This window comes from Oreochromis niloticus, linkage group LG22 (genome assembly GCF_001858045.2).
Source record: "Oreochromis niloticus isolate F11D_XX linkage group LG22, O_niloticus_UMD_NMBU, whole genome shotgun sequence".
Classification (NCBI taxonomy): Eukaryota; Metazoa; Chordata; class Actinopteri; order Cichliformes; family Cichlidae; genus Oreochromis; species Oreochromis niloticus.
The window spans coordinates 14,041,406-14,185,584 of record NC_031985.2 but is presented as its reverse complement, the minus strand read 5'-3'; the positions used below and the strand labels follow the sequence as shown (position 1 = coordinate 14,185,584).

The following is a 144,179-nucleotide window of genomic DNA, read 5'->3' as shown; positions in this document are numbered from 1 at the left end:
TGGCTCACACGCAGGTATCAAGCCAATCAGATAACATTCACACCACAGAAAGTCATCATAAATGCAGCCAATCATATCTATCAGAGACATAAAATGGGTGACAGATTATCTCACCCTTTCAATTCAATTATAGTTGTTTTCTTTTCCCTTTTGTGGTTTTTGTTGTAAAAACGATGAAGTCTATGGAGGAAGAAAACTCAATAAAAGAGAAGAAAGTTGATTAAAGGAAACTGGCTTTATAAAAAGGAATAGGAAACATTATTTCGTCTACATTAAAGTGTTAGAGTCACAAGATGTACATAATCCATACTTTATGTCCAAAATGAACACACGCGTACAAATAATAGTATAATAGTAATAATAGTACACAGAGACATCTAAAACACACTAACACAAGGCCAATTAGGTGAGTCAAGCATAAAACATATTCAGACTTCACAACACAAAAAGGTCGGTCACACATACACACACACACACACACACACACACACACACAAAACCAGACACAGGCTTCCCAACAGGAACAGGAGCCCCCCCATAATGTGATTCTGTCTCGATTAAAATGGTGGGAATTGGATCTGAGGTAAAAGGCCATGTCAAGAGAGAACAAATGGGAACGGCGGCACACGGAGGAAGATGAACGACTGTCTGGGAGATAGAGAGATGAGATGGAGGGAGAGAGAAATGATAGGATGGGAGAGAAAAGCCAGAACGAGTGGGGTGCTACGGTTTCTATATTAATCCATTACAAAAGGGCTCCTTCCTCATTTCTGTAACCCCCCTCTCCCTCACATAGGTTGATAGCACTGACCTCCATGTTGAAAGGGGGAGTCAGGAGCTGACAGTGTAGCTGGACATCCACCTTCCTCATTATCATCTGCAACTTTTTGCATTTGTCTTCTTTTCTTATATGTGCTTTTATTTGGCTTAACGTTCGCTGCTTTGCATATACACAACTTCGCCTGCATTTTCTCAGATTCCTCCTTCTTATGCTTCAGATATTCTACAATATTTTTTACCTATTTCAAAGTATTCCTCCATCTTCCTCTCCCTCATGCCCCCATGCATGAAATGTAAGCAGTTTTCATGCATGAAACCTGGAAAATGTAGTGAGGAATATTCCAGGTGAACATTAAATGAACAAATGATGAAAAAATGTGTTACCATATTTCATTTTTTTTTTCATAAAAATGTGGAGTAGAAGCTTGTACACATATCGGTAGAAGACGACCCAGGGCCTCATTTATACAAATATCCTGTTTCACATAACTGAACTTTAAATCCTTCCCAAATATGTGTTTATACTTACACAAAAAGTAAAGAAATCAGTGTTTAGTCGATTATTTCTTTGTTGTAACGATGCTTCTTGGTAATAAATCTTACAGTTGGAAAGTTTTGGCAGGGCTTACCAGAGGCTTGGATGCTTATACATTGCAATGATCTTATCATCTTAGATACAACTTGGTTTACACATCAAATAAACTATAAATAATGACTCCCAACTCTCCTGAAAGTTAGCCCAATGCTTTCCATGGCCGCTCTGCTGCATTTGGCGCACATGGCTGAATGAGAAATGTCCTTAAATTGCACTTTGGGTAAAATTCCTTAGAGTAAGTTAATGAGTTTTAATTCGTTAAACTTGTTAATGAATTTGGCAACTCCACCCTGCCTAATGCAACTACAGAGCATTTTACATTTGCTAGAGCATTGATTGATACACCCATGAGTGCATGACAAAGAAGGCCACAAACATCATTGTGAAGTTTGCAGATGACACAGCATTTGTGAAATTGATTTCACGAGGTGATGAGACAGCTACAGGGAGGAGGCAACTGCCCTGGAAATGTGGTGCAAAAACAACCATCTATACCTGAATGTTTCCAGGACAAAGGAGGTTGAGGCCAGCCTTAGGGACACCATAGAGAGCCTTCTGATAGGTGGTTTAACCACTTAGTATGATAACTGCACCAGTGAAGATCTTAAGGACCTTGAGAGAGTGGTGCAAACTGCTCAGCACACAGCGATGAGGAAGGCCATGAGAATTTTAAAGGACCCATCCAATCTACACAACAGCCTGCTCTCCCTGATGCCGTCTGCTAGTTGATATAGAATTAAAACACCGCAAACCAGCAGACTAAGGAATGTTATTTTTTTCCCCTTACGGGCTAAAACTATTGAATAAATAACAAGTGCACATAACACATGAACAATACATACTGCACACGTGCACGTCATCTCTGTGTATTGCCTTCTTTATGTATGCAGCATTACCTTTTGTAATATTTTTATACCATTTGTTTCCTGCATTAACAGCATTTTTAGCTGCTGTTTTTAATTTCTGTTTTTTTATATTGTTGCACATCATGTTGGAGCCTTTCAGTTTAAGTATTTCAGTTATATTTTTAGAACCAGACTGACTTTTAACATCTTGAATCTTAAATCCACTTAATAGCTTATTCTCCATACTGCAGCTCACCGCTATTATATTTAGAGCCATTAATCATACCAAAGATCAATAGAAAAATCTGTTGTTTTTTTTCAATAACAAACTTGAAATAACCATTAAAAGCAAAGCACCAAGTAACACTGGGTCTTTTTTTAATGTTGATAATTCTCATGAAATGGACATTGATTTTCACTTTCCTGGCTTCTCCTGGTCACTGATTTTCTCCTGCATTTACCTAAATTGTCCCTCTTCTTCTTCCTTTGGGTCCTTCGTGTTTGAATGTCCTTGTTGGTGACAACTGTGAGCTCCTTGATTTCATCCTGAATGTTATTATTCTCTTCGTTCTACAATTTCAATGCAAGTTTTCCTACACACACCAACATCTATTGGACGAAGGATTGCTCCCCAGGTGCACTTCATAAGCAACTGTCACCCTGTGAGGTCCTTCTCCAAATTGTCCACAACAAGGACGACAGGTGCCGTACAGACAATGCTTTTATGATATTATAAATAAAAAAGATTTGACACTCTCGGTCCTTCAGCCCTCTTATTTCTATTTACACTTTTTCCCCTCCCTTTGTTATCCTTTTTTATAAAACAAGCAGGTTTTCATCTCAAATTTGTTTTCTACACTCAGTTATACAATATTTCTACACACATGGAGTATATCTTAATGCTCAGGCTGAATGCAGATACAGCGATAGCAACAAACAGTACATCTCCATGTTGTGTGCTAATCTAGGCACTATATGACAATATGCACTGTCTCTCCTCTGTAGATATAATATGTAATCTGTGTGGAGCATGACACAGCCTGCAGCTTTCATGTCTCTGTGTTGTTTAGCCATTTCCAATTTGTATAAAAGTCATGAAAAGAAGATGTGCAGAGAAGATCTCATCATCTCCAAAGTGAAATGAGGGAATAGGCTCAGTTTGAAATGTCTGACTACATTTAATACCACATACTGCTGGTGAAATTTAGCAACTTGTCTGTTTACTTACCATCATTTTACCAGACTTGAAAAAGTATCTAAAATAACTGTCAGTCTCAGTGTGAGAGTTTAAAGCCCACGTATCGGTTTGTATAATGGTGCAACGTGAAAGTAAATGATCGCAGTACTACGATCATCGTATTAGGAAAAGTTTTTGTTTGTTTGTTTTCTGGTGCATATTAGCCTTGCTTCACTCTGTTTTCAGAAGAACACTGATCTGAACACTGATCTTTTTCAATATATTCATCAAAACACTGCATGTTTTACTACTGCTGACATGACGCCACCAAGCTGTGATCTGTACCCTGATACCTTATCAGGCTAAAATGCATTGTAATATGAGGTGTACTGTGATAAGAATACAATCTGATCTAGTTGCTGACATTGAAATGGGATCTCAGCCAGTGAGCTGCACGCAAATGCAATTTACTGCAGTGTACTGTGTTCATATTTGTGAGGAATTGCTGAACATCCTGTATAAGTTGCTCTAAAATGAAGTTTGTAAACCAAATCATCTGCTACGCTTTATTTTATGCAACAAAAGTGATGATGTGATATAGTTTGTTATGCATGTATGCACATTTTGATGCCATTATGTCACACTGAAAGAAAAATCTATCATATTTATTTGCATTACTAATGTCACACTCATTCCCTAATTTCCCACGTTTTTCAAATTACACCACAAAGTTCAGTGTTTTCCCACGTTTTCCGGCACGCCACATAAAAGCCTCTTCTGCTCTGATGTCGCTATCAGCGGGATTTGTTTCAGTTTTAATACAATTACACTGTTGAAAGATGAAAAGGGTTTCTGAAGTGATAGTATTAAAAGCTATGGTTGAGTTTCCATAGGACTGAAGCACAAAGGTTAGGTTTAAGAAAACATTTTACTCTTATTATTGTCAGCTTTAAACCAGCATGTGAATTTCTTTTGAAGACTCAATCTGGTCAAGTTTGTGCAACATGTGCAGCATATCATGTAATAATGTGAGAATGATTGAAATAAAGTGTCACTGTTGTTTTCATTCGGCTCTATCGGTTATTTTTCCTTTGTAGTTCTTCAAGTGCATGTTACTTGTCTTTAAATAACATTGAGTTGAGAGTTGATTTGAATATGATTCGGTCTTGAATTGCTAGTTGTTGTTTTTTTAATGATGAACAAGTCCTATAGGGAGAAAATTGACTAGTGTTTTGTTGACCTCTCTACTGACCCCAACCACCTCCTTATGCAGACATTGCCACTCTAAAACAAGCCCATCTGATTTCTTCCTGTCAGCATTTGTATAGGAAAGGTCTCATTTTTTAGCCATCCTGACCAGTAGATCTCCAGACTTTCTGAATGTCTTACATCACTGAAATATATAAGCTCTTTAGCACATTTTCTGTCCAGTTCTTGTACTGGCCTTTTTCAGAAGAATGCTTTGTTGTTTGTTAAGTCACTTAATTTTGACCTGTTTATCATTCAAGCAATAAAAAAAAGAGCCCAACTCAACAGATATACATAAAATGTGTTTACACATAACTGACAACTTAGCAAAGAACTAATTGTATCTTTGTATAAATTGTATCTTTGGGCACTTAAAATAACAGAGGAAACTGGACAACGCCCATTTCGAATTTTCCTAGAAAAGCATAAAGAAAGAAAGGATGGCTCAAGAGTTTTGCACAGTACTTTACTAAACAATAGTTTGCTACTACTTAACTGGCATGATCATTTCCACCTAGTAAACAGCTTAAACACCTTAATGTTTAGACAACATATCTGAAATTAAATGTGCAGTGATTATTAATGGCACAACATCATTTACAATGACAAAGTCATACTTAACTTGATAAATGCTAGGCAGGCAGTAATCATGGTATGAAGTATGACAGGCTGTTTGGACAGACCTAGCCTGCATTGCAGAGGGGTCCCTGGGGTGATACTGGGCAGAGAAAAGTGATATGTGATGAATCCGTTGTTAAAAGGTCAATACAAAATATCAGCTGGCCAGATTGCTTGCATTGATTTGAAGGGGAATGTTTTGCAGAGAGGCATTTGGCAGCGGCCAGAGAAAGGCACTAGTGATGAAATACTTTGCTGAAAGGCCACACTGACAATGATATAGATTTCCAAGAATAAAACAGCCATAAATGAAACTTTCCGGGGAAAGAAGACTGTCACATTACATGACCATTATGTCCGTGGTATGTAATGTGACCAGCAAGGACCCCATGTACTTTAGATCAGTGGTTTATAACCTTTTTGGCTTATAAAACAAGAGCTGTCTACTTCTGAGCTTTCATTATGGGTTTCATAACACTTGACAATTCGACTCTAACTTTTAACTTGATCTTCGTGACTTTAAAGTCTCAGCTAAAGAGAGACATTTAAGTCACAAAGTATTTAAGCAGGTCTAAATTTTTTGTTTTTGTCATTTTTGTCATGTAGCTTGACCTAATACCTTTTGATTTGCTGCTTGCTGCTTGTTTTATTTCATCCTCATCATTGTGTAAGAGTAGTTTTGTTTTCAAAGCTATATTTTAACTATCACCCCCTAATGGGCTTACCACCTGCAAGATGCACCGTAGGCGTCGGGGGCAATCTATGCCAGGCAGTAGTCAGCAGAACCTGAAACTAACTTGTGCAACATGGGACGGCACCTCACCTCTCCCCCCCTTGAAATTTTGAGATTTGTTTGTTTTCTACAGAGGATAACGGCTCGTCCTAACATCCTAACACTGCTAGTCCAGGTTAAATAAATGCCAACATAACCCCTTCCCTAATAAACCATTATTAAATGTAGTATGTAGTGCCAGATGATAACTATAATCCATGCAGCACATACAGCATACTGCAGAAATTTATTCTATGCTGGGTATCCCATGGGGAAAAAAAAAACCTACCCTGCTCTTAATTTTGATTTCGGGGTTTGAGCATGTCTCAGCCGGTAGTGTTGGGAATTTTAAATGGAAATTTTACTCTTGCACTGCTTTTACATGCATATAGGTTTTGATATTGGTGTATGTATGTGTCTTGGCATGCACTGAGGCATGTGTGAAAATGTGCAGGAGCATATGAGAAAGGAGAGTAAGAGAGAGAATGAATAAGAATGAATCAGTGTTGACCCCTGGACCACCAGAGCGGCTGATGAAATTTCTCTAGAGATGAATATTGTTTTGAATATAGCCAACTGTGAGATGGCTTATAGACACACATGGCTGGGCTACTTCTCTCTCACACACACCTTCAGTGCACTTACAGGGCATACCTGTGAAAGAAACGGTCCAATCTCACATGAGAAAAATCATGAAAGCTGAATTCATAGACTAGAAAGAGAAATTCAAAGAGGAAAATTGAGAAGCTAAGAAGGGGGTAAAAGAGAGAAGCAAGTAATGTATATAGAGAGAAAAGAGATATGTATATGAGGAGGGAAAAAATGAAACAGTCATCCAAAATGAAAAGAGAGGCAAGGACATGCACTGAAGAGGGTGAAATAGAGTGCAGCTTATTTGAATGGCTCTCAGTTTCAAGTCTTTGACTCTCTTTCCCCTGGTTCTGCTTTGACTGTGCCTGAGCCTACTAATGTATCGATCTGGGACAGGAGCTGACTGAGAAGAGTATGGAGTCATTTAAAGTTTATTCTGACTCGCTCCCACGAAGCAAGCGTTAGACACGACAGCTTTAACTTAGTAGTTCTTTCCCACTCGCAGTCTGATTTTTCACAATTTTCCTTTCATTTTCTTCCCATCTCTTTTCTCTTTGTTTGTTTTAGATGCACTTGTCACTTCATCTTCAGTGATCTGACATTATGAGACCACAGTGGGCGTCCTGCTTTGGCCTGAAAATGTCCTTACAAGTCTCCTGCGGCTCTGTTTATTTTCAAACTGCAGGCTCTTTGCATTTTCTTCCTTTGTCTTTCCACAGCTCGTGTCTTCATATGCATTCCCACTTTGTCCACAAAAAAGATAAAGCTCTCAAATCAGGTCATGGAGCTCAAAAATTAGTAATTTATGTCAGTGTCGTCATGATATCACGCTTTTATCATGGAAGCTAACTTAATTAGTCAATTAGTAGACTAATGAAATTTTTAAAGCCAAGTAATATGTGATATTTCTTAATGTTAGATTTGCTGATTTCGTCATACATTAAATTAAATTGGATATCTTTTGGTTGCTGTTTCTTACTTTGGCAGCATAAGGACTGCTACAACCACCACCTTAGGCTTTGGAAAATTAGAATAGATCGTGTTTCACCCTTTTTTCTATTATTCAAGATTATAATCAGCACAGTTTGGCCCTTAGCGGCAAAAATCTCCACTTGAATAGTAAACATAACCCCTTACAAAACACTGTTACAACCCAGTGTTCCTTAAGTATTAATATCAACTTAGTGTAATCCTATTAAATGCAGCCTATTACAGCTCATGCAGTTAAGCTTAAAGCTTCAGTGGGCAAGATTTTCACCCTGCATGGAAAAAAAAAAAAACATCAATCAACAGGAACTAAAGCTCAATTTTTTTTAAAATAAGATTTTCATTTCTGAAGCCTTTTGCTCATCCGTGACAATGTAGACAGTGCGGCAAACAACACCTGTTTTGTTGTGTATTTGAAGCAGATTTTAGTGACTGTTTCAGGTTATAGAAATTGTATTACATGTAACTGCTAACATGTCATCCATCCAATCCATACTCTGCAGTCCATCTTGGGGACAGAAACACTCTCAGGATTGCAGAGGCATAAAGAGAACATCACAGAGACAATAGGAACCATGGCAGGGAATCATCGTTCTGTGTTTTGATGCTATCTTGGTGAACAATGAAGCATTTCCTCCCCTGAGGCTCGGTGGTGAGATACTATGAGAAACGACAGGACTAATGCCGAGAACATCCCCAAAGGATGGCGAAGAAGACAAACGTGTTGGTCTGCTAATGGAAGCGTTTTATACGACAGCACAATAACACATACACCTAATAGACTTGGCTGATAAGTGGAACAATAAATGAAATAATTTCTTTCCTGCCAAATCCTAAAATAAACACGTGGAAAAACCCATCCAGCAAACTCCTGTGTATCTAGAACAATACTAAATGGACTGCATTTAAATAGCCCTGATTAGACAAATTGCTTTACAGATGGGTTTTAATTCACACTGAGAAACTCGTACGCTGAGGGTGTTGGTGCTGTCATGCCAGGTAAACAAACATATGGACAAAGAGGAACTGGGGATTGACCAGCAATCCTGCGAGAACTGGAAAATATGCTTTACTTTCAGAACCTTAGCCAGATACTCTTATATTACTGATACTTACAACGTAACCTTATTGAAGTAAAATGCATAATTAGTTTATTAATGTATCCGTAATTTTCTTAAAACAAGGGTGAAATCAGCTCTGTATTGATCAGCTGGTTCCTCTCCAGGATTATATGAATCTTGAAATATATTTATAGACTTTCTCTCTGTTTGAATCACAAAAAAAAGGTTAATTTTTTTCCAGAAATTAAGATCTGCTACCTTGCCAAAGTAGTCAGCAGAATTTAATACACCAGCACATTAACTATTTCAATAAAACTTGGTAAAGCTGGACGATTATCGTAATCATGCTCTGAGATTCATTGATTTTAGCGACAAAAATGTTTTTATTGCAATGTGATACAAAAAAATCTCAACACTACTTTCATATCTCATACACATCTGTACAAATCTCTGCATCAAAATAAAATTAGTCTGCATTATTCATCTGATTTCAGTGGAGCTCTTTGTCATAGACACTGGATTTTTGCCTGAGTTTTGAGTTTTTGTATTAATGTTTGCTTTCATGTTTTATGGTGTTTAAACAACTCAAAAGGACTTACTTTTCTTTGTTACAGATATTTCCTGGTTGGTTTCTTTACAATTACTCTCTCAGTTTAGCTGTTAGGATTAATTTTAGCCATTCCACCTTTTGCAACCTAGTTTCTGTTTGTGGTTAGAGTTTATCTTTAACTCCTAGAGTTTCACTTGATCCTGCCTCCCGTGTGTCCCTTTGTATCTTGTTGTTAAATCTGTGTTTATTTTATGTGTTCCTTGCTGTGTCTTATTTTGAAAGCTGTTGTCTTCTGTGTCTTGTTCCTGCTTTTACTTCTTCTGTGATTAATTTCAGCTGTCTTTAGTTCCCCATCTGTTTCCTCTTCCCTCGTTAGCACTTTTTTATTTAAACCTTCAGTTTGCTTCTGTTCTTTGTTGCGTTGTACCACTTATTTGTTTCCTGTTCCTTCCCATTATGCATTCCTTGTGCCTCGTTTAGTTTTTGCTTCACTACATTTGGGTTCACAGACTTTCACTCTCCAAAAGATGACACTATTAGAAGAAATATGTTTTTACATTTACATTGTGCTACATCCTGTTAATTAAGCTTTAGAAATGAATCTTTGCAAACTAAATGTATCTCTCAGAAGCAATATAACATATTTTGCTCTATTCATTCTACCTGCATGATGGATATGAATAAAATTTGCGAAAGCAGTCTCAGCTGTGCGATCCCTTTCTTTTTTCCCTATGATCTTTGCATACAGTGTAGGTATTTCCACTTTGGAAAAATAAATGTGTGAGGGAATCACACATCTTTTCTCCATTAAGCTGACCATTTCCCTGAAGCCTTCATTACTTAGCATCTTTATCGGACACGCGTTTGGCCAAATGGATTGCATCTGCGTTGGTGATTTCAGTGCATATTTGTGAGCTGGATGGATTCACTGATGCGCTGTACAAGCTCACTTTTATGGATGTCCTATTTCAGGTGTCTAAATAAGTCAGTTATGTTGCTTTGCAGTGAATGTCACAGCACTACATGCGATTCCGTCTTAGTTAACATGTGCCCTAAATCCAAAGTATTCCCAAACAACGGATGATGATCCGCTTCGAGGGACAAGCTCCTTCTGGGTATCTATCTTGGATATCTTTTAAGGTACTGTTATTTGTCCAGAGTAATCAATGAAACTTTTACAATTTATTCCCGTATGTTGAACTGGACAGCTATCACTGGGACATGACATGCAGGCGTGACACCAGGCAGCAACTTTGGGAGCGCTTGATTTGCTTGTGCTTTGGGTTTTACTGGCAGAGTATGCACTTAATAATCACAACCATAACCTGCACAATATATAATGTTCAAGATTATTTTGGTCAATGTTTGCTACTATGAATACACACTGACTTTGAAACATGGTGCACTTGCTGAAAATCTTTTCTTTTATTATTATTTTAACACTGTTTTGTGTTGTTACTCCTCGCACCCTTTGAAGCATGTGTGTTTCAATACAGCTGAATTGCTTTTACCTTTCTTGTTGCCTTTCTTTCATCTCAGTTTTGAGTTGAATCTGCATGCCACGTGGTTTACGCGGGTGAAGGCCCACACACTTGTAAAACTAAGGGATGTCCTGGATTCATATCACAAGAGAAAATAAGATCATCAATGCAAAACAGAATGCAGCACAATAATCTTCTGTCACAATTATTCTGCTGTTAGTGAGAATAAACAAAACCAAAATAAGAAGCTGAACACGCCAGCGGTGTGCAAAATGCAGAATCAGTTCTTTTTGTCCCCTTGATGAATATGTAGTACCACTAAAAAATGACACTCCTGACACATGTTTCATTCATCCCACATCTATGGCACTGATACAATACATCAAGCCAAGTCTTATCTCAGCTTTATATTACCTGCATGCCGCTACATGCATCCTGTACTTCACTGTTTAACTGCTAAAGCTGTGAACACTACCACTTTTGTCCTGTTAGTCTTCCTCCTTGTGTGTCACTGCTGGCAGGAGATAAAGTGGAAGTGACACTTGTGTGGGTAAGATGATATTTATGTAGTATGTGGGGGTCATTTATTAAAAGAAAAATGGCTTATTACTGGCCCTGTATGATGACTTGATTTATCCTCTCCTCAGCTTTTTACCTGTAAAAATCCTCTCCCTGTAAAACAACTGGGATTCACGCTTGTTTCTCTTCCCCACGTAATAAATCTACACATTTTTTCAGACTTTCACCTCCCTCAGACACGCCGCTGATTAACTCAGAGGACAAATTACAGCCTTGTATCTATTAGTGCCGTCCAGGTGCTCTGCCCTATTGAACGATCAGAACTAAAAAGGTCTGCAAAATACACCACACCGCCAAGCCCCTTAGATTTAGATGGAGTTTCTTTATGCACCAGAGGACAAAGGAGCATGACTGACTGGAGATTACATCATTTTGGTTTCGCACCAGCTATCTGCCCTGCACTCAGGTTCGACGGCAGATTTACGATCTATTCATATTATTCTGACTGGTCGCTCTCTCTGTCCTTCTAAAATAAATTATTGTACACAGGGAGTTCATTTAATTTGTGCCATGCTGAGTCCCCAGTCAAATTAAACGGAGTGTTTACTAAGGATAAATGCAAAATGGCCCCTACACAAAAGACCTACAAACTGTAGGAGCTTTGGCAGCAAATTAATCTAAAAGGAAACAGTGTGAACTCCACTTCCTCTCAGTTGGGGATTTGTTAGGACAAAACAGTTACTTTCTCTTTCTCTGATGAAAGAAATAGAAAGACTGCTATCCAATATGAAGCCACAAACAGTACACATAATAGCTGAAACATTTAACAACTTTGTCCTACTGATCTCTTAAGCAAAATCCTCCCACTTAAACAATAAATTGCATCACTTGTAGCTGCCCTTGAAAGACGCACATCAGTACGTTCTGGTCTTCTATCAGCAGCACATCATTTGGCACTGCTGAGAAAAACTATAAAACATTACACTCTCTGAAGAGCACACATTGTGACCGAGGTCATCATCACAGTAAAAAGAAAGCAAAAGTTCAAAGACAAAACAGCCAACTCATTGTCAAAGTCCAGCCTTTTTATGTTGTATAGCAATCTCATCCCTTTTACTCTCTTATTCCCTACAGACAAAAATTAGGATTCTTCCGGCTGCTGGAGAGCTTTGTCTCTTGAACTTCAACAAAAGTCATGTCATTGGTCATTTGCTGAAATGAATAATGTCATTTTTCCTGGAAGAACAATTTCCCCCCGGGAGAGAGTGATCTATGTAGCATCTCCTATTAAAGCATACATTTTAAACTATGAATGAAAAAAAAAGTCAAGGTGGTTGCCTTGACTTACAAAACTACTTTTGTAAAAACACATTAAAGCACAGGATGCTCCAAACCATTCTAACAATATGTGGGCTAAAAAAGATGATGGCTAGAAATCCATTCACCATCTGTTCGTTTTCATTGTCCTCCATCTCTTTGGTCTGAGCTGGAAAGGGGCTTTTCAAGATGGAGTTATATAACTTTAGGAGTATGTCTAGCAGACTGTCAGGCTGTGCAGTGAAGGGAGACGGAGCTGCTGATTCCAGGTGAGGTATTTGAACTTGTGATTTAACAGAGTTATCATTTTACACTGAATTGTTTGCAGTAAGCCAGTGACTACAATGCTTGAAAATTAGGCATTTTATTACACAGTTATGCTTACATGTAATATTTATATTACACTGTACAACCCCAGATAGTGTACAGTCCTGTGAAAACTCTCTTTTAAGGTACATTCTTACTACTTCCACAGGAATTAAGAGGGTAAGTTCATTAAATGATCATCAGCAAGTATGTTAAATTGTTATGACGGCACAATTAGAAAAAAACTGAGTGTGGCAAGGTTGACAGGGAAAAGCATATTCTCTTTAAAATAAACAAATCACAAAACTTCTGGTTCTTCCCCAGTGACAGATGAGAGCACCACGGAGATGTTTGGCCATAATGCACAGTGTCAAACCAAACACAGCATATCAGTACAAAAACCTCATACCAACTGTGGGGGTGATGGTTCCAGCTTGTTTTGCAGCCACAGGACCTGGGCACATTGGAGTCAGTGAGTCGACCACAAACCCCTCTGTTTACCAAAGTAAACTAGAGTCAAATGTGAGGCCATCTGTCCAAAAGCTAATGCTTGGCCAAAACTGGCTCATGCAACAGGACAACCGAACCAGAATCAGAATACTCGATCAGTCCCAGGGGGGAATTGTTTTCCTACAGATGTTCAATTAAAATACAAATATAAAAGATAGAAATTTTAGCCTCTCTATTTCAAAATAAATGAAATTAAGGCACTCAGAGTGCAATGTTATATTAAATATTCCAGTTTTAAACAATACTGTGTATAATGTGGACAAAATATTGCAAGTAAAAATGTATCACTGGGAGGAGTTTTAAAGTTCGACTTCCACAGGTAGGAATGATTTCCTGTGGTGTGGGGTATCGTGGTGGAATGAATCTTTGGTTGAACGTGCTCCTGTGGCTGTCCAGCATGAGATGAAAAGGGTGTGAAGGATTGTCCAATATTGTCTGTAACTTGGACAGAATCCTTCTTTCCGAAACCTCTCTTAGAGAGTCAAGCTGTGCTACCACTACATTACTACCCTTGCAGATCAGTTTATTACGTTTTTTGGTATCTGCTACCCTTAGTTTGCTGCCCGATCACACCACAGTGATGATGACCATCACCTTCCAGGTATTAAAGGACAATGCAAATCTACCAGGCTGGAACAGAAAAGATTCAAGTTGTTGCAAAGGCCCAGTTAAAGTCCAGAAGTCAACAAAATTAAAATGCTGTGGTGGTACCTTAAGAGATCTTTGGATAAATGAATCCCCGCAAACCCTCAATGAACTGAAGCGGGGATTTAAAAAGAGCAAGGCACAATTCCTCCACAGTGATGGGAGAGACTGATAAAGTTCTCAAAGTTCTCTCACATGTGCAGCTCAAAGTTTGCTGTTGTGACAGTCTTGTTTCGAAAGATAGCTTAACATTAGATTCTGTGTTTAGGATTTAAGATAACCATTTCACAAATTCTGTCATCTCAATAACTAATACTAACGCAGTATGAAATTATGTCATAATAAATTCTTGCTAGCGTTACTTTATATCAAAAACACACGCACACATATAGAATTGATGGAGGTGAACTTGCAAAACAGATCTTTTGGCATTTAAAAAAATCTAGTTGATGTTCAGCAGAAGAAAGCTTGTTATCATGGCAAGATATTGAAACAGCAGAATTGCAGCCAACAATTCTGTAGGCATCATCATTGTCATAGATCCATCCTACACAGTCTGCCTTGGATAAACTTAAAAGACTGGTGAACTTTTATAGCACATCCTTATAACCTTGTACAATAACTTTACGTAAATTTGAATACTTAATAAGATGGTGAATGGACTCGACTTCCATAGAACTTTTTAAATCTTAGTTTTCAAAGTACTTTACATACAGTTTTCCTCTCTTGTTCACATGCACACATACCACTGGTGACAAAGCTTCCACGCAGAGTGCTCGAGTACCCGCAGGATAAAAGTGCTTCTGTTCAGATATTAAATGGAAAATCATATTTATTAAGTGTAACTATTTTGGGTGGCATCTGCTAATTAAATTGGTCACAAGGAGACACGGATCAAGATGTGTTTACCATCTCGACACAGTAGTTTCTGGAAAAAGCTAAAAGTACCTGACAATCATATTAAGAGTAATAGAAGTTACTGACCTCACAGTTTGAGTTTTCTTGGTGCAAGCAACGCTACTTACAATTGGCTTACATTTTTAATTACATAAACCTGCTAATTAAATAAACCTACTAACTCCTTTCTGAGAAAAAGTTTTTGAAGCTGGCAGTGAAGGACAAATCATAAAAATATTCACATTAAGAACATGACATTTACACAGGCATCACACACACACACACACACACACACACCATATAAAACATAATTAAATATTTGGGTTCATTCACCTGAATGTCACATGAGCTAATGAACACATCACAAAAAGTATAAAATCCAATTAGATGGAAGATATCTTCATGAGTACTATCAAACTAATTCACAGACCTCAAGCAACACACCTATTACACATGAAATCACTATTATTTAAATCACACACAGACACAGACAAGGTTGTTAAAACCCCAATAAATATGACATGAAACATCTAATACTAGTCAGTAATTGGTGACTTTGGGGGGCTTTACGGCATCTGAATTACACTGTTGCCTACTTTTGGTTTAAATAATCAGTTAATATCCACCGTCTATGCTGTTCCAGATCCGAAACAATTTCCTTCCCTCCACTGAGTCCCAAATTAAATAAAATTTTCAAGTCTGGTCTCCTGATCTAACCTCTACAGACCTCTCCTTGCTTCTTTGTACTTCCTGCATGATGCAGCCTTCCCTGCCATCTGCTCCAACTCACTACTAGATGGTAATCAGCTGACAGCTCCTCTCGCTACCTGAATTTCCAAGACATACGGTCACAGGTCAGATAATAAGACAACAAAAGGTTGATCATTTGACTTTGTTCTAAGATTATCTGGTACCTTGCAGATTTATGACCCACCTAATGCTTAAACGTGATATTTGTTATATACAAGCCATGTCTGCCACAGAAGTCCGATAAGAAAAGACTGCTCTGGTTTAGCTCAGTGCAGTAAGCTATTCCTCCCATCCAACCCTCCCCACATTTCTCCATAGTATCCCATGTGAGCACTGATGTTTTACAGGAGAACTATAGAGTCCCCTTCCAGGATCCTACCCAGAGGTCCCAAGAAGGGCAAGTATTCTGATAACAGTCAGAGATTTATCTTCTGTGACTCAGTCATAGGTGGCTATCTGGCTCTCAGAGTAAAGATCAAATCACAAGGGCACACAAATTCATAAAGGTGGAGGATGGCAGCCATTAAATTTTAAAAATTCTGATGGTTCTCACATTGCTGAAAATAAGGACCTGGCAACAAGTAGATGTCAAAACAGACAAAAACACACTGTAAATTATATTTAGTACTAAATGTTTATAATCATCAGTATTAGATGCCTAGGCATTTATCAATTTAAAAAAATACTCTGAAACCCCTGTGGCTGGATGTTGCCATTGAAAGGAGGCCACGCACAGAGAGCAAGAAGGCCACCAGCTCCTCAAGGATCTGCAGGCAAAAAGGTCAATAATGTACCTCAACTTCCATTAATATAAAGTGAAAGTTGACAAACTCAGTGAGGTTGCAGCATCTTAGAAAGATAACCATGACAAGGTGACTGTACTGCTCAAGACAGAAAAGGAAAAAAAATGAACTAGCGGGTGGATCAGGTCTATTTAGATGCTTTGAAAAAGTCCAGCGACTTCTAGCAGGAGGTGAACAACCCGAGTTGCTGAAGGATCAGGCAGAGAAACAACAAAATCCTGAGCCTGAAGCAAGAGAAGAGGAGTCTCTATGCCAATCTCAATGAAAAGCTTCAAACTGACAAGGTCTCGATGAACAAATACAGCAAAACAGCACTGAAGGGGATTCTGAAAGTGGTGGCCCAGAAAGAGAAACTTGAGCAACAAAAGAAAGCTCTGAAGGAAGAAAATTAAAAACTGACGAGACAAAAAAAGAGAGACCATGAATAAACTGCCGGAAGAAAACAAAGACCTAAAAAAGGAAAATAAAGAACTGAAGGAGGGAAAGAAAGACCTATACACAGATGTATCTGATAAGGATAAAGAAAGTCCGGAAAAGCAAGAAACTGAACAGTCAAATAAAGAATCTAAGGAAGTGCGAAAAGAACTGGAAGAAAAGAAGAAACAAATGGAAGACGCAAACACGAAACTCTTGAAGAAAGAGTTTTTGAAGGCTGAACAATCGGAGGAAACCGTACAAAAAAGTACAGAAAGAGCTGAAAAGCAAAAAAAGGAGGAAAGAAGGTGAAAGAGAAAGTGAAAAAGAAGAGGTGCCTCTTGAGTTGGCTACAAAAGAAAAAAAATGTCCCCATAAGAGAAAGCTGGAGTTCATCACTTGTCTCACACCTTTACCTCCTTTTTCTTTTCTTTCTTTCCTCTTTTTCTTCCTCTCTTTCATCGACATTCCTTTAACCTCCCACCAACCCTCCTGCTCCCTGACCCAGCTGTTACCCTTCTTCCTCCTCAATCCTCCCTTACCCCCTACCCTCCCTCTCACCCCCCTCTCCCCTTTCTGTTACCCCATCAAGTCAAACAAAATCATAATAATAATCCTTAACCTAAAACAAAAATAAAAACAAATCACTCAAAATCATTTGAAATTATTACATATTTAATAAACAGACAATTAATATCTGCATGTGTTTGCCTCCCTGATTAAACAGAATTAACACTGTGGCCGTTGGTGGTTGTGGAAAATACTGGTGGTTATGATTTCAGAAGGAGTAAAGGTCTGAAAGTCATTACTGTACAAAATAAATATATAAATTGTGGCAATCAAACAATTAATTAATTGCTTATTTCACTGTATGAATTTTTTTTGAGTGGATAGATTATTTTTTTACCTTGCTGACGTGAGTTCATGTGGTGGAAAAAGAAAAACAGAGCAGTCATCCATATTTGAGGAGCGGAGATACAACGATGATTTTCACTGTTAAAGGTTTATTAAAGGCCAGAGGAAGCAGTACCCTCTCCCAAATCCAAAACACATCTACAGAATCAGATTAAACTACTGCATCTACAGTTCAAATGATGATAGCGCACGTGCAGGTGCTATTTCATTGGTGGCAAAACAGTAGGGAGCTAACATTTGTTAAGCTAGCAATTGGAGATTAAGAAAGTGATGAAGAGTTAATCAATGTGAAAAAGTGAATGAATATTTGGACCTGCATTAGGTAAGACCAATTTTTCAGGTTCTGCCACCAAACAGTCAGCATAAATGACCATTAGCCTGTTTTTACTGGTAAGTTGATGATATGACGCCCTCACTCTTTCCGTGAATATAGCAGCGGTTATGCTCTTGAGATATTTTATAATCAGCATAGCTGCGTTTGTAGTGTTTGTGTACTTTGTGCTATCAGATCGCTGTTGACTTTATCCAGAAAAAAACCTGTTTGACAGACGTTTGCTAACGACTAAGGTGAAGGTGTGTTGTCATTGCTGTCTGCTTTGATAGTAAATTTCTACACTTGTCGATTTATTGTTAACATTTATTGCGTGGCTTTGCGAGCTCAGTCACTGGATATGTGTGTAACCTCTATTTTTCTGTATATTTTCTTTGAAGATTGCTCTTTCCGAGACCAATATTATTCTTAATGTATTTTACTCATCTTTAAGACCACAATTTTTAAATGATGCACTGGCAATGAACATTTTAGAGCAGATACAATTTATACAGTTCTTACTTATATGGTTACTGAGGATGCTATCCAGCTTATAGTGCCTTTTTCACAGCACCCTGTGTGTAAAACAAATTCTCACAGCTATGTTGTTATTATATGAAAGAACAAAGAACGTGGTGGTGAAGTGTAAACTGCACCAAAGCCAAAAGCATCTATAAGGTGTTACTAACGCCACCTCAACTTATGGCAACAGAAAGCTAGTATCAAAAACCCAATTATGGTAAAGCTCAGTGTATGTTGTCCCCAGTCTGAGCCTGACTTTCAACAAGTTGAAAACACATTAAATCAAATTACATTTTAATTTAAAAACAGCAGACATTAGACGTCAGGCTTGTAGCATTGAAGCCTGTATTTCTAACTCTACCTACTTCTACAGTAAAACTGCTATGGCATTAACATTTTTCTGTAAAGTTCTATCTAAGCTGGATTTTAACTTTGTTATTGACTATGTGTTCATACTTAAAAACGGTCTGCCTCATCCTTCTGGGCTACATAAACAGAAGCCACAAGCCGAAACACCTTGATCAGTTAATAAGGTTGGTTCTGTTTACCTTTAAGTGAGTTCCTGCGTTCCTACTGGACAGAAGACCACTTCCGCTTCAAGGTTTGACCTCTTGTGCATTCTGTGAAAGATGCTGCATGACCTCACTGACATAAAACTATAGCTGTGTCCCAAAACATCGGCTGCATCCTTCGGAGGACCCGGCCTTCGCGGTCTACGTTGGCCGGGCCCTTCGAAGGCCGGAAGTGCGAAGCTGTGAAATGGGATGGTCTAGCCTTCAGATTTGCGTCACCGCTGTGTCAGTGGAGTTTAATAAACTCAGCCGTCTGCTCCTTGCTATCTCAAATATAACAGGACACTGGCGTAAATTCTCGACCGTCTCACACTTCTGTTTAATCAGTTTTGTGTTTGACGTTTATTCAGCTGTGTGAAAATCCCGGAGGAACCCACCCGATGGATTAATAAAGTTTTATTTAATCTAATAATCTAATAACTTTGATCTCAGCCAACCCGATTTAGTCCGGAACAAATAAAACACCGAAAAAAGGCAAACAATTACATTTTTAAGTTATCCGAGTGACTTATATATCATGTTTAACCTGAGTAGCGAAAGAGCGGGGGTCTGAAAACGATGAAGCCGGGAGTCCGCTGCTCTCGCCGGCTCAAGCGACCAATTGAACCCCTCGGCTTGCTATCGAGCGGGTGGGTAACAGACATCTCCGAAAACGGCGGCGCACTTTTGCAAATATGCGATGTTTTGATAAACCAAGCAGATATTTGTAACTTACACAGCTACTTTCTCGCCTGAAAATATGTTAAAAGTTTATTTTGTGACCCATCCTTCAAATTCGGGGAAATGAAGGACGCATTTGTCGGCCGCATTTGAAGGAGTCGATGAATTGGGACAGCCTTCGTCGCCTGGCTGTGACATATTCGGCCTTCAAATGCAGCCTCCGGAGGATGCAGCCGACGTTTTGGGACACAGCTAATATGTTGGTGTCACGGTTGGGATGGCCGGTGTGTTTGAGAAGCAGACCCAAAAGCACGAGGGACAGAATTGAAGTTAAACAAAAAGCAAGCCTTTTATTCTGGCTGTTAGAAAACGTAGGTACAAAATGGCAATAGTAAAAACTAAATTATAACCTAAACTGGGAAAGCTAAAGCTAGACATGGAAAACATACAAACATAAACCTCAGGAAACCAAGACTTGAGATGACATGAATTTCAGGAACATGAGCTGCACTAAACAGACAACCTGACAATGAACAGAGGAAGACAGAGGACTTAAATACAAAGAAAGTTAATGAGGGGAGTAGAAACACCTGGGGAAACACAGCTGACACAAATGAACCTAATGCCACAGGGGAAGCAAAACTAAACACACTGAACATGGAAACACAAGACTTTCAAAATAAAACAGGAAACATGAAGAAACGTAGACATGATAACACAAGCTTGACAACATGAAACATGCAGACACGAAACACATGACAGACTGGAGAGACACGGAACACAGGGAGAGACACATGAGAACAGGGAGACGCAAGCATGGGCATAATTAAACATTAAACAAAGAGGACAAGACAGACTAACACAGAAGACAGGAAAAGACTCACAAACACGGAGACATAGGTGAACCATAAACTAGAGTAAAACTCAGCTAAACTCTAACTAAATAATAGCACAAGAACTTAACATTATTGCAATGCCACCTGGTATGGACTTCTGCTACGATAGCCCATTTGCTTCAGAATTTGCCATGCTGTTCATTAAGAGATGCTCTTCTGCATACCAAGGCTGTAACAAGTGTTTATTAAAATTACTATTTCCTTTCCGTTTGCTCAAGCCTGCCTGGCTGTTCTCCTCTGCCCTCTGGCATCAACAAGGCGTTTTTACCCACCAGTCTGGCTGATTAGATATTTTGGTTAAAAAAAGGAAAAAGGAAACAAACATGCTATCTGCCTCGAAAACCACTGTGCTCTACATGTTTTGCATAAATGGTAGAAAAATACAGGCCAGCTGGCCAAATCAGATCTTTCATCAAGTGAAATAGTTTGTGCCAAAATATTTAAATAATGTCTCATAAATATACTTCAGGTAACACAATACTGCATACACACACACACTGACATCCCTCCATGCATTCACAAAGTTCTACTGCTTCATTGCTTATTAATGCTTTCAGACAACCTTAGTAACTGGAGAGCTATTTTGGGGGCAGAATGATCTTCAAATCATCTGCCAGCGAGCCAATCTCTCCCTGTGCTCATCACTCTCCTACCCGATTCTCATCACTTTTTCTCCCCCTGCTCATCACTTCTTTCCTGAGAGCAGGAGGCGGGCTACAGCCAGGGCACGACAGGTTGGAGGCCTTGTGTGTGTGTAAGAGAGAGATAGAGACACAGAAAGAGTGCACTGTGTGGTTAGATAATGCCAGGTCATGCTTTTCTGACACTGTGCAGTCAAAGGGCGTCCTCTATAGGTCACTCGACTAACTACATCCTGCTAAGGGTCAAAAAGGTCAAAGAAAATCATACAGATTTAAAAAAAATCTGCAAATTGTCCAGTCTGACTCCTGCATTTCTGCCTATATATATCTTCCAGTTAGAGATTTATTTTGGGAGCTAGATCCTCTGTGGAACAATATAACTGTCCAATGCCCATTTTCCCTCTTTTACCTTGTACTTGGTTATTATTCACAAAAACCTTTTTCGTTTTAGACAGCTCCTCAAAGGAAAGATTTAACGTTTCCTTCCTGCATCTACTGATCATCTTTGAGACACTGATCCTGACACTAATCCTTATGACTGACAGTGAAAATGAGGCAAAAAAGGGAACATAAACAGATGGATATGTAAAAATTGCATTCACAAGGCATAGAAACAGGAGGATGGGGTGCAGCAGTGATAGAGAAATGAAATGAGCTGGATGAAAAGAGAGGAATTAGACGTTTGTTTTTCAGGACACTTCTGCTGTTGCATAAGCTATTCTGTCAAATCACATAAACAAGCTAAAATGAGGAAAGACGTAAAGGACAAAAGAAGGTATATAAAGCTGGACTAGAAAGAAATGGAAGAAATAAAGTAGCTTAAAGGGGGGAAGGCGAAGAGCAAACCAAAGAGTGTTTAATGAAAGTCAAATTCTGTCCGTTTCAAAGAACACCGTTCTCTTAAGTTTCGTTTACACCTCCCTGCAGCTACTGTACCACTGCACCACTGCACCATCACCACTGCATCATCATCGCACACTCCCTATCTTTCAGTCATACACACACATACATACACACAAACTCATAACTGTCAAGCTGCTTACCTGCTGAGCCTTTCACAATGAGAAACTATAGCGCTGCAACAAAAACAAAAATACCGACGAGCATATGATCCCATCTCATCCTGCTCGAGTTCGTTTTTACCCTCCCTTGATTTGTGAAATAGAGTTTACCCAACTTTGAAGTGACAGTAAAAAAACTTTTCACAGTATCTTGCAAACTACTGAAAGTTCATAAAGATGTAATGTAATTTCAGTAACATCATGTTTGTATTTGTTATGCATCGTTATTTTAAATTAATGACATCACACTACAAAAGTTCACAGTGCTTTCATACAATGTAATAGAGACTGAGCTCATACAATACTGTGGAGAATTCTTTAGCCACCCCTCATTTCTTTATATTTTGCTTCCAAGGAACAAGATGTAATGTGTAATTTCTTTAAATAGTTCTTAAGTGTTTCTGAAGGTTTTTGTTTTTTAACCCATTTAACTCTGATCTATAAATCACTCAAATATATAAAGCCACCTTATAACCCAAAGAACCCATTTTAAATTGTGTCTATGGGCACTTTTTACTAGCAGCCTGATGCAAAAACAATCTTTTGCTCCCATTTCTTTGGGAAAAAATGAATCTATAAAAAAGAGATGGCACAGATTCACAGGCATTGAAATAGTATTTATGCACCAACAAAGTGATTCCCAAAGAGTTTGCATATCTCAACATGGTGTGCACCACATCCTTAAAAAAATCAGAGTAAACCATATAAGTGGAAGAAAAAATAAGAGGTGGTAGGCCTAAAAAACTATCTGTAGTATCTGAAAGTCATGTACTTAAGCAAAAAACTGAAACAAGGCCTAAGGGATACATCTGGTCCTTCAGTTGATCCATCTACTGTTCACTGAAGACTCATCAGAAAGGAGCTCAGTGGCTGTCAAGAAGCTGTTCTTATTGAACGGAAACAGGGAGAAAAGGCTGAGGTATGACAAAATACACAAGAAAAGAAAAGAAAATGTAGAAGGAACATCTGTTGGAGATGTTGGGGACACTTGCAGTCATGGATTGACCTCTCCAGAGACTTCAAAACTGTATGAGATCATCTTGACACAAAAAAGCAACCAACATCCAATGAACAGCTTTGGATGTCCTTCAAGTAGCCTGGAGAACTACTCTAACTTAAAGAAATTACAAGGCAGCCATGTTAAGTGTGACTTTCAAGCCATTACAATTGGACAATCCCTGTTTTTCTAGCAAAAAAAGAAAAGTAATGAAAACTCATATGATAGTACTATTCATACTTCTTAAATAATCTTACTTCTAAATAAGATGAAAAATAGCAGATTTTGTTGGAAGAAGTGAGTATTCATTTGAATGAAGTGAATAACATTTTTTATAGTTTACGGAAGAAATATGCTGCTGGTAAAAGCTGAAACGGCAAGAAACTCTAATGTGAATTTTGCCTCTCAGAAAATGCAAGTGCAACAGAATAGCTTAAAAATGAAGACAGCAGAATCCTACAGAAGCCAAAAGGTGACTGATATCCCATAGGATAAGCAGCAACACTTATTCTTTGCCCACCTGTAGCCTAGGTTGCACTGGCCTGTCATGTTTGATGCAATGCAGAAAAATTGGGGAAGCTGAAGTACCGATCGCTGTGTCAGAATCAGCTACAATGCTCATCAAATGAAGTGGCAATCATAATCTTTTGTGGGAAAGAAAGCCTCACCATCTTCATGATTAGCCCCAATCATCCAGGCCAAAGTACAGGAGCACTCATAGCCATTTGACAATGACCTCCAGTGATTACTGAGATAAAAGTTGACTTTGGTGGCCATGAGACAGATCTTTGGTCCATCACTGCAAGTTTTTTTTTTGTCACGCAAGTCAGAGAAAAACTTTTCTGTGGGTATGTGGCGAGGGTCACACTGATTTAAAATAAAAGAACATAAGAATTCATCATACTATTTTATATATTTAGTCTGCAGCAAAGAACAGCTTCAGCAGATTCAGCTCAACTGGAAGGCAAAGTTACTGAGATGCATTTTAGCCCCCACCTATGTTGACGAGCTCAGGACAGCAGAACTCATGAAAAAAGCATGTAGTGTGATTGCAGTGCCTGAGTCCAGCTGAACTGCACATCTCTCCACCTTTTCAAGCAGGCATGGACACAGTTTATTAAACAGCACCCAGGCACAGCACACAGCAATCAAACTAATCACAGAAACTGGACTTTGCAGGTCAATTACACTGAGTAAGAGTACAGTGATAGTGTACTGTTAGTAGGGCCTCAGAGAGAGGGTGAAGAGTTCATACACCCATTGGGAGCTTAGAGTACAACATCTCTTCCTTGTGGTGAAAAGGAGCCAGCTGAGGTGGTTCGGGCATCCAGATGCCTTCTGGGTGCCTCATCTTGGAAATATTCTGCCAAGCTGGGAAAAGAGCCCGAGGCAGAGCCAGAACTCAGTGGAGAGATTATACAGTATGTCTCATATGTCCTGGGAGATGCCTAGGATATCCCAGGATGAACTGCAAAATGTTGCTTGGAAAAAGAACAACTGGAATACCCTGTTTAGCCTGCTGCCATCACAACCACCATGACCTCAGATAAGTGGAAGAAAAGAAAGGATGGATATGCATCATATGATGCACACTGAAAGTATTAGGAAGAATGATTCTCTTCTGTCTGCTGGGAAACTGCTATATATTATAGTAAATTGTGTTGGCGATGTATAAGACTGGGCCCATTTGAATTTTTCTGTGGCTTAACTGCATTGTCTTGATTTATGTTTACAGTTTTTTTGCTTTTCTTTTGTAAATCATTGCGAGAACACTGCAGACATAAAACGAAACTGTTTATGCTCTATTGAATCACATCATTCCACATTATGTCACATAACGTACAGAAACTGAGTGGTGTCACATCGCTTCAGCTTAAAATGTCATTTTTCTGTGTATCATGTGTATCATGACATCCTCACAAGGAAAGGCACTCGAATGCATTCTGTAATAGGAAAAAAACAGAAGCTAGTTTTAACTAGTACCATTGCTTTACAAAGCCTGCAGCTCAAACACACACGTACACAAACTTACTTCGCTCTGACCATAAAATTCTTAAATGCGCAACAAGTACAAGCATGTAAAGCCCAATTAGCTTTCTACATGAAGTAGAAAAAAGATCTCACTAACGACCTAATTAGACCATGGGGTTGTGGGTCACGTTAAAAAAGAAAAATCCTAGTTAATTACAAGCACATCTTCTGTGTAGCATGATCTGAGTGGAGTCCTGGATGCACTTCTAATGCTATCAGTGCTGACCCGCTAACCTGCTATTCTTTAGAGGACTACATTACAGCACATCCAGTAAAGAGGGTGTTAATTTGCCGAGCACGACTGTTTTCCCTCACCCTATGCCCTTTTGTTTTGTAGCATTAAAAGTGGAAACCAAAATCTGAACAAGTCAAGCAGCAAAACATGGTTATTTTAGAAACATAGCCATAATTTCGTTATGTACTGTATTTTTTTTATTTCACTATAGCTCTTAATTCAATATTGAAGATCCCTTTAGTCTTATTATTTCATCTGAATGACTGAAATGCCAACTGAAAGCAGCTTTTTCAGTTTTAACAATGAGTTTGCTTAGCGAAAATATTTGAGCTGATAAATTCTGTCAGAAGAATTAAAAATCAATTGCTATTCATCTGGAAAGAAATTTGAATCATTGCAAACTTCATACTTGTCACGAGGGAACAATGAAGTGAGGTTTAACAAGAGTTGCTATGGTATCTAAAGTTGCAGCGCATAAAGTCAGGTCAAATATAGTAAAACAGAAGTGAGGCCTCACTACAGGTTTGAACAACAAGAGACTTCTAACTGACATCACAGAGACCTCTGAATTTAGCAGTACCATCCACAAAAAGTGTTTAGAGCAATCTGAAGGGTTCATTTGTACATACACCAGATTTATTTTAGCCTTGTTTATTTAAAAATCATTGCTGTAACTGTTTATGACAGAAATTAAAATTGAAAGTATAACAAATACTATGTTAAAATAGTTTTAGTATTGAAGTTTGAGCTTGAGTAAACCAGGTGGAAACTATCACATGCCTCAGTCTCACAGTGACACTCATGAGCAGTCACAATCAATTTACAAACAGGCCTTCAGCCCTTCGCTCACTGTCAGCGCGACACAAGTAGGGATGGGTACCGGTATGCACCGGTTCTGACATAAACGGTAGTAACCAGACCGAAAAGCAGCGCACATTTCGGTGCTTTATTTCGGCGCTTTTTTTTTACTGAGATGTCATACACTTTGGATTCTAGCCAATCATTTTACCTTTGCAAGCGTAGTAGGCAGGCCCAGGTACATACGTTCTTTTAGAGCAGAGCTACAGATTAAAAATGCCCAAGGCGAAGCGGTCAAAAGTCTGGCTGTACTTCACAGCAAAAGATGCAAACTCAGCAGCCTGCAACAAGTGCTTTAAGCTGATACTGTGATACTGTCAAAGGAGGTAACTCCTCGAATCTGATGAAACACCTGGCGACGCATAGCGTTTTTTTAAAAGCCGAGAAATGCGCCGTGTTTGATAGCTTGCTGCGAGACCTCACACCGTGCACATCTACTGCGGGTGTGGTGCCTGTTATCGGACCCGGAGTTAGCAACATCCCCCAAGAACCCGAAGAGGAGAGTCCTGGCCCCTAGCCCTGCCAGTGTAGCAGAAATGATGACGGATGATGATGGCAGCAGCAGCCGTTCTCCTCTGCGTGAGTAGCTTCATGTTGTTCGTGTGTAATTTACGTTGAGTACGCTAACCACATTATTACATTAATGCATGTAAGGTGAACTAGCAAACACCGTCGTAGTTACATGCGGCTGTCTTCTTGTTTGATGGCAGATACTCCCTTCACCCTGGCCAAAAAGGCTAAAATGACCAAAGAAAAAGTGGGAAACTGCTAAACATGAGAGGTTTTTGGACAAAGTTGGTGTGTTTTTTCCATTGTTTAAGCACTGCTTCCAGCCAAGAGTGATACCATATATGCCCTATAGCTGCAGAAAAGGCTAACATTGTTATCTTTTTACAAAATAACAGCTGAACATAAGAGGTTTTTGGACAAAGTGTGTGTTCTCCATTCTTTAAGCACCGGTTCGAGCACCGTTTAACCACCGGCACCGTTTCAAAAGCACCGGTTTGGTACTGGTATCGGATAAAACCTAAACGATACCCATCCCTAGACACAAGAGGTATGAAAGCACTGCTGACTACCTGTTGCTTTTCTCTTTCTTCATCCCGCTCTTCCTCCTGACTTCCTCCTCATCAAACCCAGTTCACAGGAAATTGTTCATTCCAGTGCTACCTTTTGAAGCCTGTGATTAACAAGCTATTTGGCCTCCAGTCAGAGAGAAAGAATGGGACAAGGGGAAGAATCAGAGAGGCAAAAGCACATCAGAGATTTCTGATATATGTCTGCCTATGGCTCACTTCAGTCACATTTCTACAGATTTACAATGTCTTAGCTGTATGAGGGCAAGACCTCTGGTATTTAGTTTTGTTCGCTAGAAGGCAGCTTCACTGCCAGATCTAAAAGGGCACTGCAGGGCAACAATAATCCAGAGCAAGAGAGCGAGCTGTGCTGTGAAAGAGTGGACAAAATGAAAAACAAGAGCAAGGCTCTCAAAAGACAGGGACAAAAGAGCTTTCCCCCTGCTGCCTGTTCCTCTGACACGACTAATAAATCACCTTTACACCATCCATCAAGTGCGAGACTCACATGATCGATCAGGATGCCTTCAAACTGAGGTAAAACATGGACTAGATACAGAGGTCAGGCTCTGTCATGTATGCAGCAGAGCACATAAGCAGAACGTATAGGTATAGACAACAGTTAAAAAGCACATGACAGCTACCACTCTGGATACTACATCTGAGTGTAAATGCGCATTTTTCAAATGATTATGTAATTCATTAAAGGAAAAAGATATCTAAACGTACTTGGCCCTATGTGAAAAAGAAATTGCCCCCTAAACTTAACAACTGGTTGTGAAACTGAGCTGAGTTCAATGTCAACATCCACACCCACGCCTGATTACTGCCAGACCTGTAGAATCAAGAAGTCACTTAAATAGAACCTCACCACCAAAGTGAAGCAGGTTAAGAAATCTAAAAAAGCAACACATTATGTTACAATTTCCAGAAAGTCAAGAACTTCTGAGAAACGAAGTCATCTGTCAGCCTGGAAAGGGTTACAAAGTCATTTCTAAGGTTATGGGATGTCAGCAAGGCAGAGTGAGAGCCATTATCCTCAAGAAGGGAAAACTTGTAACAGGGGTCAACCTCCCAAGAGTGCCCAGCTGTCCAAAATTACTCCAAGAGTGCATCAGCGACTCATCCAAGAGGTCACAAAAGAACCAAGAATAACACCAAAGAACTGCAGGCCTCACTTGCCTCAGTTAAGGTCAGAGTTCATGATTCAGCAAAAAGAAAGAGACTGGGCAAAAATGGCATCCATGGGAGAGTTCAAGAAGAAAACCACTGATGACCAAAAAGGACAGAAAGGCTCGTCTCACATTTGCAAAAACATCTTGATGATTCTGAAGACTTTTGGGAAAATTTTCTGCTGACTGAGGAGACAAAATTCAAAAATTTTATAAGGTTTGAGTATCATTACAGCTAATATAAAACTAGCAGAGGATTTCTTAAAAGGAAAATATAAAAAGTAGTAGTGGTAGTGTGATGGTGTGGGGCAGCTTTGTTGCTTCATGATCTGAATAACTTGCTGTAATTGATGGAAACATGAATTCTGATGTCTAAAGAAGAATGTCCATCAGTTCATGCTCTGAAGCTCAAGAGCACTTGAGCACACTTGAAAATGATCTGATTTGGAGTGGCCTAGTCAAAGTCTGGACTTAAATCAAGTTGAGATGCTTTGGCATGACCTTAAACAGGCCAATAATCCTCAAAAACCCTCAATGTGGCTAAAACTATTCTCCAAAGAGTGAGCCGAAATTCCTCCACAGCGATATGAAAGACTCATTCCCAGTCATTGTGAACACTTGACTGCAGTGTTGCTGCCAAGAGCAACACAACCAGTTACCGGGTTCAGAATCCAATTATTTCTCACATAGGGCCAGGTAGGTTTGGATAGATTTTTTTCCCCTTAATGACTTAAATCATTATTTAAAAACTGCACTTCATATTTACTCGGGGTTATCTTTGTTTGATGATGTGAAAGATTAAGTGTGGCAAATATTTACCCACAAAAAAGAAAGAAATACAGATGAAACGCAGTATCGCAAGTCTTTTTCATGAGATTTTTAGCATAAGAAAAGTTCTGCTCTTTGTCATTCTGGGTCCCACTGCATCTTTTTTTAATATTGTGCTGGAGAAGACAATACTCACCACCTCCGCTGCAACAGTTTGGGGAACACACACTTGGGAAGCAAACATCAATCAAAGGGAAAAAAAAAATCTTTGATTCAAAACCAAAATACTCAAACAAATTACTCTCCTTGTAACAACATCTCTGGTGTCTCTTTACCACAAAGCACAAGACACAAGCAGCAGTCTTTTCCTGTTTTCTGACATTTACTATTCTTATGCTGTCCTGGTGGCCAAGCGGTTCTAACACAGAGATAACAGTCAATCTAGATTTACTCTTGTTGATATGTTAATATAAACTCTCAGTGCCCCCGAGTTCCCTTATATTGGTTATACATTCAAATGAAACCAATCCTTATGTTATCAAAAAACAGTCAGTTGCAGTCTATAAACACATGCAGTCTATATCTACGAACACATGTGACTAGAAAACTGGCAAGCAACTGTGATGCACGTGTGTTATAGCTTTTTGAATATGTAACATATCAGCAAAGTCCAAACAAAAAAAAAGCAGCTTTGGCCCCATTATTTATGATATATTTAGTATAATATAAAATGTTAACCCTAACAACCCTAATCCTATCATAGCAGCTAGGCTAGTGACAGTCTAAACTAAAACTAAACCTTAACTAAAGTTAGTTAAAGCAGAGGTTGGTAAGCAGTATTTCAGTGATGCAAGGTGATGTGTTCTTCAGTGCATATGTAAATTAGCTTAACATAAAAAAAAAAAAAACAGTGGTTAAAATTAATAGTTATCATTATTCCAGCTCCAGCTTTTCACCTTTATTGCCTTTCCTTCTTTTTCAAAGAAATGCTTCCTGAACCAAAAACTGTGAAATGCTTGATTTGTGCAAAGCTGCGCCCGAAGCTCAGCTAACTGGATAATGACATCATTGTTTTTAAATGGTTTGGGAAATCGACTGTAAGCCTACATCTTAAACAGCATATTTTTCCGCTAATAACTTGACATTTTTAACACTCGGGTTGACTTCAGTTCTTTGTATGGTAGAACTTTGAGCTTCTCCCCAGATGGCTGATGGACCAACAACAGCATGAGCAAGAGCAGCGCGCAGACAGGTTGTACCACATATTTTGTACATTGTCTCCATCAACAACCAGCCTCTCGGCAGGTAGATGGGTAGTCTGTGACTGCCCTCAGAGTGCCTTTGCACTGCCCCCACCCAAGCATAAAACAAACATAAGCTGTGACACTGAAGGGCAAATGCAACCAACTTCTGTAAATACTTAAATATTTATTAACTACACAATATTTACCTAACCTGGCCTGAAGTGAAAAGAGACAGAAACTGTTTGTTTTATTTATTTTATTTTTTACAAAAAGCTTTAGAGGGGTCTGAATCACTGTGACTATTATTTTAAATTACTCCAATACTTTTAAGGCAGTAAAAAACTGTGGGTTCAATGAATCTGTTGTTACAAGCGGTGCTGGCTGTAGTAACTTGTACAAAGTAATTCATGCAAAAACATCAGATTACATTTTTCTGTAACACAGTATTGTAATGTAACTACATTCATAAAGTTTAGAAGTTAATCATGTCTGAAAGGAGACAAATGTAACACTAAAGTGCCTGAAACAAACCCTGTAGCTAGCAAAACATGAACTCTTTGCAAGCATCTGCAAACCCATGCATGCTAATGCAAAGCTAGTAGCGAAGAACCCCAGACCCAGAGAGATGTCAAGTAGCCATATCTTGATTTTTGGCACGTAATAAAAGCAGAGAAAAACAGTCAAGCTTGTAGCATTGAGGCCTCCACTTCACCTGTTTCTACAGGAGAATCTCACTCGCCACAACATTTATCTGTGCGCTCTTTAGATTGTTAATACAGATGTACTATAAAACAACAGACGTCTCACGCGCTGTCAGATATGATCGAAATCCCTTTCCTCGTGGCGATACGTAGTCACTTCGAGACTACCCCTTTTAAAAAAAGTGTGGACTTTTTTTTCCAATTCTGACCTTTTTGATTTTCTAATGAAAACCACCAGAAGATTCTCTGTGAAATGAAGCTCCTCTCGAGCATCATTCTCCCTGCAGCAAAAGGATAAGAGAAGGTTGAGCAGAAGGAGAAGACGGAGCGACACTTTGGTGGCCTCGACGGATGTGGCCTTCAAACGCCACATATACCCATCGAGGCAAAAGTGCTGAGAAACATGAGAGACTTTTATTTTTAACGCAGCCTTCCCTAATCTAATTACCTCAGCAATTAGACTGCAGTGACATGAAAATGAACTCGCAGAAGGCAATGCGGGAGTTGTGACATGCTCTGTTTGCCTTGGCCAGCCCAAAGACGGGGAAAAAAAGCTTCTGAGAGTTGGCATAAAATTTCATCAGTTTTTCCGCCTGTGGCAAGTGTGTGGCCAGTGCCTGTGTCCGTGCCAGTAAGTGTCTGCTAAAAAAAGGACATATCGGGGTGTCTTTATGTTCATGTCTCCTCTCTGGTATTTGAGATGAGTGATCTGCTATGAGCTAAAAAGAGTAATGTTCTTCCAGCGCAAGTGACAGTTTTTGGCTCGGTTTCACAGCTAGTCACAGTCTCCATCAGGAGACATCGAGTCACATTGTGCCGTCATAAACAAGGCTTTTAGGAACAGATCCATACCTCCTCAGTGTTGTGAGTCACATGGTTGGACACTAGCCTGTGCTTGTTGGCAAAAGAAAGAGTCACACACAGATGGAGAGATGAGAGGCAGCACACGGATCGGTTTAAGTACAGGCGTGGACAAACAAGGTAGAGCAATGAGCAGCAAAGATTGGAGAGAAAATAAGAAAGAACTAGAAAAAATAGATATCGACTTCAAACCCAAACAAAATATAGAAATACTGTATGCCTTTTATCTTCTGCCGCATGTATATGTATGCGTTTGCATGTGCGTAAGTGTGCATCGGCCCATCTCTTCACCACCCAGTCTCCCAGAGTCTGTCTCACTTCAAAGTCAAACCAAAACTGATTTATTAGGTACTTCAGCTGACAGGATATTATAGCTGCTCGTTAGCATAATGGTAAAGATCCAGATCACACACACACACATATATATGTATATATACACATACACAAAGAGTTGCATATAAAAAACAACAACTGATTTGTTGTTCAGTTGACAACATTGGCTGTCAAGCAACTTAAAAGACATTCTCCCTGATGGATGTTCCGTGTTGAGGCAAAAATGAAGTTATTTTCAGATACAGTGGGCTGTTCACCAATTAGAAGGTAGGTGGTTTAATCCCCAGTTCCTCCAGTCCTTATGTCCATCCACATGTCCCGATTCATCATCATCTCATTGGCATGAGATGGTAGTAGACACGAGCGCTGCATGCATAGAATAATGTATGAGTGAATGTGTGTGTTAGGCTAATTGAAGATCCTATTTGACCATAGGTGTGATTGTGAGCGTAAATTGTTGGCTGTCTCTCTGTGTTGGCCTGAAGAACTACCCAGGGTGTATCCTGGCAGCTGGGATAGTTTCCAGCCCCCCGTCGACAATGAATTGGATAAGCAGTTAAGAAAATAGATGAATGTGTGTGTGATTGGGTGAATGTGGTGTACAGTGTAAAAAGCAGTTTAAGTTGCCAAGAAAGTAAAATACTTTAGTGTTCGTGTCAATTTCCCATTTACACAGTAATCACCAAACATATAATACACACAATGCACATACAGGTTACAGTATGTATGCACTGTGTTAGATCACAATTACTGACAAGACGTGAAAAATACTAAAAGCTGCAAAACTCTCTGTACAGCACATAGCTTTCATGCTGTGCTATCACGCTGTGTTACACTGAATCTTCTTCTCTATGAACTAAATGTAAATTCAAATACACAAAACAGGAAATTGCTTACAAAAGGCATAATTTGCAGTTTCACCTGCCCATTTGTTGTTCTTAGGAAATTTGGTGGCTATCATGACACTCAGTGCTCAGTATATGTCTGCATAAAACACACACACACGTTTTGGTCTACAGTAGTATTTTTTTAGACTGCAGAAACCTTAATAACAGAAACTGTCGGCATTTGAACATGGACTGTGTGCATATCACAAAAGGGTTACTGCTGACTTTAAGCAAGGAAGACATATCTCGGGAATATCAAGGAAGATCTTAATATAAGGAGCTCATTGTACTTGCAAAACCGAGGTATGGAGAACACAAAAACTCTTTGTTGTCAGTCAGTAAATAACATATTCACGCGGAAAGAAAATGCTTAAAACATGCACACACTCACCCTTTTTCTTTAGATTTTCCTTTTTTTTAAGAAGTTCATATATCTTATCAGTATTGTTCCTCCTTTGGCACACTATAGGTAAACAGGTGGTTAAGTAGACATTTTCTGTAATGTCTTTTTAAAATGATATACAGCATGTAATCTTTCATCTTTTTATTCCATCTTATCTCATCTGCAACCGTTGACAGTGGGCTATATATCAAAGATTTGACGCCACGCTAAAATATGCAAACTACACCATTATTTCAAACTGCATGTAGAGACATAAAAACTCATCTGAGGATAAAATCTAAAAAAAACCAACCTAAACTCTGTGTTTCATGCTGGCAGATGCCCAGGTTCTCACTGAACAGTGGCTTCTAGGTATTGTAAATGCTGGGGCAATTTTTCATCAGCCCGAAATGAATTCCACTGGCCTGACTACAGAGCAATAAAAGGATGTTAAACTTAGATTCTCTGTCGGTCTGCACCATCAAACATGAGCAGACACAGCAACAACAAAAGATTAGAGATCAAAACTGGTACCAGAGCAATAAATCAGCTAGAAAACTCCTTTACCTGGCATACCGGAGGAACAAATGTCCCCTGAAAACAGTACTCTTGGCCTTGATAGGTTACTGTGCTTTCCCACAACATGTTGCTGCGCCACAGCCCCGCGTGCTGCGTACTGTTTCATATTCAATGAGTCTGTGGTGAGTTTTCTCAAATGCATTCCATCACCTCAATCACTGCTTCCTCCATCTTTTAATTAAATCAATGTCACCCTCCTTCTCTCTACCTCTGTCTGTCTGTCTCCTCTTCTTTCGTTCTCATTCTTTTCCATCTCTCTCGCTCTCTCTCTCCTGCTCTCAATCTCTCTCGCCCGCTCTCTGGCCCGTGTTGCTCCCCTGCCGCAGTTGATTGATGATGAGAAAAATCTCCCAAGGACAGGCGCCTTGTTAAAGACAGGCCAGTGTGTTCTGTCTGTGGGCGCAAACAGAGATGGGTGAGGGGAGAGAGAGTTGAGGGGATTACTAAGACAGGATCGCCCTGATATCCAGCTGCTCCACTTCTGCTTTTCCTTTCATTTCCCGATTTTATCTTTCGCCATAAATTCTCGCTTCCTGCTCTTCCTTGTATTTTCTTTTATGGTCTCATCTTGATTTTATACCCTACAACTCTGCAGCTTCACTGCAAGGTCCTTTTTTTTTGGAACTCCACTGAGAAGAGCATGGTCACCAGAGGGGCTGCTGGATGGGGGTGATAGCCATCAGGTGGAGGAGGACGGAAATGGAGTAAAACAGGAAGATGGTGGTGAGGGGTGGGGAGTCTGAGCCCCCTTTGAGGTCCCCAAGGGGGTTGGGGGGTGGGGGCATTCCAGAGAGAGACAAGCCGCGGTCTGATTAATGACAGGGAAGTCGTCGAATTCATCACTGCCCTACATCAGCCCAGAGAGAATAGCTGTTTGTTGCCAAGACTGGTGGTTTTTCTGCCTCTAGATGTTTTTTTTCCTCTCGCTAGTTTTTCTGAAATTAATGTACAATGAGACAAACAGAACCAGAAGACATTGAGGAAAATAGCAAATGAATGAAAAAGAGAAGAAAAAGAATAAATCAAATTCCTGAAAGTTTTTTTTTATTGGCTCCGTATAAAACAAAAGGACAGATAACAGCAGAGGGAGATGGAGGAGGAAAGATAAAGGCACAAAAGGCACAGGGAAGGAAAAATGAAATCAGGGCCCAAACGCTTAGCTGACTGATTGGCTTGTATCTGAAAATAATCTGCATCTATTGTGAAAAATTATTTACTTAACTGTGTTTCTTTTCTAAGCTTCTAAATTTGCTGTTTTTGCTGCTTCCGTGCCTGCCTAGGGAAAGAATGAATATGTTTAATCGACAATGAAAATCAGCTGATTACTGCCTCGGACCAAAGCAAGAAAGCATCAAAAGCATCAACTGCATTGGAAACAAGAGCACGCAGAGAGCGTGACTCCTCCTGAAGGACAAGGACTAAACTAAACATTTTATTACAACATGCTGATGTCAGCCTGTTTTTATTTTCTAATTCATGTGACCCTGACCTTTGACCTATGACCTTGATGTATTACATACTAAAATCTTTTGTTTTATTATCTTTAACTATATGATTGGAGATGAATTGAGTGAAACCTTTAGCTTCTATAAGCTGTAAATACTTAAGGTCTTAAGATATATTTGTGTAGTGTGTGATTTTGCAAAACTTTATGGCTTCATTGTGATGTGATAGTGGTAAATAAGATGTGTTGTACAGCTCGCTCCATGTCCTTTCATATGATATATTTCATGATATGGTTTACTGAATTTTTATTCAAGCTCACCTTTGAACTTGCTAAAAATGAAGGTCAAAGTCAAATGCCTAGCTAACCTAAATACTCATGGTCCCTGAAACCTAATAATGTTTTGAAGTTTGAAGATGATCCATAAATAAATGTGTGTAATATCAAGTTTTTATTGATTTTCACACTTGCTGTGACCTTGACCTTGCCCCTATTTTCACAAAAACTAAATCAACTGTCACACAAAATTTGAAAATGATATCCTGAAAACTGTAGATGCTAGATTGCTAACAACCAGACGGACAAACAAACAAACAGAACTGATTATATACGCGCTCCTTCCAGGGCTTGAACATGAAATACGGGAATATCATAGAGCCAATGAGATCTTTCTGTCAACAAATTGTTGGGTCCCCAAAACACACATTACCAGATTTGCAAGCAGGTGTTTATCCAGACAGATTTCAGGGATTCTCCAAATATATTACACTTCCAGGAAGAAAAGCAGTGACCGCTCGGTGCCAGGTTTCCAGCACTTGAGCAAATTATGATAAAGTGGTGGCTTCCGTGGAAAACCACAGGGATTGTTGTGAAATCCATGAGCTGAGAGTAAAAAGCTTTGTTTTCATTTACAGGCAGAATTCATTGACTCTCTGAATAAACCTGCAGCAGTCAGTTTACATGGTCAAGCAAGGCAGATCATTATCTTACCTTATGCATGTAAAGGCAAGGTTTCTCAAGTACAAGCAATCATTACAGTAGTCTACAGCTGAAAGACACTGTGACTGTTATTGTTTGGATCCTTCTACACATTTCCATAATGAGTGTGAAAAAAAGGTAATTATGAACTGAGATTAAGATCAGTCAGAAGTCCTTTAATCGCACAGAACTGTTGTTACAGCATATGCTCCCTAGACTTGCTGAAGACATTAAAATTACTGTGAATTCAGTCAAAAAAGAAAAACTTCCTGGCCTTGAATTTGTTCAGCCATGTGTATTCCCCTCTACTGCAACCACTGCCATCTAGTTTACAGTTGTTCCCTATCCTCCTACTCTTTTCCTCCCGCTTCCTCTGCATTTTCAGTCCTCTTTTTCTCTACTTCCTCTCCTCTTCCTCCCTCCCCAAGCCCTCCACAGACTCATACAACATTTATGACTGTCTGGAACATACGCTTGCAGCAGAAAACTGAAGGGCATATATCGCTATCTTCATACCAATACTAACAGCCTTTTTGTTGTCTGATTTCCTTTTTCACCGGACAGAATTACACCAACTCTCTGGAGGCAGTGACCTGCTTCAAACTCGTTCTGGAGAAAATGTAGTTTGGAGTCAGAGACAAATTTTCCTGCTTCCCATGTAAATGTAAGCCCGAATACTTTTTATTTGCCGTGAATAACAGATAGAAGAAAAAACATGATGGGCAGCAGCGCGGCACATCAGTGCAATCTGTAGCCATACTTTTTATTAGTTTGCTCTTATTTTTTGCATCCCCAGTAACGTTTGAATTCGCAGATACTCGTTAAAGAAGGGATGGACATTTCAAGCAAACACAGTTCAATTTTACTCTGAACTATTCAACTATAAAACTGACCTCAAATAACCGTACACAGTAGTAGACCTTTGACGTACTGGCTTTACCTAAAGCAGGTTTAACACACACAGGATATCTCCCTGTTACCTGTTTTTTTGGTTTTTTTTAGCCTTACATCAGCAAACGGGGGTCACAAGAAGGTGGTTATCAACTCGATATGTTAAAACAAGGTTCATCAAACTAGGTGCCAATCACAAACATATACTGCAGACTGAAAACAACACAGTGGCTGCGCACAGAGTGTGACTGTGTGTGAGAGGAAAAGTGTAAAGTTAAACATGCTCTACAAATGTATGTGTGCTCTACATGCTTTGGCACCACTGATTAAACCATTAAAAGTGAGAAAAAAAACGGCATTTAGTGATTTATGGCATTACATAAGATACACACGCTTTACATAATTATTGCTGTGGTTTTTTGTTTTGTTTTTTTCACACTGGTAAACACCAGTTTCCACCATAGAAAAAGAAAAAAAACTGAGTATTACAGAATGTGTGGCCCTGTCAAAATCTTTAAAGAGCCGTCTTAATTACCCAACAGACAAACTGCCCAAAGGATTTAAAAAAAAAGGTTAAAAAAAAACAATTTCAGAATTTCATTCAGAATAATACACACGGTCAGTGGACAGCAGACATGCCTTGAGCAGCTATTTATGCAAGAAAATAAGAGTTGTTTTAGTTATACATTTATTTGTTTGCACAGCAATCAAAAGAGCCATAGGCTGTGAAGATGTGCACTGAATCATTTTAATAAAAGAAGACTGAGACTAAAGCCGTGCTCTTTTTTTCCTAGCAGAAAAGGCTTTTGTCACTCGCATCACATCCCTGCACTGTTTCCTGGAAATTCCTGCGCATACTTGGAAAAGTCAAACTCTGAAAACTACAAGCAGCCCGAGAAGCAGTTACAGAATGCAAATGTATTGAATCAGTCAGATCAAAACTGAAGTCTGGTAGATTTCTTCAACTTTAAACACTATGAAGATATTGAAGGCCTGCGGTACCACGGGGCGCCAGGTTGTGCGAGAGAACGGCTGAGCAGCTTTAGCTCCTTGCAGGAGTGTGGAAAGACTGAAGTAACTAACCTCAGTGGGCAATTTTTACAACGACCATTTTATTGGACCTCACACTCTTTTTATGTGGTGCAGAGCCATAATAGACCACTACTGAAGTCCTAAGTGAGCGCACTGGTGGTGCCGAAATGGAGTTTAAGGAGATTCCACCAGTTCATATTTCAGAGCTTCTTTTGATTTCACGCCTTTGCTCTGCCCATTACCTTCAATCATCTGCGTTAATAATGAAATAGGTGGTTTTCTTTTGTTGCTAATCTATCTTATTTGCTATTCAGCCACTTAAGGCCATTTCACTAGAACTCATATTAGAATACTGGGCCCAGTGGGCATTAATATTGGATGAAGTGGGAATATAATAATGTGAGCTCCCCTCACTGGAGGCAAATCATTCTCAGTGCCTTTCTCTCCTTCTCTGCGGCAATATATATGGAGGAATATTAATTACTGTCGAAGCATTATGGTTATTATTATGATTTCACATTATGCAGCTTCTAGGGGCAATCTGTGGTGCGATGCTAAACAGGTACAAGCTACTTAAGATGATGAGAGGAAATGAAAGAGGGTTAAAAAAAAAGAAAAAGCTCTTTCTAAGACCTGCTACTTTTCTTTCTCACACTTTCTCTGGTTGTTTTACTTGCATCCATGTTCACCGCTTCCTGTCCTCCTTCTCTGCAGCTTGCTTCTTGGACCTATTGGCAACATTGTTTTTTTCCTGATCGACCTCTTCCCGCCTCTCACTCTTTGACCATCCCTCTCTCACTCCCTCTTTCCCAAAGGCACAGTGGATCAGAGGGTTTTAGGTGATAAATACCCTGGACCAAGGGCTCACCAGCCACTGATTCCTGCCACTTTACTGTGTCACATTGTGGCCGAGGCCTCATTAAAAAGGCATTAGCCTCCTCTTGGTCCCATGATGGAGGCTGGCTCTGCCACTGCCGCAGGGATCTATTTAAAAGTGGCAGCAGGAACGGATAAGGACGAGAGCGATAGGGAAACCGGGAGCTAGACACAGAGAAAGAGAGATGGCAATGTAATGAAGGGAGGATTTGCCTATAGAGAGGGAGCAAGAGGCATCAATCCCGTGTCTTAGGATGAGCTGAGGTCCAGGAGTCCGAGTAGGCGAAAGAGGAGGAAGCAGAGATAACTAGCTGGAACAAGTCCACTTACTTGTCCCCTGTGACTTCGTGTGCTTTCAGAATTTAATTGATACTGGCCAATTAAAGCTGCTCAGTTTTCACCTTGAGGAGGTCAAGAGAGGTGAAGTCAGGGGTTGAGAACAGGATGAAGGGGGTGTCGGGGGATGATGACAATGAGAGGAGTGAGGTGAAGAGTGCAGAGCGAAAACACAGGAGTAAGCGTTTGCTGAACATCATTAGTAAATAAGTAGTCTAGAGGTGAAGATGGAGAGGGAGGGAAAGTGGGAAAAGAGGGCAGGAAAGGAAGACGAATAAGGAAAACTGTGTCGGTGGATATAAAAAGAATGTTAAGGAATTAGGATAAATCGAGGGCGCTAGGGAAAACCATCAGACATTACATCATCTACATATATCAAATATTGCAAAACAGATTTAGTGTGAGGTGTGCAAATATTCCTGAATTCCCTCATTCGGATAAGGTACTCTCTAATCTCTAGCCTACAGCTCAGCTTTCTGACCTTCAGACTGTGCAGATACAAGTCGACATAATATAGACGGATGTCAAAGAAAGACTTCAAGGCCACCCATTATGTTACAGAGCAATGCTCCTCTTCTCTTCTAATCCTTTCTCTAAAGTTCAATAAACCATAAATGACACCATGACCACATGAGTGATGCTATGAGAGACGTTTTAACAGCCCCAGCTGTAGCCTTTACAATCAGTAACCTAAACACAGCAATTTGTTTGATTGTACCCCATTAGAGGTGGAGAGAGCTACCCGGCGGATTAAATACAAGGCAAGAAAGTCAAATAGAAGACTTTTGGGCTTAGAAGTACATTTCTGGGGGGTTTTTCTTTCCTTTTATCATTTGGCACATCATAAAACTACTAGACTTGTGCTTGACAATGCTAACCGCAGCACTGCACAACCACTGTGCCTGTTTTTACAACGACTCCTACTCGAGGAGGTGCTCAGAACGATGAACCCAGAGAGAATCAGTGTCTGAGGCTGAAGTTCCTCTTGGCAATACTAAGCCTTGCACTGTAGGCTTTTCTTATTTCTCTGTTTTTTGCCTCTTCATCCCATCTCCTCCCCATTCCCCTGTATCTGAACTTGAAATGTATCTCAGTGAAGCATCTTGAAGGATGTCTCAATCCCTAAAATGCTCTCTCGGAAGGAGAGCGAAGCCTCGCCTGTTAAAACACACTTCTGCAATACAGAAACCTTTGACAGGAGAACGACTCTACAAATAAGAGTTTCTTTTTATCGTTTTATTAGTTATTTTAAAGTTGTATTAAGCCTATATTAAATATGATCAAATGCATGAACGAAATCTTCTATATACCATTTGTGAGTGTATGTATACATGACTTCCTTTGGGTTATTAATGTTGTGCTCTGCTTTGTGTCGGTAGTACTAATAGTAGTGATACTATTATGTGATTTGTGTAGTAACGTCACGTGTGATCCTCATGTAGGGGCATTCGTGTGCATTTAGGGAAGTCCACTTAAACTACTTAGTGAGAACTGTATGTGGTGACCTATAGTTAAATACTGATGGTGTCCTGTGGTGACTCAAGCTTGTTTGCAAGGTTGCCTCTTGCTTCAGCTGCTGATTGGTCTGTTGGGGTAACTTGATTTGTGGCTGCTGCACGCCACACTTGTTTTGCAGCTTTTCTCATTTTGTTTTTCAGCTCTGGGAGATCAAGGACCAGAAAAGACTCAAGAGGGGCTTATTCTTAATTTATTTCGGGCTCCTAGAGGAACACTTTTGAGGTGGGAGGTGTTATTCCCTCTCTATAACCCCTACTCTCCTTGCAGTGGCAGTGCAAAAGTCTTTGGGTGTTGTTTGGGCTTAATTGTCGATTGTCTGTTGCAGCTTAAAAGTGAGACACAGGATCTTGCCAGACCACATCGTGCTCTCCTGGCTGTCATTCTGTGAGCTGAAAATATTTTAAAAACTTAAAATAAAAATGTCACTTTGCTGCCATAACAGGTGTTAGTTATTAAGAGGAAAGAAAAGAAGATATGACCAAATAGAAAATAACATTAACTGTATAATGCACCAGACCATAAGGGGAAAATGGCACAAGTATAAGGAATTACAACACCATTAGACAACAATACCATACCTTTTTGAGGTTAAAGTAAAACATGCCTTAATGAGATAGTTGTGTCACAGAAGTATGGCTCGGGTGGGCTTGCAGATTAAGACTGACAGTGGAAGGTTTCATTAAAAAGCATGAATGAAGCCACATTCGTGCCAATTTAGCTCCATTTACCATCTACCTTGTTTAACGCCGTTGACCTTAAACCTACTTTGTTGTAGCGCCTCCTTGCTGACAGCTTCTTGATTCCTTTAATTTGAATTATTTTCTGGACATAATTGGTATCACTTTATAAAAATTCAGATGGCAGTTTACTGCAAATCCACTTTGGGAATTTCATTCAAATTAATTATTGAGGTTTCAGGGTACAGCTTAGCCAAACAGGTCAAGAAGGCCAAGAGGCTTATCCTACAGCCCAGCACTGAGTCCGCCCTGGGCCATTTGTTGAGCATCTTCCCTTCTCCTGTCCCCCTGCCTTCCTGCCATGTCCTCAGCTGTTCCCATCATGATTAAGGTGAAAAAGTCATGTGCACATTACTCAAGCGTTGTCACTACCACGCTAGTGACCAAAGGAATCTTAAGGAGGTTGTGGAATACATGTTTTTCCCTAGCAATGGGTATTTGCCAGGGGGTCGCTGACCAGTGTTTTGGCCCATGTGTTGGGACTTTAGCAATCATTTTCGGTTGTTGCCAGATAGTCGCAGACCCTTATTCACCTGATCCTACGTTGTCACCATGACTGTCACACATCCAAAAGGCAGACAAGTTAGTGTCACATATCTACACATATCTGCAAAAGCTTGATAGAAGTTGTCATAACTCTGTTATATTAATCTGACAGAGATCATAAAATACCAGGTTTAACTGACCTTGCTTCAATTATTCGCTTGGACTGATAAAAGTCCCAAAAATATGAAATATTTTGACAAGCAGATAAGCAGATCAAACTTCAGGTGGACTGCAGGAAACAGAGAGAAAGTAACAGACAGGCAATCCAACAGTATGCCTCCTTATGTATTGACAGAGCAGATTCCTATCAAATTGCCCTCTGCCCTCTGTATGGAAGGAAGAATAAATGAGCAGATAGCTGTCACCACCAACACCTGCGTGTCTGTCTGTCCACTGACAGGCTGAATAAGAAAGATGCGGTGTGTGTGTGTGTGTGTGTGTGTGTGTGTGTGTGTGTGTGTGTGTTTGCATGTGTAGGCAGCTCAATGAAAGAGGATGGGGTCAGACAGGCAAGCATTACTCAGGTGCAGAAGAATGTAATAGCTCTAAAGGAATACTGGGTAAAATAGCCTCAGACAGAAAGGTAGGAAGTTGTTCGTGGAAAGTCGAGCCACAGGTGAGGAGTTTGTCTGGTAGCCAGACAGAGAGAAAGAGATCGTACTGCAAGCAGCTAAAAGGGGAGACAACCATTGCTCTTGTAACGATGCAGATCAAAAGTAGAAGGTCAGATAGGGAGGATTCAGGTGGAAGGAAGTGGATAAAGCTGTGATTTTTTTAGTATCATTTTCTTCTTTTGAACTGTAACAGACAGATGGGCTGTCTGAGGTAATTTTGCAGGAAATAAAGTCTTTGTTCGGATGAAGAAGAAGACAATCTGACTTGAGGAAGGCTGCGTTGAGCCTTGTAGGGTACTGGACTGCTGTACAATGATAACCAATATGCTGTGAATAATTCAGAGGATGGACAGGCAGCAAAGTTAAAGAAATAACAAAACTCAGCAGTCAAACGGAAAGAATATACTTTGTAATGATACAAATCAATACAGTGGAAAGACAGACTTTTGTTGTTTCTCCTCTCTAAGCCCTTTTGTGATGTTAGGCAGTTTGTTTACTTGTTCTTGTTCTGGTATGTATGGTCTTGTTTTTGTGGCAATTGTCTTGTTTTTGTGTTTTATGACAGTTAATGAGTCTTCAAGCATTTGGTGCCTATTGTTTTTCCAGATACTGTCATAAAAGAAGCAAAAGCAGAGATGAGATGGTATATTTTTTCTCTATCTGTGCACAGTGGAAACCCCTTGAGAAAACGATTTCCTGCAATTCACATCTGTTGTTTACCAAGTCGCATTAGTATAATGAAGTTAAAGTTTTATTATTGTACAAAAAATGTAACTATAGCAATGAATCTTCATACTTTGGTTGCAAATTTTCATGCAACTCCCACAATCTGTTATGCTTTCTCGAGGAACTCCAACAACCCATGCTTTGTGCTTGTACTCTGTGCTCCTGACTGACTAATACTTTTGAACTGGGGATATGCTCTTCCGGGTCTAGGCCAGATAAGTTCACACAGTCCTTTGTGTCTATGTAGTTTAAGTATTTGGTTGAGGTCTGGGCTGCCTCTCTTTATAAAAATATGGGAATTATAAATCTGTGCAACAAAAAAAATGTCAGCATATGGATCAGTAATCATTATGAACCAAAACTCAGACTACAAACTGCTTTGCCCAAACACTTCCTTTATGATTTCATAAGATGCCTAAGATAGTCATTTCAGGCACACAGCTGTGTCCCTGTGAGCAGAAACTCCACCCACCCACTGTTCAAAGTACTGTTTATGAGGGGCAGCCAATCAGAAAAAAGCTGGCTTACACTGAGAGGAGCTAAAACTGTTTGTTTCAGGATAAAAGGAGGAGGATAAACCAAGGGGCTTCACAAATGTCCAGAATGATAAATAAGTTATTAAGAATGCGTTTTGGATCAAGAATGAACTGAGGGATTGCTCTAATGCACAATATAAAGTGAATAAAGATTATTCTGAACTGTGAATCATGCAAAGCTACTCTAAATACGCTAGTAGAGTCCAAGTGTCGTGATTTGTGTGGATGTGGACCCCAACTCCAGACTCAAACACTGACAAGCGAATTTAAATTAAAGCATACCTTTAATAAATAACTGATGGTAACTGAAGTCAACAATGTTCCGGGAAACCACAACAGCAGAGAAAATATGCACTTCTCATAGGGTGGAAGTAAATTAATTTTTTCTATTAATCTTATTAGTTTGGTTTTATTGTTGCATGTTTTTACGTTTCTTACATGCCTTTACTTTGAAAAGTCCTTAGCTCCTACCCACGTTCTTCTAATGAAGAAAATTTTTGACACCTGCTCACTCACTGTATAAAGGAGGGGAGGTCAGCACAGTTGAGAGGGGTCAACAGAGCAAACACACAGCAGGGACACAGCAGAGCTTCAGCAGAGCAAGTGGAAGCAGCAAGATGCACGTTACAGACAGATGCCAAGAATCCTGGGATTGGCCCAAGGAATTGCTTTGGAACTAGAGTTGGATGTGGCAGAGGAACTGGGCCCAGTAAAAGGTCTTTCCCAGTGAAAGACTGATTGCTATGATGGTTGGTTTTAGAGCATTTTTTGGAAGACTGAAGGTTGGACTGCTAGCCTGGTTTTTAGTTTTGTGTTATTAAATGCCCTAGACTGAAGCAATTAACATTAAACAATTAACAAAACGACCTGGGTCAATGACCCAGGACATAAATGAGAATATGGAGCAGAAAGTGGGCAAACATTAGTAAACCTGTGGCTTCAAGAGCTCAGGGAACACACTGGGGCCAGGTGGCCTTCGAGACAGAGCAGCTAATTTAGAATTTATCAGTTGCACGGTTCAGTAAAAACACACCCACTGTGTGTGGCTGTGTGATTTTAAAACATTTAAGAACTCCAAGCGCCATTCCTCTGCAGTGTAATACAACAGTTGTCATAACATTCCTGTAATAAGTTAGTAAACTACTCCGTATGACAGTGCAAAATGGCCACTAATCACAGGCTAGCGTTTTGATCCTCAAGCTGTCCATGCATTTAGATTTTCATCAGAGGCATTAAATCCCAAACTGCTCATGATGTGGCACAAACATAAGTCAGTTTGGATAAACGTTCCTGCCCGAAGACACGTCAAACACCAACAACCTCAAAGCACACAAGTGGGATTTACATACAATAATGCAACTTCTCAGAAACATTTGCAGCACACCAGATCAATTTATGTTAACATCACAAAGCATCAGTTCATTCATCAAACTACTTTTATCTGTTTTCCCAGCACACCAAAATCTCCCCTAAAGGCCTGATTAAAGTTACATTTTCATTATAATACTCATATTTTAAAGGAAGACGTAGATGAAAAAGAAGGAACTGCCAGAGTTTCATATTTTCTAGCTAGTAATAAAAACATTTTAAACAATATAATATGTACAATATGCCGTTTTTTCAGACAAAAAGCCACAAGTGTTTTACTGAGAAAGGAAAGTCCAATACTGAAACAAAACCAGCAGACAAACAGGCGGAGGGTGAAATGTACTTAGTTTAGCTGACGCTGGAGCACATTCTCCACCTGTATGTGGGTGAATTAAACCATTTCCATATCTCAAAATATCCCACAGGAAGCTGATGGCAGTGAAACAGTTTGCTGAAAAATGTATTACTGCAAAACAAGGGAATTAACTCAGTGTTTCAGTGAAATTATGTGAAATTATACTGAAATAACTTTTTATTTCTTTGTTAGAATACAGATCTTTAATTTCTCACAGTGTCACAGTGGACTGCAGGTGGCTGTGTTTGATGATTGTTTTATAATTAACTTCACCTGGATTCCCCTCACAGATTACAGGAAAATCAGCTGTTAAAATGAGGAGTGCTGTGTCACACATTTGAAGACATCATTGAAAGCCATGCATTAGATAAAAGATGGGTTATATCTTTTAGCTTTTTTTGCATACTTATGACTTAGTTTTCTTTGATTCTTGAGAGAAAAAAGGGGCAAAATGGTCAGGACTTCTTGAACAAGGTCGCCCACTATGGACCACCACTAGAATACCCTAGTGCCCCAAATGCCTCTGTCTAATACAAGAGCTCTGCAATAATAATTAATAACTCTTTTATGAGCTCCTCACCCACATCGAAAGGAGTCAGTTGAGGAAGTTCGGACGTCTGACTAGGATGCCACATGGATGCCTCCTAGGTGAAGTACCCTACCGGGAGGATGCCTCGGGGCACGCCCAGGACTCGCTGGAGAGATTACATGTTTCAGCTGGCTTGGTGTCCTCCTGAATGAGCTGCAGGACATGGATGGACAATTGGATGGATTTCTTCATAAAAGATTTAAAGTTCACCTTTTAATTGCCCCTACTCCGAAAGGTGTTTAGCTGATTCATTGGGAGGCTGTATAGTTTGTGGCGCTACTGGGAATTCTAATAGCATTTTCCAAACTATATTATATTATTGAAATTTTATAATGGCCATGAAGTTGTAGCAGGAATGTTGTATTAAACTGCATTAGCTTTACCTATTTGTACCCAATAAACCGGCGAAGTACACCTCGAAAGACATTTCTCCAGAGTTAATTTAACAACTCTGTTACAGAGTCCAAGCTAAAAAAAAAAAAAAAAAAGGTCATTAAAAGTTTCACTTGCAAGGCTGCATTTTATTGCTCGAGTAATAATGATGATACTGCACATCTAACCTGTGTGGATTATTCTCACTGGCATGGAAGACAAGCCTCTACTCTATCACCTGTTCTTATTAGAGATGAATGAGTTAATTTAGTGGTTAATGTAGAAAATAGTGAGAAATATCCATCATTGGATATTTGCACTGTGCTGGATATTGATACCCAGGAAGTTAAAAATGATGAACATTTTTTACTTGATAAATACTAATTATAAAAAATGTTCCTAATTAATTTTATTTTTGCCTATATTTATCCGGTCTGTGTTATTTATAAAATGCCAATTCCCAATAGCGTGAATGTCAGGGTAGCACATTGTTGTATTAAGTTAATAGGTCTCGAGCTGAATGATTTATAGCAGCAAGTCAACATTTTGTTTGATGAACCAATCACATTAGAGATCCCACCCCCAATCCCCTGTTCCCATTAGGCTGAATGACACACAGTTTCACACCACGCAGGGTTACTGTCATTCTCAGAGGTTAGTTGTAGTCACAAAAGTAAGTCAGAAAATGAAGGAAGTCCCTAGAGCTGTTTTAAAATAACCTGACATGCCCACCAGATTCATGGACTTTCAGATAATTCAGAATTATTTACATCATGTTTAGCCCCTCACAGCATTTTTAAGTCAGTATAGCCCTTTGTGGCTCTTAGAAAGATTTCCTTTCCTGTTGTAAGGTAAAGACCTTATAATAATACAGAAAGAAGCTCAACAATGTCCATGGATCGAGTACTTGGTGACAGTAACTGTTCAGTCTATATTATTGCCTTCTCTTTTTCTATGTTTTACATATTTTTATTACTTTTCATATGAAGCGTACAGTCTGACTAAGTTCAAGAAGGAAGATCTGTAATCACACATCTGCCTGCTTCCCAGGTGTTTGGTGCCTAATCTATGCTTTACATCACTTCCACTTTCCAATGCTGTGAGGCTCATTGCTGACATCACTGGTCTAGTCCAATCATCTTTCTGCTTGCCTTCTTCAGACCAATCAGCTTCCACTCTATATACTTTAAATCTCACTGCTCATCTGTCTTGCAGACACCTTCTTGCACCTCCTCCCCATCTCCACCTCTCACATGTTGCTCAGGCTCCATCCAAGCCTCCAATTTTATCTCCACCAACAGCATCTAGACTCTGGGTGGTGATAGGGATCACCACTGGGATCGCGATACTGTCTGCTATCAGAGTCTAATCACCAAATAGCTTAATTGAATTCTGTATGTCAATAAACCATGTTCAATTCCGTCTAATTATCTCTCCTTACTGAAATGATTTTAAAACTGCTTCTTTTAAAGATTCCATTCTCATGTCAAGACTTTATCTGATTACATTCAGTCTTAACACATCTAATCTTCTCAGATTTCCTAGAATAATGCACATGTATGTACGCGTTTATGAATGCGACTTTTCCCCTGCTTCAGATCAACTACAGAATCTTTTTAAGTATGGAGCAGATTGCTTATCAGGTTTATCACAGGAGACTAGTGTGTGTTTTAATCAGCCTTAGTGCCCTCAACAACTCTGAATGCTAAGTGAGAAGTTTTCAGAAAAACTTTGTTGTAATTTATTCGTGTTTCGGTGAGCCATCGTTTTAATCTTCTCCAGCAAACTTGGTAAAAGCAGTAAAAGAAGTAAGAGAACACAATGAAACTTTCCAGCATCTGGAGGAAGTTGCTGAAATAGCTGGACAGTAATGAGACGACAACACAGACATTTTGCTGAGGCAGGTAGGAATCTTCACACCAATTAATAATAAAATCACACACGCACACACCTACACACCCAACCCTGCATATCCGATGCTCTTCTTATTATGAAACTGATTTTAATTCATGCTCAGAGGGTGTTGAGTTCTCATAAGAAAACCTACAACAGTTGCCAAAAAAAGGTCAAAGAAACTTGAAAGGGCATCAGTCCCCAACCTTATCCACTCACAGATGATTTAGTTCCTGTGTCTGTATGCAGGGGTTACTCCACAGATCAAAGTGGGACAAGGGTAAAGGTGCTGTGGCAATAAAGTCAGATTGGTAGTTTGTTAGAATAATAAATGACCTGAGGTCAGTGAAAGGGGACACTCATGTTCAAGTTAATGATATGCAGCGCATAGAGTCCATGTAGGAGAAAAATCTGTGTAGGAGGTTTGTTCGCAAATGTGTGCGTTTGTATATGTTTTGCATTTATAAAATTTCATCAGTATAGGATCCTGTGTGCTGAAGGCTGAATAGTGCTGATTTATTTTGAAAATTTACAACTATTTGGTTTTACTGTTTGTATTAAAGAAGCTCCGCACGTGTGCAAATGTACAGGCACCATTCAGAGGTATAAGATGAAAGTCTGTAAAGTATTAAAAAAATACCCACTACCATTTTTGTCTGGATTTATTTAAAGCCATGTGAAAAATAAAGTTTTCAAGGGCTCTCTGTAGTCCTCCAACTAAGTACACCCTATGATTCAATAGCTTGTAGAACCACCTTTAGCAGCTATAACTTGAAGTAATCATCTTCTCTGTGGCTTTATCATCTCTCACATCGTTGCAGAGAAACATTGCCCTGCTCTCCTTTACCATGTTGCATCAATTCATTTAATTTTTTCCAGGCATTTGTTTATGCACGTGTCCTAAGATTAAAAGAAAATAAAAGGCTTGCTTCTAATTATTTAAGGCATATTGTATTGTATTGTATTGTAAGGCTTATTATTCTAAAAGCAGGAGACAATAAAGAAAAGTGAGAATACTTTAATATGTGTATTATTATAGGAAAATTGAATATGCACGTATTTGCGTTCTTGCTGAGAGCAGGCTAAGAAGACCAATATTATGACTTGTAGGTATTTAAATTTTATATAAAACTAATGCTAGCAGCTGTTTACCTTCAATAACCTTGAACATAGGAAGATGAAAAACAAGTTGGCTGTTTGCAGTGGTAACAGTTATTTGTGTAGGAGTGCACGCCAAACTTTTTCCTGGAGTCTTCTCATCAAATTGAGGTTGCCGATATCAAGCAGGTGCAGGTGACTAGGTTTAGCCAAGAAGTAGTCCAGCACATAATCACCATTATAATAATGATTTCTTGGGTTTGCACAGCCAACATATTCCCACAACGTCCAGTCTATGTTAAGCCTGGAAAGGGGTAAGCTCCTCGCCTAATTTTCAGCAAGAAAGTAAATGAGGGTAAAAAGACCTTTGTCAGCTCATATATCTGTAATAGGAAAAATGGATGATTTGATGACGTAACAACCAGATTGTGTGTATAGAGGCTATAATATATGCTTTTCTTCCACTACCATTATCAAGATTCCTTTAACAGATGCAATGTTTACCTTCTGGGAAAGACCTGCAGGGAAAGTGAAATTCATTTAGAAGCACCAACATTTACAACTGCTGACTTTACTGAATTTATTGAGCTAATTTACTTCGCATGGCTGCTTTGTACTATATTCAGTTTTTCACATAGTACTTTCATAGTACTGTTTGATTTCATAGTATTGTTTGTTGATGTATATTTCTAAAGCAGTTTTATTCAATTTTTTCAATTTAACACATTTTTTAACTTAAAACACTTTTAGTTATATGTCTGTGAAGGTTCTCAGTCATCCAGGTCATCGTAGTCTAAGGAGCTTGGAAAGAAAAGCGTCTGGACTTGTTTGAGTTGCTTGAAGACGTTTCACCTCTCATCCGAGAAGCTTCTTCAGTTCTAAGGGTCAGTGGTGGAGAGTCCCAGATTTAAACTTTTAGTTATAAACTATATAATTTCATCCTTTATAAAATCCGTAAATCCTAAGGGGAAGTGGTACCAGAAGATATTGCTTCTTTCTGGTTGTAGTGTGAACACCTGAATGGCGTACAAGGAGAAAAGGTCAGAGATCACATACTCTGCAAGCGGAGGTCAGAGAGCAGTGTGTGTGTGTGCGTGTGTGTGTGTGTGAGAGGCTTGGTGAACAGACGTTTAGAAATACAGGAATTACTGAGAGTATTTGTAACATTAGAGGTGAGAAGAGGTTATACAGCCTAGCGAGCAGCAGTTTTGAGTAATGAACAGTGAACTGGTTTAGGTCAAAGGTTACTAGCTCTGGGCAGAGTAACCTCAAACCTGTTCTCTAGCAGATTTGTGGCTTTGCAGAGCGGTAAAAACCCCACCCCGCTAAATCTTTAATACCTGCTGCCTCATAGAATCAGAGGTATGATAGATTGGACTAGTGCTGAGTAGGTGACTGCCATCTGGGAGTGTGTGATACAGAGAGGAGTGATTGACTGGAATTTAGAGGAAACTGGCCCGACTGTGTGGTCTGACAGGGACTGATAGCCTTTGTAACATCATTCTGGGTCACAGCAGGGGAGGTCTACACTCTGCCTGGGAGGTCAGGAGGGAAGTACAGCAGCAGTGCGGGTGAAGGGATATAGATGGCTGTTCTGAGAGGATTATAGAGTTTTTATTAACGGAGTTTTGGCGCATTTATAGAGGTGAAAAACATTTCAAGTGCAGAGTGCGAGCAGCTTATCACAGATAGGTTTCATCAGATTAGAGACCATCATCAACAAAACCGTGGACTTTAACTTCAGAGACTGCTGTTTCTACCCTGATACCGAATGTTTAGTTTAACTCTCATTGTTCTACAGTCCTAACCACAAGTGCACACAAACACTTGAGCATTTTATCCAAATTTTGGAGTCTGTTTACGTCCTGCTCTTCATGAGATGACATTATAAGCTAAATGTTTGGAAGGAAAGTGTGCAACGTCAAATCTCATTTGAGGACTTGATCTGGTGCTTGAGCTCATACTCAGATTAACAGACTATAATTGGTTAATACAAATGTATTTAAATCTCACAAGCTACCTCAGAACAATATAAATACACCAGAGTGCACAGTGAAGTTAGAAAGATTTTCTAAAGAGGACTCACAAGTGGAGGCCAAGAAATCCCTAAACACAGAACATGCTATCACTAACCCCACCACTCCAAGGTAGCTGTTGCTTCTTTTGCCTCTGGCTGTCTTCAGTGGTCCTGCTGACTGATCACTCAGGTTGCATTACCACCAATCACAGCAGTGAACACTGGAACATCCACAGGTTGTTCAGTCTTCTAAGTACTCCAATGTCAAACCGTTGATAATTCAGTTGCTTTGGATTCCAACGTCGGAGTCCATGTTAAGATTCTGGTTTTTATATTTAGAGCTGCACGGACAAGCAGTTTGCACATCAGTGAACTTTTACATCCATACATCCCCAGGAGGTCCCTGAGCTCTTGTGCCTGCAGCTGGCTGCAACTTACAAGGCTGAGAACTAAAGGAGAAAGAGCAAGTGTGGCTCCCAGACCCTGAGACTCTCCCACTGAGCCTAAGATCTTCGGACTCTTTTAAATTTTGCTTTTGGGTCATTTTTTGATGCTCAAGCATTTGTGTTGTGAAGCACTTTGGGATATTTATCTTGAAAGGTGTTATATAAATTCAAATGTTACTTACTTACACTGTACGCACCTGTTTCTCATCGTCCCACTTACATGCAGTACTTTAAGTCTTTTCTGTCCACTTTCCCCAGATCATTTCAGCTGTCAAAGTGATAATGGTCAGGCTTCTTAGGATTTCGCCTCTTTCATCCATGTGTATTAGTTTATTACCTTTCGTCTCATCTGTGCTCCTCACGACCCTTCCAGTGTGTGTGATTGCTGCTTTGTAGCCTGTCTGGAAATCTCAGCTCTCTAACTGTCTCACTGTAATTCAGTAAGAGGAAAAGGATGTTCATGAAAATGTTAGCTCACATGCCTATCCAAGTATATTATAAATATAGTGTGTTGCGCATTCCCTTGATTATAATAAACCTATGAAATGGTTTCCTTTGTCTGTCTGCTTTAGGGGTCTTTCTGTCTCGGTGTCAGCATACACACTGAGTACAGCCCAGCTGTTTTGCTTGTGTACCACAGCGAGGTCACATGTGATACCACAGAAGGACTGTTAAAATATTACAGTTTTAAGATGAGTTTAACTTGATTCATTTGTTTTTGTTCATCACCTCTCTTCCACACTGCTGTTGGCCTTCCTTTGGTTAGGACGCAAGAACTGCCAAACCATTTGAGGCCCTTATGGACTCCTTTTGAGGTCAGTGTCCTGTGCAGGCTCACCAAGTGTCATATGAAAGAGGGAGAGACTTGATGTTTAGAAGGATGCATTGATTTTAAGCAGTTTAAGATATCCTAATTTTTAATAAGTCTTAGATGTGACTTTTTTCTTTGCACTGTTAGCTTAAAACAGTTGGCTCTAAGCACCGCTAAGTCAACTGAGTACTCAATTGTTATTTCCTGGAGTGAAATGAGCTATACAGGCAGGAGATGTTGCTCCTCTCAAGATTCATTGTGTACCCGGTAATGCTGATGAGCAGGCCACAGTGGCTGTACTGCCAGAAGCCCAAATTAAATGTGATATAACGCGATCCAGAGTTGTTTCCTCAGGTGTTACATTTTGTTTTGGATTGTCATTTTTAAGTTGGAGTTTACGGGTTGTTCCTCGTTGTTATTTAGTTTTCACTCTTGCGGTTTCTCTTGAGGTTATCGTCATTATTTACCAAACTGACCTGCAGAGTAAATATGCTACATCAGTCCACTGCTGTAAAAGAGCTAAAAACATTTCTCTTAATATAGTCAGGTACAATGTAAAAGAAAAGAGAAATGAAAAAGAATCTAAAGACAGTTTAACAGCCCTGCATTTCTGCCTTCACCACTCAGGTATTCTTCACAAGGACAGCGTGCCACACGAGAAGATTATGTCGAGAGAAATTGTGGTTGATTAAACCTGGATTATTCTCAGGTTGAAATGAATTATAATAACCCTGAACAGTGTAAGTGTCATGGATTTGGGGAAAAATTCGTGCACTAAATGTTGCAAGCTAGATAAGATAAGTGATGTCAAACTTTTCACTAAAGTCACTATAAATCATTGTCTTGTAAGCTAGTAAAGTGGAAAAATATTGTTAATGGGAGTGATAACATTCTGCGTGCTACACAAGAATCGAGGATATGGATTGCCATGTGTCAAATGCGAGTTATCTCTTTCTATAATCATGGCCAATGAAAAGAGCATAAAGACTATATGTTTCCAATGCTTTTGGAAACAAGAAAAGCAAATAACCATTTGTTACAACCAGTGTTTGAACACACAAGCATTAGCATGCGGTGGGGACAGGCTCACCGAAATTGGACACTGGAAGATTGGAAAAACACTGTGTGATGTGATGGGTTTCGATTTCTGTGGAGACATTCAGATGGTTGGGTTAGAATTTGGCCTAAACAACAATAAAGCTTCAACAAAGATTCCTGCTTTGTATCAGCAAGTCAGGTTGGAGGTGATAGCATAAAGGAGTGGGGCAGATTTTCTTTGGCAAACGTTGAGCCCCAATTCAGCAACAACTAATGTTCTTGATTGTCCCTGAGTTAAAATTTAGTATAACCACCTTTACTCTTCAACCCAGAACTCTCTCAGGCAAGCTTTCTTGTCATTTCTTAAAGCAGTCTTTAGGAATTGTTCTTCAGACGTCTTGAAGGCCATTCAAAGTTCTTCTTTGGATATTGGCTGGTTTTTATTCTGTTCTCTGTAAAGGTGATCCCATGTTGCTTCAATATTGTCGAGCTCTGGGTGCTCCTCTTTTCTCCTCCACTTGTCCATTTTCCTCAAATTTAGTAAGGGCACACTGCCGAGATGTTTTCAGCTAGAAGTTCTTTGCAAATAACCTTTTCTCTGCAAAAACTAGTATCGTGTCTGTCAAGCTGTTATCTCTGGTGGATTCAACAAAAGAATTTGGAACAAATTATGTGTCTATATGTGCTAAAAATAGTATTTAAAACTTTACTAAATTGTCTGGTATTTGTATACAAAACATTGGTTCATCCCTTGAGTGTCTTTTTATGCTTGAAAGATTTATAAATCAGTTTTAAGTCGTTTTAAGTTGATTAAAGAACAAAAGATAAAGGTAAAGAAAAGCTTCAAAAAGTCCAAAGAACTATTGGTCAAGAGCACTTTGAATATTTCTGAAGCTGAGATTCAAACAGGGGTTTTCAACTCTTTCTTTTTGCAGGTTTAAGGGCAGAATCTGCAGGTCAGTGACAATAGGTTGGGTAAGGACAGATTAGCAACCAAGCAAACAACGTATCAAAGGTAAGAGACCCGAATTACTCTAACCCTGTAATCTGACAAGGACTGCTGGTGACGGTAGATGTGCCAGAGGAAATTGGGGCAGCCACGCCTAATCCTGGGTGGATGCGAACATAGTTAATCACTCACACATGTGCAGAGGTAGAGAGAGAGAGTGGCAGTAAACACCTGAGAGGACAGAAGGACCACGACAGTTATGACTAATATTGAGCCATCAAACTTCTCCCTAAACAGCAAACTCATTGCATCAAGTGAAAGTTTCCTCATTAGTATCACTCACTGCATATAATATCTAAATGAACAAACCAGGCAGATAATGTTAATCAGCATAAGCCTATTAGTGCATTTAAGCCAATATGCAATTAAAAGCTGCAAGTGATGTTGTGATGCAATGAAAGAAATCAATCCAACATTACCAATTAAATTGTGTGAATATGATGTCATTGGGACATTTCGCACTAATTTACGGCCATGCCCTTTCAGTCTGAGATGTTAATCCATTTGTAATAAAGCTAATCAACAACGCAGTAATAAATGAGTGGTTATTGTAGTCTCTCGTGTGGGAATAAAGAAATTGTCTCTATTTCCTCTCTGTCGTTCCTTTTAGCCCATTTCCCCTTTTTTTTTCTTTTCTTACCTACATCTGCATTCCTACTCTCTACTCCTTCACTCTCTCTTTCTCCGTCTCTCCTCCACACCCACCGTGTAAAGCTTATAAATCACATAGTGAAAGACTGACCCCTCTGGGAATGTCTCAACCTGAGGCTCGGAGCAAGGGTAGCTCACCAGAGATGCCTAGTCTTTGTTCTGAAAGCACATCACCAGGGAATATTTACATGAAGGGCACAGATCCCTATCATCCCGACTTGAAAGAAGGGAAGAAAGGGCTATACTCAGAGAAATAGTCCAAGGACAATAAAAGGCTACAATAACAGATATTTTCAAGGGACCAAATTGCAGGTTATATTCAGACTGAGACCTCTGGAGGGACAGAACACAACAATCGTCTCTATTTATATTTCAGCTGTGTGACTTCACTGCCATTGAGGCAAATTGTGTGTCTTCGTTCAAGAGGAGTAACTCAGAAAGTGAAGCACATTGCTGCTGTTTGAAAGCCGAGCTAGAAGAATATGAGCCTGATCTGTTATAAGTGACTTGTTAACAAGGAGCAAGACACTCTAAGCATCGATGTTTTGCTGACAAGGGCTCAGGTTAACTCCTGTTTCACACAGTAAATTTGACACTTCAGTTTCAAATGACCTTCATCCCAACACGCTGCCTCACTGCTTTCTCTTGCCAGCGATCCACCACGGCAAGCTTGCGAAAATGACACGCTGCGAGGGGCTCGCACCATCCATCACACCTCGCAGGAAACGGTGCGGTAGCTGTCACACAATCCTAGACACACGTTTTACTTTTAATGCATTTATCTCTGTACGGGAATGCCAAAAGCAGCAAGGTCACCTCAAGTCATCAACACAATTTGCCAAAAGCTCCCTCTGCCATAAGTCACTCATCCCAGAATTTCAGCACAGGCATCCTCTCTCAGTAGGATTAAATATTTATACAGCGCAGCAGGGGTTCACAGTGAGCACAGGAGGAGCAGCACAGTTTAACACAATGTCAGGCGGTGTTATCACCTTATTGTTAATGACTATAGACCTTACAGACATCCAGGCGACTGAAAGTTGCCACACAGAAGCACAGTCAGGTGCCTTGTAGGATACAGCCAAGTTTCTTTACAAAACTGCCAGTCTTTGTTGGATATTTCTCCTACAGTATTCCCCCCTTAAAAATTCCAAGAAGTTACTACTGTTGTTAATATTTTCACCATTCAAAGCAAAATTGGCGACTGTTCCATCATTAGTGAACAGACCTAAAGAAAAAACACATTTTGGACAATTTGAATTGGGATTGTAAAATCATACTTAAGTGGTCTTCACTATGTTTTGTATATAAAACATAGAGCCATTAAATTGTGGACTGGAGTTACTTACATCTTGGTTTTTTAAGCAGTATGAAAACACGTTTGGAAAAAGAGGGTTTCATCCTCATGGTGAGCTTTCAGTTAATGGTACTGCCATAGAGGATATAAAAACTGGACATAGCAACTGTAACATCACCAACTGCTTTCTGAAGTTAAGTTCTGAAGTCTTGAAATCAGTATTTCTGTGATGCTATCTTGTGTCATGGTTGTCCAGTCCTCCTGTGCATCTCTCTCCTCTTTTTCATTATGAGTGTGTGGGTGTGTTTGTTTGTGTGCCTCTAACCAACCCCTTAACTTGCAGGGGTGGGATCCTTCTGGGATTTCCGCCCTCCGCTCCAGCACACCTGAAGTAATCAAGCTCACCTGTTTGTCATCTGCTGATCTGCCTGCTGCTACTTATGCTGGGAGAAAATCTTCAGTATTTGCCTGACCGTTGAACTAACCACGTTAGTGAGACAGTCTCCAGTCTGTACGTTCTGTTCATTTACCTGTTCCCCTCTTCTCTGCAGAAGCACTGTCATTTCCTTGGTGAGAGGAAACTGTGAGAGAGAGCGGTGGAGGAGAATTTGTTCTGTTCATGTGCAATTGGAGCTCAGAGCTCATTAATAGACTTTCCTCTCTAAAGGACCTTGTAAATAGTGGATTTGTTTCTTTATCAAGATTTGGTGAATAGTTACTTTTCAGAAGCACTGTAAATAAAATCACTGAATCTGATCTGAAGATCCGCATTTTGAATCTGACCTGCTTCAATGGTTATGACATCTTCATTGCAGAATAAAACAGAGGCATGAGTCTGACCGCTAATGACAAGGATTGCGTGGTCTCATACCATAAATAGTCCTCCATTCTTAAACATGGTGTAACCAGGATTTACAAAATAGACTATTTTTCGTTCACTCTGACCAAAAATACACAACTTTGCCCTTAAACACCAAAGTATTTACAGAGGTCAAGTCAGAGAGCTGGTTCCTCACAGACTTGTATATGAACACGTCTTTTTACAACCACAGCTATCGCCATCTGGTGGTCTTTAGATAAATTGCATGGCACTTCTACACTAGCTATTCCAACCCAGAAGCTATGACAACCGTTCATAAACTAGTTTGTTTAATAAGGCAGATCCTTATCACATCACTGTGATATTTAATGGGATGCTAACTAGGTGTGATGGCCAAACCCATGGCCACACTATCAAGTCGGTAACTCATTTGAACACAGTAACACACTTTAGTTTCAATAAGTTTATTGATTGGTTTGGATACACTTGTTCTATTTGTAAGCGCGCATATTTAGTTTACTTATGTATGCATACCAGTTCATTACTTTGATTTTTGACTAACCTTTGTTTCTTTTACTTACTACCTGCCATGACCCCTGCGAGTTGCCAGACAAAAGGTGTTGACCGCACCGCCACTTCCTGCTGAAGGGGAGAATGTGTGTTTTCTTTAATTAAGGAACAAAGTATTTGTACTTAGTTAATTATTGAGTTTAGGGTTTAGTAGTTTTGATTTTCTTCTTTGATCTTTAGATTATTAACAAACCAGACTGTACTACACTGTTTGTTTCCGATTGTGTTTTGTTTAGTTACCCCCTCATGTGTCATAGTGGTCTGATCAGCCATTATATGTATTCAATTTTGTTTCTTTGACCTCTTGTTTGAGCTCAAAATTATTACTTTTGTAAATATAATTTTGGGGTTAAATAAATGGCAACCCTTTTTTTTTCTAATAATTCCTGTGACTCCTCCTGCTTTTCTTTAACTCGGCCCATCACACTAGGTATAGCAAAAAAACAGCACTAGAAAAATTTAATAATTGAGTCCTTAGATCAGGGGTGGTCCCTATTTTTCTCAGGGACATAGATAAATTTTAAAAAGTCCACAATTTGAGCAACTGAACGCACAGCGTTAAACTTTGGTAGACATAACAATTAAGAGAAAATCTTTGTTTTAAAAAATAAAAACCTTCTGTTTAAAAAGCTCTATCCACTCTTTAGAGTGAAGGTGTTGTTCATCAAAGAAAACTTGTTGAAATCATGTGAAATTGAATATTTTTTATCCGAGGGAAGTTCAGGTTGTTGGACTTTAGGGGCCCGACCATATTTTGCTCATGTGTGCCTTTGACTCTATATAAAAGATAAAGATGAGTTGAAGTCACACCTCTCACTCAAAGTGAGTGGCTGAGTTATATTAAAAAAAAACACCCCTTACACAGCTGTCACCAAGCAAGACATGCTACAGAAACCTTGACTGATTTGCTTGGGCAGCAAGCCTCAAGTGGCAATTTAAGGAACTGCAGCTGTTAGCATTTCCACAAAGATTTCATTTTTGATTCGCAAGGGTTGCCACCAGGTGTGTCTCAGTATTTAGCCCCTCTAGAGGCAGGGCTCTATAGATGGCTGTGCTGATTAGTCAGCAGTCGCATAACCTCTTCGGTCCAGATTAAAATTAGTCAGACAGCCGTAAGATGTTCCTTACAGACTTTGCACAGCTGTCACAAAGTCACAGAGCGCCCCAAGCATGGCCGTAGATTATTAGACAGTAATGTTTCTAGCTGCAGGAAAACATCAACACAGAGTGGCTTTGCAATATCCAGGGTTACATTTGGTTTACAGATTTCAAGTTTATGGAACAAATATGCCTCTGTGCAGACATATTTGTTTGTCAATATCCTTTTGAAGTTTGAGCAAATGTCTCTCGTTTATATGGCCAATCAACGGGCCGACTTTTAGCTTGCATCTGGAGAAATATAAACATTGCACAAAGATGCTTTGAAGAAACCTATAAAAACTGACACTGAAGTCAGTGGAACTATAAATTAGAAGTCACTTGCTCAAAACTGCCCTTGACAACATGCATTAGGCTTCCAAGACTACTGGGGTCTCAGATAAATAAAAAGAAACAAACTCCCTTGCTAAGCCTGCCTGCAATTGCTTTTCTTTATTAAGTGGTCAAAGGCAAGACCTCATTTAAAAGCCTGAAGTTTCATTCTTCCTTTCCTCAGTGCCCTCCCTCCATTAGCTCCAACATCTCTTGGGAGAAAGAAATCTGGTGCAATAATGTACAATGCACGGTGACAAGAAATAGGATTTTTAATAAACAAAAATAAGAAGAAAATCCTGCCAGGAGACAGGACCTGCAACCTTTCACAGGCTGTCTGTTGAAAGTGTCCTGATCTGTATTATACTGTAGAGTTTTCAGGGGGTCTGCTCCAGATAAGGGTAAATAAAGCCTTTTATTGCCTTGATTTCTTCAAAGATAGACTCAGCTGTGTAATATAGCGACTGAGATACCAGGGGATTGAAGCCAAATAAGAATAGCAGCAAGGTAAGGAATATATCATATGAAGATTTTTTTATTATTATTTTTCTTGTGATGATATTGATGCAAAGAATAGCTTGCCAGCAATATTGGAGTATTTCTTTTACTATCCCAAGGCCAAAAAAATCACCTAAAAATCATGTTTTCTTCTGTTATGTAATACACAGATTTTATTAAGAAATGCACAGGTATAAAAATACACTTGTATGAACTCTGTGTTCCGCTGATTATCTGAAGATTACAATAAAAGTGTATTTTGGCTAGAATATAGGTTTATCCCCTGCTGGCTGTGCCAAATTTAACAATTACGCCTTATCTCATAACCTGCAGACATGCTGACCTATCTGAACTTGGCTTGGTAATAAGGTCATACTGTATCTGACAGCAGCTTCCTTTCATTACCTCCATCTGTCACTTTAAGCACTGGTTCACATACAGTAGCTCCAACACATATCGATTCAGTATTGAAACCGCCATAGGACGTAGCTGCAGATCAATACACAAATACTCTAACAGCTCTAAGATAATTCCTTTTCGGTAATATGAGGTCCTCAAGTGGTTCAAATACTTGGCACAGCTGAATGTGCACTGAAATTCCTCTTTTATTTATGTCTTATTAGCAGTTATGTAGTCATATGGCCTGATTTATTTCACAACTTGGACTCGCTACTTATTGATATTTTCTGACAGAGCGCCTTGTGCAGCACCTGTCATGAGGAAGGTCACTGAGAAGTCAATGTTTGTGTCAGTTTAGTGGCTCGCTTGATGTGCAAGCTGCTGTGTCATATGGATGACTGATGGGTGCTCCCCCTCTCCTTTAACTAACATGGCAGCTGGTCTGCAAACTTTCAAAGTGTTTGGGCAAACAGACATTGATGGTAATTTCCTCACAGACTTTTTTGAAAGGAGACGAAGCAACCGAAGAAACGCATCATCTTTCAGCACTACACTCATCACGAGGCACCAGAGGCGCAACCGTAAGAGTGGAGGTTAAATTTTAGGTGACTTTCAAAAGAGAAATGACGGTTCTTCACAGATTCACACCCAAGATGTAATAATAAGGGGGATGTTTGCATTTGTTGAAAAGGTGTATTTTCACTTTTTAAGTGAAAATACTCTGATTTAGTTTTGTGTTTCATGTTTAATTGAAATAATAAATTATTCAGTAGACACTATACTGCCGAAAGTATTTGCTTGTCTGCCTTCATACGCATATGAACTTGAGTGATGTCAGCCCACTTTGCAACTATAACAGCTTCAACTCTTCTGGGAAGGTTTTCCACAGGTTTAAGAGTGTGTTTCTGGGAATTTTTGACCATTTTTCCAGAAGCATTTGTGAGGTCAGACACTGATGTTGGACGAGAAGGCCGGTCAACTTCTTCCACACTAAACTCACTCATGCATATCGTTATGGGCCTTGCTTTGTGCACAGAGAACACGTCTCCACTGCTCTAGAGTCCAGTGGTAGCGTGCTTCATGCCACTGTATCTGACAGTTTGCGTTGTTCTTGGTGATGTGAGGCTTGGTTGCAGCTGCTCGGCCATAGAAACCCATTCTGTGAAGCTGTATGATCACTGTTCTTAAGCTAGGAAGTGATTGGGACACCTGAATTCAATGATGTGTGAATACTTTTGGCAATATAATGTATCTGTTGAGTAAATATGAGAATTAGGTTTTTCTGTTTTTCTGTATTTATATGCTATTGTGTGAGATACCAATAATTCAGTAACTAAATACTTTTCTACAAGTGTTTAGTCAGCAGTTCACTGTGACCGTGATACTGTGTCTAAGTTACTTATCAAAACTAACATCATTCTGATTGGTAGTTGAAGTGTGAGGCAGAGGAAGATGTGCAGGGAACAGGAGTAAAAGATACTAGATAAAAGTCTTGGATTTTCTGAGTTCCTTATGCTGCACGAGAATAAAGAAATGTAAAAAGGATGATAAGACTCCCCCCAGCCTGCAGCAAAGACTTTTTTGCTGTGCCTGCAAAGGCACTTGGTGCCAAGTGGCCTCCATGGGGGTCACAGCCTGAGGACCTTTTTCCTCCTCCATGGGACACCTGAGGACATCTGCATTTCAGCTCATCTTTCATCCAGCTTTGCTGCACAAAATCTCAGGAGATTGTGAGTGGAGCAGGATAAGACAAACTGGGACTAGATGGGGTTGATTCACTTTTACTGATTTCATTTATAACTACTGAGGGATTTTTTTATTGATTATTGCTGTTAGTTTTTGCAAGAATAATAATAAATGCTGGGAGTTAAACATTTCTGTATGTACTGTTTATTTGGGTTTCTTCAAATGTGACTAGTGTGTGTCTATGTCAGATCCTTAGTTGAAGGTTCTAAGAGGTCATCTTTGGACTCTGAAATTAACATCTTGTTAGCAGTAAATGCATCTTCACATTAAACCACACTATTTTCAAAGGCATTCCTGGGTTAAGCAGTAGGGTTGGTGATGAAACAGGGAGGCTTTGAGAAGAAGACAGTTGGCAGCTGGATGAAACTCCTTTAACTCTCAGTATTCTCAGTATATTGATTCAAATCTCGCACTGTTGCGTAGTCAGGTAAGCATTTTGATATGAAGGCTGAACTGGGCCCATGTACTGAGCTGCTGGGGTAACAAACAAAACAGTCCAGTCAAATGTATTTCTGACAGAATTCAATTGAGAAATAAGAAATGTTTTAGATATAAAGACTAGATTAAAAGTTTTCTTCTATAGTTTCCGTGCAGTTTTGCACCAGATGCCCCTGATTTGCATAAAGTAGCCTTCCAGACTTTATGCAAATAAGAAACAGGCGACTGAATACCTTAGCAGCCCTGTTTGAAACACAGTGCAACATTACCTGCTTTTGCTAAGAGAATAAATGGAAAACATAATCTGTCTGTATGTATGTTGGCTTGTTGTGTTGAATCTAAATGCCTTTGGCAGCCTAAAGGTGACTTTTATAATGTAATGTTATCAGGGCCAACCAGGGTTTAGAAATTAGTGAGGTCTAGCATTTTTATGTCTTGATGTATCATATTTATATGTCCTTTCTGAAAAGACCAAGTCCTAAAGTTACAAAACAATCAGAAGCAGAAATTGAAACTATAACAGACATAGCTGTGCATCACGTATGTATACCATCAGGTAAAGACTCCAGCATACTGAACCACAGGTAACATCATCATCATCACACATCCATTTATGCTTGTCTTTATGGGTGCAGCTAGTTGCTACAGTATTCTCCTGAACCACAGGTGTCATCACTCAGACGGTACCTTCACATCAGCGTTGGTGTAGGAGGAGAAGAGGTCAAAACCAGAAGCAAAGAAAAATTTTGTAACCCTAAAGTCTCATCTTTTCAAACTCTACAACATCTCCCTTTGTATAACTTTGACTGTAATGGGAAATTCATAGAGAAACTCGCGGAGTCTTCAACTGACCGCTGCGGCACACCTGCACCAGGGCAAACCTCCGCCTACCCCACTCCTGCTTTACAGGTGAAAATAGAGCAACTAGTCTTTGACTTTATTTATTTTCTGCTGTGTTTTACTTGCATCTATTTGAAAGAGTGAGTGTAAACACAAAAAAATATTTTATTTTATGTGCTGGAATGTGCAGAAAATAGGTTTAAATGTTAAACAAATTTCTTCCAGTCAGAGAATGTTGCAAATAATTTAATTTTTGCTTGATGCATAAAGTTAAAAGATTAAAACTAATAAAACAAGTTTTAAGAAGAGACTTTTTCATTTGATTACATTTTGTATGATGGATTATGCAGAAAAAGTAGAATTGGGCTGAAAGATCTATCGCTTTATCACCTATTCAGGTTGTAAATTGTGTTTTTAAAAAGTAACTAACTAACTAATTAATTACTTTTGAAAATAAGTAATCAGTAAAGTAATGGGATTACTTTTTGGGGGAAGTAATCAGTAATTAGTTACTGATGAAGTTACATATTAGTCCTTCATCCCAACAGCAGTCAGACCTGCTTATGTGTATGTACAATAAATATTTATGTATATATGTATATGTAATTACTTGCTTTTTGTACACTATTTTGTCTCCCCCCCAAAGGGAGAGAGTATGTATTCAGCAGTCTAGATATAATTTTAAAATTTTGTGTGATTGCAGATACTAATAACAGCTAGAGCTCGTTAACTTTGATATTAATTGGGTCAAGGTCAAGCTCAAGGTCACACCAAATGTCAAACTCAGTAAAAACTTTTTATTACTGCCAATTTTTTTATGGATTGTCTTCAAACTTCACAACAATATACTAGGCCTCGGGAGTCATGAGCTCCTAGGTTGGCCAAGCATTTGACCTTGATCTTCATTGTAAGCCCTCAAGGTCAAAGTTGAAACCATATTGAGTAATATATCATATAAAAGAGCGCGAAGAAAGCTGCACAACACACTTTTTTTTTCAATACGACGCCTATGTGACATTAACTTTGTCATACGGTGGCAACTTGCCAGGCGCCGCACAAGCCCTACCACCAAGTCAGTATGCACTTTCTCACTCATTTCTTATTTTTCACTTTAATACCAGTTATTATTAAATCATCTTCAGTCTTGAACTTACAGCAGCTGAAAGTAAAGCAACCAGTCCTAACAGTTGGAGAAATAAGACGTGGCTTTAATTACAGCAGCTGCCACATAAAGAGCCAACTGAGAAGGACAGAGAGATGGTGTGTTACACAGTGATTCATTTATGGTATAATATATTTGCAGATGGCCATATGACACTGCATATGGGACCATCACTCTACTTTTATATATGGAGTCGCTGAAACAAGCGCACGACACACTGCAAGCAACTGTAGAATGAATCCACTTTATTCACAAGGTTTTAACCATGATGTAAGCATCATCAGCACTTTTTTCCTCCGAGTTTGTTAACTTAATAAAATTTGAGAACACGTTACTATGAAATACACCAAAAATAAAATGGATTAAGGTTGAGCATTCAGTTTACTGCTGAGTGAGAGTGATGAACAGACTCAGAGCAGGAGCCACCTGAGAGTCCACACTACCCTCAGTCAATTTAAATCACATCGGCGTTCTACAGAATCTGTCTTTCCGAGCGCTAAATTGAAATAAAGATTACTTAAACTTTTTTTCCCACAGTGTTTTTATTCTTTTGGGTTCTTCTGCAAGAATGTAGAACTTGTTTTACATGTAACGGACTGTGTCAACTGTCACTACTTGAAAAAGGAGTACAAGAGGGGGGGCGGAGAGAGAGAAAAGTGTCTTTTCAGCAGGATACCAGCAATAATCTGTGTTAAACCTGCTGAGCCGCTGTATTACTGAGGCTTTTGGCAGGTGCAACCACAATGTAGCCTTGCTCAGTCAGTTTGAATAAGCTCTGAGATGATCACCGTGAAACTATAGATTAGCATGACTGGCGCACAGACGTGCCAGGGGAAGGCTGGATCTGCCTCTCTTGGCGCTGCGATATCAGAAGAAAAAGCAATCACAATGCAAATATGACGGCGTGGTTTTTTTGCAGCGCCGGAATCTGCAGTGGTATTGTTTTTACGGGAGCATGTGGCACATGTGGAAGGGGAGGGGATATTCAGAGGCATTAACATGAGCTAAGCGTGTTGTTTAAACCTGAAGTCCTTACTTTGAACTCATTTATTCCCATCATTCAAATGAGATTTCCATAATCTGTTCCATCAGCAGTGGCTGTCCTTCTTAGAGGCCGCACGGTAGATTACACTCAAATTAATGCACCCCACTCGCCGCTGTTAATGTGATCTACTGATTATGCAGGAGGGAGAAAAACAGCAATTCAGCAGCTTACTATAGCAGCCATAAAATGCTTCTCAGGCGTTTTAATATTGTGTTAAACATTAAAAACCCTATTTCCAGGGAAATCATCAAGAAGACGCTACTAGAGACTTGAGACCCAAGCACTTAAAAACACTTTGCACATTTTTTTGCGGCTGACCAGTCAGAAACAGGGGTCTAAGGGTTCGACAGCTTTGTGATGCATGACAGTGGAACAGGGTTTTCTGCTAACAGCACGTCAGTGTTACTTACAGCGAGGTCAGCATTTTACTCACTTCCCTCTGCACACAATCTCAGGATTTCTGCTCCAAGACCTCAGACACACATCAGCAGGCTGATGGGCCAGCACTCTGTCTTCACTCACTCGGGCGTGTGTTTATGTGTCTGGGCTGTTACTCACACTGCGTGTCCATATGGTCGTACATTTGTTGTTGATGATTAGCAACTTGTAGAGAAGAAGGAAAGTAAGATACACTACGTAATATTTTATATTAATAACTGATCAACTTTCCCTATTTAATCTAAAAAGAATTAAGAAGTTATGAGCACACAAACAGTTATCGCCTAATTCTGCAGGTTTTCTGAGTTCGGGGGACAATTTTAGGCCCTTTCTGATAATTGTTTTGATTTTCTGGCCTTTAAGGAAGCATGCTTTTTCATTTGTTTCTAATGGGAGTGACAAGCAGCTGGGTTTCTTTCCCATTATGAGGACTGAAAAATGTTCCGCTTCAGGGAAAACTGTGCACCCATTTCTTTCACTTCCTACCCAGCTGGTCCAGTAACAGTGGAGGAGGGTCGGGATAGATGCTACATCAACCAGCCATCACATCCTACTTGTACAAGTGGTAAACACAAATGGAGGAAAAGTTACTACTAAATGAAATTCCCAAATTACCACAGTTTCTTCAGTTAAGCAACAGTTAGCTAGAGTCACTAAACATTCTATATCATTGAAACCAAAGCATTTCTACTGATAAAACCCTGCCAAGTGGGCGTTTTCCTGCTGTTTTCAGCTGGGCTTAAAAAATAAAAAATAACATAAAAATACTTTGGTATATATCCCCCATCTCTATTCTCTTATGAAACATCGCCAGTGACTGGCTGGTGAACATGGTTACAGCATTTAAATGCTGTCTCTCACAGTGGGAATGCACCTACAATGTGAATCTAGACCCCTCTATGATTTCTAAGTGGGAGAACTTGCAAAATCGCAAGGTGTTCAAATGCTTATGTTCCTCACTGTATATGTGAAGGGTCAGATATTTCTTTTGACAATTAGTGTGCTGCAAACACAGCTTGTATTGGAGTAAACACTGGCCTTGAATTCTTCAGATTGACATCAGCTTTGAGCATCCTGAACAGTGGTGTATGAACACCACTTTACATGGTGAGTGGGGGGGGTTAAGCAACCAGCATGGCGAACAAGTAAACATCTCAAGGTTTTGAAATGGGATTTCAGAAGGCAATAGGTGACAGTATCTACGCCCATCTTTAGTCCTATCTATGCCCCCAGTTTGTGTTCCTCTACTCTCTACTCTTTAGTGACGGCATAAAATTCCCTGAAAATATTGTGAACATTAAACTTGTACCTATGAAAAGAATCAACTGATGCACTTACATCACTTTGGTTACAGAAAATGAAAGACAGCCTGTGGATCATGCAGGGGGAAACCCATGCAAGGTGTTCAATCGCACTGGAGTGGAGGCGTTTTTTTAAGATAAGGCCAAACCTTTTGTGTGGATAAATATCACAGGGTGGAAAAATGTGTCTGGTGTTTGGGTAGTGAAACAAGCTGAGCGATGTTGTTTATAAAAACTTCTTTTGACAATCCCCAATTCTGACTCATTCCCTCTTTGAAAGGCAACTATTAGAAAGGAAGAGACTGGATCAATGAGTTCACAATGTTCAGCTGAAAAGTTAAAAAGTCCAACATCTCCTTTCATGGGGAGAGATTTATTGATGGAAGATGTGTACCATAAAACTACTTTCCAAAGTGAGGTAAAAAGGAGTTTTCAAAGTTGTCTGGTGCCATCCTTCAGAGGCAGAACTGTTGTCTGCCTTTCCTCTGTTTTTGGCTTTATTTGATCTCTTTCTCTAGAGTGTGACTGCTTAATGAAAAAGGCTCTGATGTTCCCCGGTGACTCAATCTAGTGGTACAAATGCAATGTACTCTCAATTACATGGAATTAGATGCTGGCTTAATGGTGCTTTATTATCTCACTTCTTAAGTTTGCACTCTCTGCCTCCTGTCTGTATAGAAATGCAGTGTAGTTCATTTAAGTAAATGAATGTCACAGTGAAATTAAAAATTTTGCTTTGATTAGAAATCAATAAAGTAAGCACCCACTTACATTAGTGTTCTTCAAAGGGAATGAGGTTTTGGTTCCAACTAATAAAGTCGGTACTGTAATTTGACTGGTAATATCTTGTATTGGCACTAAATATATTTGTAGCTCCAATTCCAACAAATCTTGCAGTTAAGAATCACCACACTAACTTTTCTATGAGATGAATATTTTATATGCAATATCCATAAATGATATTAAAAATTGAGATAGCTACCAAACTGTGCCCAGTGTCACCGACTGGGTTTCGTCTCATTCAAAGTGACTGTGTTTACCAATTAGCATCACAAATACCTGCTAATTAGTGCTAACATATAAAAAAAAATCATTATAATTAACAGTTAACCACAACATAAAGTTTTTTAGATACTTGCATTAAAACATTGCATAAGGCATCAGTTGTCATGATATCTGGTATGGGTATGTCTTTTTTTAAGTTTTGAATTGTGAATCTTTGGTCTTTAATCGTTGATATATCTGAGTCTGGTTTCTGTTTAGTTTTTTCTGTATTCTTGAAGCTTTGATTTATGTATTTGGTATGTTGAGTTTTGGAATCCTGTTTTGTTTTTCAACATTCACCAGCCACTTTATTGGGTAGTGCTGGCTTAGACCCTTAGATTTTCCATTCAGAACTGGCTTATTTCTCCCTGATATCGATTCAACAAGGTGCTGGGAACATTCCTCAGAGATTTGGGGCAGTATTAATGTGATAGCATTCATCCACATCCATGATGTGAATCTCTCACATCCCAAAGGTGCTCGACTGAATTAAGATTTAGTGACAGTAGAGGTCATTTGAGTACAGTGAACTCATTGTTATGTTCAAAAAAACAGTTTGATATTATCTGAGCTTTGGCCTGCCTAATTCAGCCATCAAAGGATGAGTACACTGTTGTCATGAAGGGATGGCCATGGCCAGAGACAACTCAAGTAGGCTGTGGCACTTAAATGATACTGAGGGGTCCATACTGTGCCAAAAATTATTACCAATCAATTACTACACCACCACCTTTTTGTTCCCTTTTCATGAATCTATTATCAGATTTTGGATAAAGTTTTACTTTGTGTCCAGTTTGCATTTGGGTCTACCTTTGACACCAGTTATTTCCAGGAGGTCCATTTCATTGACTCAAATTAGCTGGGGGGGGGGTTGTATCTGACTGTAAACATGTCTATTTCTGCTGTAAAGTTGGATATTTTAACATTGGTTTCTATGACAGCAGTCCCCAACCCCTGGGCCGTGGCCCGGTCCGTGAGTCCGTGAGTCGTTTGGTATCGGGCCGCGAGAGTTGAGGCTCAGGTGTGAAATGTATGGTTTTCCGGGTTTTTTATCGTTATTTTTTTTAATCGTTTTTATTGTTAACTCGGTTTCCCTGGATCTTTTCCCATGTGTTATGAATAAATCTTCTGTTTTTTTGCTACTGGTACTGGTTTTATTTTGTTGTATTTATCCGCAACACCTTAAAGGCCGGCCCGTGAAAATATTGTCGGACATAAACCGGTCCGTGGCGCAAAAAAAGGTTGGGGACTGCTGGTCTATGAGGACTCACTTTTGGAGTTATCCAAGTGGTGATCAGAGGAACTGCATTTTTTGGCACTTTAGCATTGGCTTAATTCCTTAGCAGCAGAATTAATTGTCGCTGCTTGAATTTATCACATAACTGTCTCATCCATACATTTAACTGATAATGAAAAAACACCTTCAATAGATCATTCAAAAGCAAATATTTATTTGTATCCAACTCAAAGAGAGAAAGGAATTTGAACCAGTAAAGATAGGCTATAGTTCTTGTTGTTGGTAGGAAAATTTGCTAGCTGTGTTCTTCCATGTGTTTGTGTGTTGTGAAAAATGGAAATCAGTAGGGCACATGTGCAGTAGCTCTTGAAGCAGACCCCTTAATCATATCACTCATCACTGCATCTAATAAAAAGACAGCCTAGAAATGAAGACAAATTGATCCCCCTTCTTATTTTATAATGTAGGTTTGGTGCTGTGAATCCAAGAGAGACAGGTGTTTCTTAAACGATCCAAGAACCACTGTGTGTGTGTGTGTGTGTGTGTGTGTGTGTGTGTGTGTGTGTGTGTGTGTGTGGTCTCATAACACCATTACAATCAGCACTGACTTCATCTCAGCATTGTTTTTGCATCCACTACACACCTGGACAGAAGATGCCGCCACAACTGTCTGCATGTGGTGAGCAAACAAGACACAGTGTGGTTTTTCTCTAGGGCTGACCAACTTGGCAACTGCTAGAATAAAAAGACTTTTGTCTTTGGTGGGTGTTATAAAATAAGTATATACCACATATGGTTTATTTAGGGGAGGCATACTGGTTGTAAGTGCATCTAATAAAATCACCCATAAGGGACCGGTTAGAGGGATACCGCAGAGCAAAACCCATAGCTGAGTAGCAATCTCAAGGCCTCTGTGACAGCAGCACTTTGGGAAAATCTTTTAGACGTAACCTGAAGTAATAACAGAAATGAAATCTCTGAACCCAGCCCTGCATCAAAGTTGAAAACCATCCAAACAGAGTGTCAGCTCCATTCCTTTTGCTGTTCTGTCTCTAAAAATGCAGCTGAGTGTCCCCAAAAACTCAATAAGAAACTGTCAGCTTGGCTTTTCATTTATTTTCCCACCGTTTGATGCACCGCACAGTGTTTCTCCTAACCTCAAAATATGAGTTAAGATGTAGAAGGGGGTAAAAATGTTTGACTTTTGGCTGAAACTGCCCGATCTTTGTTTTTTCTGCTTGTTTTCTCACAAAAGAGGTTTCAGAACATTTTCTCTTCATTCCACTGAAGTCCTATTTTTTCCTGTGAAATGACTTCTCTGTGCACCTACAAGACAATATGAAAAATTATGTATGTGGCTCCATCGTGCTGTAACAACTGAAAACAATCAGAGAATGGAGAGAGCAGAGAATGTGTTCATAAAAAAACTACTGGTCTCAAAACATAATGTGAAGCTTGAAAGGTAGTCCAGAAAGAATGGCCCCCTATGGAGCTGTTGTCCAAAATTGTAACTTTCATGGAATAGAAAAAAAAATTCATTATGTTTTAAATAGGAGTCCAGACAATAGAAAAGGTTTCATTTTATAAAAATGGAAACATCACAAGCTGTTTTCCAGTATTTCAGTTTTCCACTTGCAGTTTTACTTTTCTTACGGTGATCCCAAGCAACATGATTCAAAGACCCAACTCTAGTGCAACAGAGCCTGCCACCTCCTGAATTGGATAAGCATAAGAAAATAATAGGATGGATGGGTGGATGGGTGAAAGGTGTATGGATGCTACGATTCCTTCTTTGGGAACCATGGATGTCTGTACCAAATTTCATTACATTCCATCCAATAATTATTCACACATTTAATCCGAAATAAGTATTGAAACCACTCAACAACCATTGTATCAAACCTGGAGGCTTATTGTATTGAATCAAAGTTTAAAGGCTTTCTGTCTACTAAATGTTAGATATAGAGGAAATGTCAAAACATAAAAATATAAACATAAAAAACTCTCTGTCTCACCGAGTCCACCACTAACTTCAGAAGTTATTTAGTTTAGATTTAACAACTTTAATAACAGATGTCCTTTCAGAAAGGCAATAGTTTGATACTAAATCTAAGCCATCCCAACGAAAGACTTTCACCAATACTGCCTCAGCCATAGGCTGTACATGAAAGACAGACTTAGAAACCTTGGCCTCACCTATTGATTAATGAAGCCTTGAGCTGAGCATTTCAGTCTTTGCCATCTTGGACATTTGAAACTGGACAAACAACAATCTGACTGAGATGCCAAGAGATACTGATGACTCTAAGGTAAGGTATCAATTTATCAGTCACAAGGGAGACTCTTCCTAAAGCAAACCCTGCTTTTTTCTTATTATTTACAGTAATGAGGGCCATTTTTAACAAAAAATTAAGTAGTGAGACAATAAAACTGCTTTCTTCTTGTTTCTAGAGGAGACACACCCCCTGCTGGTCACTATAAAAAATGCAGGTTTAAGACACTTCCACATTTGCTTTTGTTCCCACCTGGAAGCTACATCATTTATTTACAGTCTATGGTATCTGCTGACAGTATACATCATATGTCATCACTATCCTGTGATGTGACCTTTAGTTGCTGTAAACATTATGTGCTGTTCTGAGCCGAGTGGCCGAAGCTATTTGTATCCAGTTTGATTAACATTTGTCTAACGGTATTGTTTTGCACTAACATATAAGATCAAACTCATCAGTCTCCTCACTCATCATCTATTAGTGCAACCTGTTCTCCCAAACAATACATATGAGTCATACTAACTGATAAAATAAGCATTCAAACACAACCTGTGACAAGGTGAACAGTAAGGCATCTGAACTTAAAGCAGGATTTTCTGTTGGAGGACAGAAACGGACCCTTTGTCTCCTCCCCAGTCTCCTAATAAATTGGTTTTAGTCTGTTTTGGAGCAAATTATCCTTCCCTCTCCCCCTAATTTTCCAATTTGCTGTGTCATTTATACCTAATTGAGGACCGCACTGGGCTGCATTACTCTCACAAATTGGGTGATATAGTTTATTGAAGGTCTGCTTTATACAGAGGGGCTGGTAAACCAAACATCAATTGTAGACCATACAGAAGATGGGGATTTTTCCTGCAGGCTGGGGAGCATTGCAAAGAGGCTTTAATTATTTCTCAAAGGCAATCCTGGCCATTGCTCCACCACTCATTTTATGGTCACTTTCTTTTTCTTTCTTTGATGGAGGTAATGAATGGGGTGAGAATTCACTTTATTTCATCCCTGCTCTGTCGCCCTTCCTGGTATTTGCATCTCATATTCTTCTAACCAAATAAGAAAAGCTTGTTTTCAACCTGCTCAGGCCAGGTCCAGCATAGGAATGAACGAAAGAATAAAGCACAGGTTAGTGCCTCCTCCATTAGCGTGTGACTCCTCCTAATAAGGAGGTGTAAGTTTGTGCCCTTGACTGTCAAACTATTTACTGCAAGAAATTCCCAACAAAGTTTTGTATTTATTTGCAATACAGAAACACAACAGGTACAGGTACACTAAAGTGAAAATGTAGGAACATAATAACCAATAATGAGTTGTTACATTCATGTGATGATAAAGGAAATACTTCAACAGTTTTAGATCCTTTTTTTTTCACTTTTAAAGATGTCACAGAAAGAAAAAACGAGTTAACAGCAGATAAATACATACTGTATCTCCTGCAGGTTTTCCAATCAAGCTTAGTTGACTCAAGTCAAGTACAACATCCACACAGAAAACTGTAATGGTTTTGAATAGCTAATCAGCTAGCATCATGTCTTATTCTTCAACTGACATCTCAGCCTCTTTCAGTACTAACCAAATATTCAGCTGCTGACTTTCTATACATAAAGTAGCACGAGACGCGTGAACTATTCAGAGTGCACGGCTTGACAAATGACAGTTTGACTGCTCTTATCTCTTACACAAAGTGTCTACATAAACACGTCTCCAGTGTAGACTTTACTCTTCAGCTGACAGTTCAACCGCCTTCGGAGCTTAGACATTACCTGGCACTTCAGCTGTTTACACTTAGGCGTTTGCTTTTTTAACTCCAGTTGTTACAAAGTGACAGCTCCACTTCCTACAGCACTTAAACTGAAATCTGACAGACTTTATGTTATTACACTTCTGCTCATTAGCAGCTCTGATAGTGTAAAGGTATTCACTTCTTGAGAGTCTCTGAGTGCTGTGGTGTTTTATAAGGGCAAACTGCCGTCCTGGAGGCATCTTCTGTAGCAGGAGCTATACCACAAAGGCAGTTTTGTGATTTTTGTCTGTATGCAGGTTGTTAAAGTGGTGCAAGATGCCATCATAAGTCTTTGACCTTCTGATCTACACATCTGTAAAATTGGAAACATCAGAAGCTTTTAACCGTGAGTATTAATAATATAACTACTTAGGGGGTAACATCGACATGGTTATACGCATTGCCGCTGATGTGATCCCATTTCTCCTTCCAGCTGCTTTCAACTCACATTTGAAGTTCAAGTTGGCTTTTCCCCTTCATTCAGTTTTTATAGTTTAAGTGAAAATATCTGATATTTCACTCGCTTTTATGGCATAGACAGTGATTGCTATTATATTTTAGACTTCAACAGACATGTTAACTGCTTACACAGCTACTCTACTATGACATAACATTATGATGAAAACTGCTCCTACAGGACCTCAAAGTGAAATTTCACATGGTTCCAGAGGCCACGGTTCAATTGTTTTGATCTACTTTCAGCTCTAATACTTGAAATCATTGCCAGGGGTTCAACTACTGCCCTTCTGACATTTTACATATAAATACAAGCTGTCCTGTGGCTTTGCTGTCTGTCCCATCTGATGTATTACAAAAAAAAGATACAGGTCACACTCTCACCTTGACAAATATGGACATTTGTAATAAACCCATTGGCACCACATTTAAACGCACCGGGCAAGTGTCATTTTTCAAAAGCATGATTATCAACCTAATACATGATCTTTTGCTTAATGTTACTAACTAGTTTTATGTCTAAACCTAACCAACTTGCAAATGTGAAATTAAAAAGTGACTGAAAATAAAGCTTGAAAAGTGCAAAATAAAGCTTGGTTGAATCACAATCTCTTACAAACTGATTTAATTTACTGGCACCCCAACAATCTTTAAATGCCACTCTTTAACCCCCTGAGGGTTACTAGTGAGAACCCTGTTTTGTACTAAAGAAAACAGTCACAGGAGCAGTCACCTTGAGGCACTTTATATTCTAAGGTAAAGACCTGCAATAATGCAGAGAAAACCCAACAATCATACGATCCCCTTTGAGCAAGCGCTTGGCGACAGGTGGAAGGAAAAACTCCCTTTTAATAGAGAGAAACACTCAGTGCATCATGGGAATCCCCTATCAGCCCAGACCTATTGCAACTACAAGATTTATAAAAAAGGAAAGTTTTAAGCCTAATCTTAAAGTGGAGAAAGTGTCCGTCTCTCAGGTGCAAACTAGGAGCTGGTTCCTCAGACGAAGGCCCTGAAAACTGAAGGCTCGGCTTCCCATTCTACTTTTAAATTCCCTATGAAAAACATCATGTGGTTTTCCTGGTCAAAAACGAATCATTTGATAAAATGAAAAAGAAAACAATGAAGGATAAATGTGATATTCTGACTGTGTAGAGTTAGGGTTAGAGTTGGAGCTGGCCTGGCACTGATGAGTTAAATAGCACAGTCACTGTCCAATAATGCCACTACTAGTGCGCCAGGGCATCCATGCCAAAGCACACCTCTGCAACACCAGAACAGCAGTATCTGACACCCTAGCATGAGAAAGCACTTGATAACTATACAAGTAAAAATGTTTTCTATCTCTAAATGGCAGAATGGGTTTAATGCTTAGGTCTTGTTTTCGTATTTAGTGCAAATAGATATCTGAATTTCAAAGCCATCAAGAGGCTTCTCAAGCAAAAGTTTGTCTCTGTGCAATCAGCAAACAGCATTAACTTCCCGCCTCTCCTCAGGGTATCCTGTTATTTTCTTTCCACAGGAATTTTTTCTTTTTTTTTGGCAGCAGATGTTCCTCTCCACCCTGCCCATCGTTGCGGGTGCCTGAGTGACGGAGAGGCCGCCCATCAAAATGCCATCAGGACCCTGCTGGCCACCAGATGAACGCATGCCCAGAATGCATCATGTGGGGGCTGTTAAGTCCCATTTACCTCTTCCTCCCGTCTGCCACTTCCCTTTACCATCAGCTTGTGTCCTCGTAACTCTCCATCACCGAAGCAGACATAACAAAGCATTCAGCGACACTTTTTCTGGTTTGTGCTGACAAACCAACTTAACAAAAGATGAGTCTCGACCCCTGGCTGGCTCAGTATAAAAGACCGCGGCAGACGGAGGTGTGGGCATGTGAATAAATCGATTAGCAGAGCGCTTGACGGATGGGATTTACAGGAGGTCTCGACGCACCAGAGAATTAATTTTGCTGGGAGAACATGGTTCTGCCAGGTTCATTCGTCTTGGCGGGGAATTTGGCAGTTTCCCCAGGTCTGGGGGCTCAATTAACGAACGGCTGCAGCGGTTTGGGGAGGAAACAGCTTTGTTGAGGAATATGCCACATCCATGTGTCAGGCACATTTTAATGATAACGGATTTTAGGAATGCAAAATGAGAAAGGGAAAGGGGAGGTTAGGTGGGTGAGGTTAAGCTTTCAATGCTGGATTGGTGGGGGATGGGGTTTTAAGAGGAACACCAGGACAAAGAGACAGGTAAAAACATCTTGTGGAGCACGACGTGTACGTGTTATTAAACAACTGACTAATATACACAGCATTACACCATGGACCCAACAAATACACTGTACTGCAAAAAGCATTTGCTTGTCTGCCTTCACATATGAACTTGAGTGACATCCCATTCTTATTCAATGGGTTTAATGTGATGACAGCCCACCGTTTGCAGCTATAGCAGGTTCAGTTCTCTGGGATGGCTTTCCCTGAAGGTTCCCTGAGGTTTAGGAGTGTGTTTATGGGAATTTTAGGAGCATATTTGTGAGGTCAGACACTGATGATGACCGTGATGAAAGCCTGGCTCGCAGTCACAGCTCTAATTCATCGCAAAAGTTGTTCTATCAGGTTGAGGTCAGGACTCTGTGCAGACCCGTCAAGTTCTTCCACACCAGACTCACTCATCCATGTCTTTATGGGCCTTGCTTTGTGCACTGGTGAGAAGGGGCCATCCCCAAACTGTTCTCACAAAGTTGGGAGCATCAAATTATCCAAAGTCTCTTGTTATGCTGAAGCATTAAGAATTCCTTTCACTGGAACTTCCAACCCCAACTCCTGAAAAACAACCCCATGCTATATAAATGCGCCTCAGCATCTGCTGACCCCGCTTTTACGTGGCCTGCCACATTGTGGCTGAGTTGCTGTCATTGCCAATTGTTTCCACTTTGTTATAATACCACTAAGAGCTGACTGTGGAATATTTAGCAGTGAGGAAATTTCAGGAATGGACTTGTTGCACAGGTGGCATCTCATCAAAGGACCACTCTGGAATTTAGTGAGCTCCTGAGAGTAACCCATTCTCTCACAAGTGTTTGTAGAAGCAGTCTGCACGTCTCTGTACTTGATTTTATGCACCTGTGACCATGGAAGTGATTGAAACACCTAAATTATGTGATTTGGATGGGTGAGTGAATACTTCTAGCAATATAGCATATAAGGCCAATATTCATTTTACTTTTGATGCTGTCTCCACCACCTCTACACTCATACAGCATGTCAGTCGCAGAGTAGTTCACTGTAAAGCATCCAATGTTTTTTCATCCTTTGCTGTAAATGAGAAGATGGAAATGAAGATTTAAGCAACTTAAAGCAACAGATATTTTTTTCCTTCATCTTTTGTATACAGAGTTATTTACGCAGTAATTTTATCAGCTTTGTCTTTCAAAAAAAAAAGGTTTTCCATATGAAATTTGCACAAATATGTTCCTTTAACAGGATGTGGTCTGTCCATTTCAAGATGAGTATTTTCAGTGCAGTGCATGGGCTCTGCAGAGTAGCTTTGGATGATTAAAAGGTCAAAATATTCTTCATTCACTGGGCCTTCAGTTAATCCACTGTCTAAAACAAGCGGTTTTAACACCTCTGCCTTAAGCCAACTTTCTTCTGACTGGAGGAGTTAATTGAAAAGGCCGCTGTGGTGACCAAACCAGCATGCTTTAGTTGACCAGACTGGGAATATCTGCTGTCTTTGACATCATACAGATATCCAAAACCAAGCTTCTAAAGCAGCCTCAGATAGCCTCAAAGGGATTCTTTTTATTATTTGAAGCCGAGTTTGAACATGTTTATGCATTCACTATTGTTAAAGTATAAGTAAATATATGACTAAAACTAAGGATAAATATGATGGGCCTGCTTTAAATTCTTAAGTACCTTTCTTTGGAAGTAAAAGGCAGGTGAATCTAGACTTCCACAGACTGAGCATTAATGCAGAGTTGCTTGTTGTGTTGAAGCATCTTTGCACTCACTCTTCCCTTCCCACTATCTCAGGTTCCGATCCCTCAACCTGAACATTTCAGTGGATGATTTATGTAGTAGTGTTGCTCTGTGACCTCAAAATCCGCCCCATCCATACCGCACCTGTCACTGCGCCACTGCCTGCATGCTTACTGAAAAGCAAGCCATCCATGCAAAATGGCAATTTTCTACTCACCTAGAGAATAAAAAAAAGGATCCAATCCATTCAGAGGCAAAACAAGGAAAATTCTATGATATATAGAGCAGGTGCGCGAGGCCTCGGCCCACTGCTAACGAGGGAGCTGAACTGCACGCACCGTTGACCACAACATCTGTCGTTTTCACTGATGCAGAGTTTGGTTTTACCTTTGCAGCACAGTTTGCACGGCAAGAGACAGGAGATGATAAAGTACATAAGATGGATACAGATGGAAGAGACCCGGCCCGATTTCAGTTGGGGGGCACAAAGTTCCCATGCTGTGCCTTGGTAGCATATGATGCATGAGAATCCACCACGAGCAGCAAAGAGTTATGCTTGTCTGCCTGGGCCCAAGGTGAGGCCCGGCCTGACCCAGTTCACCATCCCAGGTGGAAACCCTAATGAGCTCATCAGGCCTAACGAAGCTTAACAAGCTTCTAATTGGCAGCGTTATGATGTCCCCGAAGGTCAGAGTGCAGGATCCTGTGCCAAGAGCAGGAAAGGCTTTCACTTCCTGCCAAGAGCAATCATGTGACTGACTAATATCCCTTTGTGTAAACAAAGTCGGGAAAGGGCAAGAGGAACTTCTTACATAAGCAAAAAGTGGAGTGTGGTAGCTTACAGAGAAGTTGTGGTGAGGTTTGACAACAAAGCTGCAGCCTCACAAGTGGAAAACAAAGACGTAGAAAAATATCACCGGTATAAATCATGCTTGACAGTGTAATCTAATACAAGAGAGAATATCGTCGCCTATAACTTTACAGATTATAAAATAAAAAACAACAAACATATAAAAATTTACTACCAGTAAATAACAAGCAGTTATAAAAGTTTGATCGGATACAGAAATCTCACTTTTTCCTTTAGCAATCAAAAAAAAACAAAAACAAAAAAAAGAGCAGAGGCTGTTCGGGTGCCTGACAAACATTTCTGTGGTGAAATGCTGCCACCTACTGGTCACTATGCACAGATACAACGTCAAAAAAATCAGTCCACTGAAAGAAAGAAAAAACGAATTTCCACATTATGGCATAATTGAGATAAAATTAAAACATGCCATCTGCTATATTTAAGAATACACAACCCCAATAAACCAGAAAATAACCACATCACACAGTTATGAAGACAGAGTGCACGATGTACACGATGTATATATTTTCACTAATGATGTAACTACAAGGTTAGTGATGGAAACATGGAGGGGGGGTTATTGCAGCAATGACAAACCACACAAATAATATCAGAAAATGTACTTTAAAAAAAAAAAAAAGAATGAAGAGAAAGTTGTATCTGATAAACACATACTGCATGTTTCTGTTGGACATTATCATACAAGTCCTATTAAGATCCGTTAAATCCAGACTGGCCAGGAATAAAAGACTGGAATAGCACTAAAATCTATCCAATTTCCCCTGCAACAAAAAAGCATCTAAAACTACATAAAATTACATTTTAAAGTAAAGGGATAATTTAGGAGAATGTGAATACAATGAAATGAACAATTTAACTAATAGATTAATTCCAGTGAATGTGGAGGGTCTCAAGAAAACAGTGTCCAGCACAACAAATATTAACCTTACACTGTATCCTAAAGTATTTGTTAAAGTATAATCTGTATAAAGGAAAAAGAAAAAGAAAAAAAACATGCCACATTGTAGGAGAAGAATGAAAGCTTTACAATAGAGATAAACTTGTGTTTTAAAAAAAAAAAAAAAGTATAGTACAAGTCTGCAGGAGACTGTTTGGTCACTCTGATGTCCCACACAATGTTGTGAGTCGATTCTGTTGGGAAAAATAAAAATAAATGATGAGAATCAAAGCATATGCAAATATTTCACATCAAAATTTGGCTAAAGCTGCAACAAAACAGTGACGAAAAGCTGATGAAACTGTGCAAGTAACGCTGTCCTGCTGGAGTTAATTTACCTGCAGCTGCCGAATGCTCCTCATGGCGGTTTCGTCCAGCAGTGACAGATCCACTGAGTCCATCTGACTGGCCAGCAGTTGAATGCTCTGGATCAATATGTGAAGGACAGTTGTGTTAGTGAATTAGTTTTTGAGAATTAGCCTTCTAATCCAGAGTTTTGTTAGACAATTAATTACTCAAAAGCCATGAAGTCATCAAATGTAACTAAACAGTCATCAACATAAGTATAAAATCAACATGAAAGCAGAAGACTTGAAAGCCAATTTAATGCATCTTTAAGCTCATTTTCAATAAACCGCATATAACAAAGTATTCAATGTTTTATCTTCCTGAAAATAGACGTCTAAATTTCTTTAGTAAATATTGTTTCCTCTGCTGCCTTGTTAAAATCATTTCTTAAACAACTGACTGATCAATAGTACCTGAAGCTCTGAGCCTGACTAAATGTGCACTCACCTCTCCATTCCCAACGGGAACATTGATGACAATATCCTCATTTCCTGCTGCAATGGGAGAGCCGTTGACTGAAATGCTATAGACCCTCTCCTTGTGGCGGGGAACTCTCACTGCGGGGGTCTTGGGAAGCCTGAGGTGAAGTGAGTAATATGAAGCCTTCTTTGTAGGGAATGTCAACATTGCAGAGTAAATAGCACGGTCTGCCAGATTACAGCAAGTCTCCAGTCCCCGCACACTTTCTAACACTCAAAGACATTAGATCCACTTACAGCTCTATGAGAGCAGAGATTTTGCTTTAACGAGAAGCCTGAGCTTTAATACAATACTTTGAGCACTTGTTTGTCTGTTTGCCCATGTTTTCACAGAATCACTATCTATTCAGCATGAACTGTAAATGAATTTGTGCTAGTAAAAATGTCTCAGTACTATGTCTCAGTAATAAAACACTGAATATAAAGACACAACACTGCAGAAGTCTTCAGTGAGCTGCACTGAATAACCACATTCAGGACAGGTGTAGATGTCAACCTGTGAGGACGACTGGTGCACTGCTAATGTTATCCACACACAGCAAACTAACCTGACCAGTATGTGAGTCTAGTTTCTTATGCACAATATAAATCTGACCCGTCTTCATCTGTGCTCAATTTTGAATCCTTTTTTTAACCATTTTATAAATACGTTTTCTCCCCTCTCAATCAACTAGAACACTAATTGCTATTGCCAGAAACACCATCTTTAGAGTGACACAGTATAATTCTAAGGTGTACCTTGGGTCAAAGCGGGGGGTAATAAGAGGAGTGGGTCCCATCATCAAAGAAGAATCCAGCAAGCTTCTGGCAGGAGTAATCAGGGGGTTCTTGTTCGATCTGAATCCAAACAATGACAATGTGTTAGCATCACATTTATTAGCTACCAAACTTGATTCCAAAAGTTTTTAGAAAGGGAGGAAAGAAGAAGAAAAGAAAGAAAGAAAAAGAACAATACAAAAAGTAAAAGAACTTACCGTCTGATGGTGGAGCTCTGCTTGCTGATCGACAGCGCCTTTGCCCTCTTTGTTTTAGTCGGGGGCTTTCTGGTAGTTCTCCCCTAAATTATAAACAAGCATTTAAAACACCACAAAAGAAGCAAACAGAGTATCCTGCATAACAACAGCTGTATTTAGTTGCTCTCATGTATGACTGTGTGAAAAGCAGTCATTACCTTTTTTGTTGTGCTTGGGACGTTTTCATCCTCAGAGCTCAATGTAGCCCCACCTTTCTTCTTTGATGCTGTGGATTGGACAAAACAAATTGGATTGGCTACAGGGAAATGGTTTCCTTGTTTCATAGGAAATGTATAAACTACTTTTAACTCACTTTTCTCAATTGTTTTTAGAAGAGATGTATGATCCTTAGCCACGACACTTTCCACAAGAGCAGCTTCCTCTTTTCTCTATAAATGCAAATATAACTGAGTGTTTATGCAGAACAGAGCATCGTTACACAAGCATGAAACTTGTATATTAAGTATAATTTGACAAGGCTAATCAACTGACCTTTGCACTATCGAGTTCTGGTGTTTGTGGTTTCTCAGATTCTGCAGAGATTTAAATGTTCTTTATTTAATGCTGTTTAAAAACCAAAACAATATACACTATATACAGAGCAGCAGTGTAGAGAATACTTTTTGGTAATAAGCTATATATAGCCTGTCAGGACTAATGAAATTCATTCAAGATGAAATGCACAGATTTTTGAAAATGTACCATTAGCTTTTTTAAAAATCAGAGCAGAATGCTGTAAAAGTCTCTGTGGCTCAAGAGCACTTCTTCTTCATAGATTTGGGATTTGTTAGTCAATAAACTATGTTTACTTACTCCAATGCTCCAACCAGTTCATTTGTCTGACAGCCTTGGGGAGCTTAATTATTGCCATGTTGTAGCTGTTGTCAACATCTTTCAGCAGCTGGTTTATCTTCTCTTTCAGCTGTCCAACTCTAGTCTTCACTGCAGAAACACAAGTGTTGAGTCCAGCTTAAGTTATACAGTGTCAATTCAGCTTAAGTTATACAGTGTCAGGGTGGGGTGGATGGATGTTAGCATCAGTGGTTATTTGTGACAGTAGATTGGATCAAGAGTGAAGGTAAAGATGCTAAGATTTCCACTGGTAGTGACCAGAAAGGACATATTAGAAATTAGTACATGTGAAGGATGGCTGAGGTTGAGTGGTTTGGAGGCAAAGTTAGAGAGGCAGGGCTGAGATGTCATAAACATGTGCAAAGGAGGGATAGTGGAAATACTGGACAAAGGGTGTTGAATATTGAGCTCCGAAGCTGGAGGAAAAGGAAAAGGTTCATGAATGCAGTGAAGGAGGACGCGCAGAGGGTTGGTAAGACAGAGGAGGATGCTAAGGATATAGTGAGCTGGAAGAAAATGTTGTTTCGGTTGTTCCTAAAGTGAGCAACCGAAAAAAGAACAGGGAGTATTTCTGTAGCATTTCTATGGTGAGTTAAAAATAGTAATAATAATCACCCTCGCTGTCAAAATCCTCCAGAAAAGCTTCCAGTTTTGCCGTCTTGGGGTTATTCTTGCGTTGCTTGGTAGTCCTTTTCCTGGGAGCCATTTCTGACGGACACGGAGTATATTAGTACATTACAATATAGCCTAGTACAGTACAGTATAGTGTGGTATATTAACACGCGATAGACACAATGAAATATTAACATTATGACCCTTAATGGGGAACAAAAGAAAGTAAAAAAAAAAAATCTGCCTACATGCGGCTAACTGTTGGTGAAGCTAACGTTAGCGAGTAGCTTTAGCTGAGTTAACGCTTATTTTCTGACCTTATTTTCGACAGCTGTATTTACACCTACCAATATGTGTTACTGGTAGGTGTAAATACAGAATATGATGTATTTACATGCTTTATTTAAAGTATATATCATTACCTAAATGTGTTTTTCCTGTTCGTTCTCGACACTCGCCTTCCTTCCTTCACAAAGCCCTTTTCAAATCTTCGCGCGGGGAGGGGCCAACACGCCAGATCAGCCAATTAGGACGCGCATATGCCTTGCGTCGCAACAACTTTGTTTTCAACCTATCGTAGCGCCGAACGTCAGTGTTTACATCAAGAGAACGGAAATGGTTCAGGCAACATGGTAGAAATGTGATGTTCTGTAGCTGCGAGAAGAATCATTTAAAAGTCATTTTTTCATAAAGTCGCCTTCATGGAAAATAAGACATAAAGCTGACTTAATGTATTTCGTATTTTTCCCTTTGGACACTTAAGTACTAAAATCGTTTGCTGAAATGTCTACGCTTGCGGTAGCTACGCTTCATCAGGCTCTGAGGAAAAGCTTCGCGACACTTGAAAGCAACCAAAAAGTATGGAAGAGTGTTTTAGCCGAGTGCAGCCCTCTGATGGTGTCTCTCGGGAATTTGGCGGAGCAATCGAGAGCACTGTCCAACGTGCAGATCTCCAACACACCGCTCAGAGTTTTTCCTGACCTGGAGGAGAGACTCCGCTTTAAACTCCTTGAAGCAACGGATATAGTGCTGGGAAAACTCAACGAGAAGATGTGAGTAAATCGGCTTTTATATCTGATAAGGATGCTGCGTTATTGGTATTCACATCAAACTATCCATGTTTGATGGGAAAGGAGTACAGCTACACCCTTTTTAGTAATAAAAGATCAGTTTATATTTTAGTAAGTAAATGGATCTTTGGAGAAGAACCTTATTAGTACCAGTTTGCAGAAGCTGCTCAGAGTATGCTTCAAGTATATATTATACTATAATTTTTATCTCACCCTCCCTTCTTTCCTTTCCTCTTTCTTTCAGGTCTTCCCTCCAGTCTGCGAGGGATGCCATCAGTAACCAGGTTGCTGCAATCCTTCATCTGTACGAGCAGAACACACACAGTTTAGATCTGCTTGCAGTAACTGAGCGATCAACCACCACCCCGTCGGTCGCTGACATGCTCGAGTGGCTTCAGGATGCTGAGCGTCACTATCGGCAACAGTATCCTTTTCTCTCTTCAGTTTTGGATGTTTATGTTATATTCTGGTATTTTTTCCCCTTAACTCTTGTGTTCAGATTCCTGAGGAGGAAAACTCTGCTTCAAACACTGAGAGCAGATGACCTCTCACTTCTGGAATCTGCTCCCCAAAGGTGGAACTCCTTGGAGTCTCCCAGTGCAGAGGACCACATCACAGGTAAAATGTATATGACAAGTACTTCACTATATCATTCAGTTCACATCTGTAATTAATGCTGTATGATGGACTAGTTCTTTCAACATTGAAAGAAGCTGAAGATGTTTATAAATGTACTTAAATCCAGAACAACACAAGTGCTGACAGACTGTCATCTAGCATACATCTAAAGTCATGTAAAGATTTGAAAACAATAGATTAAAAAACAACTGTAAAAACATAATTCAGGGAAATATTATGTCACGGTTTTAAACTTAATCTTTTTTCCTGTTACACTAGAGGGCGTCTTTAAATATTCTTTTTCTATCACTTATAATCAATCATAAAGGGACCTACCTTTATGGCCAGTATTCATAAAACTTTTAAAATTCATCTCAAGTAGCAAAACCTAATTTGATATAATTTCAGTTTTAATAATTGAGTACACATTGGCCAGAGACCAGTGCTCTGATGGATCTAGAAGTGACTGTTATTTATTAAACTAATTATCTTGCTCTCTTTTCTTTTCAGATACACTTTGCAAAGTGTCTTTCTTTGTGGAGTCGCAGTGAAGATGGTTAAGGACTCACCTAATCGTGAATATAACTGCATTTTAATGAAGACGATGAGAACAAAGAGATCCAGAAGAACGACTGAAACTAACTGCACATTGACTTGAACTGATGCACACAAATGTCGCTTGGAGGGACGATGGTGCAGGGAAAGCTCCTGGTTCAAATCTCCTGGTCAACTGTTGGTTTTTGTGTGGAGCTTGCATGTTATTCCTGAGCCTGCAGGGGTTCCATTGGCTTCTTCCCACAGTCCAAAAACACAAACTTGTATGTAAATTGGCTGCCTGGATGTGAAAGTATGAATAGTTCTGCTTCACTCTGTCTCCCATGATGAACTGTTAAGCCCAGATAGGATCAGCAATTAAAAATGGATGAGTGGACTTAAATTGCTCCTAGATCTACTTTGAAGGGAAACCAGGGTGCCCTAAAAACTACAAATAAGTATTTACAAATAATGGGGCCAATGTAAAGTATTGATTTATCTTGAATTCAGTTTGGATGGATTGAAATGTTTTATCCAGTACGTATGAGAATTTTGAGCACACATACATCTATATATTTATTGCACAACAGAACTGCATCTTTAAGGTTTCGTTATTTTTAGAACATGCTTGACTCTTATTGGTACTACAGTTCAGAAGAGTGTATCAGCAGGTGTCCAAATCATAGTTAACCTAGTTCAAATACAGCAGTGTAAGTAGTACTGCTCATTCTTACCTGAACTTCACTTTCACTGTGTCGTTCTCTCACAAGTTTGGTCTTATATTTCGTTTTTAAAGGTCTCATAAACCTAAGATTAGTGTTAGGGTTGGGTTTTACTTTAGTCAGAGGCTAAATAGACCTGAGAGGTCAACGAGGATTGCCGGCTCGACAGATCTAAATCTCCACTTGGAAATAATGGTTATCTCTGGTTTCGGGGTCATGTGACTTTTCTTCAGTACAAAATGATCCCTGTGAGTGCGGCCTACTCCAGAGACTTTAACAGATGAAGATGATGATAAAATAGTGATTAAAATGTATAAGGAAGATAAAAATAAGGTAAAAGCAATAGTTTTAAAAATAAGACCGAAAATTATTGCTGCTGAAAATAGTTAACTGTGAGATTTACATGAATTATTAATTATTATTTGGCTTAGTGCGCCCTTGATGCATCGAGCCATAACTCACAACTCATGCTGTTTATTTCTAAGGTGATGGCTGCACATCAGAGCTCTGAGACTTTAAAATTGATCCATTTAAAAATTAAATGTTATTGTCCCACATCGTAATAAAGGAGACGTGGAAAGCACTATAGTTTTTCAGCAGGTGAAAGTGAAATTAAATGTATTGATTGAAAAGGTATTCTTGGTGTGTGTGCTGTTTTATTAGCTACAAATCTAGCAGTGTAAACGAGACTCAAGAGCAGAATAAAATCAAGTATAACAGAATTTACTGCATCACCAAATTAATACATGTACATTCCCATGAGTATATAGCACTTAATTTAGTGGTTTTAGTAAGGTACTTCTTAACAACTTACACATATAAAAAGTATTCCCCTAGAAACTTAAAACATAGTGTAATTTAAAGATAAGGAAAAACATGATACTTTCTTTTAAACCAGTATAAATACTTCATTACTGTACTTAAGTAGAACTTTGAGGCATCTGTACTTTTCTTACAACTTTTTACTTTTACTTACTACATTTTTAAACAGATGTATTTTCTAATTTGGATTAACGGATCTGACGGGAGTTATTATTTCAGGGTATTTCATCATCTAGCTAGCCCTACAGAAAACAAGCAAGAATAAAGGGAGTCATATTTTTTTAAGTGTCAGGTAATTTCAAATTCAGAGTTTCTATCAGCTCAGCAAACACACAAACCGTTTGTGTCTCCAGTTTGTGGCACAGTGTGTTGCTAGCTGAAGGTCCAGCTGCTGTATTTGATGGAGAGAAAAGAAAGAGAGCTAACTTCACTCAGAGATGGAGAAAGATAAGAAAGACGACATGAGGGGAAGAAACGAGGTTAGACTTAAAGGTAAGGACTGCTCAGTGGGGTTTGATACATTGGAAATGTAAAGCTTACATGTACGTCCTCATGTTTTTAAATCAGATATTGGGTCTGTACATGTGACAAAGAAAAACGACTACTTCAAAATTGTTTAAGCACACTTTGCCAGATTTTTTTTATTTCACAATATTCTGACTTAAGTAATCACTGCAATCTTCAAAACACAAGCCATCATTAAAGCCATCATCAAGTCATACTGTTACAGCAAAGACTAAAGGCTTTCTTCAGGCACTGCTATGAATCAGACAACAGAAAACATCAAATCTCAACATACTGAAGACAAACATGACAAAGAGATTTACAAAATACGTATTCATAAATATATGTTTAAATTTATACCTTAAAATTCATGATCTTTGTACCATTTTTAAGAGTATCAGCTCTTCTTTCCTTCTTCCTTTCCTACACATACTCCTTCAGTGGTAAATTATTTGAAGTGATAGGCTTTGGGAGATCTGGTGCTGTAGCAGGTGAATTTGCAAAACTCCGGCCTATGTAGCCCCTCCGGTACCTGCCGCCCCTCTCCATGAGTGGGCAGGTGCTGCTCAACACAGCTCCGCTGATCATGAGAATAACCGCAGCCGCCCAGCCCAGATAAATAGCCTGGCCCAACTCTCTTTTGTGCATCACAGGCACATTGGGGTTGTAGAAATCCTGGATGACTGTATTGGCAGTCCAGGAAACTGGAATTAATACGCACAGGCCTGTCAAAATGAAGAGAACTCCACCTGAGAGCGCTATACCCGCCTTGGCCTGGCGATCGTCCCCGGCACAAGTGGTGCACTTCATGCCGCAGCAGGACACAGTGCAGGACAGCCAGCCCATGAAGATGGCCAGACACATAAGAGCACGGGCTGCCTGGATGTCGGGAGGCAAAGCCAGCATGGAGTCATAAGTCTTACACTGCATGTGGCCCGTGGTCTGGTAGACGCAGTTCATCCAGATCCCTTCCCACTTGATCTCTGAGGTCAGGATGTTGCTGCCTATGAAGGCTGAGACCTTCCACTGAGGCAAGGCTGTGACAGCGATCGCCATGATCCAGCCGGTCACTGCACAGGTGAAGCTGATCAGCTGCATCCCGGTGTTCACCATGATGAAAAAACTGGATGTGAAGCTTCTTTAAAATGTTTAATTTGTTCCCTGTCTTTAGCTTCTTTGACAAGATCTTTTCCTTAATATCAGTCTTCCAAGTCGTTTTTATTTAAGTGTTCTTCACTTTTCCTTTTGTGTTTGGCCAAGCGTCCTATGGTCTTTGCCCTAATGTCACTTTGTCATGTTCTTCTCTTTTTCTTTTCCTTCTCAACATCTGCTCACAGTTTCCACTTCCACGCGTCTCAGTGCACTGCGTTATCCAGAAGTAATTGCTTGCTTTTGCTCAACAGACACCCAGCTTTTCAGGGGATCAGAGGCTCGCGCACTTTCTCCTCCTTTTCAAGTTTGAGTCGATGCATTATTGAGTAGCCAATACCTGTGCAGCCACCTGTGGCAGCCCGCAGATGTGGGATCAATCAGGCTTTACAGTGCAGGGCTGGTGGAAGAGAGAGAGCTCTGCCAGGATTTTTTTTTTTTTGCTTTTCCAAGGAAGTGCTTCTTTTTCCTTTAACTCGGGACTGCTGAGCTGCTGTTTACTTCAGTGTCACTCTTGGTTTTGGTGTAGCCTTACCTAGATGGACCAGACTGATATAACCTGATACCTGGATCCAAGGCTACTGATGATGCTATGAGTGTATCCTTTCACAGGAGGTTGAATATAGTGACTCTCGATTACACAGAATAAAACAGCGTAGCTTTTTACCTCCTGGTCATCGAAAGCCAGTGTCTACTCCTTATGCTTCCAGAGGGATGGATAAAATAAAAACCGTGATCCACCTAAAGAGGGTACTCCAGCCTCCTTTTCCCTCCAAAGAATCCAAAATCCACATTAAGCCTCACAGGCAGCGGGTTTTTGTAATCTTCCTCCTCTGAAAGAACAGCTTTCCTGTAGAAAACAACCTGCAGAATTTATCTTCAGACACCGCTGCTGTTGCCAGCTGAAGTGTCTCTTAGCTGACAATATATGGCGCTGGGGTCCAAGCCTTGATGAGGCCACTTCAGGCTTCAGCTGCTGCACAGCGTCACCCTCCCCCAGCCACTTCCTTTAGTAGCAGTGCAGCCCAGATGGGTCAGTCCAGATCTAACAAGGGTATAAATAAGAAATCAGGCCCGCAAAGTCAGACTTCTGGGTAAGTGAAGCGTAAGATCCCTCCCCCTTACTTTCATCCCCTCTGATGTCCAACCTGTGGAAAGCACCACTGAACCCCAGAAAAAAAAAAACAATAAAAGAGGCGAGTGAGAGGGAGAGGGCAAAAGAGGGTGAGACAACAAAAGGGAGGGAGGCATGGGCAAACTCAGGATGGAGCGGTGTCTGTAGGTGGATCAGCTAACACAAAGACAACATGGAGTGGGCTCCTACAATGGGGATTACACACTCTGTATTGCTCCATACCACACGTAATTACATGAATTTTAAAGAAGACAACACAAAAATAGCTTTCACTTGCCTCTTTTGGTCTGCAGCGAAAGGGCGAAGCAGCTTTTCATAGTTTTATTTCTTTGACTGTGGATAAAATGTTGTGAGGCTACAGTAAAAAATAAATAAATAAATAAGAGATCACAATTTATTTGGGGTTTTTTTTTTTCAAATTCACTTAACCGCAATTTCTTACTAACCACTTTCATGTTTTTCAGTTAGATAGACACAGAGTACTGAAACATTAACAAGTTGAAATACCAACTGCAGTTATTGCAGTGAATTGTTTGGCACATAAATAGCTGGGGGCGGTGTAACAGAAGGATCTGACAGCAGGTCTTTGTTTTCATTTCAACATATTTTCCACCCAAGAAAGAATCCTTATTCCCTCTGCATTTGGCCTTAGTGTGGTGTTGTGCTGATGAATTAAATATCGTGGCATCAAGATCTGTGGTTCAGGTTTCCTTTCTTCTGTAGCCTCCGCTCGCCTTGGTAACAGTGGTCATGACAACCAGCCGGGACACAGGAAATGGCAGAGGAGACAGATGATACACAAAGGGGGCAGAGGAAGGTGGCACATACCACTAATGGGTAGTCAGAGTGAACAGATAGACAGATGTAAGTGTGTGTGTGTTTTCCTTTAAGAGGGCAGGCGGCAGTGAAATTACTCTGAACTTAAATCTTAAATACACAACGGAAAGACAAATACTTTAGAGCTTAAATTTATAAGATATTGTCTAGTAGTGGAATGCTTCAAGTCCTAGCTTAGGACTTTATAAGCAACCAATTCACTATCCCAGGTTGATTGCTTGCATTACAGACAGGTTGCATTTGCTAACTGATGACCTCTTTACCTGAGCTGCACAAACATAAAAGGCAGCCACCTGCTTTTTCAACCAATTCCTTCTTCAGGAAATGTTGTGTTGTTTTGTTTGTTTGTTTGTTTCAGTATATAGTAATGCATCTAAAGAAAATCTGAATATCATGAAAAAGTTTAATTCTTTCAACAATTTACTTTAAAAAGGCAAACACATTGCATGCCTTTTAAGCCTGCTAAGGTGTTGTTGAAGGTTGCTTTGATAGCTGCCTTCAGCTCATCTGTATTTTTCTCATTTTCCTCTTGACAGTATTCTATAGACTCTCTGTGTGGGTCAGGTCAGGTGAGTCCACCACAGTAATAACTTGAGATTTATAATAGTTGTCTCTGTGGGCAGGTGCTAGGTCCTGCTGGAAAAGGAAATCAGCATTCTCATAAAGCTTGACAACAGGTGGAACCATAAAGTGCTATAAAATCTCCAGGTAGACAACTGCATTGACTTTGGATTTGATAAAACACAGTGGACCAATCAACCACCAAAACCCATCAGCATGTGATACACAGACACAGACCGCACTCTCCACTTTTGCTCCAGAAAAGGACTTGATTTCCAAATGTGGTGCAAAATGTGCTTTTAGCTGAAAAGAGGACCACAGAGCAGTAGTCCACTTCTTTTTCTACTTGGCATAAGACACTTCTAAAGTCTCTGGTTCAGGGTGGTTTGGCAGTAGTAGTAAAGCAACAGTTATGCCCCCTGTCATGAAGATGTCTATATACACTGACACCAGCCTCAGTCCACTCCTTGTGAAGTTCTTGAATCAACTTTTCCTGACAGTCCTCTCGAGTCTGTGGCCATGCTCTTTGTCTCCCTCATACTTTTCCCTTCAGCCAACTTTATTATTTACAAACCTCCATACAGCCAGCCTTTTTATCAAGACCTGTGGCTTACCCTCCTATAAGAGGACATCAATGATAGACATCTGAACAACCATCAAGTAAGCAGTCTTCCCTCTGATTGTGGTTGCAGGTATTGAGTTAGACATACATATTTACTGTGTGAATAGTTTTTTGTTCTTTAAATTTAAACTGGATTTCTGATTTTCATGAGCTATAGGCATAGTCATCACAACAACAAAACAAGTCATGACAATGTTTGCATCATGTATAATGAATATAGAATATAGTTAAGTTTGTAGTTAACTTTTTAACCATAAAACCTTTATTTCCACAAAATAAAATATTTTAGATGCACTGGTATACAGGAAATCATTTTAGATTTTGTACAGTTAAATGAGAGTAAATGATCAATTTTTCAAAAATGTATAGAAATAACATAATTTAACTTTCTTATGCACCATTATTACTACATTCCCTGTTATTCCATGTAAATAATGGAATGTTAACTGTATTTACAATAAAGGACACAAAGTGTCAAATTTTTTGACAATGAAATCATTAAGAGAAAAGATCCTATTTATACAGTTAAATATGGCCCCACGACAATTTCCAAAGTTAATTTTTGGACTCTTTTCTGTATTGTACAGCATGTATTTTTGTTTTTTTGTTGAGAAAAATAAAAATTTATCCCATTACTTACGTAACATTCTTAAATTTTAAATTTCCAAAATTGCATTCTATTAAAAAATTAAATAAAAATCAAATTTTCTTTGACTACTCAGCTAACATTTCAAGTCACCATTCACACACAGGACCCCATCCCTACCCTCTTGCCAGGACTACTAACTTAACACCTGTTTTACTAAAGCTTGATTGAAGAAATTAAATGTGTTCAGATTTCTTCAGGCTTCTTCAGGCCGATATTGTTACGTCCTTTCAGCTGTTCTTAGAATGCAACCAAGGACAGGAACAGTTTACATCATTAATATGTAAACTGCCGTCAGCCTGTAATCTGATTTACTTTGGTAAAGAATGCCATCTAGTGACAATAAATGCATATGTAGGCTTTGGTGGCAAGTGCAGATCTAGCTCTGTGTGGGCATAAATTCACCTTTTAATCAATATTACAGGCTAAATGTCAATGATGAGCACACACAGTTATGTTATAGGGATGAAATACCCATTTATTACTTTGCACATTAACACAAGAATTCCCTGCAGGCGAACAAAAACAACAAAAACCAATTCAACATGTCACATAATAGCAATAACAGCAAGTGAATGGCCTTCTGAGGGCGGGGACAGAACGAGCCCCGCCCCTTGACAACTTAAAGGATTCCGTTCATTCACAGAATCGGAACCACCAGATTCCCAGAATCGGATCGCTCAGATTCTGTGATTCTATTGCTATTAGACAATCACACAGTTTCAGAGACCACTAGCAGGAAAAATAAAATAAAAATAAAGCAGAGCTATAACAAACCTAAAAAAAAGAAGAAAAAAAAAAAAAAAGGCAACAAAAAGGGAAAAAAAAAAAATACATAATACACAATGTCAAATTACAAATCTGTCAAGATATAATATATCAAAGTGAGAGGAATTTAAAAATAATTCATGCTCTTTCCATTGGGGCACAGAAAGAATTATGGATCTTGTTTTAAAAAGGTTAAAAAGAGGTAATCCTGCTCCGTCAATGCCTTGGGGACCTCTACACAAAAGAGGAAGTATATCTGTGAAGGGTCAGCGGAGTTGCCATGGAAACAGGAGAGCGCCCACCATAGGCGTGGCAATAGGTACAAACCAGGAGCGAGAAGACGAAATGGATGCTCTCTACAGTAACCTGGCTCAGAGGAAAGGAGTTCGGTCTTTAACGGGTCCACGTTTGAAGAAAGTACCTCGTTTGATTTGGAACACGACGCAAAGCGCAGAAGCCCTCACCTCAAAAAACAGCTTGTACCTCCCAAATTACTGACATTTGTGTAGGAATCTTTAAAATACATCTTAGAGATAGAGACAGACAAATATTGCTAGCCTAAAACAGTCCCACTAAATTGATAAACATTTACCCCGCCCCCAAAAAAGGAAGTTTATATTTTTTCTCTCATAATAAATATGACTCCAAAAAGGTTTTCTGTTTTTTTGTTTTTTGTTGTTTTGTTTTGTTTTTTAAAGGACAATACTCTGGCATGCAGGCGAGCAAAGTCTACATTTTGTTACTTGAAAGAAATGGTCTAAAGCCTACACAACTACTCCACCAAATGCACATTCCCACTGATTGATACAAGCAAATCATGTTTACCAAAAAAAAAGAAAAAAAAAAAGAATTAAAAAAAAAACAAAACAACAACAAACAAACAAAAAAAAGTAGAGAGACACGATAGCGAGAGTAGACCAACAATCACAATGAGTAGAATTATAGCTTTGTTTTTAACCATATTTGAAAACTTGGGTTAATATTGCTTTGTAATATGTTATAAACAGGGAGTGAGCCTTTATCTGACTGGATTTTAACGACCAAATATTGTGATTTAAACATTCCCCCTTGGAGATCCCAGATGAATATTTAATCCAATCTGCTAACAGAACAACTGCACACTGTAAAAACTAATCTGCATCATTTAAAACTTATTGCAAGCAACGCCTGGAAAACATCCTCCCCAATCCCTCTTCTGCTTCTCATTTCCTGCTTCTCCACTTGATGCCCACGCCCACATCAAGACGGAGCTCAAACTCATTCATAGTAAACCTGCTGCTTTACGGGTGGTTTATTACAAAAGGGTTTTCACTGAGCTGTCCCTCTCGATGAGGCGTGCACATTTCCCCCAAAGCCTGCTGTCCTGCATTATTATCCAAAAGCAACATTAGGGGGAGCCAATTGTACGTCTGTCACCACTAGTTTAGAAAAGGGAGGGGGGGGGATTCCCAAGGGCAGCGCTTATATTTACGTCAATTTAATCCAGTGTTAAAATGCATAAAAAGCACAAAAAATACTGTTAAATAGAGAATTGTAAGATGGGTATAACTGACATACACGCCGAGTAAAATTGTTTTTAAAAAAAACAATTAAATTCAACTCCTTGCCTACCATAACAACATTTCCCGATTGTCTCCATCTATCGGATCAAAACCAGCCAACGCCCAGTGCGTGACGTACACCACCACGGCAGACCTGTTACACCAGTCTGACTGCTACAAAACAACTTGAGTCGGCCACCGTTACATCAGAACCTGCAGAAGAGGTGTGAATTCATCCATCCTGAGAACTACCTCTCACCAAAATGCTACACACACAAAAAAAGAAGAAAAAAAAAAGAAAAGAAAAGAAAAGAAAATCCAATCTGAAAACTCAACCCCTCAACCTGCAGCTCAACAACTGAAATCTAATCCTGAAATCACACTAGTAGCTATATAACTGGCTTCGCTGCCGACCTTAAAAATTTGATCACAATAGTAACAACAGTGACAACAACGAGAACAACAACAGTAAACTACTAGGTCTAAAACAGTTTAAGATAACCACAAAACATCTTATATTAAACTTTTACAAATCTGCTTTGTTGATTCGTATGTATAAATGCATAAAGGTAAGAGATTGACAGTGCCCTCTGGTTCCTGCTTAGCATCCCTGGTCAGTGCAATGAATTGGCCAACATTAGCAAAGGAGACCTTAAATCAAAATTAAGTTGGTTCCAGGTTCCTTGAAAACACAAATTTAAAAATGTCCAGCAGTATCATAACCCTTCTTAAAAACCAGGCCCAAACGAAGTTTTAAAAACTGGATACCACTTTTCACACAGAAAGCAAGACTGATAAGAACATACTGTGTTTAATGCCTTCAGCTTTTTAAACAGGTCCCAATGCTGAACCAGTCACAGGCCAGACCATGGTTGCTACTGCTACACATCAGTCCTGGCTTCAATTACTACTTGAAATGGATTCTGGGATTCAAGGATGTTTAGAGGCACAAGAAAGCAGCCGTCTCCCAAAGGTGCAAATCCCTATCCAGCCTGTGCTAGCAGCAGGCTAACACAACCACTCTAAATGTAGTAAAGCATTTCATTTAATAAGTGACCCAGGACTGCTACAAATACCCACACATGCCTCTATGAGGCCTGTTTAAGTCATATGTCTCAAAGTTGCTCTATAGATGTAAATATATGCTTATATGTACTGTATGTGTGAATATAAAAAACAACAAATCTGAGGCATTTACAGCAGTTATCTCCTTGATTTCCCTTTACAATTCAGTGGCCTGCCATGAAACACACAGACACTCTCATACAGCAGTAAATGTATATACAGAGATGCACGCACACACACACACACAGGCACACACACAGACACACACACACGCAGACTTGCGTATTCTTCGCTAAGATGGGAGGAAAGTCGCAATGGGTATGGACACCCAGGTCACCTCGCTTGTAAAAGACCGAAAAAGGAGAAAAAGTTAAAACACACGCTCATAAAAAGGAAAATATATATAGATATCATTCTCAAAAGGTCAACTCCCCTCCATCTCTGTTCATGTAGAGTTCCCTCCCCACCACCCGATAAACCCAAGACCTTGTGACAGATTTTGCCCAAAAGGGCTTTGAGGTAAAAGTAGATAAGAGTCCTGCTTAGCTGGGAGAGCTAAAGAGCTGTGCGGACACAGTGTGCGCCTGCCAACTCTCTCGCTCAGTGTATCTTACAAACACATGAGTACAGACATTCAAATAGAAAAAACAAAAACAAACGCAAAATAATGGCTCAACTCGTAGATGTGTGTATGGTTTGTTTTTGTTTTTTCGCGTTTTTCTCTTTTGTGCATTGTAAACCCCTGTGGGTTCGCAGTGCTGGATTGCTGGTTAAAAGGGCGGCTCGATTGGGAACGCTGGTTGGAAATTGTTCCGTGAAACAGAGCCTGCTGGACGTTGGGATGTAGATGAATCCCCCTCCACGAGCCGCTTTGGTGCAGATTCAGAAAATGTAGAGTGAGTATGAAGAAAAGACTACAAGGAGAGAGGAAGAAGGAAGAGGAGGAATGGGGCAGATGGATTTAAAAAGGAAAAAAAATATATGGGGTAGATCCACAAGTGGACTGGCTGACAGGCTAGTTCAGGCAAAGTACATGGTGTGCTGGGTATCATAGTGGATCTGAACTGCCTTTGCCAATGCCTGGGGGTCTCGGCCATTACTCTGGCCTGAGACGTGGCTGCCTTCGGCGCTGCAAGACAAAGAAGGAAAAGAAAAGTAGTGTCAGAACAGTTTTCCTTTCTGTACCATTAACACCAATTATGCTAGAAAGCCATTTAATAATGTATCTTTTAGATCCTTTAGCTAATAGGTTAAAGTGAGGTGATGCACAGACTTCTATATTAAAAACCAATTTAAAAAAGTTTTACATTAGAACTTGAACAACGTGGTTAATTTGAAACGTGTTAGAAACATCTTAAACACTCACTTATGTTTTATCTGATAATGACATTGTTGTAGTTACATATGAGGCTCCCTTACCTGTCATGGTCTTTGTCCACCAGGTGGTAGCGGGCTCGGAAAGCCACCAACCTGGCATAGTAGGCCGGGGCCGGGATGGAAACTGAGCGTGTGCAGCGAACATAGGTGTGGCACAGCTGGTAGGTAAGGAGCTGCAGTTCATCGGCCGTGAAACAGTTGTCATCCCACAGGACGTGGTAGTGGGAGGGGCGACTGGTTCCCTGAAAGAGAAAGCAATGCAGCAACGTCAATACTGCATTACAATTTCATGAAATGACTTCCTGCTTTATTCCACCTCACTCACAACCACCGATTTGCCTGAAATCTATTTGTTGCTCTAATCTTCTTCCACCCTCCCAATGCTCTGGAAGCTATTTCGCTGCAAAAAGTTTCACTCAATTTCCTTCATTATCATGTGAGCTCACCTGGATCCCAGCATGGCTGCACAGGTAGAAATCAAATTCGGACGGGTGTGTGATGGTGCTGTCCACTGTGGTGCCAGCTGGAACGTTACCACTCTTCCCAACCTGCAAGGGGTAACACAGTCAGACTTGGGGAACAGATTGACCAATAGAAATCTCTTAAATGCACACATCTGGTTGAACTGCTAACCCTCTCAGCTTTGTCAGAGCAGAAGAGACGAGTATGGTGACGTTTCTGGACCACAATGTAGGTAATGCCAGGCCTGTAATCCTCCTCCAGACTGATGCAGGCTTTCCTGATGGCTATCAGCTCGGGCCATGCTACCTGAAATACCATAAATAATTTAATGAATTTACACAAAACTCAAAGGTGTTTAATTTTACATGTCATCATTCTGTTAATTTTATAGTTTGTAATTGCTACACGGTGCCAGTATTACCTGTTTCATTTGTCCCTCTGACACACCACCACGATAATAGATGATGCGTGTGGGCTTGAAGCGTGTTGACTTGTAAAACTGGATTAGCAGTTCTCTGACCATGTTGGTAAGGTCTTGGATAACTTCCTGGCTGAAGAGCTGCTCCTGCAAAACAAATCTGGAGTTAGACTCAAAGTAGAGGAAAGTATCAAAAAGCGAGTAAACTTGGGTTTAATGGACGTGAGCTCGGTCATACTGAGATAAAACAGACCTCTGTTTTATAAAGACCATCTGTGTCAGTTTCAAGCACGTCTGTAGTTACCTGGGACATGTCTTGTCGAGACGTCTGGACTCGCACCGTGGCGCAGTACCGGCTGGGGTGGCCATCCATGCTTCCCACCACAGCTGCGATGGACGGCTTTTTCCCGTCACCCGCTGGAGGATGTGTGACATCAGCACCTAGGAAGATGACAGGCTGCTGGAACACGGAGGGCCTGAAAAAAACAAATGGGAGTATGGTTCATTTTTAATTTCATACTCCATAAAAAGCACTAATACCATAACACAACAGTATAATTAATAATCCTCACGTTTGCCAAAACCATGAAAGAGTCTGTCCCACATGATTATCAAGGAAGCATTCATTTCAAGAACATTTAAACAATCTTCACCATTCAAGAGAAGAAACTGCATCTCTGTGACAAAATTAGAATTCTTTCTGACCTCTGATGAGGCACCAAGACATTGTTGATGCCTCCTAGCTTGGCGTTAATCTTGAGGCAGAGGTTGGAGAGGGTCTGAGGGGACGTCTTCACCACGTTCTTCACTTGTACGCACTGGGTGGCCATACCGAGGAGGGTGTCTCCCACCCGCTTCACCTCAGCTGCACAAGACAACCAACACGACCAAGATTACAGTCACAATATTGTTTAATCCATATAAGAAAGAAAATAAACATGAAGAAGAGTTTCTTACCGTAGACCGGTGTTTTGCCAGGAAGGATGACCACAATCAGCTGCAGACCAACGTAAGACATCTTAAGGTGTTTAAACATGGGCTCCACGCTATCAGCTCCTTGGGCATATTTACAGAAACAAGGCTGGCCTTGAATGGGCATCCCAGCATCCTTTGAAATTTTTCGCAGCTGGTCAGTGAAGCTCCTGTTAAAAACCAAGAGTTTATTAGAAATGAGTTGGGATGTATGATCACACACAAATCATTAGCAGGAGAGAGCTTTAACCTGATCTCACACACACTCAGGTGTTAAAACTGTAGCGTGCAGCAGTAAAAATCCACTAATTGTACACTGTGAGTTTGTTTGTTTTTTCCTTTATACATTTGTGTAAAGGACAAACACAGGAGAAACACTGGCAGTTGCACCAGCAGTCTCCAATGTATTACATTTAAAGTGACTGGCTAGGAAATGGCAATTCCCATCTATCCATCCACTGTCCCTTATCCAATTCAGGGTCGTGGGCAATTCCCATCTACTGCTGTGAAAAACTGCTTGCGTATAAATATACTCGATTTGTAGTCTAGAGTTAGTAATGCCAACATGTTATATCAATGATTGTATGTCTATATGTTGTTAACTAAGCTTTAAAATCCTTGCACTCTTCAGAATCTGGGTTTTCTAATGCTGCACCCAAACAGTGACGATACCGTTGGAAATAAATTGAGCAACTTAGTCTAAAGAGTTCAGTCTGAGTTTGAAGGAGTATTAAGAGTGAGTTCTCATTCACAGAACATGTTTCATATTTTTGTGTGCAGAAATAAAATCCATAAAAGCAGACATTTAACAGTAGCACTGAGTGTTTTATATAAGCGTAAATGTTAGTGCAACATTTTAAAGAAATATATAACAGCAGTTAAAGCTTACTTGAGCAGGTCCTCACGACATTGTTTTTGTGGAGCGAAGCAGGCCACAGCCCAGACCTTGATCTCTATGCCGGCGTAGAACTGCTTGCCCCTCATGTCCCACACGCCCTGATTGGGCGTCGCCACCGTTTTATTCTGCGGAGAGAGCCCCTACACTCTTAGTCAACCCTGCAGTTGGATGAGCCAATACAAAAGCTGCAAAAATTACAAGCAAACAAAGCATTAACCCTCTGAAGTCCAATCATCCTTAAGGTTAACTCTAACCCTATGTTGAAGGGGGGGGGGGGGGAACAAACAACAAAAAAACCCCCAAAAAAACCCAGAAGGACTTCGTTTTGTAAAAATGTGAAGTTTTTTTTTGTGTGTGAGAATTTTGTCCACTGGTTGCCAAAACGTGAAAAAAAAATTTTAAAATCCAAAAATGTAAAAATGAGATAGGGTTAGAGTTATATGTACACTGACCACTCAAAAAAATAAGGGAACACTTCAAAATTACACATTGGCACTCGAATTACATTTTGGAGCCAAAATCTTTCACTGTGTAAGTTGTTGAGAACGTAACAGTCAGTGAAAAATATAATTTATTCCCTTTAATCATAACCAAAAATCAAATTTCAGATTGTCAAAGTGTTCCCTTAATTTTCTTTATCCACATCCTTTGACCTCAGAGGGTTAACACACAGCTGAACATGCCTGTAAACACTGTACATTGGCTGGGAACACTGTACAGGTGTTAAAAGGCTTATTTTTTGATACCTCATTACCAGTTTTACCATTGCTTAGAGAAAAAAAAAAAAAAAAAAAAGGTGTTAACACTTGACATTATTTTGGCATCACCAGACTTGTTTAAGAAAAAAAAAAAAAAAAAGTCTCAGTTTTGAAGGCTGCAGTCAACCAAACAAAGTCCTGGCCGACTGAAGTATACCTACTCTTCAACCAAGTGTTTGGGGCAGTGGGTGTGGTGGGATACGCTTTACCTCTACATTTAGTAAGTCTGCCACAGCTGCTTGCATTTTATCCTAAATGAATTTGAAACAAACATAGAAAGTCATTATTTGCAACATATTCACTCTGTAATGGTTCACTTTTAGCTAAAATCTGGGAAACTGTCAGTTTAGATGGGAGCAGGATGCCCATCCAACTTGGTCTGGGTCTATCCTTGCCGCCTCTGACAGATGATGGGGCTGTTGAAACAGTGGTCAAGTACACATACATAGTTAAATATCTTCCTTCTGTTATGCTAAAGCTCAGTGTGTTAAAGTAGTACAGACTAGTTAACCATTTCTAAAGATATCATGCTGCTGAGCTGTGACATGCAAATTACTGACAAATTTAATGAGTTTTACTTCATGTAGCTACAACTGTAACAACATCAGTTTGCTGCAAACTCTCAGTACAAGTTCAACAAGTTGATTCACCAAGTAAAGCTAGCAGTATTTAGGTTTGCCTTGAAGTCACCAGGGCTGGGCGAGTCCATAGTTGTGGTGTGGGGGGTGTTTTCTGAGGTAGATGGTTACCCTGCTGCCAAAAATAATGACTTGGTCCCTCAAAGGCTAGTGCCATTTTGGTCAGTCATGTAAACGTATTGCGCGCAAAAAAATAAAAAAATAAAAAAATAAAAATTTAAAAAACGACTTTTGATACTTTTGAAGCTGCCAGGAAATAACCTGTTTTTTATATTGTTTCATATCAGGGGTCCTAATGAGTAATATGAGTATTGCATCCACTTAAAGAGACACCGAGCACTTCCAGTTTGAGTTGGGTTGCGAATGGAAATTCAAAGGGAAGCTTTCAATTAAGTTAATAAGATTTGTTAAAGGCCATTAGGAGCTTTGTTCTTCAAACCGAGTGGCCACATGGAACAACTGCAGTCGAATGCCAAAAGTTCAGTTCTTCTCCATCTCTTTTCAACACAACCTGAAAATTTTTTTTTTTTTTTTTTTTTTTTTTTTTTAAATTATAAAAATACATATTTACAGGTTGTTCAGACTAAAAAAAACTTCAGTGCATATACACAGAAAAAAAGACGGCAAGATTATATCACATTGAATAGAATGAAATGTGTGCATTTCATTCATACAAAGTGATCACAGAAATTGGAAAAAAGCTTTCTGTATGCATTAAGGGCACTTAAACTAGAAGCTGATTAGACTCAATATCCCAGCAGGCAAATGGCCAAATCATTCAGTGTTCTTTCAGGATCTTGGGTTTATTAAGCAATGTATAGTTGAGGCAGTCAGAAGTGGATTTAAGCTTGGCACTGGTACTTCACCCCTCCCAAATGAGAATATGCCTCTTATAATAAAAAAATAAAAAAGTAAAAAAGGCGCCAGAGAACTCTAAGAGAAAGCTGGCCAAAGACTGAGCCAATATTTCCCCACAGGGATCATTAAAATTTAATCTTATCTTAGCAGAATCATTGTGCACTGCCAGTGAGTGGGGAGTTTTAATCCAGCCCCTGTAGTATTTATATTAACCTTCTAATTTTCAGATGAGAAATTAAGTCACATTCACTCCACAGGCACAAACAGTGGAAGTGAAGACTAATTTTACTTTATTCCTGCAAGGATAAGAGTCTTATCGTCTTCCGGTTGGCAGCATTTCCATTACCCCCCACCTTTACACACAATCCTTGAATCCCAATTCAGCCTCACATGCCTTACCAGGCAATAGTCAAGATATCGAATGCGAATAACTTATTGCTATATGGCTATTTATTAAATTCCTTATTTTAGCTAGGTAGATGCAAGTGATGCCATACAGTATCACAGATCCTAACAGAGCGGTAAACGAACATATCCAGGCTGTCATTGCATTAGCTGACTTGTCACAACCTAAAACACCAGTCAGAGATAACAAGTATCCCGACGGTGGGTATTAACTCTGTTAACTCAGGGTTTTTGCGCCTCACATAAAAGGGGTCGTTTGATGGGTCATTTGACTCTTCTTCTGCACAAAGTGGATCAGCTGAGGGACTGTCAGAAATCTATAAAGAACATAAAAGAAATAAGTAAAATGACACACTTGCTACACATGACAGTAATGCTGGAGAAAACTGTTAATCTTGTGATGTGATCACCACAAGTGCACAGAGTGCTAAAATGTAATTTTCTTCTAAAAAGGCAGCTGCACATTAGAGTTCAGAAACTTTAACGTGCATACATCTAAACAGCCACGTCTGACTGTCTCAGCCTAAAAAGATGTGGAAAAAAAAAAATCACTTTGATTTCACAAATCAAAAGTGAAATTGAAACAGCTGAATGTTCTGTGATTAACAGCCTACAAATGTGGCTGATTATTTTAACTACTCCAATAGCAGCTAATGGAACAGATTCATTCAGTGGTGTTGTTTAAGGCACAGCTTAAAGCATAATTTATGGTCGAGCAAATATGTCCGTCTGTGTAGACATTACCATTCGTATGGTGGGGGAGAGGGGCTTTCACCCACTGCAGATGGGCTCCCATGCAGTTCTCCAAAATTCAACTGCACGTCGCTGGAAGCAGATGCTGTATGCCACTGCCAAATGCTGACTGCTTCACAAGTGAGCCGGAATAGAGAAGTGAGCGACAGCGGAGTTCACCGGGAAAACCGCAAAACAACATTTTGCTCTGTATTCATGCTGTACTTTTTTTAAAGATACGGCATGTAGAGTACCGACAGTGGCTGCAGTGGACACTTCATGTTTAACACTCCGTTTCACTTCAGCACTTTGTATGTTGTAACTTCGCTCTTCTCCACTACTGGCTGACGGACCAACAACAGCACAAGCAAGAGTGGCCCACAGACCGGCTGTACCACATACTTTGTACACTGCTTCCATACGCAGAGCCCTCTGCAGGCAGATGGGCCATCCCCAGACTGCCCGCAGTCTGCGAACACGCTCTCCCTGCTGAACCATAAATTCTGCTTCAGTTGCATATATACACTGTGTTCCTCCAGGAAACAATCAGTTACAGGATACAGTAAAAATGACAAAGTGAAGATTTAAAACTGAAACTAAATACCAGCCAAGTCTAGCCAGGTCAAAAGAGCCACCTTCGTGACACTCTGACTTTAGGCTTTTCAACTTTAGATCCTCAAAGGGCTGATTTGAAATTCAGTGGGCGTATCTCAGTGGTCCACAGGTTCCTCATCTCATTTCTTCCACTTACAGAAAGCGGTCAATGCAATATCATTAAGATATTTACATCCTTAAGCTCTCTTAGTGAGGGGAAGAATATGCAAAAGGAGACACTTAATAGACATCTGAGATGCACCACAGGATTATAACATGGGAAAAGGTCCAGGTCTTACAAGTGTGCATATGTTAAAGCCGACTACTGTATCACCCATACTTCTAGTTTAATGTATATGTAATCGGTATACAATTCAGCATGTACTCAAGTCATTAATCACTTTGGATATTTTAATTTAAGTGTATTTAAAAGATTATAAGCATCTCACTCTTTAGCTGTAAAACCTCTGCAAACCTGGAACATCCCCATGTCACAGCATTCACTCTGAAGCCCGCCCCACGCCCGCCCTGTGCATTCCCAACGGGCTTGCGCCCTGAGAATGCAGCCCCCTGCCCAGTACTCACCCTGCCACAGTCCCTCCCTGTGTCTGTACTCACCCGGCCCCCATACTGTAGCATGGGCGCTGGGAGAACACGCCCTGTCACCTCTGTCATGTCATTATGCACAACAATGCCAAATTCCTTTAGGTAAGGGTCGGGGCCCCCGACCATGCTGTTACTTTTGACCTGAGAAAGGGAAAGGAAGACAAGTTCACGTGAATCACAATACAGTCAACCTGCCAGGGACTGGCATTTGAAATTTAGCCTGTACAGGTAAATCTGGCATACGGACAATGACAACTGTGTTCATTGTCCCTTTTAAATAAATACACTCAAGTCAGACACTCAAGTTTCTAATTTTCCTTCAGTCATCCTTTAGACATTGTTGGGTTTGAAGCAGTTGCTATAACTAAGCAAACAATGAAAAATACAGCATGATGATCCACTTGCAGCCCCCAATGCCTCCTCAAACAGGGAACCAACTCTTACCAATCTGCTGATCTCTTCCTGTCTGTCGGGGGCTGAACGAGCTGTAGCTTTAATCATGGTTGATGTCTGGTTGTCGGTCAGTTTCTTGATACAGCGCTGGCCTGCTACTATGTTACAGACCTGCAGGAGGAGGAATGGGCATTTCATTAATTAAACAAAAATCAGATAAGAGCAGCAGCAGTGGGCAATCTGAAAAGGAAAAATGTCAAAACTTGTTATTAAAGGTATACTGTGTGAGAACGTTTTCTATCCCCCCCCCTCAAAAAAAAAAAGAAAAAAGAATAAGTGTTTTTCTCACCTCTAGGGGAAGGTAGGTGTGCTTCTGTTCCTGTCCTACTTGCAAACAGGGTAAGTGTGGATACTTGAGCTGTAGATTGTACTTCTGCTTGAAATACTGAGCTACTGTGCACTCCATGGCCTGGCCGTTCTCAAGCTGTAAGGGGAACCTGTGCATAAATGGAAAATGTGGGCAAGCCACATTGAAGTTTGCATGAGTATGAATAAATAAGAAAATGTCTGCCTAATTTAATTGTACATTTACAAGGCTTATAAGGGTATGACTTTGGTACACTTTACTACAGTGCTTTTGCTCATGAGTGCAGGATTGCTACTTACGTCTGGTGGCTGGCAGGTCGGCGCGTGACATTGCAAACTCGATACTTCCTCTTCATCTGACCACAGTGTGTTACCTCAACTTTCAAACCTGTTTAAAAAATGCACCAAGAATAATTGCACTGTCTGGATAAAAATTTAAAACATTACATTACAACATTTACCTTTAGCAGGTTTAGCGGTCTGTTTCTTTGAGGCCATGAGAAATATCAGTGCTGACACCCCAGCTAGCTATGCCTTTTCTTTAGACAGAAAAGTGTGCTTATACAAGCCCCACAGAGGCTAGAGAACGCTTACAAGTGAAGAAAAAAAATAGTTTAATTTCAAGTTTAATTCTCTGGTTCTGAATTTCAACAAAAACATGTCAGCAGCTTCTGCTCTTTGTTGTGCAACTACCAGTTACAACATGTGAGGCTAAAGAAAGATCAAAACTGGTCGAAGAAATGTTTCTGTATTTTTGCTTAAAGTACTTTGATTTCCGCCAGCTGATTTAGATATAGCAGGTCTGCGTGACCCAGTTGCCAGAGTGGGTGTAGTTTTTTTTTGTTTTTTTTTGTTTTTTTTTATAACTTTTTATGGAGTGCGGAAGAGTTAAAGAGTCAAAAGTCATTCATAATGTGGTAATGTGTGTCACTGACCTCCCCGGTCTGGCAGATTCTAAACTCTTAATTCAGTTGGTGGTTATGAGTGCTCACCTCTTATTTCCTTGGTGAACTTGACACGTTGTGAGTCAGTCAGTGGTTTGGTCTGTTCATTGATGTTTTGTATATCAAGCACCTCGCACATGAACTCGATCACAGGCTGAGCACGGTAGAAAGCAGTAGCTGATACTGTTAAGTAAAAAAAAAAAAAAAGTGAAAAAAAGTTATTCAACTGGTTCTATAAATCAGTAACTCAGGAAAAATGTCAATAGCAGTCCATACAGAAAAGCCAAGTTGAACCAACCAATTACACTCATTGCAAGTCTGGACCTGACAGCAATTTCTATGTCAACGTAGTTATTTCAGGACCAAACACACAACAACCTTGTGTGCTTCTACTGTGAACCAATACCTTGAGCTGTACTTTACAGGTGCAAAAGTTCAATGGAGATACTTTTGTTTAGGGCACCTTTCACTTTTACCCTTAATTATCTACCTTTATTTACTTTTCAGATTCATATTATAAACACAACATAATTTGTAATGCATCATTATAAAGCAATATAATATATTATGATGCTTTGCTAACATACTGAAACTTTATATGAATTGCAAAGCTTTTGTTTGTAATACTTATGACTTTTTCCGCCCAATCATTTCTTTACAAGTTTTTACTAAAGGACGTCAGTGTTTCTAGTCTAATGCAGTCATGATACTGTAAGAAATACCCCCTTTTTCATTCAGAACTGTTAATTCTTGGTGGCAAAGATTCAACAAGGTGCTGGAAACATTCCTCCAGCATTTTGATCCATATTGACATGATAGCATCGCACAGTTGCAATTTGTCACTGCATCACATCTTTCTATTGGGGATTGGATCGAGATCCGGTAACTGAGGCCATCTGAGTACAGTCAACTCATTGTCATGTTCAAGAAATCAGTTTAATGCAAGATTCGAACTCTATCATTCAACTGTCACGGCAGAAATTAAGAATGATTGATCAAGCAACATTTTTCCTGTCTTCTGTACAGCTTTAGCGAACCTGTGTGAACTGCAGCCTCAGTTTCCTGCTCTCAGCTGACAAGAGTGGCACGGTGTGGTTTTTTTGGCTGCTGTAGCCCATCAGCTTCAAGCTTTGAAGTGCACTTCCTGCTCTTGTTTGATAACAAGTGGTTATTTGAGTTACTGTTGCCTTCCTCGGCTCAAAGTAGTCTGGCCATTTTCCCTTTTACCTCTGGTGTCAACAAGACATTTTCACCCAGAGAACTGCCATTCGCTGGATATTTTCTCTTTCAGACCATTTGGTGTAAACCTAGAGATGGTTGTGTGGGAACATTGCAGTAGATGAGCAGTTTCAGAAATACTCACATCAACCCGTCTGGCACCAATAACCATGCCACATTCACTCGTGCATGTCACTTTTCTCCATTCTGACACTGAACTTCAAGAGGTACTCTTGACCATGTGTACATGCCTAACTGCAGTGATATGCTGTCAAGATTGGCCAGTTAGATATTTGCTTCAATTGGCAGTTAACTGCATGGCCAGTGAGCTTACTTACATCACATAACAATCTCATTTTAGATGTTTTCAAATCAAGACATTTCAAATCATAGCTGTAGAAAAATCTGTTCGTACCATCAATGTTGAGCATCATGTTCCACATGGCAGGACGGACAGACTGATGGAAACCAAACCACACCTCCCTGCCTCCACCAAGAGGATGGTAGTAACCCTCCGGAGGAGAGAAAAACGATCGCCCCACTGGAGTGTACCTGTGTGTAACCCCCAAAAAATTTTTAGGTTTTATATTATCAAATTATTTTTGCATTTACTAACAAGCCAGATGTTCACTTAACCATTAGGGTACATTTTTAAAACATGTAATTAAAAAAAAAATCCAGATGCATTAGTCTGAATTAGTCTGAAAGACAAAAGTGGGCATATGAGCATGCTAATAACCGCTCTATTGATCCGGATATTCTTAGTACAATGAATTCTTGATATGTTTAAGTCCTTCTCTTCTAAATACATCTGTATTTACATTACCAAGTTATAACAGCTTTCAGGGAAAATTTAAGCCATTATTTTGACATTAGATTACATCAACAACACTGTAGAAAAGATGTGAATAAGCAGGTGACACGCTTGTAAGTCATGGGTGTAAAGCCGTACCTCATGGAAGGCAGATGCCTTGTGATGACATCCAGAGCTTGAACAGAGTCCTCTGGCACCTCGTTAAGGTGACCCGACAGGGCTTCCAGCAGCATCTGAAGACTCACCACAGAAACCCACTGCAAGGACACCTTGAACGTCTGATCTTTCCCCTCACCAGGTAGGGTGACCTCCAGATCCACCTGAGGGCAGAAGAGGGCAAAGAATGATGAAAACAAAAGCTCAGCGAAGGGAGATTGATTGTAGAATGTGTGACAAGGGGTGATTAAAAAACTCAGAAATGCAAAACAAAGAATGTAATCATCTTTCGGATTTCGAATAGATGAGCTAGAGTCGCAAAAACTAAGGCAAACAAAAACTGAGGGAAAGGATGTTAAGTAAAAAAAAAAAAAAAAGCAAATGAAATGTCAGTAAGTCATAAAAATGGCACCAAAACACTATTTTACTGGTCAAGCAGATGTTAGTACTCCACTTTGTATTACTGAGATCTCATTTCCACAGATACTGGCAAGCTACAAACACAGATTAAATTATTGGAGTGAAATTTATTGTTTCCTTTAAACATGAATTTTCATCATCTGGCTTTTTTGTCAGCTTAAATTACATAGTCGATGAAATATGAATGCCTGCATACTGCATTTTCTATTAGAGGTCCTATCTAAAAGACCCCTCAGACCAGCACAGATCGCATTCCTGTTCCAGACTTTCCTAGAAATCCAGTTGGAAACCTTTCACTCAATTATGTAGTCTGCCTCCTTAAGCTGAGCCAGTAACCCATTTAATACGCCTGCCATTTCCTTCTTAAAATATGATCTACAATCACTGAGGTATGCCATTAAATACAAAACACTTCTCCCTTTATGGTGCATTAGAGCTGACAGTTTATGTGCCTGAAATACCAACCCTGTCCCTCCCTATTGGCAGTGGATGTGCTGTGTACATGTTCCTCTTCCCATCATAGCCAGGCTGTCTGTCACCAAAAATCTGCATCTTGAAATGCCGGACCATGGTATCCACCACCTCCCTACAGAAGCGAGATGCAACAGGATAGTCAGGGTACAAAATCAACATTCAGAGACATTTAGACAGTCTGGTTGCAAAAGCAACAGATCAAAATGATCAGTATCTTCATGAATCTTTACCTGTTAACCCTTCGTGGTCGTTTCTCAGGCTTGATCTCAATATCATAGTGATAGACATCAATCTTGGGAATCTGCACCTGAAAGTGGTTGGCAAGGAGCCGGATGGGTTTCCCCACCGTGCCAAGGCCGGGACGCCGTGGAGGCTGAAACAGAGAGGTAGGGGCGGGCGGGCCTGAAAGGAAAAGAGTAATAATTTGCAACACAATAACAATAAATTGATTCCCTAACTTCCACATTTGAGACAATTAAACTTCACATAAAGCACATTTGGCATTTAACTGTGTACAAAGGTGGTGACAGCTTGTTTAGCTTGCCATTAAATGTCATCGCTGATGGATGAATGTGCCCTGCGTAACGCCAAGCTCATTGGAAACTCTCATTAGTGACACCTGCTTGAATGCACTAAAATGGTCTCAAACCCTGAAGGGCACATGCATGCTTTGATTGATCCGTAACTCTGGCCCCTGACCTACATGGGTCAACAAGGGGCTGGCGAAACAATGACCTCCAATTATCCTTCAACCCGCCCACTGCTCCACCCAGACACAGAGGGTGCCCACCCTTTACACCGAGACAAAGACAGCGCTCTTCTCAGACAAACAGCAGCGGCACCATATGGAGGGGTGCCATGCGGACAGTCTGGGATTACCGTTACAGTCCGCATCCAACTCCCATACGCACAGAAATGTACATATACACAATTTAGGCAAGCACATAAGCTTCAATTTTAATCATAAAAGCCGCAAGTACCAAGGAACACAATATATGCACATATATGTACACAAGACTTCAGGCTTCTTGTTACAGTGAACCCGATAATGATTCATCTCTCAAATATCAACAACTGATTTGCATCAACACGGGAGGAAGGAGGGAATGTGATGCTTGTTCTGTCAAAATCATCAGCTGATGTGGCTAGCCAAGCATCACTTGGCACAAGAGCGCCTAAAAGGCTCAAAAATCAAATATCCTCTTAATACAACTCTCTACAGGGGGAAAAAAAGCTTTTGAACTCAGTTAAACTAAAGCATGCACAAAATTTAACTGCTTAAAAGCAAAAATATACATTTATGTGTAAATAAAATAAGTGCTGGTGGTACCAAATGTCGCCTAATGCTTTTGTCAACTGACAGCTAAGGGACTGCAGGGGTCCTCCTAAACTCCGTGCACCCACACGCTCCAGTTAACAACTGAAGCGTGAGAGCACCGACAATTGAGACCCTCCCCATCGCTTCCTAAAAACACGCTTCCCAACATGCCCTCATCTAGCCTGCGCGCCCCAGATCGCCCTCCTCCCCCCACCTCCATTCTACCCACTCCTCCTCCATCACATGAACAAGCCATCAGTTCTTATGAAACATTATGTTTGACGATACGTGCTCAAGAAGCCATTTGTTGCACGTCTGCTTTTCTCTGCCACGATCTGGATTGAAATACTCTGATGAGTCATTTAAATTTGTCCTACTGGCCTTGTTACCGATAGCAACAAAAGGCATACCAAATGTTCCACATTATGCTTGGAGCTACAAGTCTCTGCATATGTTGTACTCATCATTTGTGTTGGCGTATGTCACAACTTACAGGCAGGATAATTTGCTTATGTAACATTTTGTCTCCAACATGGGATTTTGTCACACTTGATCCTTCAGTTTTGATGAGCAACTGACTTAACCACCACCTTTGATGCAGCTGTGTTTTACTGGCGAAGGTGTAGTCCTCATTGAGGTACTTTTATTCATTGCTCCCTTATACTATCATTTGGCAGCTCCAACTCCAAACTTTCAAATTTGTTGATGGATATATTCTAAAATCAAACCGATGTAATAAAGTACAACTTTTGTCATTTAAAATAGAAACATATTAATGACTTGGCTTAAAAAAAATAAAAAAAAATTGATTTGGTGGTTCTTATATAGCACTTTTCTACTGCAACTCACCCAAGGACTTTTTTCTATGCTCTATATAAACGCTTTCTATCTAACATGCACACACATTCACTCTCCGATGGACGCATTGGAGAGCAACTTGGGTTAGTATTTTGCCTAAGGACATTTGGCATGCAGACTGGAGGGATCGAACCAACAACCTTCCAATTAGTAGATGACCTGCTCTAACACCTAAGCTACAGCCAACCCAAAGACATTGTAAGGCATGTACAATAATTCCTATAATGCAACAAGTAATAATGATACATTATAACAAACATAGCAATGGATAAATGGGCCCATTTGCCAAATTATTTTAGTGCAGGCTTAGCATGGACAAAAATCCTGCATTCAGCCATCTGCATGAATAATCCACTCTTATAACAATCCCTCTTTGTGTCTATACGGCTAACAGATGACCTGCAATCAACTACAAAAACATAACTTCTATTCTGCCTACCTTTGTGCATACGCACAGATACCTTTGCACACAGATTTTTTTTGTTTTCAGCCCACGGTGTAAAAGTAGCAGAAAGTGTTTTCAGTATTGACATGATGCACAGCAACTTTGAGGGCTTCCTCTTCCACCAAAAACAGAGCTGTGTCTATATTTAGCCTCCTCAGCTGCTACATTACTACGCTTAGAAATGTGTCTCGATGTGAAATGCTTGAAGTCATCCTTCCTCCACAACCGCTCTTCTCTCCACTAACCCTATTTAGCCCCCCCCCCCACTTGACCCAACATGAACTTTAAATTGTCAAATATGAAAAGCACCCAGCACGAGATAAAAACTGATAGTTTTGTCTGACCAACTGTCTAAAGCTCAGCTCTTTTCCAAGTACTTGTAATCCAATAACTAACGACTTATAGCAAATCTGAGTAACTGTTGACTTTGCTGCCACAGGCAACCAAAAATAAAGATCTACTTTTAAAATTAAACATAAATTAGTAAGTTTGTATTGGATGACACTCCAGGCCACTGAACATTAAACAAAACTTAAGCCACACGTGTGGATAAGACGTTTCAATTTAAAGAACTTCTGAGTAAACATGGTCTTGTTTTTTGTGAATGTCACAAGCTCATTCTCAGTTACGGCACTTTCAACTGCTCCTTTATTCACAAGGGGTCGCCACAGTGGGCAGCTCCAAATGTTTGATTTGGCAGTTTTTACACCAGACGCCCTTCCTGATACAACCCCAAAGGGATCCGTCTTTCCTCCTAGGATCAAACTAGGGGATCTCTCTCTTGTCTGGCAAATATGTAAACCACTACACTGTGGAGCTACGAGGCACAGTTTCAGTAAAAAATATCAATATTTAATACAGAGCCTACATATTTTAGCAAACCTGTCAGCTGCACTAACACAAGACAGCAGTGACAACCTGCACAGGTCTTTTAATTCATTTTTTCAACCAGAACATCAATGAAGTACTTAAACACTGCTGAATATCATATAAACAGCAGCTCTCACATTTACAGCGAGCTTCCTCCATAATTTGTGCTTCTGCTCCAAATGAGACAGAGCTGCATCTACTTTGAGTCACAGAGGAAGTGAAATTAACTTTTTCCCCCCTTACACAGAAAATGACAGATGCTCTACAGAAAAACAAGCCTTCCTTTTCCTTATGAGCCTTTTCGAAGCTTAAATCCAAACTGACCATAAACATGGTACAAAGATTTCCGCCTGCCTATCTTACTATAACACCCCACCCCCCACTCTTCACTGATCTAATTTAGACAAACCATTAGATCGTGTGCAGTGTACTCACACTTTCTGAGTAGGGTTTCCTACTAATGCACTGTAGAGCCTACTAATGCTATGCGTGTCCCTGGTAACCACAGTGGAGCATAGACAGCTGGGCTTAAAGCTAAGCACGAGGATGATGGCTTGGCCCAGCGATGAGTCAGAGACTAAGAGCACCGAACAGGGAGTACACTGACGCCCACACCTGAAAATCACCCGGATTAAGGTACTACGCCGGACAGGAGAAAGAGGAGATACATTAAGAAAAGCTTAGTGACCATTCACAATGTAGAAATATCCACACATCAGTGTAGAGATGTGCAGAAGCTATAAGACGAGCTGATTTAGATGATTTTAAATGCAACACAGGATGTCTTGCTGACCATGTTTACCATTATGAATTAATGCATTTTCCAAATGGGAGCACAGCCCATCTTATACTTCAAAATTACTACACTTCTTCCCAGTTTCACTCAGTGTCCTCCAGGCTTTTGTCTTTTCACTCATCTCTGCATATTCATCATGCTGTGTGACTCCACCACAATTTCGAGACAACAACAACCCAATTCTGAATTCTGTCACTGAATAGGCCACTCACTGCTGCATTTCACACCTCTAAGAACAGACAGTTGACCGTCTGCTTTACATCTTTCCTGTGTTTGAAGAAATCCCCACCACTGTACAAGAGTATTGCTGAAGCACGACTAAACAGGAGACAGCAGACACACAGAATGGGCTACAAGTCATTACTGTAACTAATTTAGAAGACTTAAAAACTGCAATTAAGGCCATCACAATATTAAAGCTTTGTGTTTATTTTGGTCATAAAGAAAAGAATGATATTAAGCGTGTATAGAAATTTTGAAAAAGACAGCAATTATGCCAAAGTATTAGGTTATTTGGGTGCTCTCTCCAATATTATGTTGTCTTTACCTTATAATGTTAAGTATCTTAAGGTGACATAGCTCAAACACAACTAAATAGAACTGCCAAGAGTCTAACTTATTTCTAATCCATTCAGATTTACAGTTACTTCAACATAATCACCATTATGCATTCACTATTCACACCTGCACCATGACCAGTTCGCATTATATTAATATTATCATTAATAATTCAATATTAATAAGATTCAGCATTGCCTTTGAAAAGGGCAACAAAGCTTTACAAACATCCCAAAAAGAGAAATTCTAGAGCAGTGTTCACAGATCATATTTATATTTATCACAAAAATCTCATTGTTACGTCTGCATCTATGAATGTGTAAACAAAGGCTTTGATAGAAAATCTCAATTCACACTCCACAACCTAAACACTTGCTGTAGCAAGGTACAGACAGCAGGTACAATAAGCAATCACTAATGTATAATAAAAAACGCTGATTACTCATTATTTCATTTCATTTCATTATGTGCAACAATGATCCAAACACACCCCTGTAGGATAGACAGGCTGTATTGTCCCCAATAATCCTGGACCCTCACAGCTTCTTGCATCCATTTAACAATTTCTGCAGGAGCACATTTCCTGCTTAAATAACACATCTAGTGCTTCCTAATGCCACCACCTTTCTTCTGTTGCTTGCGGGGGAAATGTTTGGTCATTTAGAAAGTCAAAAAAATAAATAAATAATAATAAACCATGTCAATGCTGTTGCATGAAGACTGGTTTTTTCTGTTGCAAGATGCTTCGTTTATGAAAAGGCGCGTTTCCCACACACACACAAAAAAAAGAACACAATGTCTCCAGTGGGGGGGAAAAAATATGACCTAAACATATTTTGCAGCTTTGTGACAATAACACTGCATATTGGACTGCTGACCGCACAGGTGCATGATTTGACTTCCCACTGCATGCCTTTATTGCATCAAAATACGTGCCTTTGTTATCATATAGGAGACTATAATGGAGCTGGCCTGCAGATCTGATCGATAAGAGCGCCATCCATCCCTGCTGTGCTCTCACGGGCGCATGGCTGCTGCCCAAGGAGAGGCGCGCAAACCAATGACCACCTCACATTAAAAAAAACACAAAATCACCACATCTGCCGAGTAAACATGTGTTTTGTTGGCATTCATTTTGTCTTCCCAACCCATCGCTGTCATCTTGGACGGGCGGGGAGGGGGGTGTAAGAGACGAGCTTGCCTGCTCCTGATGGCGATGGTGCAGGCAGATTTATATGATTTAACTGAGAGGGGGATTTGGCAAAAACACGTTATATCCCGCCGTATTTCGACGCAAACGCGCGGTCCCCTTGAAGAAATCGGGTCGTAAACGCGTGAAACGCCGAATAAACACAGCGAGAACCAAACAACGTAAACACAGCACGACGCGGAAGGAAGGAGGAAGGAAGGTCCCAGTTAAATCCCCACTCACACAATGCCAGCCCCGACACGACGAGTAGAGCGTGCCTGACATAAATATAACCCTCGGACACGGCGGGAGACTGGATAAAAACAACCCCCTCCGGTACTAACAGGAAAAAGAGCCCCCCTGGTTCGATGTAAATAACGTACTACGAGTACGTACACAAACACGGGCTTGGGCCTCGGCTTGTTTTCCCGTCACAGCGAGGCCTCGCTGCAGCCGCGGCCCCCAGTGAAGCGACGCATTTGCGCACACGCGCCCCACACACGGCTCGCGCTCCCAGCTCCTCGCTCCGCTCTCGCTTTCTTAAAAATCCTTACCGGGTCCGAGCGCTTCCATGGCCGAGGCCTCTCTCTCCGTCTCTGTCCCGGCCTGGCGGCTCCGTACCGACGCTGAAATTGGGGGCGGTATCTCGAAGCTTGAAAGTGGCTAAATTTAAGAAACGGGAGTATAGATAGACGCGTGGACGACTGCTGACTGGGCTGACCTGAACTGAGCTACCGCTGCCGCTGCTGCTCGTTCTGAGGATTTGGATATGCGCATGCGTCGGTTACAAGTGGCGAAAATCCACCGTAGGATACCGCGGAGATGCAAGCAGTTGCTTTTGCTGGTTATACTCTAAATTTCTTTGTTTGTGATTGAAAATTAAATACAGGCTAAACAATATAGCCTCAATAAGTATAATAACATTTTTTACACTGTACAAATTACCCTTGTATTCATTCATTTTTCTATTATATCTCCAATTCATTTTCTCATTCATTCGACGCGTGAACGTCTCCAGTGTGGGATTTTAAAAGTCCATTTCTGTCTGTAACCACAGTATATACCAAATATTTGTTACACCAAATAACAAATATCAAAGTTTCTTAATGCTTAATTAATTGTGCTGTGATACATCAAACCATTTAAAACAAATCTTGTATAAGTTTTTTTGTTTTGTTTTTTCAAACTGAGAAGCTTTTTGAAGTGATACTTTCCAAGCAAGCCACACATGCCCTGTTTTATTTTACCTGAATAAAGCAGAATAAAAGGCAGTAGCTTTTCGTCCGTTTGTGTTTTTGTAATTTACTTGGATTATATAATAAGAAATCTTTTACCTACCTACTTTTTTGAGGGGGGGTTAAGACCCCCAAACATGTTACTGTTCTAGTTTAAGATTTCAATTTGAATGTTTTTCCTTTGAAGATTTAGTTGGGACTTGTAGAAACATGGTCACAAAATAAAGATAAAGAGAAACTCAAGGCAAGATATAAAATCTGAGCATACGTACCTCTTCTAAATCCAAACCGGTCTTCATACCTCCTCCCTTTTCCGTTGCCTTGCTTTGGTAGCACATAACGCTCCAGGAACCGCCTTAAAATATAACCGTATTTTTTCTGCAACAACTCCCAGTTCATGGTTTCTGCTGCCATGACGCTGTAATTAGTTGATACGCTCAATAACAGCCCCACACGATTCTCGCTACGTGGTACCAGCTCCTTGCCCTTAGTCATTACTATTGTTGCTACTCCACCTCCTCCAGTAGGATACCTCCACACTGAAAAAAAAACCCCTGCGCCCTGCACCCCTGCTTCATATATACCTTTTTTCACCTGGACACGCATGCGCAGTTGGCTTAAATAGTCACATCTGAAAGTTCTAAAAAACTTGGTTTCAATAAAACTGAAACAATATTATAATGATAAAATGCTGTTAAAAATGATGTAAATTGGAAATAAAAACCTAATGGCCAAGTATGTGCATTCAAGGAGTAGGACTCCAGTTTGGTTCTTGCTCTGTGTGCAATGGTTCAGAGTGCAAGATGTTGACATAAATTCACTTACTGGTAAGTACATTTGGAGTGGAACATTGTGTTAGTGTCAGTTGCTGATTGATGATTACGAATTATCTGTTTAGCTATATAGTAGAGCTGAAAAAACTGATTAAAAAATCAATGTCGCTTGTTGATTAACCTGGAGTATCAGCCTTTGGGTGGGGATGTGAGTGGGGGGGGGTCAGTTTCGGGGTTAGAGAAGAAACTCGTCACAGTTATTGTTCGGTCTAACAAATGAAACCGTGGGACACTGCTAAAAATCCGAATGTTTCATTTAACCGTGTGATAGACACCACTGACAAAACTGTATTAAGCAGCACAAACCTGGAAAAAATACTAATTAAGAGAAGTCAGGGTTATGCTATTAATTTTGAGAAACAGACAACTCATAGATATGTAATTTGCATCATTAATTGGATTAATTAGTATCAACAAAGCGCTGGCTTTAAGACTTGATTGAGGAATACTGGGTTTGTAAGTAGAATTGCACAGAAAAATCTGTGTAGATGGACAGAAATGTGGAGAAATGTAATGGTTTTGAAATGTCAGGGTAGAAGTTCTGTAAAGAACAAATAAGCGATAAATGATTGAATAAAGGATATCACTCCATTATGCAATGCCATTTTCCTTGCAACGGGACAATAGAATAGCTGTAAAACGGTGCATTTCCAATAACTGTGCTTTATGATTAATTAGCATGTCAATAAGTGTTAAAGTTGTTATGATATTTGGAATTTTTTTCCTTTCTGTTTCTTCTCCAGCAACAATCCCCACTCGCCGGAGAGGTCCCGGGGTTTAAACAAACGCTTTTGCAATGCAGCGTAGTTAAATTAGGCGGGACATCTGCGCCAAACAGACCAATAGGAAATCGAGAACACTGCGATTGACGTTCCGGTGGCGAAAAACTGCGGGCCAGCTGTCGCGGCGCGCGAAACATCAAAATTTCTATTCGGTGTGTATGGAACAGGCGGGAGGAAGATAACTTTTCCGGCTAAACGCTAACTAAATGTCAATTAAAACACAGAAGCAGCGCTGGTCGCTTTGACGGTAACTTGTCCACGTTTTTTGTGGGTGACACGAGACTACGAGGTGCCGTCTGAGCCGGTTTATTTTGCAAAAAAAGAACGTAAACTAGCCAGCGGACAAAGATGAGCTTGGTGCTTTCTCAACAACAGGTCAGGCAATGCTTTGGTTTGTCAGTGATTATCTTGAACCTCTGCCTAACTTTTCTAGACTTGCATATATCACTCTGTTTCATCGGGTAGGTTTTTTTGGTGGAGATTGGCAAGATCGAAAGAAATATGCTAACTGCACATTTTGTTAGCCACCTAGCTTCCTGGCTAGGTTAGGTTTAGCTCAGCTCTTTTGGAAAGTGGTAACTGGCTTGGGCCTTTTAAAGCGTGTCAATTTGACATTTTAATTTTAAATCCTTTTATTAAAGTAAGACCTAGGGGACTCACGGACAGCCTTATCTGTTGCCTGAATGGTGATAATTAGAAACGTTGAAAGGCAGACATGCTGCTCATTGTTTGGTTTACTTCAAGGCGCCAGTCCTGTCAACGAACAACAGTTTCGCTGCCCAAAGTGACAAAAGTGACACCCATCCTCTGTGTTAACACCCTCTCCTCTGTGTTTTTGTCAAATGCAGAAACATGCTATACTGTGGTACTTTGTTTTAATGAGCTATGCAGCAATTTGGGTTGCCTTCCATTCGAAATGAATTCCTAGTGTTACTAGATTTAACAAAAGCAGTCTCACACAACATGAATCTCAATCAAGTAACCTAAACTGAACTTCTACCCCTGCCCCAGATGAACTGTTTTTCAGTTGATACTTAACCTCAAGTTTTTTTCCACTAAGTACCTTTTACTCGCCCCATGCAGCAACAATTCATGTGTATTATGTGCTACTGTATGCAGGGTGAGGGACTTCCAGTTGTGGCCCAGACTGCAACAGAGAGTGATTCAGACAGCGGTGTGGGCTCACCAGCAGAGGAGATGGCTACAGACACCTCTAACAAAAGAGAAGGTCGTCCAGGTAAAGCAGCATAACAATGAGCCACTCTGGCTGTGTAAATGAGGTATGCATTTATGCAACTGCCTGTGACACCAGAGTAGGCAGAGAAACACTAGTTACCATAACGAGCCAGTCTGACCAAAGATTCAAAGCTGCAGTTCTTGAGAAAATATACATTCAAAGGTTATAAATGAAAAGCAAACCAGTATCTAAAAGATGTCCAGTTTCCAAAGGACCACATTTGTTTGAAAAACAATAAAGGCAAAGAGTAACATATCAGTCCAAGGGAAATTCTGTAGGAAATAGTATAAATACTTTAATAATGAAGTATTTCAGTCTCCCTGGACTTATATTTGTTTTGTCTGAGGTTTCTTCAGAAGGGTTTATATCAAGGTTTTCTGCATATATTGTCCTGCATATAAGAACTCTTGGTGCTCACTGAAGATGTTTTTTTCCCTTCTACCAAAGAAATTTCATCAGGGCTGTGACATAGAGCAAAAAAACTTTTCTAAGATTCAAGTTGTCGATTTCTAAAGGTAACTTGAAAACGAATTAAACTGTTTATGTAGTAAAAACTCCATCATTTTGCCTCCAAACCACTCCCTGAGGACATATGTCCTCTTTGACTTCTGCTTTTTCTCCTGCCTGGAAGCTCCATTTTCTCCCTTTTTTATTTTTTGACCAATATGTCCAGTATCCCACTTCACATGTCCAAACCACATTAAGTTTGCTTAATGTGTTTAATTTATTTATTTATTGGTAAAACAAATATATGCATTAGAATAAAATTCTACTTGAATTTATTTTTCTCACTGTTTAGTGCAAACTCTAGTATTTTGTTTCATTACACATTGATATGAGCTGGGATTACCACTCTACCATTTCCATTCTACTCTACTTCATTCTAACTTTCTAAATTGGTTGGTTTTTCTGTCTTATTTATCAGATTCTGATGACGATGAAGACATCATGGTGCACAGAAAGCCTCACCGTAATGCCATTAGAGACAGTGACAGCGAGGAAGAGGCGGCAGCTGCAGATAGCAGTGTACACATGGCAGAAGCACTAGTTTTATCTGCTTCCAGCGGAGAGGAAATGGAGACTGAAAAGGTAGACGAGAAGGACAAGAAGAAGGAAAAGGGACGGCAGAAATGCAAGAGAATAAGCCGAGCTCCTGTTGATAGCGAGGACAGTGAGCCTGAGGAGGAGAAGAGTGGAAAAATGGAGGAGGAAGAGGGGAAAGTGGTGAAGAGGCAAGTGAAATCTGCAAAAGAAGTGAAGGAAAGAGAGAAGAGCAAGAGACATCGTGAGAAAAAGGAAAAGCGCTGCAAAGCGGTGGAAAAGCTGAAGAAGAAGGAGAGGTTCTCTGAAAGGGATGAGGTGAGTGCTTTAGTGTCTGAACTCTTTTTGGCTGGATACATCAAGGGTTCTTCTCATAACATCTTTTTTTAAAACACACATGGGCACTAATACGTCCTGTGGACTGTCTCAGCCTGGCCTGTTACATATTATAAAAAATAATAAAATCAATAAAAGTTAGAATTATGTTTTTGAAGCACAAAGTGAATGATTGTCAGCAAAGTGCACTACGCTTCACGTAGGTGAAGGAAGATTTTATGTCAAGTATGTTACATGTTAAAAGCTTATATACTATTTAAGTAGATTTTCTTTTTTAAATGTAATCTTGTGGCCTTTCTATTACTTTATTTAAGTCAGTGTGACCAGAAAAAAGACAAAGATGGCTCACTCACAAATCCTCAAATAATTGTGTTAAATGTGTTGTCAAAATTAGTTTTTCAAACATTATTTTATCTCAAAATTGGAAACCTTTGTTTTTGTTTTGTTTTTTTAAATGTCCCAGTCAGATGATGCTTTTCAGTGCATGTCCAACTGCAAGGTCAAGTAAACAGATCTGCTTCTGGAAGAACTTTGTTGTTAGGAAGAAAGAAAAAAAAAGACACTTCCTACCACATCAGTGTAATGATCAAACTACTGTTGTGGAAGCATTTGTGTTTTGGTTCCCCGAGCACTACAACAAGGACTAAACTACAGATCAAACTGAACAAAGTTTTTAAATTTAGATCTTGTGTGTTGTGCTAAATGTTGAAGCCATAAAAAACAAGATACAATTTGGATAATGTGTATGCAACTAAAAGCAGCTTTACTCCCATTTCCTCAGGAAATGCCTCATCCTGGGACCCTGAATGACAGTGGATGTCCGCTGGGAGACACAGAACTTTTTGACAATGGTCTGGATGATGAGGAAGAAGAGTCTCTGGATGCGATCCGTGCTGCGGTCAAGCAAAAGATGAAAAAACATAAGGTGGAAAAACATCAAGTAGTTTAAAAGAGGGGCTCTCCACCCATTTTCCATCACTATAAAAGATAAACATTTGGAATTGGTAACATTTATGTTTGGCCTTTGACTTATTTCCTTAAGAAAAATTAAAACAGCTGTTGTATTTATGTCAGTGACTTGAGTTAAATTTAAATCCTTCAATTTTATTGTAACACTTTGGTTTAATGTTGTGGTGAGAAGAGTTGGACCATGTTGGACATTGTGTCCTTTTGTTTCTATGTTGCTACAGGATCCCCTCTCAAATGAGGAGGAGGATGAAGAGGTGCCAGAGAAGCCCCAGCGTGCGGTATGCACCATCAAAAAAATAAATAAATAATTACTTTAAATTGTAAGCAGTTTGTCATTGCCACTATGTGACTCTTTCAGGAGAGAAAGGCTGCACGTGCCAGCAAAGAGGCGATGAAGCAGCTCCACAGTGAGTCTCAGAGGCTGGTCAGAGGTCAGTTGATAAGACACGTTTATTTACCCTATAAAGTTTTATTGTGGGCAATAATTTGAATAGAGCATGGCATTTTAGTATTCTTTCCATACCTGCAAACACTCCTGGTTTTTTGTTTTTTTTTCCCCGTACTTTAAAATCTTCTCATGGTGCCCACCCATCTTGCTGTTTCTCCTGTGTATTTACACTGCACTTTATTATAAATAACTGAAGTAGATGCATCTTTAAGGTTTTAGTTTATGCTTTCACAAGTTGCCAGATCATTTATGAAGCCTGCTCTTGCAATCCAATATTCCAAATCAAAACCTCGTTCGAAGGGTGTGTATCCAGCTAGTTTCATTTAAAGAAAATGAAATGAATTTCACCATCTGATGTTGGAAAATTTCTCACTTATTCAAGCCCCTAAAATCAATAACAAGTGAAAATGTTGTAAATATTCTCTGTGGAGAATATTGCATAGATGTTGACAGGTGTAATTTAATGACTTATCTGCTACTTAAACTGCATTCTTCTGCCTTTTTAGAGTCTTCACTTGGCCTGCCCTACCACATCCCTGAGCCCAAGACCATCGACCAGTTCTTTAAGAAGAGAGCAAGGCCAGAGGGTTCTGCCATGGCATTGTTGAAGTAAATACTAACATGACACTTAACACATTTGAGGTCAGACACGAGTCATGTAAGGATAGCCGCTGGACCTCCCCATTTCACACAAGTGCAAATTTAAGTAACTGTACTTTAATTCTGTTAAAGTAAAATGTTTTCATTTAAAAATCTTTCTGCTTTCAGATCTGCAAAGTACTCAGAAATGATGTTGGAGACGCCGTCAGCTCCTCCACCTTCTGTAAACCCACCCAGCAAACTGCCATCCACTGAGGAGGACTGTAATTCTTCTCTGGATATCTCGTCCAATCAAATCCAGCCTTTACTTCAGCCAGCAGCTACCTCATCCCCGCAAAAGCAGAACCTCAACCAGGCCGGAGAAACTTCGGTTACCTCGGATCCTGAGCAGGAGTCAGGCCCAATGCTTTACCTCTCTGAGAGTCTGCAGGACTCAGTCACAGCTGATGCTGAAGACAAGCCTGCATCTGACTCAGGAGAGGAAACCTCAGCTGCTCCTTTACCACAAAATCCAACTGCAGCAACATCTGACTCTGAAACCCTGCAGAAAGAGCCTGTATCTAGGGCTGTGGTTGAGCCTGTGGTTCCTCAGTGTCTGAGTGCTGATTCAGCTACAGCAGAGCCCTCAGTACAGCAGCCTACCAAACCGAAGAAAGACAAATTGACTAGACTAAAGGAGTTGGGTCTGGATCCGCCACCTGTTGCAAAATTGTGTCCAGATGATGGAGCTTTTGTACAGCTCGACCCTCCACAGCTTAATCCTGGTGAGTCACAAATATTTCCTGATCTCAGCAAGAAGACATCGAGAATCAAGCCTTTTGATCATTTGCCATGGTCACTGTGATAAATTAGGTGATTTGTCTTCAAAATGTGCATAATCTCACTAGGGAAAGAAGTACTAGCAGGCATTTTTTTCCCAGGAAAAATATGTGCATGATGTTACTTCATTTCACCTAGCTACACTGGCAACATCCTTCCTCTTTGCATGTTTATTGTGCACAGCTGAGCAGAAATCTGAACACATGGCTGAGCGCTCTATGGTTTGGGAAGACAGAAAACAATTAGAACATACTATCCTTCTGTCAGGACCTCATGCCATGTCCCAGATGCAGTTTTAAATCCTTTGAAACACGGTGTGAGATCTTATGCACTACAAAATGTTTGTCCTCACCCAAAGCAAGGCCTGATGTCTTCTGTGTCAGGCAGCCAAAGAAAACCTCTCTTACCTCTCCTCTTCTTCAACTAGGTGTGGAGGCTCTGAAGGAGCGTTATCTGCGTCACATTATTGCACCCACACGACCCCAAGGGGAGCGCACTTTGCAGCTTGACATCATCCGTAAGGACAGCACCCCATCTGGCCAGGAGGAGCTGCACACAGAGTCTCTCACTGTGACTGTCAAAGAAGGAGCAGAGGAGCCTGTGACCACTAAACCAGGTCTGGATATGTAGAAGAGTTAGAAATTATACAATTTTAAATTGCTTAGTGTTTCTGTGAGCGTGGTCATTTCACTTTAATTTATATAATTAATTTAATATAATTCATTATGATGCGTTTACATTTACAGTCATTAACCACAACTACACGTGCATCAGCTGGAAATGATATGACTCCCTTGCTCATCTCTGTGTAGGAGAGAAGCTGCTGACTCTGAAGCAGCGCCTGCAGCTCGCCATGGCCCAACGGAGAAAAGAGGAGAGGGCGCGCAAGGCCGAGCTGAATCGCCTAGACAACGAAGACTGTGGGGAGGATGAAGAGGAGGAAGAAGACATGACTGATGAGTCAGAGGATGAAGAGGTACGTGGATGATTTTCTTATTCTGCACAAATTTCTGATTTTACCCTCTTTGCACTTGCATCAAGCTGTTCTTCTGTCCCTCAGGGTGTCGATGACTTATTGGGAGGTGGTGATGGTGAAGAAGAAGACGTGAAGGACAATGAAGATGAAGAGGAAGAAGGCAGCGTGGCTCAGAGTATGAGGAGCCCTTCTCCAGTGGCAATGATCGGACCCTTGCCAACTCCCGACCTCGTTAACACGGATGGCACTCTCATGCTGTTCCCCGGAAACTCTTCCTCGCGCACCAGGTGTGTTTGCAGTTTTAGAGAAGCACCTTTAAAATCTCTTATATTTGGCTGCAAGATGTCACCTGCAGCAGCTTGTTTAATGGATAAAATTAAAAATATTTTTGGTTTTTCTTTCTTTAGTGATGGTGTAAGAAGGTCTGGGCCTTCTGGACATGACAGCGGCAGTAAGATGGGTGGGTAAAGTGGAAGACCTCCATTTAGTTTGACCACATTTTCTCTTCTTTTTTCTTTCTTTTCTTTTTTTTTTTTTTTTTTTTTTTTTTTATTTAAAGAAAAATTAAAATTACCCTCTTTTCGTCTCCTATCCCACTCGTCTCCAGAAGAGGACGACTCCCTGTCCCTGGTGAAGGACAACAGCCACAACAGCAGCTTTGAGCTCCCAGGGTCCATGATTACATCATACCAACCAGTGAATAACCAGCGTGGCACAGGACGAAGTGTCCTCAACTCGTCCATTTTCCGCTCCCCGTCACCGTGCCTCTTCAGGCCGAGCTTCCTCGGCTCTGCCTCGAAGGTGAGAAGAAATGTTTTTCATTCACTCTAATTATTGCAGCATCAGACAGATTTCATGAGGGGTTTGAATTTGGGCCAAAACACGCCCTTGGTTATATACATGCATATTTAGTTAAGTCCAAAAAAATGGACGAATCAATAAGGCTCAGAGAAAATCCACGAATAAGACTGTATCTGCAAATAACCTAGAGCTCATGCGCAAGTGCATTTTATACAAATAGAATAAAAGAAAATAGAAACCAAACTACACATTAAACATTAGAATTAGTACTTATATTTTACTTTTAAAAAAATTCTCTTTCAGAGTTCAGGCAAGCTCTCCGAGCCTTCTCTTTGCCTCCCTGTTGAAGACTCCCAAGACCTGTACGCACCTCCTTCCCCCAGTGCAGATTCAGGCCCCCTGGATGGAGCTGCTTCTGGTCCTGGTCTAGCAGGTGATTCTCAGGGTCGTTTTTCGCTTGAAGATGATGCTCAGTCCCAGTTACTTGACGCAGATGGTTTTCTAAATGTGGGGCCGCGCCCCGGTGCACCCACCTCTCACAAGAGGCAGCTGATCTTGGGCAGCCTGGATGAAAATGCAATGGATGCACACATGGGGGAACTGTTGGGGTTGTGTTCAGGTGGTTTTGGGTCAGCGAAGAGCCACTCCACAGGGGGAGAGGGCGTTGGAGCAACACAGGAGGATGAGCTGCTTGGGCTGTGCTCAGGAGCATTTCCACCCACACAAGCTGAAGGGGAGCAGACGAAGAAAAGGAAAGAGGGAGAAGACGATGAAGACTCTGAAAATACCATGGATCAGCTGCTGGGTTTATGTTCAGGCAAATTTTCGAGTCCAGGTAAGAGTGGTGTGCATTTCTGCTCTTTTATAAATGGCATTGCATCATTGCATTTTTTTTTTTCACTTCCTCTACAGCTCATTTTTTTTACACAATGCTTTTTTGTTTGCTGCAAAATTTAGGTTCTACTCACACAGCTTCACCATCACAAGACAGGTACGATACAAGTATCCTCAGTATCACTTTCTGGTTTTGTTAATAATCTCTTAAGTTTGATTAGTTTCCGTGATCCTTTAAGCTGCTCCTCTCCCTCATACCCCCAAACTGCTTTGATTAGAGGATTATAGGAATAATAACTGAAATATTTACTTGCAATGTAAGATTTTCACTTTGATTTTTCACTACTAAGTAGAAAGAAGTTAGAGGCTGGAGAGCAGCAGCAGCAGCAGCAGCAGGAGGAGGAGGAGCAAGAAGAGGAGGACTGCGAGTTCCGGCTCCTATCAGATGTTGAGAGTGAGCAGGTAAACAAAGAAACAAACAAAAAAACACTTTGTGTAAAGTGTTCTTTTTTTTTTCTGTTAAATATATAATGCTATTACTAAAGTATTAAAAATGTCTTGTGGGTGTAAAGGAGGACAACGATGACGATGATGATGGTAATGATGGAGAGGAGGAGGAGGAGGAAAATGATGAGGAAGATGACGCAGATGCCAGCGAAGAGGAAAACAATGAGGTGGAAGAGGAGGAACTGGAGGGTGTGTTCGCGCCACGGGCGAAGAAAAAGAAGAAAATGTAAGTGAAAGTGCTTTCATGCAACGTGATCGATGGGAAGTGGCAGAGTGTCGTGGCCAAATCCGGCTGTGGGAAGATTTTTGGTGGCAGTAAAATACGTCTGCATTTGTATGTAATGCAGCAAACCTGATGTTTTGTTGAATAAGCGGCCCTTCTTATACATAAGTACAGAATTGAATAACACTTTTCATTGTGGCCTAACTAAATGTCTGTGCCAAATTGATCTTTTGACAGCAGCAGACTTTTTATGCTGTTTAGAGACCAACAGATAAATGTGTTGGAGGTTGTTTCTGGCTTTGAAAGTTTTTTTTAAACTTCACTGACTGATTGAAATGAGTGCTCTTTTTTTTTTTTAAGTTAATGCAAAGATTCTCACTTAAAAACTATTAGATTTTATTTTTGCCATTTGAATTAGGTCATTGGCCGCTAACCATCAATTTGCAAACTTTAGAAATGTGTAATTTTCACTGCTAATCCACACCTGTGACACAGCTTGAATGGTTTCTTGGATCTCCTTGGCAGGCAACTGACCGACTATGTGGATTCGGAGGCCGAGCTGTCTGGTAGTGACCTGGGCAGTGATGATGAGGACGACGACAGAGGGAGCGAGTATGAGGAAGAGGAGCTTCTGGAAGACCTTCCCTCTGACGAAGAGCTGCAAAACCAAGTCAACAAGATCCACATGTGAGCGAAAACTAATTGATTTATAAAATGATGTCTTTTGTGTGAAATACATCAACGAAAATACCGAAGGGGGCAGCTGGAGATGAACCTGTGCCACAAAAACGATGTAAAAGTTGTTAAAATGCGTCTGTTGTTCTTACAGGAAGCAGATTTTGGACGATGACAAGCGTCGCCTGAGGCTGTATCAGGAGCGCTACCTGGCTGATGGAGACTTGCACTCTGACGGTCCTGGACGAGCGCGTCGCTTCCGATGGAAGAATATTGGTGAGTTTACAGGATGAAGGATTAAATGCCTGGATTACCAAATACTGATAATGAGTGTTGGTAGGACTCAATTGGAGTAACAGCAGTAATAAAATGCACAAATTTAAATGAATAAAAACATTATTAGCTATTTGTTTCAGGTTTTATAAGAATTTAGCAGGATATTATCTGTATTATGAACAAAAGACAAAATAAAAGATAACTAAATTACTTATTTTAATCAAAGCATCCTAAATATGACAAGTGAGTGATGATTTCTTCTGATTATTAGGGCTAACTGGACACATTTGTCATTGAGAGATTTTAATTGTAATCTTTGGTCCAGATGATGGTTTCAGCATGGAAAGGACTGGAGCCGAGGGCGAGGAAGACTGGGAGGAAGACGATGATGTGGACCAGGCTGAGGTCCAAAGAAGGATAGAGAGACTGGAGAGAGAGCAGTGGCTCAGGGAACAGGTGGGTTTTATGGTTTGCAGTTTTTTACACACACACATGAAGGAGGTGGCACTAATGGAAAAATATACATTTGAAAGTGTGATGATTTTCGCTAAGTGCTGTTAAAAGGGTTTCTTAGAGATGAGCTGTGTGCACCTCCTCTGTGAGGGCTGCTGCTGTTTTGTGTTCATTCTTTTCTCACTCTTCTCACAGTCTGAACAGAAAGCCAAAAAAGGAGAGGATTTGGATTTGGATGCAGATGATGAGAAGATTGGGGAGGAAGACAGTCAGTTCATGAAGCTTGCCAAAAAACTGACTGCCAAGACTCTGCAAAGAAAAGGTTAGTTTGATAAAAGTCCCCATGAGTAAAATCCCATCAACTGTCAGCAAAAATAAAAGATTAAAAAAGAAAAATATGTGAATTAATTCATGGCAGTAGTTAAGACACACAGTCAAACTGTAGAATAAAGACAACAACAAGAGGCCGATCTGAGGACTGTAGGACCTATGAAGAATACAGAGGGTTTAAATCATAAAGTCAAGAAAGGTTTTAAAGTTGGTATTTTAAACTAATTCAAAAAGGATAATTTAAGGATCCCCAAGATTAGTGTAGTTTTTCAGTTTGTTGCTGAATTGTTAATAGAAAATATAAGAAACATACATTTTCATCTACTGTGTGTTGAAAGTTGGGAGAACAGTTTGATAGATGGGTAGATTCAGATAATGTGCTACATGGCTGTAGAAATGACAGCACTAAAAACACCAACATGTTTCCCAGCAAACAAAACTTGACCATTTGCAGAAACTGCTGCCAGCTGCAAAAGCTTTTCAGAGCAGTAATTCTACAAGAGCTACAGGAATTCACGTTCTGTAGACAAAAAGAAAAAAAAAGGAATATAATCAGCAGCTAGATCTTTTATTTATTTAACTGGCTGCTTCGTATCATCACAAAACAAAGTTCTACAATGGGATAAAAATCACATTTAAAGGGTGTTTGAACTGTTTGCACTTAAAAGTATGAAGTTTTTCTGTACTTAATTGAAACATGAAAACATTTCAGGAATTCATGTGCAACACATGCACAACCCCGTCATTCTTGTTAAATAAACTGGTGGTTTACTTAAGCTAACTGTTTAAACCAGAGCCGCCTGTGGCACCACAACCAGAGAAGAAGACAGCAGCAGCTCTCAATCCCTTCCAGAGACCCTCTCAGCCTTTACAGGTAATTCAAACGCCCTGTGATAACTTTTCTTTCTTTTCTTTTCTTTTTTTAAAGTCTACATAATACCAGCTTTTCGTTGTCTGTGTAACAAATGTACAAAGAACTCAATGTTAATCATGGCGTGAACAGTGTTGGAGTCTGCCCCACTCTGTCACTGCTTTCTTCTCTTCTCCATGCTGTCCTATAAAGAAAAGGCTAAATGGCCAAAAGATGTTTAGTTGTTGCTTTTTACTAAATAAAACAAATATTTTAAACTGTTACACGGTGGATGTTTGCAAGACTTCATCATGTGTTCGTCCATAATCTGCACAAGGCCGGTCTAAGATCTGTGTTTCTCCCAGGTGAGGAGAGGTTCTCTCCTGAGTCAGCCTCAGTCCGTCCTCCAGAAGCTGGCTTCCATCTCAGAGGGAAATCCTCTGGCCCCCAGAAACAGCCGTGGATTCCTGTTCCAAACACTCTCTCCTGAGAAGGTTAAGTCATCAGATGCTCCACAGAAACAGGTGAGTGAGAATTATGATGCTAAAAAAAAAAAAAAGTATTAATAAAACCCATTTCATGAGTACATGTGACAGAAGTTCAGCACAATTTTCAAAGAGTGCTTCACTTTACACTCCCAACCACTCAGCCCCACTCTTCATGTACACTGAATAGGCTCAGCTGTGTTGTGTAAGTTAATATGACTGCAGTTTTACCGCTGTAGTTTTTTTAGTGAATTTTTTTTAAATAATCATGGATCAGTCATGAATAAAATTTTCTGTAAAATGCCTCCAAAACTGTTAAAATGAGAATCTGTAGCCCTCAGTGAAGCCTTCAGACTGCTTGTTTTGTTTGATTTTTAATCAAGTTTAAACAAAACCAGAGAGGTCAGTACATGAATAAAAACAACTGTTTAAATAGCTGAAAATTCAGGTTGAATCAAGGTTATACTTGTAAATTAGCAGAACTAGAGCTGAACTCAAAATCTCACTTAATAAAAGAAACTCGATACTTTATAAAAATCCACTCAAGTTCATCCAGATCAAAGTTTAAATTGATCAAGGGCACCGAACTCTTTAAATTGCCACTGATGGTCAAGTCCGCACTGTCTCCATTCATTAAAACTGTTAGGACCATTTTTAAATGGATAAAAAGGGCAAAATGTAAAGCAATTATTCAGATTAAGTATAAAAGTGCATGTCTCCACTATATGCACTGTTATGAAGTGTTGCTGCAAAAACAATGAAACTCTGGCATCCTGTCCTGTGTGACCATTTAATGAACATCTGTCTTACTGATGAATATTCTGCCTGGTGTCAAGGATCAGTGGCCCACAGCAGCAGCATGCAGTGACCCTCACTGCTAATTTGTAAAACAATAGTCCAGCATTCCTGCAGTCCCCCCTGGCTTCAATCAGTTCAGTCTTAAAATGCAAAATAAGGCTTGAATTGCTCTTTGCAATGATTAAGTACTTAAATCAATCCTTAAACTGCCTTTAAAAATGAAACGGAAACAGAAATGAAACAGAGAAGGCAATTTTCTTGCTTTGTGAAATCTTGTAAATAACCATGAAAGTCACATGACCTCCAATCGTGACTCCCGAGGGAAAATGTTGTAAATGTACTAAGTGGAAGCTGTGGAAAAACAGTCGATTAACCTCTTTAAACCATTTTAACTCACAGGCTAATAATGTAACATACAGCTAATTATAACAATAACAAAGGTGGTGCTCTTTTGAAAAAAATGTAGTATTAAACTTAAATGACAAACAAAAATTTCAAGTTGAATTGAACTAAATCAGTATGATGGCATCAGCAAAATCTTGTTTGTTTGCTTTTCATAAATAACATTCATTCACAATCGATTCAGTCAGTTTCCCACACGGCCCACAGTTTTAGAACCACTCCTCTATTAGCTGTAAGGATCCTAAAGAAGTCGTGCATCTTTAACCTTTAGAGCAGGGCCGGTGTCCTGCAGGTTTTAGATCTCACCCTGGGTCAACACACCTGAATCAAATGATTAGTTCATTACCAGGCCTCTGGAGAACTTCAACACATGTTGAGGAGGTCATTTAGCCATTTAAATCAGCTGTGTTGGATCAAGGATGTCTAAAACCTGCGTGAAACCAGCCCTTGAGGCTGGAGTTCCCCCCCCCACCCCTGCTTTAGAGTCAGAGGGGTTTTCCTCCCAGAATGGACCTCTGGGGAATGAAGTAAAAGCAGCGAGTCTGTGGTCACCTATTTGACAAAAGTCTCTACAATTTCCTGTTAATTCTGACCATTTGATAAGCAGAGATGTCTGTTACAGTTGAAGCCACCATTAATAAAAATATGGTCAAATTCAGGGGGAATGTTTTCTCAGCCTTTAAAAGCTTAGGGGAGGCCACCAAAGGTTTACATCAGGGGTCCCCAATCCCAGTCCACGAGGGCCGGTGTCCCTGCAGGTTTTAGATGTCACCCTGGGTCAACACACCTGAATCACATGATTAGTTCATTACCAGGCCTCTGGAGAACTTCAAGACGGTTATTTATCCATTTAAATCAGCTGTGATGGATCAAGGACACATCTAAAACCTGCAGGGACACCGACCCTCGTGGACTGGGATTGGGGACCCCTGGTTTAGATGGATGGACAGGAAATTGTATTGCAGCAGGAATCACATCACTGTGGAGGAATTTTGGCCCACTCTTCTTTGCAAAATTGTTTTAATTCAAGAAATCAGGAAAGGCAGCAAATGCGTTATTACCTCAAGGAGTTCAAAAGATTTAACGATAAGCAATCTGAGTGCGACTGGTCTAAAGTCGTTGGCACCTGAAAGTCTAGGGGAACTTCAGAAGAGGAACAATTATGGACGCATTTCAAATAATTCTTATCGTGTGATGGTTAAAAAAAAAAATCTAGAAATTCCAGTTTTTAAAAAAGGTACTTTTATGTCTTCTTTTAATGGTAACACAACAGCAAACTTTCCCATCTCCTAACAAGGACAGGTGGCCTGAGAAATCAGGCTGGTCTCCTTAAAGTCATTTCCCAACTCTGTCTGCTTGTCTCTTCAGTGAGGTTTCGCTGTTCTAAAATAAATGCAGAAACGAAATGTTTTCCACAGAGCTCGGGGCTTCTGCTAAGTATGATAGTCATGTGAATGTGCTGGGTGAAGTCATGGTTTCTGGTGTATTCTCAATATTGGACGCTAGGTGGCAGCAAAGCCCACATTTCTCACAGTAGATTAAAGGCTGACTTTTACACTGTCAGTCCCAGTGCGCACGCAGTCACTACCCAGTATATTGTTTTATTTTGTACAGCAGTTTTGTAAAAAGACTTGAACTGTTGTTTGTTCATCAGACGATGAAGAAGAGGGGGCAGATGGAGGCAGCGAATCCAGCAGCAAAGAGGGTCTGCAGAGAGAACAAACCTGCAGGACAGACCAAAGGGTCTCAGAGGAGCATCTTCAACTTCCTGGACCACTGATGATGCAGCACACTAACTGAATGAGGATGAAAAGCTGGCTGGGAGTCCAGGTTTTTCTCCCAGCTGCTACGGAGGCAGTGAGGAGGCAGAACTGACCTTTAACTTTCAGTGTTTCACTTTACAATAAGACTGGGAAAAACAAAGCTAGTGGCAAAACTCTGGGTGATTTCAGGATTATGAGACGTCTCCCCACCTGTGCCCATTTTGTGGTTAAACATAAACCACCAGCAAAACACACCACTGAAGATCCTGCTACTCTTTTACTCGATGACTTGCACACTTAATCCTCCCTTGGTCAGCTCGTGTGTTCAAATATATAATCCGTTATGCCACTAGCAACATTCATCTGATCTGACTTGACCTAATTTGGGCCACATGATTGAGGTCCATCTAGAAATGTTTTATCATGTACATATGGTTTTTCTTTTTAAGAAGTAGGGAGTTTATTTGTGTGATATTTTAAATGTATTTGTTTTACAGTGTAAATAAAATATTTTAAGACATAAATCTGATTCTTTTCTTGTCTCGGTAGACCAGATTCTAGTTTTCCGTATGTTTTGAACGTCCTAAGAAGATGAAATGAATTGCAAAATTGTGCATGTAAGGTTACTTGATTTATCTAAACAGGCCATAGGTGTGGCTCAATGCATGGTTGTCTCTTTCTGTGTGTTAGCCCCATGATAGACTGCCCACTTGTCCAGATTGCACCCCACATCTTGCCCTACAACAGCTGGGATAGACTCCAAAATTGGAGGAGCTGATTCTGATCTGTGGGGGCTAAACATTGGTAAATTTCTTGGAGAAGCTCCTCCAGTGTCCTAACATCAGTGCCAACAACTTTGGCCCAATCGGCTTCATTGTAGCATGCTGTTTCCAGCTTTTTTTAATTTATCCATTATAGTGGAATGCACAAAATCAGTTCTACTTGGATATCGACACTATCTGATATCTGCTCCCAAGTTCACTATTTGGGAGGCCTCGTTTTTAGTCTTGTTCTGCATAAAGTTGTTAGTAGGACTTGTCTGGGTTTACATATTTATAAAGATGTTTCATCATTATTTAAAATGTGTCCATGCACAGCATCATTTACCTAAAAACGGCAGCTAATGTCTGAGTGTATCATCTCGCAAAAGTACTGGCATTAGATGCGTAAGAAGCAGCATTTCTTGGGTGATAAAGTCTCTCTTCTACTTTATAAAACATTTACTTGCAACACTGAATTCCTTATACGATAAACCTGTGATTTTGGCAGCAAATATGATCGCCTTTCCTCGAATGTTCAAATCCATTTAAGCTGAACATTGAGCTAAAAGGTGGAACACACTGCATGTCATATCTGTCCGTGGCAGATTTCCAGTCTTTCAAGGACTTTTGACTCTTCTTTTCACTTTTTCCTTCTATTTTAAAGCATAATTGCAGTTTAGAGACTAATGATTTGGTAAGTGGCTAATAATAGGCTGGCATTAAAGGGATGGTCTTCTAACGAGCCCTTTCATGTCTCTCCATCTCATTAGTAGCCACGGTGATTAGCAGGAGGTCCTGGGGTTAGGATCGGTCGCAGGAGGCCCCATTACACATCATTAGGGGCCAACGCCAGGAGGGTCTGGAACGAGCCCCATGGAGGGCCCCCGCCTGCAAAGAGCTGCTGTATACCTGCAGGCAGGCTGGCTTAATCCTGGTGTTGTTATGGCAGAGAAGGCATCTTTTCTCTTTTTTAGCTTTTGTCAAAACATTAATGGTAAGTTTGAATGTTAAAATTTAAAGGGCAGAGAATCACTGGATATATTTTCAGCAGTGAGCCGCATCCATCATCATTTCCGTGCCATTTATATGCAATTAACTGACATAAAGACTTGACTCCAAGTCCTGAGGCCCGATGAGCGGGGTCAAGAAATCAATTTTAATTAGAATTTAATAGGAATAATGTCTGCAAGTCCTTTCTTCTTTTTGCATCAACACCATAGCCTCCTCTCCAAACTGAATTTCACAACTTTGTTTAACCCCCGAGAGGGAATTACGAGGTCAGCGCAGTGAAGCCAACCCCCCCTCCACCCTGAACTCCACATTCACTCTACACTTGAAAGAGGAGGAAGGTTACATGTTTTGGCATCGAGGCCCAGCTTCTAAATATCTAGAGGACACGGATCTGGCGTTATTCAGATTATGAGGAGGAGAAAGGGCAGAGGGTGGAATAATTGAAGAGAAACATGAGCTGTAGCACCCAAGGGTTTGTGTGCTTGTGTCAGCACTGTACGTGTATATGTGCGTACTCGTATTTAAAGTAAAAGTGTATAATTAGAGTGCAAAGCGACCTCTGTGCTGGATTAGTGGTTCAATTTAGCACGTCTTGGGTGATTTGGCTGATTTTAAAGAGTGCTGGCTGTGAGCTGGAGGTCCAGCGAGCTTCTCTTTGCAGATTCTCTTTGCATCTCAGGACCAGGGATCTGACAGCATAGCCCATGGGTGCTGCTGGCCGCCCTCGGCCACTGTCACAGCCGAGACTGGTGCCGGAGCAGATGTGGAGCTGAACTGAGGGAAGTGGGTCATGGTGCTGCAGGCTGTGTACAATTCAAAGTCGGCCTTATTATGCACAAGGTAAGTCATGCTCCTTTTTTACTCTTTTCGTGTGTCTGTGTGTGTGTCAAATGAAGGCATGGCTGCTGTGTTAACATTACAATAATCTTTCTTCCCCCAGGAGGCCTCGCAGACGACCCTCAGTCAGCCGAGTTCAGTCTATCGCTCTTTCCATCAGTGTCCTCTGCAGTTGTCTTTTGTAACTTGGGTTTTTTCTTTCTTTTCGAGAGAGGGGAGATGGAAGAAGAGATGATTTTGCGTGTGACGAGGCCTTGGGCGCACGGCTGTGTTTGATGTATTTTTTATGTGCTTAGGCTACTGGTGAACGATGGGGAGGGCGAGGGATGGGGAGGGAGTGAGAGAGGACGCCTGGAGCTGATGCAGTTGAATGGGGATGTTGTTGAAGGAGAAAAGGGAGGGAGGAAAGAGATAGAAGTGTGCATGTATGTGTGTGTGTGTGTGTGTGTGTGTGTAGGGGAGGGAGGGAGGTTGAGGTTTTTTTTTTTTATTTCTGCCGGCAGCAACATTATGTCAGGGGGATGAGTGCAGGGAGGAGAGAGACAGCGAACACTTGTTAAGTCTGTCTGATGTAGCCTCTCTATACCAGACACACACCTCCAGAAAACACACTTACACATGCACACACACACACACATATACAGACACACAGACACCACCGTCATGCCCCTCTGATCTGACAGTTCCAAAAACATTCAGTCACCAGCTTGGAGAAAATATCATATTGCAACAAATCCTGCAGTCCTCCCTTATGTGAGGACCGGGGGTATGATGCCACATGTCGGTGTTGCATTCTCTGTAACATTTTACCTTAAACACACCTGAGACTGTAAATGATGAAGTGTGTTGTCCTAAGACTAAAACATCCCCTGTTAGCTTTATATAATATGCAGTCTTATCAGCCCTGATGATGACGGTGTGTTCGGTGACTAACTGGAGGATTTGGGATTTACTGACGTGATTCTACTTACCTTAAATTCGCTTTAGTGATTTCCTCCATTTCCCAGAAAGTATTTTAACAACCACCAAGAGATGGGCATGGCTTTTTTCTTGTTGAATCCAACAAAAGGGAGATAAACTGATTATACAGTTATCACAGGGAAAGCAGCACATGATGAATTGTGTGTTTTTGGGGAATTTTAATCCCCGAAGCCACACAGGGAAAAAAGTTGTGATTGTGTTGATATGCACGGTCACAAGTAAAAGTAATTATCACTAAAATATACTCAATAAATCAGCTCCGTCATAGTATATTCAAGATAATTGTGATTTATGCACATTATTGTTGTTGCAGTGGGTGGTTTTGGTGTTGCTGATCACATTATATTGACTCTCACTTGGGGAAAACCAACCACAGCATATCAGCACATATACCTTATACCAGCTGTCAAACACGGTGGAGGAGGGATGATGATTTAGGCTCGTTTTAAAGCCACAGGCTTGGGCACTTTGGACTCATGATGAACTCCTCTGTACACTAAAGTATTCTAGGCTCCAGCGTGTCTGCCAGTTAAAGCTAGGCCCAAACTGGGTCGTGCAACAGGACAATGACACCAAGCGGAGCAGCAAATCTACGACAGAATGGCTGAAAAAGAGAAGAATCAAAGAGTTGCTATAATCCAGTCAAAGTCCAGACCTCAACCCAGTTGAAATCGTGTGGCAGGACCTTAAGAGAACTGTGCATAAACCAATTCCAAAAAACGTCAATAAACTGAAGAAGAGTAGTCCAAAAAGTGTTTTTTCAGATGGTGAAAGGTCTGCCCTGCAGGTCAGTTTAGCACCCAGACTCTTCTACTACAAAGTCCTGCTGTTGTGATAGCCATAGTATGCAGCAGTTCTTTGTTTTGCTTAAATATGCAAGACCTTCTCTGGAAATGTCATCTAATGGAAGTATGTGTGATGTATATGTGATGATGTCTTTCCAGATGTACAAGCTGCCAATTCCAATAGGCACTAATACACCCCCATACAATCAGAGATGCAGGCTTTTGAACTAAGCACCGATAACAAGCCAGATAGTCCCTCTTGTCTGTAGTCCAGAGGATGCAGGGTCCATTGTATTTTCAAAAACAGTGTCGAATATTAATATACTGTTTTGAGATTCCCACATGACCCTTCAAAGGATAGCAGCAAGTGCCTGAGTCTGTGGGAAGCTGAGTAAATGTGTTGGTGACACAGAGAGTTCTCATGACGTTGTCAAGGTCCCCCTTGACTTCTGTTACCACAAGCTTCTTCATTTCCCTTAAAATGAATCTAAAATCCATCTCAGTAGATGCGCGTCATATCTGAAAGAGAACAGGATGTGTGCACAAACATTTAAACAAAAGTATAAAATTTTCATTTTTGTGTATTTTATACATTTCTGGCAACGCATCAGGGAAAAAAGAATAACATTTATGGTAATTTTACTGCTGTCCAATCTCAAAAGGGGTCAAATCTGACCTTAACGCTGTGCAAAGGTTAAGACATGGTTATATATGAGTACAATTTTGGTGTCAGTCACTGATCCAGTTTGCATCTGTCCTGCAAAACAAGCACAAATTGAAAATTTAGAACATAAAAGTGTGTCCAGAAAGGACTTTTAAATTAGTATGAGACACAGATTTGTCACGGGGAGAGTTAAATGTATTTGCAAGACTAAATTAATGCATAAGTGTTATACTGAGAAATTCCACCAGGCCTACAACTGTAAATTGCATCAGTGTTAAGTTTTTTTGCACACTTTATTGTTTTTGTGGTTTTAATTTTGACTGAATAAAACTGTCCCTTTCTCATATACTAAAAAATTAAAAATAAAAGGGTGAAAGAGAGTTATTAGATGTTTTCTAACAATTAAAACCCTGTATCTCTTATTTTATATCTCACACATGCATAGCTATATATTGTGACTCATAATGTAGATGTTATAATGTATTTGCAGGGTGGCACCGGTATTAAAGATACCTAAAATGTAGTCATGTTGTAAAAAAACCCCACCAGCCAACCTCACAAAACTAAAGTGACATCATAACATAAGGGAGTTTAAACCATGCAAAACTTGATCTAAAACAGTTATAACATGTAGCATAATAATATTTCAGCTAATACAGCACTTTGAGCAGCTTCACATTCACATGATGTCATTAAAATGTCATTAGAACAAGGGCCATAAAAGTAAAACCACCCCCTCCAGACTCCAGCTGCAGCCAGATGTATAAAGAGGGAGTGAATGGCACTACAGTAAAACCGTGTTAATTATATTAAAGAGTTCCTATGGATGAATTCTAAACCACTTTTTACATTTCTACATTGTCTTTATGAATGAGGATTCCCATAAAGGTCCCCAAGAATTATTATTATTTTTTGCCCATTTTGAGCTGCTTTTATTTCTTTTTACTTGTTCATTTATTTTATTTGACGTATACCTCTATAGAAATAAGTTTGGTAGCTACCACCCACAGAGTTACAATCCATTGTTATAAAAAGACGCTTGTTTCTGGGAATTCAGACCTGCCGTTGAATAAACAATAAACACACAGGCTTTCTGTACTCGCACCGATTCATTCTCCACTGTTTCCTTTTTCCTTCAGTCCCAGCCCAGTTTAGGAAATGCTTTTAGTCGCCTAGCGTTTTCTTTTTTCTAGAGCTACCGCGGAAGGCTGAGAGGAGGAGGAGAGAGGAAGAGGAAGATAAACATCACACAGAGGAGGGGAAAAATTGGGAGGGCGCAGTGTCCAGCTTGTCTATCGAGCAACAAACCGGCAAAATAGGTAAGAAAAAACTGGAACCTCATGCAAATAGATTCACATGTCTGACTTATGCAAGCGGTGAAAGGGAGATGAAAGGCAGGCTCTGCGGCTGTTTTATATGAGAAGGGCTAGAGTGGAGACTGCACAGATATGGGGTGAGCGTTACATAACGCAGCGCAGATTAAATATCCCTGCTTTTTTCCTCTACATTTCTGAGTATATTTTTATTATTATTGTTGTTGTTTTAGGATGAAACTCTGAGGCGTTTTTGAGCTTTAGCAAAGAGCAGTGCTCGGATGAGGAAGAAGAACTGTCGCGTTTTAGGCTTTATTATCCTGATATCCTTCAATAAGCCGTAAAATGCAGCCACTGGGCGCCATTGGACGCCTTTTTCACGTTTTCTGCAGAGCCAGGCGTCCTCATTTAAAGATTTTAGGCATCCAACCAGCAGCAGGACTGCTTAGGTATTATTTTCCTTTATTTTCATCGCGCTTACGGCAACAAATATGGTGTTTTTGCACTCCGAGAGAAAAAATACAAACCACTCGTTACCGACCTGAGAATTATTTTAATATTTATATGATTATTCTCCCATTTCAAGCGCCAGCACTGCGGCCAGAAACGCGTCGATTTCGGGCGGTTTGTCCTCGTTTCTCTCGCCGTGGTTAAAGCTTCAGCATGCGCGCTCGCGACACCGCCACCATCGCTGTCCTTCAGCACCACGTGAGCGCGCGTGCATAGGAAGAGGAGAGGGGACTGATTGACAGCAGCCTGGAGTCAGGATTAGAGAGATTTCCATTCTGAGGAGACATGTAAATATTTGACGCTAATAGAAATGGAGTGCGCAGACCAGCCTGTAGTTATAGACGTTATAAACAAGGAAAGTGTGTGTGTGTGTGTGTGTGTGTGTGTGTTTGGCCCCAGTGGGCTGGGCATTGGATTTTCCTGTTTTTGTTTTTGTTGCTTTAGCTCATGACTGCATGTTTAGCTGTTTTGATCTTTTTTAATCCTCCTCCTTTCGCCCATGACGAACTTTTCTTTGCTGCTTTGTTGTGCTGCCATGTGATGACAGGTTTAAGCAGCTACACACTGTGCAGGCCTGCGACACAAATTTATTTATTGTTTCACTGTGATTTGGCTTGACTTTCTTTTGTTAGAGGATATCATATCACTCTTCTCAATGCAACTTCTGGTTGATGTTCTGTTTCTTTAACACACTAAGATGTTTTTCTGCAAAGGAAGCCAAACATCTTATAGACTGAAGCTATAAGCACTAGAAACTTAACTATGGATCTCACATTCAAAGTGATGGTACATAGTGGACAAATGTCCAGTGGTGCTGTGTGTAAAGGTTTTATGAAGTAAACAATGGCACTACCAGTGCTTTGATGTTATGTTCCTTGTCGTTTCAGTGAGAATCAGTCGAGGTCAGTGATGCTTCATCATCAGGACCAGCCTCTGAACTCAGCCTACGGAGGCTCCAACAATAGTTCCTCATTCCAAAACAGGAAGTACGACAAAGACGGCAATTTCAACTTCCTGCCAGACAAAGATGACGAGGGCTATACGGGAAATGTAGAAGGAGGAGGAGGAGATGAGAACCGAAACCAGGTGCGGCCCCGAAACTTGGGCCCACTGGGGCGTGACCCCCCAAACTCGGGCGTTCTGTCACCGCGCTCCCGCATGTCCTGCTGGAGCCGCCTTGAGCCTCTGCCTGAAATCGAAGGTGGGGACGATGGTTATGGTAGAGTGCCCCCTGATGGAGCGGAGGAGAGGAGGATGGAGGAAGAGGAGGGAAGGATGATGATGACCCAGGATGATGAGAAGCAGAGAGAGAAGAGGGGGCAGCAGAGGAGGAAGGGCAGCACAGAGTTCAGAGGAAGGCAGGAAGAGGATTATGATGCACTGCTGGACGACGAATGGGGAGACAGCGACTCCGAGTCTGAGTACAGCTACCGATCTGGCGGCAGCATGTCTTCCCTCAACATGGAAAGCGGGGGAGAGGGGATGCTCATGGGAGGCTGGGACCGCATCGGTGTCGGGGAACCAAAATCTAATCTTCCGGAAAGCAGCCCAGCAGGAAACAGAGACCCAGCCACGAGACAAAGAAGCTTTAGCCGGAAGTCCCTCCCAGGAAGCAACCTGGGAAATCTGGAGGAAGGAGAGGAAGATCAAGACGATGACGACGATCAGTCCTCCGACTCAGACGGCGAGATGCCAGAACTGATGGACACCGTGTGGACGCTGCGGGACCGCGAGCGCTTCAAGGCTCAGGAAATGGAGAAGCACCAGGTGCAGCTGACCATGTATCGCCGCCTGGCGCTGATCCGCTGGGTCCGCACCCTTCAGGGCCGCGTCCAGGAGCAGCAGAACCGCCTTCAGTCCAGCTTTGACGTCATCCTCACTCACAGGAAGGAGTTGCTGCGAATGGGCGCCGCCGCTGCCATAGCCAACACTGCTCCCGCTGCTGCTGTCAGCCAATCATGAAAGGAAACAAGTGTTTAAAAACTGCACTTTTGCTCATAAATTTTCCCTGGAAAAAGGAAAAAAAATCTCCCATCATCCCATTGGACATTTTTAAGCTTTATGTTGCTTATTGTTGCTCATCTTCCCTGTTTTCCCACCCAGAGCATCAGTTACTGTATCAAACTCATCTTTGGTCTGCTGAAGACTGGCTTTAACTTCAGCTTCTACACAAAAACCAAAATGTCACATGACTTAGGATGTATTCTCATTAAAGCAATTACTTTATGAACTCTTGGGTGTTATTATAATATGATGTTTATATCAGAAATGTCCTACATGCTGTTGTTACTTGTCGTGACCTCTGCGTAAAAAAAAAGAAAGATGGAAAGATGATTTCTACCAGGAGATGCTGTATATAATTATGATCGATTAAAAGAATAAAGTATCCTTCTATCTAATGTTTTGTGTGGATGTTTTTTAATTTCATTTTTATACAGCTTAATCTAGATTGAGCTCATTTCTAATAGACACATCTGAGAGAAAGACTAAGGCTGATAACTCCACTTTAAGAGCACAGAGGCTTCTTTTGATTCCTGAGGAACATTTTAAGAAGCTGGTTTATCAAAGTTCCCTCAGAACAGATATGACTAAAGAAGGCCAGTTTTTATCTTCTGTAGCTGTACTTGCTGTACTTGGAGCCTTGGGCCAATGCCCTTTGAGCTCACAATTGCCTCTTTGTCAGCTGAACAAAGTTGTTTTGTATCTGCTCATCACACGGAGCTGGGAGCGTGTGTTCTGCAGGCAGTGTGATAGCCGTGTGAGGGCTCAAGCCTCAATCTTTACGGGCTGGGCTTCCGCCGCAGGCACTCCGAGATCATCTCACCTCTTTCTACGTGCGTCTATGTGTGTGTGTGTGTGTGTGTGTGTGTGTTCAGAAAGATACCAGCCACGCTGCCACCCTGTAATCTCCGTCCTGGGCGAGTCGATGGGAGTCGCTGGAAGCCCTCGGGGAGCTTCAGTCTGCGCCCCGGGCCGCTGCGGGTCCTATCCGGCCGCGGTGAACAGACGCCGGTCCGGTTGCGCGCAGGAGCCAAACCCCGGGGCAAGTTTGGGATAATCCCCAGCTATGCCTCCTAACCAATTCCCGTTTATTTATTTTTTTCCTAGCTTATCGCTTTTCTTGGACGCGCAGGCACCGCACAGAAAGTCTGAGTCCATTTC

At 40.2% G+C, this 144,179-nt stretch overlaps 6 protein-coding genes and 1 long non-coding RNA gene across 18 annotated transcripts; 4 read left to right on the top strand and 3 right to left on the bottom strand.

Moving 5' to 3' along the window:
• The first annotated feature begins 74,762 nt into the window (after window positions 1–74,762).
• LOC112843568 (uncharacterized) lies at window positions 74,763–80,729 on the top strand. Its single transcript, XR_003216005.1, has 2 exons — window positions 74,763–75,152; window positions 76,785–80,729. It is a non-coding gene; the product is annotated as an uncharacterized LOC112843568 (long non-coding RNA).
• Window positions 80,580–84,899, bottom strand: cdca8 (cell division cycle associated 8). Its single transcript, XM_005452736.4, has 11 exons — window positions 84,774–84,899; window positions 84,355–84,447; window positions 83,701–83,829; window positions 83,380–83,420; window positions 83,201–83,276; window positions 83,046–83,113; window positions 82,849–82,931; window positions 82,613–82,711; window positions 81,843–81,972; window positions 81,386–81,472; window positions 80,580–81,241 (listed from the first exon to the last, which is right to left on the bottom strand). The coding sequence occupies exons 2-11, from the start codon at window positions 84,443–84,445 to the stop codon at window positions 81,206–81,208; spliced, it is 840 nt and encodes a 279-aa protein (XP_005452793.1). The 5' UTR covers window positions 84,446–84,447; window positions 84,774–84,899; the 3' UTR covers window positions 80,580–81,205.
• Window positions 84,900–84,954: 55 nt separating this feature from the next.
• On the top strand, window positions 84,955–87,931 carry airim (AFG2 interacting ribosome maturation factor). Its single transcript, XM_003447175.5, has 4 exons — window positions 84,955–85,403; window positions 85,666–85,845; window positions 85,921–86,039; window positions 86,550–87,931. The coding sequence occupies exons 1-4, from the start codon at window positions 85,135–85,137 to the stop codon at window positions 86,588–86,590; spliced, it is 609 nt and encodes a 202-aa protein (XP_003447223.1). The 5' UTR covers window positions 84,955–85,134; the 3' UTR covers window positions 86,591–87,931.
• An 850-nt stretch (window positions 87,932–88,781) lies between these two features.
• cldn35 (claudin 35) lies at window positions 88,782–90,912 on the bottom strand. The gene has a single exon (XM_003447176.4). The coding sequence runs from the start codon at window positions 89,732–89,734 to the stop codon at window positions 89,045–89,047; it is 690 nt and encodes a 229-aa protein (XP_003447224.1). The 5' UTR covers window positions 89,735–90,912; the 3' UTR covers window positions 88,782–89,044.
• Window positions 90,913–94,023: 3,111 nt separating this feature from the next.
• On the bottom strand, window positions 94,024–118,258 carry ago4 (argonaute RISC component 4). Of its 8 annotated transcripts, none has more exons than XM_025902269.1 (21): window positions 117,990–118,258; window positions 110,679–110,850; window positions 110,440–110,560; window positions 109,537–109,718; window positions 109,000–109,136; window positions 107,415–107,549; window positions 106,723–106,810; window positions 106,406–106,553; window positions 106,108–106,227; window positions 105,643–105,804; window positions 103,974–104,048; window positions 102,040–102,081; window positions 101,064–101,197; window positions 100,160–100,344; window positions 99,908–100,067; window positions 99,507–99,678; window positions 99,206–99,349; window positions 98,956–99,090; window positions 98,769–98,870; window positions 98,365–98,564; window positions 94,024–98,074 (listed from the first exon to the last, which is right to left on the bottom strand). In XM_025902269.1, the coding sequence occupies exons 1-21, from the start codon at window positions 118,210–118,212 to the stop codon at window positions 97,966–97,968; spliced, it is 2,946 nt and encodes a 981-aa protein (XP_025758054.1). In that variant the 5' UTR covers window positions 118,213–118,258; the 3' UTR covers window positions 94,024–97,965. The 8 variants fall into 8 exon arrangements, with proteins under 8 accessions (XP_025758054.1, XP_025758055.1, XP_025758056.1 ...); XM_025902270.1 differs by having other exon boundaries at window positions 105,676–105,804; XM_025902271.1 differs by lacking the exon at window positions 117,990–118,258 and adding an exon at window positions 117,037–117,238.
• A 1,115-nt stretch (window positions 118,259–119,373) lies between these two features.
• clspn (claspin) lies at window positions 119,374–134,679 on the top strand. 3 transcript variants are annotated; one of them, XM_019351033.1, is made up of 24 exons: window positions 119,374–119,484; window positions 120,452–120,569; window positions 121,495–121,928; window positions 122,728–122,871; window positions 123,137–123,193; window positions 123,274–123,346; window positions 123,870–123,972; window positions 124,132–124,727; window positions 125,210–125,398; window positions 125,595–125,758; window positions 125,843–126,045; window positions 126,166–126,218; window positions 126,366–126,559; window positions 126,863–127,394; window positions 127,517–127,550; window positions 127,744–127,855; window positions 127,966–128,126; window positions 128,649–128,810; window positions 128,953–129,074; window positions 129,400–129,530; window positions 129,723–129,849; window positions 130,652–130,731; window positions 131,073–131,231; window positions 134,047–134,679. In XM_019351033.1, the coding sequence occupies exons 2-24, from the start codon at window positions 120,530–120,532 to the stop codon at window positions 134,170–134,172; spliced, it is 3,996 nt and encodes a 1,331-aa protein (XP_019206578.1). In that variant the 5' UTR covers window positions 119,374–119,484; window positions 120,452–120,529; the 3' UTR covers window positions 134,173–134,679. The 3 variants fall into 3 exon arrangements, with proteins under 3 accessions (XP_019206578.1, XP_005452799.1, XP_005452798.1); XM_005452742.4 differs by having other exon boundaries at window positions 119,408–119,707; window positions 127,747–127,855; XM_005452741.4 differs by having other exon boundaries at window positions 119,408–119,707.
• A 5,686-nt stretch (window positions 134,680–140,365) lies between these two features.
• Window positions 140,366–143,416, top strand: c19h1orf216 (chromosome 19 C1orf216 homolog). Of its 3 annotated transcripts, none has more exons than XM_003447231.5 (2): window positions 140,366–140,513; window positions 141,905–143,416. In XM_003447231.5, the coding sequence occupies exon 2, from the start codon at window positions 141,927–141,929 to the stop codon at window positions 142,977–142,979; it is 1,053 nt and encodes a 350-aa protein (XP_003447279.1). In that variant the 5' UTR covers window positions 140,366–140,513; window positions 141,905–141,926; the 3' UTR covers window positions 142,980–143,416. The 3 variants fall into 3 exon arrangements, with proteins under 3 accessions (XP_003447279.1, XP_005452801.1, XP_025758352.1); XM_005452744.4 differs by lacking the exon at window positions 140,366–140,513 and adding an exon at window positions 140,518–140,647; XM_025902567.1 differs by lacking the exon at window positions 140,366–140,513 and adding an exon at window positions 140,779–140,956.
• The last annotated feature ends 763 nt before the right edge of the window (window positions 143,417–144,179 follow it).

Coding starts and splice junctions, on each gene's coding strand:
- cldn35 (XM_003447176.4), bottom strand. CDS start 89,734: ATGGTGAACACCGGGATGCAGCTGATCAGCTTCACCTGTGCAGTGACC.
- airim (XM_003447175.5), top strand. CDS start 85,135: ATGTCTACGCTTGCGGTAGCTACGCTTCATCAGGCTCTGAGGAAAAGC. Junction 85,404..85,665: donor GGAAAACTCAACGAGAAGAT/GTGAGTAAATCG, acceptor TCTTTCTTTCAG/GTCTTCCCTCCAGTCTGCGA. Junction 86,040..86,549: donor TGCAGAGGACCACATCACAG/GTAAAATGTATA, acceptor TTTTCTTTTCAG/ATACACTTTGCAAAGTGTCT.
- c19h1orf216 (XM_025902567.1), top strand. CDS start 140,853: ATGCAGCCACTGGGCGCCATTGGACGCCTTTTTCACGTTTTCTGCAGA. Junction 140,957..141,904: donor CCAGCAGCAGGACTGCTTAG/GTATTATTTTCC, acceptor TTGTCGTTTCAG/TGAGAATCAGTCGAGGTCAG.
- cdca8 (XM_005452736.4), bottom strand. CDS start 84,445: ATGGCTCCCAGGAAAAGGACTACCAAGCAACGCAAGAATAACCCCAAG. Junction 83,277..83,379: donor CAGAACTCGATAGTGCAAAG/GTCAGTTGATTA, acceptor TTGCATTTATAG/AGAAAAGAGGAAGCTGCTCT. Junction 81,973..82,612: donor ACCCCCCGCTTTGACCCAAG/GTACACCTTAGA, acceptor ACTTCACCTCAG/GCTTCCCAAGACCCCCGCAG.
- ago4 (XM_025902269.1), bottom strand. CDS start 118,212: ATGACTAAGGGCAAGGAGCTGGTACCACGTAGCGAGAATCGTGTGGGG. Junction 109,719..110,439: donor TGCCAATAGGGAGGGACAGG/GTTGGTATTTCA, acceptor TTCTGCCCTCAG/GTGGATCTGGAGGTCACCCT. Junction 101,198..102,039: donor CAGACTTACTAAATGTAGAG/GTAAAGCGTATC, acceptor CTCTCTCCGCAG/AATAAAACGGTGGCGACGCC.
- clspn (XM_005452741.4), top strand. CDS start 119,681: ATGAGCTTGGTGCTTTCTCAACAACAG. Junction 122,872..123,136: donor AAAAGATGAAAAAACATAAG/GTGGAAAAACAT, acceptor ATGTTGCTACAG/GATCCCCTCTCAAATGAGGA. Junction 125,759..125,842: donor ATGAGTCAGAGGATGAAGAG/GTACGTGGATGA, acceptor TCTGTCCCTCAG/GGTGTCGATGACTTATTGGG.